Source organism: Prionailurus bengalensis, chromosome E3 (genome assembly GCF_016509475.1).
Source record: "Prionailurus bengalensis isolate Pbe53 chromosome E3, Fcat_Pben_1.1_paternal_pri, whole genome shotgun sequence".
Classification (NCBI taxonomy): domain Eukaryota; kingdom Metazoa; phylum Chordata; class Mammalia; order Carnivora; family Felidae; genus Prionailurus; species Prionailurus bengalensis.
The window spans coordinates 23,786,226-23,930,404 of NC_057357.1; the positions used below are offsets into that span (position 1 = coordinate 23,786,226).

Below are 144,179 nucleotides of genomic sequence, written 5' to 3' on the forward strand. Positions count from 1 at the left end.
TGGGACTCTAAGAGACAGTTTTTTCAAACAGTTGGAGTTTCACTGTAACAGAGACTGTTATTTGCCTCCCAGTACCCACTCTCCTTCTCCTTTAGCATCGAAATCCTGGGTTGTCCAGGAAGGTTGTCCAGGAGGCCACATTTTCAGGCTTCCCTTTCAGCTAGAGGTGATCAATGAGATATAAATTACTGGTAGGATTTCTGGGCAATCTCCTCAGAGTTGACTTGGTTAGGAGGAGTGTTTTCTTTTTCCTTTTAACTGGAACACAGATGCGGTAGCTGGTGCACCAGCATCCATATTGGGCCATGGAAGATAAAAACCATGGACTAAGGATGATGTGGCAGAGAGGAGGAGCCTAAGTCCTTGATAACAAAATGGAGCTGCTGTGCCTGCCTGTCCAGCTCCAGATTTCTTTCTTTTTTATTTTAATTTTTTTAAATGTTTATTTTTGAGACAGAGGGAGACAGAGCACAAGTGGGGGAGGGGCAGAGAGAGAGAGGGAGACACAGAATCTGAAACAGGCTCCGGGCTCTGAGCTGTCAGCACAGAGCCCAACACAGGGGTCGAACTCACAAACCGTGAGATCATGACCTGACCCGAAGTCAGGGGATTAACTGATTGAACCTCCCAGGCGCCCCAAGATTTCTTTCAATGACCTTTCTGAGAGAATAAATCCCTAATTTGTTGAAGCATCGGTTGTCAGTATAAGGAAGTCAGAAATAATTTGTAAATGATACATTGATATTTCCATTTCACATTAGGAAAAAGAAATAAAGTTCTAAGTTGTTTTGGCAGCTGAGGTACAAATGTTCCCTCCCTTCCTTCCTTCCTGATAAAAGCAACATGTCCTCCTTATTTATCAGAAAGCCAAGCGTATCAAGCAAGAGCCAAGTTCATTGTCAAGACGTGAGGAGCCCCACGGGGGCACCTATTTATCCATCTGGTTTGGTTCTTCAGATTTCCAGTGCTGGGCTCTGGGAGCTGACTGGTGGTTTCCCTTATCTGGGAAAGGCCTGGGTCTGCATTTCTGCCCTTAGTATCAAGCAGGCAGGTGTGAGATTCACTCTGAATTGGTGGAAAAACAGAGTAGCTTTGGAACCGGGGTGTGGTGGAGATGGGTCCAATCCAGTGACCAGAATTTAGCCCGGTGCTCTTATTCCTTGGCCCCACTTGTCCCCACCTAGAAAAACCATGCACTGGGGGCATTTCAGACTGGCCTAGAACACTCTTCTCCAAAAGACGAATTCTTCCTCACCCTTTAAGGCTTGGCTCCCTTGTCACTTCCCCTGGGAAAGTCCCTGCTCTTTCTCCCTCGTCATGCAGTGTCAGATTATTACCCTAGGTAGTGATTTTTTGCTTATGTGTCTTTCCGCCTCATGAGTCTGAGCACTCCAGGAGGGGGCAGATAGGAAGCCCAACACAACCGTGTATCTTCTGTGCCTGGCTGGTCCGCCTAGAGTGTTCAGGAAATTAGGTGGAGTGAACGAAATCCCACTGATGATTCACTTGTTTGTACTTCATCTAGTAGGTTCTTCACCCCAAATTTGAGGAATGGTCCACATTGTGCCATTCTTGTTCCTGGGGGACGTAACATGATCAGACCTGTGGTATCTAATGAGAAAGTTGAACTTTATCCAAGAGGCCATGAGATTTGCCATAAGCAGGAAGGAGCGGGAAGGAGCTCAAAGGAGCTCATGTCCTTTATGGAGTCTTCACTGATTCCATTCAGTTCCTGCACCGGCTTCAGTTACTGTATTTGCCTCGCTCTCTTGGGCCTCGCTCGTGCGATCTGCTCCAGGGCAGCTTCCGGATAGCAGCAATCAGCAATGTGGCACCCCCATTTTCTAGAGGGAGAAACAGAGCACAGGGAGCAGAAAATAGCTTGCGTGAGGTCCCAGAGTAAGAGAGCAGTGAGCTAGACCTAGAACTCAGGCTCAATCTCTCTCTCTCTTTTTTTTTTTTTTAAGTTTATTTATTTATTTAAGTAAGCTCAACACCCAAGATGGGGCTCGAACCCACGACCCCAAGATCAAGCGTCGCGCACTCTTCCCGAATGAGCCAGCCAGGTGCCCCAAGCAGCCCATGCTCTTAGCCACCGTGCTCAACATCCCGCATTCACTACACTTGGAAATAGTACTTGCTTCACAGAGTTGAAAAGATATGGCGGGCACAACAGCTGCCACACCAAAAGCATTCAGTCAGTGTTGGCTGTCCCTACTCCTTACTCTCCTTTGGCAAGCACTCAGTTGAATAGTTTTGAGTGTTAATAAGCGTGAACGAGGTTACTGGGAAAGAGACAGGCACACACGTGAGCATGCGTCCACAGAGACACGTGCATGCACATACCAGAGAGACCAAATGTGAAGTGTGGCCATCACAAAGCTCCAGGACACCAGGAGAGATCGGGCGGCACCTCAGAGACAGGGCAGGCAGCCAGCAGAATTGAAAGCGTCTTGAATGTCTCCGTGCTAATTCCAGGAGCATGCTCGGCCAGGGAATCCCGGTGAATGGGAGCAACGGTGGTCAGGGCCGCCTTGCATGATTGTGCCATCTGTGTCCTACACAAGGATATTAGGGGGTGGGGGAGAGTGGGGGCCGATATCCTGTCTGCGCTGCATTTGCTATACATACTGTGCACCTGAAAGGCTGCGTCCACCCCACCCTATTCTCATGTATCTGCCAAGGGGAGTAACTTTTCTAAAACCCACAGAGATGCCGTATGAGCTGGTAACGGCAGTAAGAGCCCAAGAGACCTAAGTGATCCCAGGCAGAAGACAGAGCCTTAGGGAGAGCATCCATACTTGGGGTTAAGCAGCAGTCAAAAAGGCTGGTGGTTAGGGGACAGAGCCCCAGGAGTCCATTTACTCAAATGACTGTTAAGTGCCTACTGTATGCTGGGCACCACGCTGAAGAAGGTGGACCTGGACCGCGCTTTCAGGGAGCTTACAGGTCCGTGGAGGAGTCAGACGTCAAACAAGGAAACTAATATATAATGTGAGATAGTGCTTCGTGTCCTAACGGAAGGCAGACAGAATGAGAGAGTGGCGGGGGAGAGGGAGGGTAATTCTACCCAGAACAGAGAAGGGGATGTTGGGAAGGAGCCCACGGCGATGTCTGGAAGATCAGCCCTTTAAGAGGAATAAGCTGGTGTTGGAGTTCAGGATAAGATCCAAGTAACAGATAGTAAATGGTCAGAACCAAAGAAAGGCAACCTAGGGAGGACTGAGTTCTACCCAAAGGGTTGTGAGAAAGTGGTACCGCGACCCTGGCACAACCCCAGGGGGCATCATTCATAATACGAGGAAGCTATGAGTAGGAAGGATGTTGCGACTCAAATGGAGGAGGCCTGTCCTGCCTGTGCCCTGCTCTCCTCCCAGGAGACTGAATGTTTGAGTAGACAAAAGCCAGGCTAAATAGGACAATGGAACTCTGAGCCGCCACTTCTGTAGCAAAACGATCAGGACTTGGTCCATGACGGCCTGCACTCCTACTTTTCTGTCTGGGCTTCCAACTCAGAACCAACCAGAAGAAAATCAAATATCTCTGCAAACCAATTACATCGGTTGCCCCACTTCTAGTTAGCTAGCCTGCCTTCAGCTTCCCCATGCTGACAGCCTCCAGTCGGGGCACACCCGGGGCCTTCCCAAAGCGGGACCCCTTGCCCTGCAAGCTCTGTGTCCGTAGGCTCTATTCTCTTTTGGGAGGGTCTTCTTGGATTGCAAGACTCCCTTAATGCTTGAGTGGGAGGCAGATACGGGGCAAATCAGGAGCACTCGCATGGAATGAGCCTGGTGTTCTAGAATTGCCACATACCCTGGACCGTTAGAAGCGCACACACACACACACACACACACACACACACACGCCCAGAGGCGGCTTTTTGGTCTTAGACTGAACAAACTTCATGTACTTAAACTACTAATTTGGAACTTGTGCAAGTCTGCCCTGGAGCACCCCGGGCAAAAGGGTACATTTGCACTGGATTAAAAATCAGAGTTTGCCGAGCAGATGCATGTACACCAGATTTCACTCATTTCAACTGGGATTTTTGAGGTACTTTAGCCTCCTTCATTTGCATACAATGATTGATATGCTAATTACAGTAGACTCTGACCTATTCATTAGTACTTAGAGCATACTTACTCCCAGCAGCCTGGGAATGCTTATGACGGAGAGGAATAAGGCTGCACTGGGGCCCACAGAATTCAGAATTTTTGTCCGCTTTGACCAGACTCCCACCCCCAATAGGGATAAAAAAGCGAGACTTACTCTTTCTTGGGTGTTTCCTTTGTGTCCCCAGTGTAAGTCTTTCCCTTTGGACACAGCTTTCGCCACCACGTGGTGCAGGATCAGGGGACACCAAACACTCGTGGATGGGGAAGGTATAAGGGCAGTTCATTAATGTCCACATACAGCCGATCCATCCTTCTGGTCACTGGAGGTTCAGGGCCCCAGCTTCTGGGTGGTGGCAGCTCTCAGGACTGGCTCCTTGGTACCACTCTCAATCATTTGATCTCCTTTAAGATGCTTGGGACAGGAAGATGGGCCAAGACTCAGAACTAAGGTCTTAGGCTTTGTGTCCTCCAGCCTTGTAAATCAGACTCTCATTTCCAGGAAACGTGCACCAGGCCTGACAGAACAAAGGCCAAGTGGCTTCTGGAGGTTCAGCGATCCTTCTCAGCTTACCTGTGAGTAACTCTGCGGCTATCTGGGAATCGTGTCCCAGAAGTATAGTTCTCTGGAGCATCCCTGCCCATGTCCCCAGGCCTCCAACATCCATCCACCCACTCACACTTTCATCCATCAAACATTTGCTGTGTGCTATATGTTGGCAAGATACAACCTTGACCCTGGAGAAGCCCTGGTGCACGGTGGGGCATTTCTACAAATAACACTAATCTAGTGTGATAAAAGCTGTAATTGAGACGTGTGCAAACTACCAAGTGAACACGGAAGAGTGAGCAGATAACTTGGTTGGGGAAGGCTTCACGGATATCAAGCAGGTGACACTTGAGTGAAGTCTTATGGAAGCTTCCATTAGCTGGAGACACGGGGTAGGGATAGAGGTTAGGGAGAGGAAGTATTCCAGGCAAAGGCTTAAGACAGTTAAGAAAGACTGAAGAGAGTTAAGAAAAGGCACGGAGTTCTGAGAGTTGGAACACAGCGAGAGGGTAGAGAAGGGGATGATGCAGAAACTATAGTTGGGGTTGTCTTGGGCCCCATGCTGGAGGATTTGAGCTTTATTCTGAGGTCCCAGTACACACCCAAGGCAGGGTTGGGAACTCACACGCCAACAGGGGCCAGGCAGAGCATGTCCATCAGTGAGGTGGGCCACGTGGGGATTGAAGCTTGGGGAGCACAGGCTTCATCCAAAGGCGGCAACCGACTGTTGCCAAGTTCCCGTTAAAAAATAAATGGAAATCCCTATTTTTATATGAACACTCCCAAGTTTCAAATGTTGGAGATTGTTCCAAAATATCGTGCTGGCCAAGTAAAAACATCTGACATCCCATCAGTCCCTGGGCTTCTAGTTTGGCACTTCAGATATAAAGCTTAAGCAGAGAGCTGACAGACTTCTGTTTCAGAAAGAGACTGTCTGCACAGGTCTCCACATGATGTTTCTGCAGCAGCCTCTGCCAGCAAGAACCTTCTCTCCCCATTCCCCATCTTTACGCCCTTGCTTCTTGTCCACGTGGTTTGTGCATCCCTCGCTGCCCTCCCGGAGCGTGCCCGCCCCCCGCCCCTCTCCGGGACCCTCCTCAGCACTGACCCCTTGTCTTACACAGGAGGAGCCGAATGAATGAGCTGTGCTCCAGGCCTGGCTTACAGAGAAGAGCCCAGCATTAAGGACACGAGAGAGCCATATTTATTTCACATGGACAAGCATGATTCCTTCGCATGCCGAACATGAAAGCTCGCGTGAGGCAAGTACCCGTAACAGCAGAATTAATGTGCTTTTGTCCATGGGGAGCAGGGTGGGTCACAAAGTGGTTTTTCAAAGACAGTTACCCTTCAAGCAGAGTGGAGACCACAGGCTTTGAAATCTCTGGTTTATTTCATCATCAGAGGGTCTGTCTCCTAGGAGTGGCCAGGGAGTGCTTCGGGCTCTACAATGTCTCGATGAGCGGCTAAGGTCAGGAGGAAGAGGATGGTCTCCTATCCCACCCCCCAGGGAGGCTAGGGAGAGTGAAGCTCAGAGGGGAGGTACATGCCACTCGGAATTAGCAAGCCCCCTCCGGGGTGGACAGTGACAGGGGCAGACTGCTGTGTCTGCAGCAACAGAACCATCACCACTTACAGGATCTATCATAATCAGAAGATCTGCTCTTAAAGCAGTTTCCCAAGGCCTCTCGTGGGCGGAAGGGAAATGATTCGGAATGGACTGGCCATGCCAGAAGCAGGTCAGCTTTGCCGAGACAGACTGGGGAGAGTTAGTGGCAGGGACCCCCCCGGTCTCGTGGCCTTAGCTGGGCTTCCCAGTTCCAGGATGATGGAACCCGAGCTGGGAGAGGGGGCTGGAGCGTGGGTCTGCCTGGGGCCGAGGCTCACAGGCTGGACGGGCAAACCCCACGGAGGAGACGAGGAGGAGCCCTTGCATGTCGGTGGCTCACTCCCACCTGAAGTCCTGTCCAACAGTTTCATAAAATTTAATATTATAAGGTCTATAAAATTCCCGCAGCTGGTCTATCACTTCAGGGTCGATCTGTACATGAGTTCTGCCTTTCGATTTGCCCAGGCACCGAGGCAGGAGGCTCGATTCTGTTTTTCTCAAGCAAGGGAAGCCTTTGGTCTTGTTGAAGTAGAAGTGCTTGTCCGTGATGAACCTCTTGATGCCCAGAAAGTCCTGGACCCGGCCCATCTCGCCGGCCGGGTCGGTGATGAGGCGCTCGCCGCTGACGAAGTGGATCTGAGCCAGGGGGAAGTAGCGCAGCCAGCTCTCCAGATGCAGCACATACATGCCAATGCGGATGGCGTTCCACGACACGTCCACCTGGCCCAGCGTGCGGTTGCGGAACGAGAGGCCCTCGAAGGTGGGGATGTCCGGCTTCTTGGAGAGCGTCTGCGTGTAATCCGAGATGGCGCGGGTCACCGGGTTCCGCACGACCACGATCAGCTTGGTGTCTCGGGACATGTTGAAGATGCGTCGGGGGGCCTCCTGGGTGACGAAGTAGCTGGGCGTCTTCTCCAGAGTGATCTGGCTCTCGAGGGTCCGGGGCATCAGGCTCCTGTGGGGCAGAAGCAGCGCAGGGTCAGATCATTTCCCTACACCCTGCTCCCTAGTGGAGCCCCCCCCCCCCACCCCCCGACCTCGGTGACATTGGAGGTCCGCCTGCATTCACCTGGTAAGGAACCCACTTTAAGAACTAGTCTTTCAGCAGGCTTGACGTTTACAATAGTACACCACGGCCTATAATCGCTACGCTGTATTAGATCTCCAGTGAGGGACCCACTTCAACTCATGCTGGTTGTTTAAACAATTCTTTAACAGGTTTGCTTTCAGAGAGGAAACAACCTAAATGTTCATCAGTATGGGTTAAATAAATGATAGAACAGCCAGTTAATAGAATCAGGTGGATCTGTGTGTACAAATAGGGAATGGGTTCCAAGGTACGGTGTTAAATAGGCAAGATATATATAGCACATTCACCTCAGGAAGGATACACAAGAAACAATAAAAACGTTTGTTTCTGGGGGGAGTCTTGAGGTGGGGGCAGAGTGAGAAGGTGAGGGATAAGTGTTTTTTTTTTTAAGTAGGCTTCACCCCAGTGGAAAGCCCTACAGTATAGGGCTTGAACTCATGACCCTGAGATCAAGATCTAACCTGAGATCAAGAGGTGGACACCTGACTGACTGAGTCCCCAGGTGCCCCAAGAATTACTTTTTGTCTAAAAAGCAATTTTTATTTTTTGTATTTGTATTTTATGCTACTTGAAAATTTTAATGTCGTTTATTACATATTCAAAAATATATTTAGTAGGAAGCTACTAAATATTATTCCGGTGAAAGATAGTTCTCCAAATATATTAAGAAAACCTTTTTGGGGCAAGTCTTGTATGAATAACAAGTGTTTTAGAAATGCCTTCTGATGTCTTTTTCTGCTGGAACACATCTGAAATACATCCTCGGCATAAGCCTGAAATAGCACGGAACTCCAGTCCTGTCGTGCCCTCAGCAGGAAGTCAGGTGATGCAACCTCTTGCTCCCTTACTTTTTAATTCCCTGGTTGTGCTTAAGACTTTAAGGGATGATGGTGGGAAGCTCTGAAGTCTCCTTCCCAGATGTGTCTCCTTCAAGCCTTGCTGGAGGGGAACACCCTTGGCTCCCAGTTTCTACCTCTTTCTGAAGGTCGTGTTTTGCACATTAGACCACCCAAAGAATTTTTTTTAAAAATGCAGATGTCTGGGACCCGTCTTAGATGAACTAATGAGAAATTTATGGGGTGGGTACTTTTCAGAAGCTCTTCAGATAGTTCCAGTGTGGAGGCAGAGTTGAGAACCACCACATCTTTTCCCCACCGTGACTCACCAACCCCCAAAGCATTCATCATCTTCACCTTCCTCTGGCTCACACATTCCTAGTTCCTGGTCTTCTTCCCAGGTCCCATCATCATCTCCATCCAATCACCCAGCTTCACAGTTCTTTAACCCAAGTCTCCATTTTTCTCCTTCCGTTTGGCAGCTCCTCCTCATGGCCATACCTTGGGTCTTGTCATTGGAATTGACCTAGTTCTGAAATGGTTCTCTCTGAAATTCCACTCTAGTACCATGGGATGGGCCAAACGGTGACCCTCTGAAAGACATGTCCACTCAGAACCTCCGAATGTGACCTTATTTTTGGAAAAAGAGTCCGCAGATAGAAGTTAGTTAAGGATCTCGAGATGAGGCCATCCTGAATCCGGTGGGCCCTAATCCAATGAGCAGTAAGTAGCCTTACAAGAGACAAGCAGGGGTGAAGAGAGAAGGTAATGTAAAGATGAAAGCAGAGTGCGGAGTGATATACGTACAAGCTGAGAAATGCCAAGGATTCTGGCAACCACCACAAGCTAGTCGTTTTAAACCACCCCGTCTGTGGTCATGTGTTATGGCAGCCACAGGAAACTAATACAGGCTATACCCTTATTTCTTCCTACCTTTATTTAACACAGTCTCAAACTCACTATACCTGATCTTGAAATTCATCTGACTCTCTCTGATTTCATGTTCCTCCATGCCTGCTCCGGACCCATGAATAACTTGCAATAGCGTCACGGTCATGAGCATCCTCCTCCTCGTCCACTTCCTTGTACTCTGTGTTCTCCCATCGCTAGCAATGTGTCCTTCCAACCTTTCATTCTCTCCCATTCTGTCCTGGGGATGACAAACAGCAGCAAAGGAAACCAGTGACCCTGACAGCTGGATCCTTGATATGCTTATGAATTCTAGCTTCAGTTGAACTCTCAAACACTGCTCATTTTTTATATATTTACCTCTCAAGTTCGTCAAAGTGCTCTACCTTCTCACCATGAGCTCCCAACTCGACCCCTGTTCCTCCGCATCAACACACAGCTAGTCTCCACCACTTACACATCAGCTCCTTCAACCTTCCTCTCGTCCACCTTCAGACTGTTACCTGCACCCATCCTGCACCCCTCCCGCTGGTCTTGGAGGACAAGGTGGCCTCCCCTGTCCACCTGTGCTCCTAGATCTTTGCCCCTGGTGCTTTCCCCGCAAACCTGCACATTACCCCCGGAACCTTCAAATTCACCGGGTACCTGACGGGCTGACACGACTGGTATCTCGTTTCCAGGCTCAAGGTCCATAACGGACCCTTGTGAGTTGGAAGTTTGAGATTTATCAACAGGGAGTAGGCCATTCGTTTTTAACAACAGGATAGCGTCATTAGCAAACAATCAGAAGTACACATGACTAGAATTCTTTGGCTGGATTTTCTTAGAAATGTGGCTGTATTATATTATGACCTGACCCACACTGTAAATAGGTGTTGGCCTTAAGGACAAAAGCAGATGACATTATATAGATGTGACTGCATTTATTTGTAAAACTTTTGAAAAATATTTATTTTTGAGAGAGAGAGAGAGAGCGCGTGAGGGGAAGAGGGCAGATAGGGAGACACAGAATCTGAAGCAGGCTCCAGACTCTGAGCTGACAGCACAGAGCCTGATTTGGGGCTTGAACTCACGAACCGTGAGATCATGACCTGAGCCAAAGTCGAACGCTTAACTGACTGAGCCACCCAGGTGCCCCGTGATGGTGCATTTAAAGTTAAGGACTTTCCAGGGGCACCTGGGTGGCTCAGTCAGTTAAATGTCTGACTTCGGGCTCACGGTTCGTGAGTTCAAGCCCCGCATCAGGCTCTGTGCTGTCAGCTCAGAGTCTGGAGCCTGCTTCAGATTCTGTGTCTCCCTCTCTCTCTGACCCTCCCCTGCTCTCACTCTCTCTCTCTCAAAAATAAGTATTAAGGACTTTCCAAACCCTATGGGGGTTATTGATATAAAGGTTTTCTGCAACACCAAAAAGTTGACCTGACAAGCTACTAAACAGATTTCTTTGCATTACCCTTTAAGACACTAAAGGATACCCGAGAGAGGAAGCGCAGGTACGGCGTTTCCCAAGCTTATCTAAGGATACTTTTGCCAGGAACACCAGCGAATGTCTCTCTCTGTTACCAGTTTGGGAAATTCTGCCCAATTCCAGTGATCTCCGGAGAACCACATCATTCCCCCAGCTGTCCCCCAAACAGAAGCTCCACCTTGCCAATTCCTCACTGGCATATCGGCTGCAAAACGGGATCGCGCAGCCCTGATCACACCACGAGTCGCACGGCTCCTGTGCACTGCCATTTTCTCCATCCCTTACCTGTTTCTCCTGGGGTCGCTAGCGTCGAGTGCGGGGGGCCTGTGCGAGCATAATGTGCAAGAGACTCCACATGCCTCATTGCTCTTTGCACAGGCAGGTGTTGGGGGCATCGGACTTTTCCTAGAGGCTCATTTTTCCTCCTCATGTCATTGTATAAATTCTGCTTACCTGTTTCCGGCCGCTAAAAACAGCTGAACTTTTCTCTCTCAGCTTCGGCCTCCTTTCTTTACACTGTGGCTCTGCAAAAGTGACTGGAAGAACTAACACTCCCAGTCTGGACTCACTCACCTCCCATCTGTTATTTTAACCTGCTCCGCGGCAATTTTCCTACATCTGGCAACAGCCCCCAGATTTCTCTTGGAGGAACTACCCCTCCTGCTTTGGATTAAAATCTTGGCAGGCCCGGGGGTGGGTGCGTGACTGGAGTTAAGACGATCAGTGCCAATTGTGTCATGAAGACTAAACACGTATCTTTCGGACTGGAAACCGTTGGGCTGAATCCTCCAACCAGGCACGGGAGCCTGGAAGCTACCTCACCGGCCTCTGCCTCCAAGTCCCTGTGGCCGTCTTCACGCTCACCCCGTCCGAGACCCGGTTCTTCCGCTTTCTTCCGGGCCCTGTGAGTCCCTACGTGTCCTTCCGATAAAGGATTACTAGTTGAAGTCAGTGAGAGTTGGTTTCTGGTGCTGGCGCCCTGAGAATGCAAATCTTATCTTTTACAACCCGGCTTCCTCTCTGTGGAGGCCACGCTCCCCTAAACTCCATGAGGGCAGGGAGCCATTCTGGATCTTCCCAAGGGTCTAACTCGCACTCCCCCGACTCCCCGCGATCTCCCAGGCCGACCTCACTCCTCCCCCGGCCTTTAACCGCCACTGAGGAGCTGCTGACTCACAGGTCTGTAACTGCCGATCCAACTCGCCCATACTCCAGACTGGGACGCCCAACCCACTGCAGACTGGACACCTCACCTCAACAACGGAACTCCCCATTTTCCTCCCCAAACTCACTTCTCTCTTTTGCCTGTCCTTGCAGATGATGTCACCGAGAACCCACTCACAAAGCAGAAAACGTTCACAGTCATTCTTGACTCCTTCTCGCATCTAATGTTCTTCGTTCCGGAAAGTTCTCAAGTAGGCCCTGCCTCTCCCAGCCCGCTCACACAGCCTCAGGCTCTTGTCATATATTTCTGCCTGACCTCCAGGCTTCCGCTCTCTCTTCCCTTTCAGTCTGTTCCGCATCTTATGTCCACCAGGGAAATCTCTCTAAAGCAAATCCAATCTTATCAGTGACCAACTCTTCTTTTGAATAAAGCTCGTATTCCTTGACTTGGTACTTAAGGCCACTGCCTTGACTTTCTAGAATTAATATCTTGCCACGTCCTGGCAACCCAATGCTCATGTCATGCTGAATACAAGATCCACTCCCCAGAGCATGCCATGTGCTTTTGCAACTTGCTGAGTTTTTTGTTTTTAAGACTCTGGATCGTCTTTCTTTGTCTCTCTCACTCTAGTGAACACTGACTCATCTCTCCAAGCCCGAACCAAAAGTCACACCCTCTGTGAACCCTTTCTTGTAATTTCATGACATTTGGTGCATCCAACTGCCAGCACCCTCATCCCATTGTGCAGAACTTAGCAGATATGCATTCACTTATATCACCACATTGTCAGCAACTTGGGCATGTTTCTCATTTGTTTTTGCCTTCCTAGCACAATACCCAGCAAACCACAGGTGCTCAGTAAATGGGTCAAAGATCCAGTGTCAAAGGCAAGTGCCTATTGAGAGGTCATCTTGAGTCCTCCCAAGTTACCAGTGTTAGTTCAGGAAGCACAGCCTTTTCTGGGCATTCTGGCCTTGGGCAGAGGACGGTTTCAGTAGACAGTCCTGGGGAGGGGGGATCACGGTGCCATTTTCAAGATTTTATCAAGGCCACAGGCACTCAGGCACAGAGACTGAGGGAGGTCCAGGCTCTGCTTCAACCTAACCTCCATATCTAAGAAGGTGAAATGACATGTAAGAAGGAACACATCTTGTGCCCTTTCTGGTTTGCTACCTACACCCTGTCCTTCGCCCCGGACTCCCACGGTGATGGGTGAGAACCCAGCTGTGGTCAGTCTGCAGTGAGGCTAGGGGCGTGGGGGGTAAAGTCATGCTGCCCACTGGGACCTCCTGCAGGGTTTTTGGAGATATTTAAATGGCCAGACCCCACACCAGACTATTTAAATCAGAAACTCTGGAAGTGGCCCTGGACTCCTGCAGTTTGAAAGCCCTTCAGATGATCCCAGTGGCTCACCAGGGCCAAGAACCACTGTTGCTTTAGCCACTTAGCCTTGAATACAGTTGTTCACGAGTATTAACTGGGGTGCACATTACAGAAAAAAAGTCCCAGGCCCCTCCCCTGTACATTCTGATTCAGTGGGTTCCCCATGATTCTTACCATCAGAAAAGTTTGGGAAGCGCAGCCTTATTAAAATGGGCTCTCACAAATAATGTGATTATGCTCATTACTCTCTAATATATGTTTACTTGTATGTTAGGCCTCTGCCCATCCCCGCCCCTAACCACTATTCTCTTGTAAGTTCTAAGAGAATCGGGTTGATGTCGGTCTTGTTCCCTACTCTCAGCACCAAGAAGACTGGCGGGTGGTAGGGGGTACAGAAAAACAGAAAGTTAGGGCTTTAATCCGGGAAGAGTGAGGAAGAAGCCATTTGTAAGTGCCACTGGAGACGTGGGCCTCTTCCCCATGCAGACAAAGTCTGTACTCTTACCTACTTCCTCAGGGAAAATCACAGACTTCCTGAGGACCCTACCAAAGAAAAAGAAAAAAACATCTAACTCTTTTGGCAGCTTGAGGCTGGAAAGGGTTTTTTTTTGTTTTGTTTTTGTTTTTTTTACACCTACCCCGTGGGGCAGAGACCACTCCCTGGGCCCCCACTGTCCACACAAGAGACATCCTATGCGTGTCCGCATACGGGAGCCTCAGCAGGGCCTCCCTGGGAACTTGGAGTACGAGCACACCTCTGATCATTACCGAGAGGATTCTCTGGAAGATTTCATTTTCTACTAAATCTGTGCACTCCATGTATGTGTTCTGGAAGCCTGGCTGCCTGGGGGACTTGGGTGATTTATTAGCTCCTAACTGGGCAACAGGCTCCTTGAAAATCATTGCAGTCTCCAGGGGGATAATTAAGAGTGGAAGAGGAGGAAAAAGGCTTTATTGCAGGAAACCGGTTCTTAAAACAAAACCTGCCAATCCCCCGTGTGCTGAGCCCAGCGCAGGCACAGCACCTGTGGCCGTTTCTCCTCATCTGGTTGAGAAGAGAAATGACCACTTCCTTCCAGGTCCATGGCCCGAATCCTCACACTTAGGTGACCCTGGAGCAAAACATGAAGTCCCAGCTTGAACTCCATCAACCATTCTTCACTGCTCACAGGATAAAGGCCTTGACAGGATTTCTGTGGCTCTTCTTAATCTGGCCCATGGCCACCTGGGCGGCCAGCGTGGTCTATTCAAGGCTCTCCCCACAAGACTCTATTTCGTGCTAAGGGACCGTTTACACATCGTATCCTTTGGGCAACGTCCCCTGCAGCCTGTTGGGCGAAACTTCAGCTCTCAACTCATCACCTCCACCAGGGAGCCTTCCAGGCCCCCCTTCTTTTCCCCTTCCTGGAAGACTTAGGCATTTGCTACACTTGCGATTTTGTGGTGTGTCTGCTACGGATACATGATCTGTGTCTATCAGAGCCCTAGAGTGTAAGGTCATGGAAGGCAGGCATCATGACTGTCACGTCTCTACATTGACAATGCTTATCCTACATCTGGTATGCACTCATGTATTCAAGCATTATTAGGCACCTACTGTATGCAAGAGATACAAAGATAAGCAAGCCTCTATCCTCCGGGAGTTAACACAGCCTTGTGGAAACAGGGGTGGGGGGAGGGTCCTCATTTCCCAGTGGGAGGGGCCCCTACCTGAACTTGGCTCCCTACGAGGGCTGTGGGGGAGGGGGCGCAGGGAGGAGGGTTTCTTTTCTCTGGCAAGAGGGCCTATGCCCGAACCCACTTTTTCCTACAGGCCATCAAGGTGCTGGGCAGTGGGCTTTCCCAGATAACTCCTGGGAGCAGCTGGCATCTCCTGTAAACAGCAGCCTGCCTGGTGTCCCAGTAGTGTGATTACCCCCCACCTGGCAGGGCTGTTCCCCCATAAGAAGAGAAGTTGATGGAGGTGTGGGGGCAGAGTCCCTTCCCTGGAGCATAAACCCAGTCTAGCCAGGCCCTGGCACATCTCTCAGTGTGACGGTCAGAAAACAGTAACCCCACACTTGCCTCTTCTATTGCGACCCTTGGTGTGCAAGTTTCCCCAGTAAAGACTATTCTTTCTTCCACTCCTCGTGCATTGGGGAATTTGTCCGGGGTCCTGCCATGTGACAGACCAGAAAAGGACCCTCCTTATGTGATACACAGAGATGTTCACGGGGCAGTGGGCTACTCTAGGGGCTGGTTGTGACTATGGGATTTGGAGTCAAAGAGCCCTGAGTTTGAGTCCTGTCCCTTGCTACCCACAGAAATGGGGTACAGCTTATTTCTCCGAGCATATAATGTGCTCCAGGCTCATCCACGCTGTGACAAGCGGCAGGGCTTCTTTCCTTTTATGTGGTTGAGGGGAATAAGTCTCACACGGAAAGACAAATACCGTATGATTCCCTATGTAGAACTTAGAGAACCAGAGAGTAGAACAGGGGATGCCAGGGGAGGAGGGAGGGTGCCAGGGGGAGACGTTAGTGAAAGGGTACCCACTTCCAGTTAGAAGATGAATTAAGTCCCGGGGATCTAATTACAGCATGGTGACTCCAGTTAACAATACTCTATTGTACACTTGAAATTTGCCAAGAGAGTAGATCTTAAGTCTCAGTGCACAGACACACACACGCGTGCACACGCTGGGCAACTACATGAGGTGATGGATATGTTAATTAACTTGATTGTGGTAATCATTTCACAACGTACACATGTATGAAATCCTCACATTCTGTATCTTTTTAAAAAAAATGAGGCAACAAGGGGCGCCTGGGTGGCTCAGTAAGTTAAGCCTCTGACTGGCTCAGGTCATGATCTCACAGTTCGTGAGTTCGAGACCCACAATGGGCTCTGTGCTGACAGCTCAGAGCTTGGAGTCTGCTTCAGATTCTGTGTCTCCCTCTCTCTCTGCCCCTTCCCCACTCACACTCCTTCTCTCAAAAATAAACATTAAAATACAAAAGAAGGCAACACACATTGGCTGTCCATACGGTCTGCTTATGACTTTTTCCTTCAGATTCACATGTTGAAGCCCTAACCCCAGCCCCCAATGTGATGGTCTCTGGAAGTGGGGCCTGTGGGAGGTAAGGAGGTCATGAGAGTGGAGTTCTCACAAATGGGCTTAGTGCTGTTATGAGGAGAGAAACAAGAAAGAGGATCTCTTCCCACTCCCATAATATGTAAGGATCCAGCAAGAAGGCGGCCGTCTGCAAACCAGAAAGAGAACTCTCACCAGGAAGCAAATTGGCCGGCATTCTGATCTTGGACTTGTAGCCTCCATAATGGAGAGAAGTAAACAAATGCCTGTTGCTGAAGCCCCCCTACCCCTCCACGGTAGTGTTGTCACAGCAGCCCAAGCTGACAGAGACGCGGTCACTGACTCCCTGGACATAAGCTAGCGCCTGCTGCACAGTGGCCGGGGGGCCCAAGCGGTTCTCGGCTCTACGGGAAAACTGCCTCCCTCCGTCTATACGTGAACTCCAAGAGGCCGCCACCCTCACTATTCCTGCTTGCGGGCAGAGGAAACTGGGGCACCGAGAACCAACGTCATCGCCAAAGCAACAGCAAGTTGCAGAATCTGGATTCAAGTGTGACTCTAACACTAGAAGAAAACGTGAGAACATAAAATTAATCTTGGCACAAGGACAGCCTTTCTAAGCATGAGACAAAAATCATGAAGCAAGAAGCTGAAAAGTTAGACCTCGTGAAAAATGCAAGTCTCCGGGATGGGGGGAAAAACCCACCACAAATAAAATAGAAGGAAAAGGACCCCCTGGAAAAATACTTGCAGCATGCAAGACAGGGAAACGATGGGATGACTTCATCTATATTGTTTCAAAGTTCTGGTAAATCAATCAGAAAAGGAGAACCAGCCGGTAGAAGAAAGGCCCACAGGTCACAAGAAGAGTTAATAATAAAAGAGCTCGAATTAAAATAAATACATGAAAAGATACTCTCCATCTCTCGCAATGTTAAATGCAAATTAAAACCATGATGAGGGGTACCTGGGTAGCTCAGTCGGTTGAGCCTCCGACTTTGGCTCAGGTCATGATCTCACGGCTGGTGGGTTCGAGCCCTGCATCGGGCTCTGTGCTGACAGCTCAGAGCCTGGGGCCTGCTTCTGATTCTGTGTCTCCCTCTCTCTCTGCCCCTCCCCCCCTCACGCTAGGTTTCTCTCTCTCTCTCAAAAATAAACATTAAAAATTTTTCAAAAAAAACATGATGAGATATTACTCACTTTTAACACTGGAAAAATATATTTTTAAAAATGATAACAGTTACTGCTGGCAACGTGTTGAACTAACAAGTACTCTCCAATATCCGTAGGAGTGTTGATGGGTGTGGTCTTCAGGAGGGCAAGTAGAGGTTGCCTTGCCAAATGCAAAACTCACCCTTTATTTTTTTAGGCTTATTTGAGAGAGTGAGCGCGCACGCACACGAGCAGGGTAGAGGGAGAGAGAATCCCAAGCAGGTTCCGAGCTGTCAACGCAGAGCCTGATGCAGCACTCGAACCCTGAGCCGAAATCAAGAGTCGGATGATTAACAGACTGAGCCACCCAGGTGCCCTAAAATGCACCCTCCAATCCAGCAATTCCACTTCTGGAAATTTTCTTTACAGGCGGGTGAAGGCCTGTGTGCATGGATGTTTGCTGCAGCATCTGGGACAGAGATGGGGAGACCTGACCAAAGACCCCTGCTCCTCCCCCCAGAGCAGAGCTGTTTCTAGAGGGCAGCTGCCCAGCCAAGGACCACATTTCCCAGCACCCAATGCATCTGTGAGGGGCGCTGCACCTGGTTCCTGCCGCGGACAGTGAGTAGAAACACAGTGTGCGACCTTTAGCCAGGCTCTGTGCTGTGCTCACAAGGTAGATGCATCCCTCTCACTGTCCCTTCTGTCCACTAGCTGAGTGCGGGGAACCCCTGAGGTCCCAGAAGAGGGATGGACTGTAGTGCAGAATGGGACCTTATTTCCACCTTTCCCTTTCTGCTGCTCAGTGGGTTTTTCTCTGCCATAACCATGTGTTCTTTGTAGTTAAAAAAAACCCCAAAAACAACTAGCTAATTAAAAATGACGTTAAAAAGTCTCCATTGATACCATTTAGGAAGAAGATGGCCTGGATGGTAGCGGTTTTGTGCGGCAGGCCGGGGGGGGGGTGGGGGGGAAGGAAGCGTGTTTGGAGGAGCCGAGGTGTGGGTGGGAAGCAAGGCTGTGGGAGGCCCAGAATGTTCAGCTCCGCTCTCAAGAGGGAGGAAGTGTGGCCTGGGTGTTGGATGAATGGTTTTTGCTGCTGCGTGTATAGCTCGGTAAGTTTCCAGGCAACTGGACCTCAATTTCTCAGGGACCATGTGTGGCCAGCCTGGCCTGACCGTGGGGACACTATCAGGGCGCCTTCTGGGGGTAACTCCAGATCCCCACCTTCTTTCTCAGTCTGGGCTTGGCTCCTTCCCTACACTTAAGCCCACCTTCCCTTCTCCTTGGGGGTGGGTCCCTTCAATCAGTGCTTTTCATACTTTGATGTGCATCCTCTGAGCCACCTGGGGGTCTTGCTGGAATGCACGTTCTGATCGGGGAAGGCTAGGGAGGGGGCCTGAGATTCTGCATTGCTGACCGGCTCTGCACTGAGGCTGACCTGCTGGTCCGTGGACCACAGTGTGGGTAGCAAGGTCTTACAGGAGTCGTGGTGACACTGGCATAGAGGGCATCTCAGTGAACCTGTAATCAGTGGAATCAGCTAATTCTTTTTCTATTGACTTAGTTCTTTAATTTAAAAGTTAAAAAAAATATTTAATTTTGAGAAACAGAGTGAGAGAGCAGTGAGGGGTGGAGAGATAGGGGGACAGAGGATCTGAAGCAGCTCCACAGGGACAGCACAGAGCCCGACGTGGGGCTCGAACTTACAAAACACAAGATCACCACCTGAGCTGAAGGCAGACGCTTAACCGACCGAGCCACCCAGGCGCCCCTATTTATTTAGTTTTTATTGAGATATAACCGGCATGTAACATTGTATCAGCTTCAAGGTGCAACGTGACTCGCCACAGGTATACGTTGCAAAACGATCGCCGCAATGAGTCCACTTAACATCCATCACTAACACGCTGACAAAAATTTTCCCCTGATGAGACCTTCTACGGTCTCATCTCTTAGCCAGCTCTCAGATGTACAGTATTAACTGCAGTCACGTGCTGTAGCGTCCCAGTCTTTTTGATTTTTGAAAAGCTAATCATCTATCCCTTCACCAACCCCACCGCCACAGTCCTACGTATCTCCTCCTCTCCCCAAAGTTCTTGAAATAAAGCTCCACTTCGTCTCCTCACACTCGCCCCCAACTTGTCCCATCTGCCACCCACCCTGTGACCCCATGAGGCGGTGCTGAGTCCACCCCCAAGAGGCAATCCCAATTTTGTCCCGGTCTCGTCACATTTCTCTGTGGCATCGGAGGCGCCCACTCCCTATTTCGTGAGAAACATGGTTTTTTTCTTGGCTTCAGGAACACTCTTTTGGTCTCCTCCATACGTATTTCAGTTCTTTTCCCTCGGCTTACCATTTGCCTCCTCGTGTCTCAGTCGATGACTCCACGGACCACCAGGCGCCCAGGCCACCCCCACATCTGATCCAGTCTCCTCTGACACCGGCCCCAGGCGGCTCAGGACCACACAGCTTGCTCATCCAAGCTCACAGCTGCAGGGAGCAGATCCGCCCTTCTCTCGAGTGAGGCGCTAGCTTCCAGTACCCCTTCTGAGCCAGCTCGCTCTCCTGTGACCCCGGCATCCAGGAAGCGGGACAGTACCTGGGGGCTACGCCAAGCGGTGCCAAGGCTACCGGTGATGGTACCGAGTGGTGGCTTAGGGGATCCTCACTCCCCTCGGTCTCTCAAAGACAATCTAGGTGAAAAGACACGGGGAGGGGAGCACCGCCCGAGGGCGTCTGAAACCTGCACGGCAACTCCGCTAAGAGTGCGCCCGACCGGGGCCTCGGCACAGCCGGCCGTTCCGCCCCGCTCCTCTGGCCCGGCCACTCGCCCGCTCTGCACAGCGGCTGCTCCTGACCTTTCTCACTCCGTGCCAACCACCAAAGCCTGCCCTTTCCTGCCCCTCTCTGCAGATGAGCTTGCACATGGCTTTGCTCTCCTGCTGCCAAACGCATGAGGTTTTCCACAGTGACCAGCCCCAGGTTGAGGCTGGAGGTGGTCTGCCCAGGGGCTTTCTGCTGCCCCTGTCCCCACCTCCACCTCCCAGTGTTCCCTGCCTGCGGTGTCCATGGAGCCTCCACCCTGCTCCACCTGGGCCCGGATCCATTTTAAGGACCTTTCAGCCCCTACCAGCTCTGAATGCTTCCCAGGCATCTGCAAACTCCCAACCAATGACTGGATGAGTCAGTGAGGTTTGTTTGTTTTTGTTTTTGTTTTTTTAACACCACGCTTTATAATCTACCACTCCAGCGTCCCGGGGCTCCTAAGTTTGGCAGGGAGAGTTGCCAGCCTGCCCCACTTCCTGCGGCGTAACATTGCCCCCTCGTGGGAGGTGAGCCAACGGCAGCTGTTGGAGTGAACCCCCTGCTGCCTCTCGGCAAGTCCCTGTTGCTCCCCTGGGAGGAATCAGCCCCGACAGGAGTCCTTTCCATTTTGTCTCCCACACGTGCAAGTGTCTCAGAATACATTAAGCTCCATGGCTGCAGAGGGTGAGCTGGGGCCGGCTTTCTGATCATGCGGGGGGCAAGGAAAGAAAGCAGTGGGCAGAGCGGCTGGCAATCAGCTGCTCAAATATCATCCAGACCCCTGATGTGCCCAACGCCTCATGTATGATTACTGAGTCACCAGTACTTCTGCAGGGTTCAAGGCCTGCCCAAACCGCACCAACCCGGATTCTTGTCCAGGCTGTGGTGCTCAACGGTTCAGCCCTGCTTTTCAGATCTGGAAAGCACTCAGGATGCCCCACACGAGGCGCGGGCAGGCACTCCTAAAGCCCCAATCCTACCTCTTCCTCCCCTCAGCATCCGCCCGGGACACTTTCCCCTGGTCTTCCCATGGCTCAGTCCTTTTCATTCTCCCGTCTCTGTTCAAATGTCTCCACTCCCTAAACCCCATGGTTTCTTTCCCGCAGAGTCCTAAGCAGAATCTGTAATCATCTTGCTTATCTGTTTGTATATCTAATGCCTTTTTCCCCAGCTGGCCTGCAAACCCCATTGGTAAAGGGTGGTGTCGTCCTTGGTGACTGTGGTATCTTTGGTCCTTGTCACCGTGCCATCCCATCACAGGCAGCCAGAAGAGAAGGACTCATGCTGATCGAATGGAGCACATGGGTAGGAATCAAAGCCCAAATCAAGAAGACCTAAACTCCTTAAGGAAATCTCAAGGATTTCTGTTCTAAAGAGCAGCTGGAGGTCTTGGGAAAAGGTTTCCCAAAGTGTAGTCACTTCTCACCTGTGGTGTGCAAGGGATTCGTGGGCGGAGCTTACATTTTTTTACAGGTACGTGTTTAATGTATGTTAGAAAACTGGAGGTAAGACATCACCTTTATTTCGCAGATGTCACTGCTGAGGATGAGGCTTAAATATGAGCCTTATATGAGGATGAGGCGGAAAATGTGAACTGATCTAAAGACGAATGTTAAGTAAGTGACAGTACAGATGGCACATGAACATGAAAAAAAAGCTCATCTTTCAATGACTAGAGTTTGGGAACCTCTGGCTCAATGCAATGTTGGCAGGGCCAAAGGGAATCCAAGCCAGGGTAATGTGGAGATATACTCAGTCGACAAATAATTATGGAGCACCTACTGTTTGCTAGCCACGTGCCATTGTGCTGAGGCATGGCTCTAAGTAAAACAGGTGAAGCGTGAAGCCTCTGGTCTGGTGGAAGAGATATGGACAAATAAATACAGAATTACTACACGGGGTGAAGGGAAAGGAATTGAGTGGCTAGACATCTGAGCAGAAGGTCAAGAGGTGAGCATAGGCTTGGATGAAAAGACACAGGATGGGAGGGAAAGACAACAGGTTAAGAAAAACTGGGTATGGGTGAGGTAAGATTGTCCTGCAGAGAAGCTAAAAATGCTTTAGTAAATGACACTTGGTAGCAGTCAAGAGCAGACCTAATGGGGGCGCCTGGGTGGCTCAGTTGGTTAAGTGTCTGACCACAGATTTCGACTCAGGTCACGATCCAACAGGTTCGTGAGTTCCAGCCCCGCCATCGGGTTCCTCGTGCTGACAGTGTGGAGCCTGCTTAGGATTCTCTCTCTCTGCCCCTCCTGTGCACACACTCTATCTTTTTCTCTCTCTCAAGATAAATAAATAAACTAAAAAAAGAGGCTGGGGGGAGCAGACCTAGTGACACAGAAAATAAAAATCAGAGCACACTTGAGCTTGATCTTGAGCTTCTCAAGGAAGGGTCCACAGGATTGAACTGATGCGGGAGAAGGCAACATGGAAGGCAGAGTTGTCATAAGCGACACCCAGTCTGTGATGTTGCTGAAGAGGAAACCTGAAACAAACTGGACAGAGCAACAGGCTGAGACTTCATTAAAGAGACGTTTCTGGAGATAAAAGATGGCTATCCGGGCAGATCAAAAGCCCAGTTTAGTCTTAACGAGATAAAACCCACATCTAGGAAAGCACCCATCCACCCATCATCTATCTGTACAAACACACATCAGGCTAAACATTTTAAGTTACACAAAATTGCAAAAGTTCTTGAAGTATTATAGGTACCCAAAATGGATAAAGCAAACAAAATGGGTTTTTTACAAATTCAAGCCAGACGAGGACCTTGCAGCAGCACTAAGTGCTAGCAAAACACAGATTATCATCCAGAGAGTTTTTCAGGGGGAAGAAAAATTGTGACTCTCAGTACTTGGCCAATTTGCTTGTGAAGGCAAAAGCAAAGCATTACAAGATGTGCAACAGCTTGAAAAGCATTCCACCTTGCTCTCCAGAAAGTTCCTTGAAATGAAAGCAATGACCTAAGTCGTGGTGAGAAAGCATTTGAGACTCGGGAGGTAGGGCATAAAAGGGCAACCATTGGGAGCAAACAAGTGCGAATCCCAGATAACCAATAAATTTAGCTCCTGTTATCGTGGTTTTTCTTTAAAAAATATAAACAATAATTTATACCTCCATAAAGTTAAAAATCAGTAGTCTGACAAATCAAATCTAATATCCCAGATTAAATTAACCAAGAAGTTGGTGACAGAGGAAGGAGTGGGGGGAGCAGAATGGAAGGATATGAGGCTTTTTCCCAAAGGGCACTGCCTACTCACGTGCCGTATGAGAGCAGAGTAAAACGAACAAGTAAAAACAGGACATGGGCCTTCCAAAACATCAGAAAATAAGAAAGCAAAGCAAATGCAGCTCATATAACAAAAGAGGTGGGAAAGGAAAGCCAGGGGGAAAAAAAAACCAGCCAAAACTGTAGAGCCAGATGACAGAAGTGTTCAAGTAGGAACACTTGCGTTACTATTAAAAATTACTGAAAATAGGCTAAACACCACAATTTTTTGAAATGACAATAATGAAGATTTCTCATTCTAAAATAAAACCTAGTCATATTCGTGTTTCAAGACCACCCCAGGACACAAGGACAGAAACGTTTTCTATGAAAATGGGAGAGGTTCAGATACATCAGGGAAATGCCAGTCTAAAGAGAGCCAGAGTCATGAAATTAGTACCAGGAAAAGCAGACTCCAAGCCAAAGACGTTAAATGAGACAAAGGGTGTCATTTAATGTCAATAATGGGCTCAAGTCCTAGTAGGACTGCTGCAGAACACGGTGAAGCAAGCACAGTGTTCATCTCCACTCCCTCTCGGGTCACCACTAAATTGATAACGAATGGATAAAAAATATAAAGTCCACATATTAAGGGAAGGGTGAGGACTTGGTGGCAGACAATAGACATATTTTTGAAAAAAAAATTTCTTAACATTCATTCATTTTTTTTTTTTTTTAGAGAGGTGGGGGGGTGGTGTGCAGAGAGAGAGGGAGACACAGGATCTGAAGCAGGCTCCAGGCTCTGAGCTGTCAGCACAGAGCCGGGTGTGGGGCTCGAACTCACGAACCGTGAGATCATGACCTGAGCCGAACAAAGTCAGACACTTAACTGACTGAGGCACCCAGGCCCCGAGACATATTTTTGGAAGAAGGGAGGCTGAGCGTGAGGGGTATTGGAAGAGACAGCCAAAATGTAAGGCTGTGAGGTGGGGAGGGTATCACTAATGAGAAGAAAGTGGATTCTTGCCACAGAATTTTCTGGATTTGGAGGCACCAAGAGCCTAGTGGGGCGAGAGGCACAGGCAAACATACAGTCGGTGTTAGAGGCGGTGTTAGAAGCAGCAGCCACATTGCAGACCTCTTCCCCAGCCCTACAGCCAGGCCACTGCCCTGCTCCTGGAGGGGGCAAGATTATGCTTGGGAACCAGGAGCCAGCAGCCCCAGACGCTGGCACGGTGGAAGGGGGCAGGACGCTGGCCAGAACGTGGGCAGGCAGGCCCATCTACCCCAGGCTGACAAGCGGAAGCTCCCTGACCAGTAGAGATTTCGAGTAGTATCTACCAAAGCATAATTTATTAAAAGAAAAGCTGTCACGTCCCATTGAGATCCATTATCATTACATTTAATACAAAATCATAATTCAGCGCAGAAATAGGTCAGAAGAAAAAATGATCATCTCAACAGATTCCAGAAAGGCGCTTAGTAAATTCAACATCCATTGCTAATCAAGAAAAAGATAATCTTCAGAAACCAGGAAGGCTGCTTCTTTAACATGAAAAAAGGACATCCACTAGCATATTGAAGGATGAAATCATACCAACATTGAGAGCCATGGGGCAGGTATGGCTCTAAGTACCTTCACATGTATTATCTCATTTAAACCTCACCACAGTATCACCAGGTAGGTATTTGTATTAATCTTATTATTCATGTAAAGAAATTTGGCACAGAGAAGTAACCTGCCCAAAGACCCAAGGCACTGACTGGTGAAGCCAGGATATAAACCCAGGCATTTGAATCTAGTGACTCTGTGCTGGTGACCCACAGACTGTGAGTCTCATTAAAGTTAGGCAAGAGAAAGATGCCTGCTAACACGATTAATATTTAATATTGTTCTATAATTTATAGACAGTTCAATTAAAACGTTAATAAATGGAGAGATGGGAAGTCATAACGTTAGAAAGACATCCATTCTTCTCAAATTAATCTATAAATCAAATGTAATAGCAATCTAAATCCCAAGGGGATTTAAAAAATTGAATTTGACATTACAATTACCAAGTTTCTTTTGGATGAATAAATTAAAGATAAGAGCTAATGCATTGTGCTGGAAGGAAAAATCATGGGCAGGAAACTCAATGCCATACAGTACACATTATGAAGCTGTACTAATTAAAACAGTGTGGTTCTGGCTTGTGAATAGGCAAATGGATGAACAGAATCTGAAATCAGAAATAAGCAACGCAGTAAAGGTGGCATTTCAAGTCAGCTGGGAAATTATGGTTCATGGGAACACTGTGGGGGCAATCAGCGAATCGTCTGGGAAAAAATGGAATCAGGTTTCTTCATTTACACCTACACCAGGGTGAATTCAGGATCAATGAAGTAATTCAAAGGGAAAAAGAAAACAACGCTGTCAGGGATGAAAATATCAGTAATATGTAGGGGCGCCTGGGTGGCTGAGTCGATTAAGTGTCCGACTCCTGGTTTTGGCTCAGGTCGTGATCTCATGGTTCACAAGATCAAGCCCTGCCATCAGGCTCTATGCTGGCAGCACAGAGCCTGCTTGGGATTCTTTCTCTCCCTCTCTCTCTCTCTGCCCCTCCTCTGCTCATCCTCTCTGTCAAAATAAATAAATAAACATTAAAAAAATCAGTAAATATGTGTATATTGAGAACTGGGAAGGCTTTATACCCATAATACCAAAGGAAGAAAGCAAAGAAAAAGACTTTAATATGACCACATAAAAATTTTAAAGTTTTGGGAGACAAAAAAAAGTCACCATAAGGGGAAATAAAATGCAAAGGAATAAATGTGTTCTGTATATAACAGATAAATATTTAATACCTTTAATAGAGTTTTATAAATCAGTAAGGAAAACACCCTACTAGAAAACAGAGCAAAAGGTACAATTCCTGAAAGAAGACATAAAATTGGAGAAATATTAAAATTCATCAGGTATCAAAGAAATCCAAATTCAATCCAAAGAAGATAGCATTTTGACCTATCACAAAATTAAGAATTATTTAGTGTTAGCCACAGTGAGCAGAAATATGCATCTCGTACAATGCTAGGATTGCAAATAAGTTTAAATTTTATGGAAGGCACTCTTTAGAATTTATCTGATCAAAATGTTAAGATATTTACAGGCAGATATGTATTTTAAGGATGTGCAACATGGTATCTGTTTACAGATGTAAAACTGGAAACACCCTAAATGTTATGCAATATTAGGCTGGTTTAAATGATGGTATACGCGTTTAATGAAATGCTACGCTGTGATTATATATAATGTTTCAGAAAATAAGACATGGGGAAAAGACATGGAGCTGGTTTTAAAGTGGTAGGTAAGACAAAGAAGTTAGAAAATACTACATACACATGATAGCTGTCTCCCCGTGCGTGTGCACGCGTGCATACTGGGATATTAAAAGGAAGGGCACGGTTATTACCCCATGATATTCTGGTATTCTCTACTCCCAACTAAATGTAAAAATACATAACCTGCCGTTTGGGATGACTTTTCCTGAAAGATGTGCAGAACAAGCCTGTTCTTTGATATTCATAGAAAACCCATCCCCACTTGGCTCCCAAAGCATTTACGAAATTTAAATAAGAAAATGCAGTATAGAGCAAGAGTCCAATTCAGCCAAATAACTTATAACAGTAACTTCAAAATGAAAATAAGGAGTAGAGGCATGGACTATACTGGATGACACAGAAGAATATCAGGGTGAGCCTCCAGGAAGGGAAACTGAAGGGCTAAGGGCTGGGAGGTAACTCATTTTCCATTACATATCTTTTTTGTATCCTTTGACTTTTTTTTTAATTTAATTTTTTTTTTTTTTGGCGGGGTGGGGGTGGGGGTAGAGAGAGAGAGGGAGACATAGAATCCGAAGCAGGCTCCAGGCTCTGAGCTGTCAGCACAGAGCTCGATGTGGGGCTCGAACTCACGAACCATGAGATCATGACCTGAGCTGAAGTCGGACGCTTAGCTGACTGAGCCACCCAGGCGCCCCTGATGTTTTTTTGTCAAATGCATTTTTTTTCCCAATGAAGAGTGCAGAAGAGGAAAAATACAGGCTTTGGAGCCAGGCATGTCTAAGTTTGAATCTCCGTTTTGCCACTCACTCGTGTACAGCTCTGGGAAAGTCACTAACCTCTCTCTGAGCCTCAGCTTTCCCATTAAAGGGGGAGAAAATAAAACTTGGTCGCAGGATTGTGCAAAGGATTGGAGATGATGCATGGCAATGTGCCAGTGTGTTGGCCTGGTGCATAGTAGGTGCTTGCTAGTTGTTATTAAGGTGAATCTCGTACCTGCCTGAGACTGTAGGGAGAGCCAGAGAAGAATCTAATTATCCATGCTGGAACAAAGCCAGGATACCTGAGTCTTGCAAAACATGCTGTTGAATGTTCAATCAAGATATATAAGTACACACAGCCGCGGAACATACCCAGTGCCTTCCCCCAGGATTTGGGAAGTAAAATGCATTTTACCATGGTACATCTGCTCGTTTTTTAAAATTCCACAACTAATTAACCAGAATCCTCATCAGCAATCTCCTTGTGGATTAACGAAACATGTCAGCAAACCCTGGCCCTTTTCTGTTAAACACAGGCGATTTCTTCTACCCACTAGTGCCGCCAGCAAGATGCAGAATGCCTGGGGATTTGAACAGAAAACAAAATCCAACTTTTACTAAACTCACTGGAAGACATGTCTCGTGCCATAGGTCATTGTGATAGCTCCTTAAAATTAGGAAGGCACAATAACTTAGCAATTAAATCCCCAGACTCTGGAGTCTGATTGAGATGACTTCTAATTGATCACCTCTTAACTGAGAAGTCACTGACACTGAAGTTACTTGACGCTCTGTAAGCCTCAGTTTTCTCGTCTGTGAAATGGGGCCAATTATGGGACTTCCCTCATAAGATTATTCTAATAATTAAAGGTAAAGATGGCTAGGAATTAAATGTATACCATTAATTAAATCAATGGTGCTGGGCAAGGCTTCAAAAACATGTTAACAAAACAGAAATATGTACTTTTGCATTAGAAGATCCAGGGCAGGGTAGTGTCCTCACGAATGCAATGGAGAGAAAGATGTATGACGTGTCTACAAAAAGATGTACGTAGCTTTTCGACACAAGATGTATGTAGCTGTGCTCTCTTTAAGGAACTCTGTAAATAAATATCTCCAAGACAAAAAGGAAAGAAAACTGTTTAAAGGTATGATTCCACTATAAGAAAGCCATTTCCTGAAACTAATGTAATACTGTGTGTCACTATACTTCAATAAAAAAACAAAAACACAAACATTTCAATGGTTTCAAGGGGGAAAAATAAGGCTATGCTCCTTTAAGAATAAAACCCCTTTAGAAAACCCCAAAGTCTGGCTATTATTGTGATTATCTAATGGGATCGCTCATATATCAACATTTTCAAGGGATGGGATGTCATATAGATGTGATTGTTATTTAACTCTACACACTTATTAGAAAAGTAATTTACTGATTAGTCAGGAGGTCAAAGGAGAGATGTCAGAAGCTTTTTTTTCCCTTTCTGATTATATAAGACTGTCTTCAGGGAGACATAGGTTTTTCCTTATAATACTAAGAATCTTGAAATGGAAGAAGGTAGGCACTATTTAACTGTTATATCTTCAAACCAAACCTAAAAATAGTCATTGCTCCAAAGGCAGCTCTTTAGTCTGATTTATTTTTACTTACTTTTATTTTATTGTTTATTTATTTTTGAGAGAGACATAGAATATGACGAGGGGAGGGTCAGAGAGTGAGGGAGACACAGATTCCGAAGCAGGCTCCAGGCTCCGAGCTGTCAGCACAGAGCCTGATGCAGGGCTCGAACTCACGGACTGTGAGATCATGACCTGAGCTGAAGTCCGACGCTTAACTGACTGAGCCACCCAGGAGCTCCATGTTTTATTTTTATTTTTAAAGAAATATATTTGTCAAAAGTCCATCATTACCCAACTGGGAGCCTTTCCCGTACAGTCAGGAATGAGACAAGGATGTCCACTCTCACCAATTCATTTCAACATAGTACTGAAGTCCTAGCCACAGAAATAAGGCAACAAAAAGAAATAAAAGGTATCCAAATTGGTAAGAAAAAATAAAATTTTTACTATTTGCAGATGACATGAAACTATACAGAGAAAACCCGAAGGACTCCACCAAAAAACTGCTAGAACTGATAAAGGAATTGAGTGAAGTCACAGGATACAAAATCTGTCTACAGAAATCTGTTGCATTTCTACACACCAATAATGAAGCAGCAGAAAGAGAAATTCACAATCCCATTTACAACTGCACCAAAAATAATAAGCTACCTAGGGATAAACCTAACCAAAGAGATGAAGACCTGTACTCTGAGACACTCCATGCTCATGAATTAGAAGAACAAATACTGTTAAAATGTCTATAGTACTCAAAGCAATCTACATATTTAACACAGTCCCTATCAAAATACCAACGGCATTTTTCACATAACGAGAACAAACAATCCTAAAATTTGTATGGAACCACCAAAGACCCTGAATAGCCAAAGCAATCTTGAAAAAGAAAAGCAGAGTTGGAGGCATCACAATTTCACACTTGAAGGAACACCACAGAATTGTAGTAATCGGAGGTGTATGGGTGGCTCAGTTGAGCGTATGACTCTTGATTTGGGCTCAGGTCATGGTGCCAGGGTCATGGGATTTGAGCCCTGTGTTGGGCTCCACGCTGAGCATGGAGCCTGTTGGGATTCTCTCTCTCTCCCTCCCCACCCCCCTCACTTGTACTCTCTCTCTCTCAAAACCAAAATTTTAATTTAAGAAAACCTGTAGTAATTAAAACAGTATGGTGCTGGCACAAAAATAGACACATAGATCAACTAGAAAAGCCAGAAATTAACCCACATTTATATGGTCAATTAATCTTTGACAAAGCAGGAAAGACTAATGGAAAAAGACAGTCTCTTCAACAAATGAAGTTGGGAAAACTGGATAACTATATGTGAAAACATGAAACTGGACCACTTTCTGACACCATACACAAAAACAAATTCAAAATGGATGAAAGACCTAAATGTGAGACCTGAAACCCATAAAAACCCTAGAAAAGAGCATAGGCAGTAATTTCTCTGATATTGGCCATCACAAAATTTTTCTACCTTTGCCTCCTGAGGCAAGGGATTAATAAAAGCAAAAATAAGCTATTGGGACTACATCAAAATAAAATCTGCACAGCAAAGCAAACAATCAACAAAACTGAAAGGCAACCTACAGAATGGGAGAAGATACTTGCAAATGACATATCTGACAAAGGGTTAGTATCCAAAAAATATAAAGAACTGATGCAACACCCAAAAGATGATCCACTTAAAAATGGGCACAAGATATGAACAGACATTTCTGCAAAGAAGATGAACAAATGGCCAACAGGCACATGAAAAGATGCTCACCATCACTCATCAGCAGGGAAATGTAAATCAAACCACACTGAGATATCACCTCACACCTGTCAGAATGGCTAAAACCAAAAACACAAGAAACAACAAGTGCTGGTGAGTATATGGAGAAAGAGGTACTCTCATGCCCTGATGGTGGGAATGCAAACTGGTGCAGCCACTCTGAAAAACAGTACAGAGGTTTCTCAAAAAGTTAAAAATAGAACTACCCTATGATCCAGCAATCGCACTACTGGGTTATCTACCCCCAAAATACAAAACCACCAGTTCAAAGGGATATATGGATCCCTATGTTTATAGCAGCATTATTTACAATAACCATTTAATGGAAGCAGCCCAAGTGTCCATCAATAGATGAACAGATAAAGAAGATGTGATGTGTGTATATGTACAATATATATAACATATAATATATAATAATATTAATATATGTATTACATGGAATATTGACCAAAAAGGAATAAAATCTTGCCATCTGCAGCAACACGGTTGGAGCTGGAATATAATGCTATGAGAAATAAGAGAAATACCATATGATTTAATTCATATGTGGAATTTAAGAAACAAAAGAAATGAGGCAAGGAAAAAAGAGAAAGACAAATCAAGAAACAGACTCTTAACTATAGAGAACAAAGTGACGGTTATCAGAGGGGGAGGTGGGTGGGCAATGGGTGAAACAGGTGATGTGGATTAAAGAGTGCACCTTTCATGATGAGCACCGGGTGATGTATGAGGTATTAAATCAGTATGTTATACACTTGAAACTAACACTGTATGTTAACCACACTGGAATTAAAATAACTTAATTTTTAAAAAGTCCACTATTTCCCAGGAAAGGATTATAGGCAATTCCCCAAATCCCAGGTCTTATCCCACCTCCTAGTTATGGCAAAAATAAAAACAAAAACCTGTCCAATGTGTAAAGCAAGACCCCAAGGAAAATGTTTCAGTGTAATAAACACTCAGGCCTGAGTGGCGGTCCAGTGTCCCCCACTTAGAAGTGAAGGCACACGGAGCAAGTCGGGATGGCTGACTCAGTCTCCACACATATGAAATGGAGAAAGTAATGTATTTCTGAGATGGACAGATAATTTTATGTGTCAGTTTGACTGGGGTATGGGAGGCTCAGCTAGCTGGTTAAACATTATTTCTGGAGGTGTCTGTGAGGGTGCTTCTGGAAGAGATTAGCATTTGAATGCAGAGGAAATTCTGAGTAGAGATCCACCCTCACCGACGTGGGCAGGCATCATCCTATCTGGAATAAAAAGGCAAAGGAAGGGTCAGTTGGCTCTCTGTTCACGAGCTGGGATGTCCAGCTTCTCTTGCCTTCGGACACTGGGGCCCCTGATTCTCAGGCCTTCAGACTCAGACCGAATTTACCACCTGCTTCCCCGGTTCTCCAGTTTGCAGGCAGCAGATTGTGGGACTTCTCAGCCTCCATAACCGTGTGAGCCAATTCCCATAATAAATCTCCTCTTATATATAATCTATATATATCCTATTGGTTGTTTCTCTGGAGAACCCTGACAAATACAATTTCTTACAGGGCTTCTGTGAGGATTAAATAAAATGTATATAAAATGTTGGCGCAGTGCCCTGCATCTGAACAATGCAATAATGCTCCGCTCAGCCTCCCTTTCTACTTGTTATCATTGCCACTATGTTTGATTTTGGTTGTAAATTTATCCAAATTTTTAAGTCAGAAGTTTTCATTGTTCTCTGTGCTTCCTTCTTTGGTTTATTTTCAGAAATGTGTGTGTATGTGTGTGTGTGTCTCCAGGTTATTTTGTATTTGTGTTTTTGTTAGTCTTATTTGTATTTTGCGGTTGGTTTCATCTTTGCATATTGTTTTTGTATGGTATTTAAGGTTGGCACATCTATGTGTGCCTAGGGCATAAAGGAAGATGGGTTGATCTTGATTTTCATGATGCAATGGTTATAATTTCATCAATTTCTTCCTTCAGTAGTCATTGAGAAGTTAACTTGTTGGTGCTGTGCGCTGTCCTTGGTGCTGAGAGCAAAATTTTTGCCTTAATTACAGGGCTCATATTCTAGCTAAAGAACAATGAGAAATGCCGAAGTTCGAACATACACTGAACGTGTGATGAGGGCAAGTGAGGAGGCGACGTGTGACTCTACTCCAGGGAGTGCAAGGGTGAGAAGACTTCTCATAGAGAAAATGTTGAACTTGAAAAGTTAAGAATTTGCCCAATGGGCAAGGGAAGGGAAAGCATTAGGTGCAAGCATGGGATGTGAGTAAGCATGTGACTTTCTAGGGAAACAGAGCCCAGGGTGGCAAGCATGAAAGGTGAGTATGATCCAGTGGGGTGGAAAATTCAGGTAGGGGCCAAACAGAGGGGTGCTTTTCATGGCATCCTTTAGAGTCTGACCTTATGTGGTAGTTGATGGGTAGCAATTTTCAGAGCGACGGCATGACTTTACCATAATCAGATCCATACTTGAGAATGGAGCCCCTAAAGTGCCTACGGGGGCCAGACGAGAGGACATATATAAGAAGCCCACTGAGTTGGTTCTTGGTGAACTGGGGAGCCTATGTCCTACCTTAATAAGGCAGCGACTTCTGAGCTCTGGGAATTGCTGCTATGCAGGCCTGAATATGGAAATGTGAGTTTTCACGTGAATATCTCAATATTTAAATGCTGACATCAAATGACCACCATGTAGACCAAGAAATTCATGCGTCTAGTGTGATTACAGCTCAAGACCTCCAAAGTGCAACCGTTGATGGCAATGTAGAAGGGGCAGATGTTGGAGGGAAGGAGACAGGTTTGCAAACTTTTTTAATACAGTAGGAATGACTATGGTTTTAAGTTACCATGTGGTCAGAGAGGGAGCATTAGCACTAGTCTTTGGTGACTCTCCGGCTTCTGACTCAAATGGCTAAGGGAGGGAAGTGGTACTCACCAAGTTAGGGAATATGAGAAGATGAGGAGCAAGAGGAGGAGGTCATCAGTTCTGGTTTTGATGACCCAGTTTGGGACACTGAGGAGATAATTTACAGTAGGTGCTGGGAAGTCCAAGCCAAGATGGCAGGAGAGACCTGGAAGGCTGGATCTAGGGGGTGCAGCCTGGAGGAGGGGTCCGAGGTGGTGGGTATGGAGGCATTCCTCTGGTAACAGACTATGAGTGGTAAGAGAAGGCTGGTGAACACAAAAGCTTAATTGGCTGGCAAAGGAAGGAGATCCAGGCAGAAGACTTTGAAGAGCAGGTTGAGAAAAGGTGAGAATTAGAAACGTGTGATTACTGGTTGCCCCCTAAAACCTATTACCCCCCTTTCCCACAGTACTAAAGCCTTGACTTTCAGCTGGGCATATGCGCAGCAAGGGAGAGACTACATTTCACAGCCTCCCTCGTACCTGAGTGTGGCCAATGTGTTTAAATCAATCAGATGTGAGCAGATGTGATGTGTGCAACATCCACATGTGCCCACACCCCATCCCTAGGTCCACGCCTCCACCCTGCTTCCTAGTGAGCCACCCTGGACTGTGGAGGTAAGAACAACACTCCAGGGATAGCAGAGCAACAAGATAGAAGAGGTGTGGGCCCCTGGTTGATGTGGAACAGATTCTCATCAAGCTGGCCCTGGACTGTTCCCCACATTGTTAAGTAACAGATACATAAACTTCTGTCTTCATCAAGCCAGTATTAATTTGGCAAGGTCTATATCTTAACCAACTCTCTGGTGAAATGAAAGCCAAGGGATAATATAGTTTCCAGAAGGAGCAAATAATCAGTGGTGTTTAATGCTGTAAATAAGCCAAAGAATTTCTTGAAAAGTAGCCCCTGGTGTTTATGAGATCATGAGATCCTGGGTGGTCTTAGCAAGAAATGAGTTTAAGGGCATTGGTTAGCTGGCCAGCTCTGAATAAGAAAGAAGACCGGGGGTGCCTGGGTGGCTCAGTCAGTTGAGCTTTGGCTCAGGTCATGATCTCGTGGTCTGTGAGTTCCAGCCCCGTGTCGGGCTCTGTGCTGACAGCTCGGAGCCTGGAGCCTGCTTGGGATTCTATGTCTCCCTCTCTCTGCCCCTCCCCTACCTGCACTCTGTCTCCCTCTCAAAAATAAATAAACATTTAAAAAAATAAAAGAAAAAAGACAGGTGCACCTGGGTGGCTCAGTTGGTTGAGCGTCCGACTTTGGATCAGGTAATGATCTCACAGTTAGTGGGTTTGAGCCCTGCACCGGGTTCACAGCTGTCAGCATGAAGCCAGCTTTGAATCCTCTGTCCTCCTCTCTCTCTGCTCCTCCCCCACTCATATTTTCTCTCTCTCTCTCTCTCTCTCTGTCTCTGTCTCTCTCTCAAAAATAAACATTTTTTTAAAAAGAAAGAAGACCAGTGATGGGTTTAGGCATTATCTAGGTTCAATTTCCCCCAGAAACCACCACTGAGACAAAGATTTGAATGCAGGAAGGGCAATACTGAATGCAAGGGAAGGTGATATTGGGAGATACCAGAGAACAGGAAAAGGAGGTAAACACCGAAAAGACAACGAAAGACATATTATCAAGTCAGTTGCCACCGTGGGCAACTGGAGTGTGATCCTGCTGGGAAGTCTGAGAGACCGTGTGGAATATACCCCAGAGTTGTCCCGACGGAATAACAAGAAAGCTGGAGTATATATCCACCGAGTCTCTACTGAGTGCTGTCTCCAGGGGCTGAGGACTCACCAGCATTCTGACTGCCCTTCCCAGGCCAAATCACTGACTGTGTCTGCTCTAGGTGCGTGCAAACGGGTGAATGGGTAGGTGGGAGATGGGAGTATTCGAGGGAGCACTTGTGCTGAAGGATATGGCGCAAGTCTTAAAGCAAAAGGAAAGTTCTGAAATGACCGCTGGGGGGTGGGTGTGGGAGGCCACAAGGCGTGCGCCAAACAACGCTCAGAAATGCCAGGGGCTCTGATGAACTCTGACTCAGAATGCAAAAGTGGAATCAATTATCACAGTAGCAGCTTTTGAAAGGTTACGAACCAGCAAAGAAGACTGGGACAAATGTCTCCTTGAGTTCTTGAGTTTGTTTTTAAAAAATCTACGAAGACAGAAGCCTCTTTCTGGATGGTGTGAATGTACCTGCATCAGGCCCAAGGGTGCCCAGCATGGGAAGGAGTGGGGGGGGGGGGGGAATCCAGGCTCCATCTGGTTCCTCATGCTCTCTCTTGTGCAGCTGGGCTCACCAGGAGGGGTGCCTCCAGCCATTTCGCAGGAGGCTGGTAGTAGCCTTGGGCTAAATACAAAGGATCCCATCCACCAAGGTCTGGGCCAAATGTGGACCTCCAAAGTGGGTCATCTAGGGCCCATGTCCAATGGAGTGATGCGAGCACCCCCTCCCCCGACAGCACCCCTCCCCAAGTCGTACTTCCCAAGAAAGGCTTTCTGCCTATTAGTATCAGAGAGAGAAACGAAAAGCTATATTTCAGTTTGTTTATTGCTCTAAAGCATCTGTTACTTTGCTATGTTTTGCAGGGAAACTTGGCATCTCATATTCATAAACAGGCTGCTTTGGGTTTAATTGTGCAGCTAACTTGGGCCATAAAGCGGGATCTGTGGTGGCCTGGAAAGGTTTCTGAGGGAGCAGCAAATGAGCCTCCCAGGCTACCTTGCCTAGAAGATAATCTACGCATTAACAGCACCCTTGAAAAAGATGCACATTCAGCTCTCAGTCTTGGGGTGCAAGGGAGCCTGAGCCCGACATGAACCATGAGAAAGGCCAATTTCTCATGACCTGACCCTTGCAGAGAGCTCAGCTGGGTCATGGAGAGTCTGCAGATATCTCTGACCTCAGCCTTGTGGCACCTGAGTGACCGGTGTCTGTGTGCCAGACCCTCGTGTTGTACCCAAGACCTCACTTGTTCCTGACAACCATGGTAAGGGAGCTGATGCTTCTCCAGGGAAAGGTCCCTACTTTATCCCCAGCAGAGGAGCACCTCTGGTAAAAATCCAGGACAAAGTGGAATCCACAGGGACAGTGAGATCACACCAGCAGGAAGTGAGATGTGAGGGCAAGAGCCCCAAGTTCAAATGCTCTGTTCTTCCTGGGGTTTTCTTGGCTTCTGTCAATTCCCTCTCTGGGGCCTGTGGGTTAGTTGGCCTTTGGGGGATTCCCCTGCATTGGAGGCTTCAGGGAATGAGGTGAGAAGACTTTCCTCTTCCAAGCCACCTCCCGCAAAAGGTTAAGTGACGGGGGCAGGAATGGGGTCGGGTGGTGGTGGTATGTTGTGTGAGAGCGAGAAGCAAGGTGGTTCAGATCTGAAGATGTACCTGGAAACAAGGAATGACGGTCAAGGTAGATGTCTAGGTGGGACTGGGGACGCTGCCTAACTTACACGGGGGAGAAAGCTGACAGCAGATACATCTTCTCCGTTTTACAGACGGAAGAACAGAGAACCAAGGTCATCCAGCCTGGAAGTGGCAGAGGTTTGAACCGTCTCTATCAGACCCAGAGCCTGCCCTGGAGGGTGATACTGCAGGGCCTGTCCCTGGGGTCTAGGGAGAAGACCCTGGATATGGATCTCCCTCCGTTATGGAGCCTGTGCCCAGGGTTAGAGATTCCGGCCAAAACTTGCATCCTCTTGAATGAAGCTTCTGCTTTTCCTTCAATGTTGGCAGGAGCCCCAATTTGGAGTCAAATGGATCTGGGTGAAGCTTATGGATCTGAAGCTCAGCTTAACTACTTACTAGTGTGGTCTTAGGCACATGACTTAACTTCTCTGTTCCTCGGGTTTCTAATCTCTAAAACAGAGCTAAGAATAGTAATACTCCATAGGGTTGTTGCAAGGATTAGATGAGATAATACAGCAAGATAAATCAGATCACGTGAAGTCCCTAGAATGGTCCTTGACACAGAATAAGCACTTTGTGTTAGATGTCAGAAGTAATATTTATATAGTGACATTTGGGTCAAGTATGGCTCAGCTTTTCTTTTTCTTTCTTTCTTTTTTATATAATTTATTGTCAAGTTAGCTAACATACAGTATACAGTGTGCTCTTGGTTTCAGGAGTAGATTCCCATGATTCACCACTTCCCTACAATACCCAGTGCTCATCCCAACAAGTCCCCTCCTCATTGCCCATCACCCACTTTCCCCTCCCCCCCACCCCCCCATCAACCCTCAGTTTGTTCTCTGTATTTAAGAATCTCTTATGGTTTGCCTCCCTCTCTGGTTATAACTATTTTTTCCCTTTCCTTCCCCATGGTCTTCTGTTAAGTTCCTCAAATTCCACATAGGAGTGAAAACATATGGTATCTTTCTCTGACTGACTTATTCCACTTAGCATAATGCCCTCCAGTTCCATCCACATTGTTGCAAATGGCAAGATTTCATTCTTTTTCATTGCCAAGTAGCATTTCATTGTATTTCTTGACCCTGTATTTCTCCTTCTTCCTCGGTTTTCTGTGACTTGCCTAGAAATGGAGCCCTTACCCCACCTGGGGCAGGACCCACCTATTCTGGTTTTTAGGTGCCAGTCTGGAACCCTCTGGCTTTTCTCTACTGGACCTAGAAAAGTGTGAGGCTGGTCTAGGCCCTCTTGGTGGCTGGCTAGGTGGGTGCCCCAACTTCTCCCATAGGCTGGCCCCAAAGTCCGGATTAAGGGTGATGATGGGTAGTTGTAGAATGCCTAATTTTGGTCTTGGGTTCAAGATGCATTCTTCAGTCTAGCTTAACCAGAACACAAATAAAAATTACATTTTCATTTCTACCTGACTCTATTTTTTTTTTAATTTAGTTTCGAACCAGGAAGTGAGGAGGGGCGTGATTAATCACTAACCTCAAATCTCAACAGAAGGGAAGTACAACTATCACCCATTATTTCATCCTCAGCCAAAAACAACAACAAAAACCTGGTGAGCTAGTTATTCCAGCCTCTGCAGTGACTTTCTAAGACAGCTCACTTCCTTTTTTTATTGATAGTGGTCATTCCTTGAACTTCCCACCCACATTGCCCGGCATGGTGGGCCTTCATGTAACAAACTTCTATCAAAGAACTCTTGTTCGAGCAAAACTCCTATTCCTTCAACTCTTGCCCATTGGACCAGTTGTTTTGGGGTGTGTGTGTGTGTGTGTGTGTGTGTGTGTGTATGTGTGTGTGTGTGTCCTCTGGCCTCTCCCAGTTTACCTGGCTCACCCTTAAGGGTGTGAAACCCTGTGAGCTGCTAGGCTGGTGCTCAGGACAACACTTTCCTGACACAATGAGGCTGAGAAATGTTCGCTGACCTTCTTTACTGTCATTTCTTTTCATCACAAATGGTCACTGTGTCCGGGAGCTGGCATCTGTTTGCAGTTTACGGTATCCTGCGAGCACTACACGGCGATCCAAATTGGCCCCGAATGCGGCATATGGTTAGCAGGGATGTTGCTATGGTCTGGGAATCTGAACGCAGCTCAGTTCACCTGCCTCGCTGATCCCCGAGACTCTTCTGGAAATCCCACATATGCTGGTTTTTTTGAAAGTGAAGTCAGAAATAAAGATGTTCACATGGAATTTCTCAATTATAAAATTTTGGCCAGTGTTCTTAAGCAACCTCAACAGCCACAGAAAAATACAATACGGACCGAGTCAGACGTGTCCCCTACCTAATGCTGCAGCCTCCTGCCTTCCAGCTTGCAACCTGTGTGCCTGGGCCGCTGGCATTTTCTTCCTGTCTTTTACCAGATGTCTGTTAAGGACCAGTGAAATGCCAATAACTGGAGAAGACGTGGGAAGCAGAGAAGCTAGCAAAGGACCCCACAGTTCTCGCCATTGCAGATCTTGCAAAGAACCGGATTAAGCGAAGAACCCAGGGCGTAAGTCTCTGAGAGGCTATGAAGTGTCTTCTCCAGCTTCCCAAGGTCACTGGAAACCCCCCTGTCCTCATTTTGGTGAGAAGTTAGGATTTTGCCATAGAAGTCACCTACCCTCATGTAAACCTTTGTTCCTACTCCAGTCAAAAATAGCTCTACTTCCGGGGCGCCTGGGTGGCTCAGTCGGTTAAGCGTCCGACTTCGGCTCAGGTCATGATCTCGTGGTCTGTGGGTTCGAGCCCCGCGTCGGGCTCTGTGCTGACAGCTCAGAGCCTGGAGCCTGCTTCCGATTCTGTGTCTCCCTCTCTCTCTGACCCTCCCCCATTCATGCTCTGTCTCTCTCTGTCTCAAAAATAAATAAACATTAAAAAAAATTTTTTTCAATAGCTCTACTTTCTCTCAAGTCATTACCTTTGCTTCTTGCCACTCTCATACGGCTGGACATGCATTCTGGTACATTCTTTAGCACATGGAGGGGGCTGGTGACCGAGGGGAGATGGGGAAACAGGAAGGGAGTAGAGATAGTGCAAGAGGCAGGACCCAAGATCAGCCCTCCAAACTTGCAGTGTTCACATGGGTTCCAACGTGCGTCATCCTGACAGCACGGACGTCCGCACTTCCTGCTGAGAGGCAGAGTGACCTCCCAGGTCTCCCTGTTCATCAGTCAGGGACGGAAGGGAACCAGCACTGCGCCAAGCCCCTGTTAATGTCACAGAATGGTCGGGGGCATTCACACTGACCCTCCAACAGTCCCACAAGGTACATGCTATTAATATTGCTATTCTGCAGATCAGCAAAGCGAGTGGAGATGAGGTGAGTTCACTCCCAAGACCACAGAATTCACAGATGGCAGAGCTGGGATTTGAACTGAGGTCCGTCCCTTGGCTGCAAGGGACAGAGAAGCCACTCACACTAGCGCAAACAGCAACGGAATGTATTGCCACCGTACTCTGATGGCCAGTGATTCATCCAGTCTCAGATCCATCTCATCCAGGGGCCCAAGTACGTCATCAAGGGTGTCTCCGTCATCGGCTTTGCCATCCCTGGTGTTCCGGCTTCACGTGACAAACCACGTCCCAGTGCAACTGGCCAAGATGTGCGCTGGCACACACAGCTTGAGATCCCAGAGGGAAAGGGACTTATTTCTATCAGAATCCACTCTCTTAGGGAAGTTTTGACTGGCCCGGGGTGAATCACATGCCATCCCCTGAACAAATTTCAGTGGCCAAGGAATAAGGTTCCCTGACTGGCCGGCCTGGGTCACGTGCCCACCTCAGCAGCTGGGGGGCAGCCTTATATGCTCATCGGCCAGGACCGCACAGCACAATGCAGGTTCCCAAAGGAACGTCCAAGTCTGGTATCAGCCAGAGAAGGAAACGGATGCTGAGCAGGCAAAACCAATGAATCTTGTCTACACTTCCTGTGTCAAAGCTTTCCCCACATCTTTATTAGGAAGAAAACAAATCAGGGTAAGAGACTTAGCAGATCTGAGCCTTCCCTCATTTGCCTGCTTACTCTCTAGTATGTAGGTTGGGAGAAGGTCCTGAACTTGTCCCACGGGCTGGGCTCTATGCTGTCCAGAGCTCTGTGGGGCTGCGGGGGTTCCCTGTTCTCTCTCGCCCTGGCTCACCCCGTCCACTGCTGCCAGTCACGGGCTCCCTCCTGGGCCAGCGGCCCTGAGCCCAGTCCATGGTGCTTGGCCGCGGAAAATCCTCACGCTCTGGTGGCAGAAGGGGAGAGTGGCTGCCTCACCCACTTGGGGAGCCCAGGAAAGATTTCAGACTCAAACACGTTTGCAGGGAGAATACAGCAGCCGAGCTGGTACCTCCAGATTAATTTACACTCCAGCGGCCCCCAGAGACGCTGACAGACTGATGGATGGTAATGCCTGCTGGGTGTGCAGCCGCATTAATGTCGCCACAGACTCAGCTCATTACCCCCGGGTTCCGCCCCTTCCTCCGCACACCTCGGACACGGTTACTCTCTCGTAAAATGGGACTGGCTCGCTAGGGCCATGTGCATTCAGTGGCAGACCCCTGGGGTGGGTACCCACTGGCCTACCAACACGGCAGAGGGTGCTTACCCCCGGCGCCTCCGTCCACCATCCATCCCTCCAAGGGCCTGGCGCAGACATGCAGGGTGCCTGGCAAGAACATATTCCACAAGCGGAGCTCCATTACCTTTCACCCCGGGGAGCTAAGGGCTGAGAAGACAGCAACGCTCCTGACATCACGGTCCCGGCCTATAGGGCGCTGGGCCTTGAAGGCTCCCAAGGTGGTCTACAAGACGCCGAGACTCGGCAGAATATGCCTGAATCCTGAGAGATCATCCGAGTGGTATGCACTCGGAAAGCAGAGACTGAGTCTGGGGCTGTCTGGACACAGACGCTGGGTTGGTAATGACATAGTACCAAGGTTGCATGTGTAGCCAGAGCCCAGACGATCTGCGCAGATGGTCTTGACACTGGCTAGTGAAGGCAGGTGCTCAGCTTGCGGAGACGGAGTACAAAATGGTTGATTTAATTTCTCACTTGCCCCCACCCCCCAGGTTGTTGTAGGGATATACAGATAGGGCTTTGCGCAAATGTCAGGAGACCATCTGCACCCTTCCCCTTCTGTGAATTCATCTCCAAACACTTGCCCTCTCCCTCCCTCTTCATTCCAGCCTCGCAGGTTCTTCCGCAATTGAACACCAGGCACACTCCTACCCCAGGGCCTTTGCATGTGATGTTCTCTGTACATGGGAAGCTCTCCCGTCAGAGCTCCACGCCTCCCCTTCTTCATGTCTGTACTCAAATACGCCTTCTTGGGGAAGGCACCCCAGACCACTCTATTTAGAAGTGCAGCCCCCTCCCCCTGCACTCCTTATCGTCATTTCTTGTTTTGTTTTTCTCTGTATCACTTAACACCTTCTAACTACTCTGTAATTGACTTGTTTCTGGTATTTGAGTCCTGTTATGCCACCGCTTAATATCCTTCATCGGTTCCCACAACTCATGGGTCTCCCACAGGGTGGGGTGATCCGGGTGGTCCCGCGCTCAGCATCAATTCACACTGAGTCACAGACCAAAAGGCTATTTATTCCCTTTCCAACCTCTGCTGCTTAGTCAGGGATAAAGTCTCAGTTTGGTGTCAGCGTCTCTGACACCTGTTCTCCTGCACTTTTAGCAAAGGGAGAGCACGTCTCAGGCTCCAAGCCTGCAGCAGGCAACACTGTCCATCAGAATTCAATAATATTTTGTTTTTGTTATATCGACTTTTTTGACAAAAGCTACTAGTTTTCCACTCACCACAGCAATAAAGAGTTTACTACTTGCTGAATAATTCACATACAAAACCCAAATGCCTGACACACACAGAAAGATCAACAAGGGATGAGGCACCTGGGTGGCTCAGTCGGCTAAGCCTCTGACTCTTGATTTCGGCTCAGGTCATGAGCTCACAGATTGTGGGACTGAGCCCCATATTGGGTTCAGCACTGAGTGTGGAGCTTGCTTGGGATTCTCTCTCTGCCTCTCTCTCCACCGCTCCCCCACTTATGCTCGCTCACACACTCTCTCAAAAATAAAGAAGCATTAAAAAAAAAAGAAGAGGGGCGCCTGGGTGGCGCAGTCGGTTAAGCGTCCGACTTCAGCCAGGTCACGATCTCGCGGTCCGTGAGTTCGAACCCCGCGTCGGGCTCTGGGCTGATGGCTCAGAGCCTGGAGCCTGTTTCCGATTCTGTGTCTCCCTCTCTCTCTGCCCCTCCCCCGTTCATGCTCTGTCTCTCTCTGTCCCAAAAATAAATAAACGTTGAAAAAAAAAAAAAAAATTTAAAAAAAAAAAAAAAAAAAAAAAAAAAAGAGTCAACAAGGGGTTCCACAAATGACAGAAGTTTAAGACAGCGTCACGTATACAACCAATTCTAAATACTCTGTCACAGGTACTTGCTTTGATCCCTCAGATGCTCCCCTTCGCAGACCCTTGACCCTGGAAATGCAAGGGTATTTAAGGTTCCCCTGGACTCTGCGGTTTCACACCCCCCCGCCCAGAAGGGGCGTCCCACCACTGTCCTCCAAGTGAACTCCTGCTCCTGCTTCGGAGCTCAGCGTCAGCCACACCTCCTCCGAGAAGCCGCCCGCTATCCCTCTGTGCACGACAGGGGCTGTCCTTCCCCTCACTCCGCCGCCTGTGCACCCTGTTCACACCTGCAGGGCTGCACTGATCAGACGCTCGGCTGTGTAAGCACTTCCCTGAGGGCAGAGGCGTCCCGTTCCTCTTCCTGCCTGCCACGCCCAGCACAGTGCCTGGAACACACCAGGCGCTAAATAAACACCATCTCACAGACACTTAGTCGGGCAAGCTGACTGCCTGGCACTTTGGGGTTGCAGACAGACGTGGGGTGCAATCCATCCAAGCTGATACTGGCTTGCACCATCCTCCGGGTAAGTCGTGACCATGGGACACCCTCAGATCTTCAGATCCTCTCCCCCATGCAAGTGAGAATCTCTCCTGCTGGCACAAAGGGACAGGCGTCCCCTCTACGCTGTCACCTGGCCAACCACGAGTGTCAGAGGGGACCTCCATCTCCCTGCCCACTTCTAGCCATGGGGAAAGGCTTTAGCTCGACCCACTCCTGGTCCCTCCCACCCTCCTATCACTCCTCATATTGATTTAACTAGCTGGCAAGTTCGAGAGAAGCAGCCAAGTACACGGTGGTCAGCAACCATCCCTGAGCCCTGCTAGAACCAGCTGCCCCCCAACAAGGGCATCGTCCACCCTTCTAGGCCATCAGTGCCCAAGACGACCAGGTGGATGGGTCTAACTCAGCAGGATGATTAGCAGGCTGTCCTGACCATGTTCTCCAGCCCCCTTCATCAATAACAGGGCCGACATCTTGATCACCTGCTTTCTGACCCTTGACTCCACTGGTTTTGAACTTGGGAAGGGAGGAGAGGAACCCAGTTTATGTACTGCCCTCCTCCCCGCCCCAACCTTCAACAGGTGTGAAGTCTCGGAAGTGTACGGAGGCCAGAGGTCACAAGTGCAGGCAGAGGACCTGGGCCTGAGTTTCCCCCAGGGGAATCGGCAGTCAGCACCAACTGGGGGTGCTGCTGGAAAACGAAGTGCCCCAGCCAAAGCTCCAGAGTCCTGGCCCTTTTCAAGGCAGATGAGCTGTGTGAGAACCGCACCATGGCAAGTGTCCACCCTTTCTGGGCTCACTCACCCCCACTTCTGGCTTTCGTCTTTCCTAGCTGCCCCGCCAACCTCTCATGGCAACCTCAATCGCCCAACCTTGGCGTCCTGGTGTAGGGATCAAGGGCACCCGAGAGAGAGAGACAGGCTACGGCTTCATCATCCTCTCTGCTTACTGCTGGCTGAGCCAACACAAGTGACTCCGTCTCCCCCTGTCTCAGTTCAGCTTTCTTTTCTTTCTTTTCTTTTCTTTTCTTTTCTTTCTTTCTTTCTTTCTTTCTTTCTTTCTTTCTTTCTTTCTTTCTTTCTTTCTTTTTCTTCCTTCCTTCCTTCCTTCCTTCCTTCCTTTCTCTCGCTCTCTCTTTTTAATGTTTATTTATTTGAGGGTGGAAGAGAGAGAGAGAGGGAGAGAAAATCCCAAGCAGGCTCCACGCTGACAGCACAGAGCCCAACACGGGGCTCGATCCCACAAACAATGAGATCATGATCTGAGCTGAAATCAAGAGTCAGACACTCAACTGACTGAGCCACCCAGGTGCCCCTCAGTTTCCCTTTCTTTAAAATCTCACCACCAATAACATGAACCCCACAGGGGACGTGCTCAGCACAGTGCCTGGCACACTGCAAACACCATCCATGTCGGCTACTGTTGTGACTGTCCCAATAGGGCACGTTTCTGCAGCCCTGGCCTCCCAACACCCCATGTTGTGATTTGGTATTGATATCCACACTCCGGGCTGCAGTCCCGCATTGCCTCACCCCACCCTAGGGGAGTCACACAGAGGGAAACAGCCAGGTTGCCTCCCCATAGGGTAAAAGGATAGGCAAGTCCCAGACCGTCCAGATACCTACAAAGTGCGTGGGGCGTAAACCCTGGAGAGTCTCTTCTGAGGACCCCCTTTGGTGCCTGGTTTAGGGGTATACAGAATGCAAAGATCCAAGGAGAACCCGGAGATCTGTTGCTGGTCAGGCTGGTTCAGCCTCCTGGGCCTGCAGGTACAATGGGTCCCAATGTTTGTCCTGATTGTCACAGACTCTGGCCCCGACAGCTGCCTGTGCCAGCTCTCAGCAATGACGTTCACAGTAAATAATGCCTTTTCCCAGACAGCATATGGCCTTGGCAGAGTTTGGCATTCAAGAGGCACAGACTCCTGGCCGGACAGGCTCACCACCTGAGCCATTCTGGCAAAGTCAGGCCACGCCGGGACGCATGGGCTGGGGGGCTTGAACAGGGATCTCTGGGAACTAGGCTTGCGCAGAGGACAGCCTGGTACAGCTGCCCAGAACCTGGAGACGGGGTGCCGGGGAAGAATACTCACCTTCGGGGTTTTCTACCGAATGGAAATGGAGGGAAGAGTTTTCCAGCTTGGCTTACAGTTGAAGTGGGGTCAACTGTTTGCACAACTGACTACAGTTACTCCTCTTCCTGTAGTGACCTCCTTCGGGAGAACCTTCTCACGGTGCCCCCAAAAGTCGGCCACATTGACTTCCTCCAGCCAACAGGTCGGTAGCAAGTGTGACACATGCTACCGTCACGTCAAAAGCGCCCGTGCACCGGGGCTCCCGGAACCCCACGGCCACCGCGGGGCAGGCCCAGGCTAACCTGCTGGAGGATGGCAGGCCGTCTGGGGACGGGGCCCCCGCCGTCTCAGGTGTTCTGGGCCAAGCCCCACACACTAGCCAGCCCCGGTCAGCCGAGTGATTGGCCACAGCTGCTGAGCCTGGCCTAGACCAGAAGAACCGCCCAGGGGAGCTCAGGCCAAAGCGCCAACCTGCCTAGTTGCCAAGCTCCATCAACAGCCGTTTCTTTAAGTTTTGAAGTGGCACAACGAAAGCACACGGGTTTTATGTGGTCAGAGACTGCCAGAGGGGAGCCAGACTCAGACCTGTATCTGTTCAGAACATCCCCGATTAGTTCTGTATAAAGTCTGGGACAAAGGGAGCGTTCGGGTATTCAAAACTACCTGCACCAGAAACAAAAAGCCATGTCGTACTGTTTCCTCGCTTCCAGTCTAAGGTATCTATCTGTTCCCCCAGAAGTTTTAGTTGGCGGTAAGTAGAAGTCAAGGGAAAATGGTCCAAGGAGGTTGTCATTAAAACAAAGTAAGACTTAATGGACATTTAAGTGTCTACTATGTGCCAGGCTCTGAACTTGGGGTTTTAAACACCCCATTCTCCATGTCATTCGCATCTACCACCCCATTTGATAACCCACGGCATGGAGGCTTCCACAGGTTCGAAAGCCCAGGCCCGCCTGGGGATGTGGCATTGTTTTCCCTCAGGATGGAGGAGCCAGGGTGTGAAATCTCCGCTAACTCACAGTTCTGCACTTTTTCTTTTTTTTTTTTTTTAGATGTTTTATTTATTTATTTATTTTTTTAAATTTTTTTTTTCAACATTTATTTATTTTTGGAACAGAGAGAGACAGAGCATGAACGGGGGAGGGGCAGAGAGAGAGGGAGACACAGAATCGGAAACAGGCTCCAGGCTCTGAGCCATCAGCCCAGAGCCGGACGCGGGGCTCGAACTCACGGACCGCGAGATCGTGACCTAGCTGAAGTCGGGCGCTTAGCCGACAGCGCCACCCAGGCGCCCCGATGTTTTATTTATTTTTGAGAGACAGAGCACGAGTAGGGGAGGGGCAGAAAGAGAGAGGGAGACACAGAATCAGAAGCAGGCTCCAGGCTCCAAGTTATCAGCACAGAGCCCAAAGCGGGGCTCGAACTCATGAACAAGATCATGACCTGAGCTGAAGTCAGACGCTTAACTGACAGAGCCACCCAGGTGCCCCTCTTTTTTTTTTTTTTTAATATTTATTTATTTTGCGAGAGAGAAAGAGTGTGAGTGCGTGCAGGGGAGGGGCAGAAAGGGAAAGGGAGAGAGAGTCCCAAGCAGTTTCCATGATGTCATCAGAGAGCCTGATGCAGGGCTCAAACCCAGGACCATGAGATCACGAGCTCATACGAAATCAAGAGTCAGATGCTTAGCCGAATGAACCACCCAGTGCCCCACAGTTCAGCATTTTCATGACAGCACAGGATTCCCGTTCTGGTGGACACCGATTCCCCACTACTCACGTACCATGTCCTTTTCTGAGCACTTTCCATGAATAATAAACATAACCCTTAACTCTAACCCAACAGTGTGGGAACTACTGTGGTCATCACTTTACACGTGAAGAAACTGAGGTGCGGAGGGGTTAAGAAATTTGTGTGTGGTCACAAATGATGATGAGCGATCAAGCCAGGATTTGACATGGGACCGTCTACCTTGAGAGCCCAGTTTAACTGGATTGTTCAACAGTAGTGACTCGAAGTCTAGAAGTCATTACATGAATAGCTCCTTCTCATCTGCCTCTTAGAAACCAACACTAGGGTAATCCCTATCACAATAACACCAGCATTCTTCACAGAGCTAGAACAAACAATCCTCAAATTTGTATGGAACCAGAAAAGACTCCGAATAGCCAAAGCAATCTTGAAAAAGAAAACCAAAGCAGGAGGCATCACAATCCCGGACTTCAAGCTGTACTACAAAGCTGTGATCATCAAGACAGTATGGTACTGGCACAAAAACAGACACATCGATCAATGGAACAGAATAGAGAACCCAGAAATGGACCCACAAACAGATGGCCAACTAATCTTTGACAAAGCAGGAAAGAATATCCAATGGAAGAAAGTCTCTTCAGCAAATGGTGCTGGGGAAACTGGACAGCGACATGCAGAAGAATGAACCTGGACCACTTTCTTACACCAGACACAAAAATAAACTCAAAATGGATGAAAGACCTAAATGCAAGACAGGAAGCCATCAATATCCTAGAGGAGAAAGCAGGCAAAAACCTCTTTGACCTCAGATGCAGCAACTTCTTACTCAACATGTCTCTGGAGGCACGGGAAACAAAAGCAAAAATGAACTATTGGGACCTCATCAAAATAAAAAGCTTCTGCACAGTGAAGGGAACAATCAGCAAAACCAAAAGGCAACCAGGGGAATGGAGAAGATATTTGCAAACGACATAGCAGATGAAGGGTTAGTATCCAAAATCTATAGAGAACTTATCAAACTCAACACCCAAAAAACAAATAATCCAGTGAAGAAATGGGCAAAAGACACGAATAGACACTTCTCCAAAGAAGACATCCAAATGGCTAACAGACACATGAAAAAATGCTCAATATCGCTCATCATCAGGCAAATTACAAATCAAAACCACAATGAGATACCACCTCACACCAGTCAGAATGGCTCACATTAAGAACTCAGGCAACAACGGATGTTGGTGAGGATGCGGACAAAGAGGATCCCTTTTGCATTGTTGGTGGGAATGCAAACTGGTGCAGCCACTCTGGAAAACAGTATGGAGGTGCCTCAAAAATTTAAAAATAGAACCACCCTACCACCCAGCAATGGCACTACTAGGTATTTATCCAAGGGATACAGGTGTGCTGTTTTGAAGGGGCACGTGCACCCCCATGTTTATAACAGCATATCAACAACAGCCAAAGTATGGAAAGAGCCCAAATGTCCATCGATGGATGAATGGATCAAGAAGATGTGGTATATATATACAATGGAGAATCACTCGGCAATCAAAAAGAATGAAATCTTGCCATTTGGAACTATGTGAATGGAACTAGAGGGCATGATGCTAAGCGAAATTAGAGAAAGACAAATATCATAGGACTTCACTCCTATGAGGAACTTAAGATACAAAACAGATGAACACAAGGGCGGGGAAGCAAAAAGAATACAAAAACAGGGAGGGGGACAAAACATAAGAGACTCTTAAATACAGAGAACAAACTGAGGGTTGCTGGAAGGACTGTGGGTGGGGGGCTGGGCTAAATGGGTAAGGGGCATTAAGGAATCTACTCCTGAAATCATTGTTGCACTAGATGCTAACTAACTTGGATGTAAATTTAAAAAAAAAAAGAAAAAAAAGAAACCAACACTAGGGCCCCAGGTAGAGAAGTGGAATGCCTAAAAAGTCCGTGTTTGGGATTCTGTGAGATGAGATGCAGGAGAATCTTGTGTCTGGGGTCCAGAGGTGCCCCCTCTTCCACTCTCAGTGGAGCAGCCCACCATCCGGTGGTGGTGCCGGAACGGCAAGGAAAGACACCCGCCAGGTCAGACACCAGCAAGGGTCAGTGGGACGGGCTGGCTGGCCTGCTGGCTGCACACCTCACCTAAAGACAAAAGCATTTCTCTCTACCTGCTTGTTAGAAAGCAAAGATGTGGGTCCACCATTGCCCAATTTTCCCATTTTTCAAGACCGGCCAGAAATTTACTGATACCATGTGCTATTTTTAAGTCAGCACCCAGCGGGAAAAATTTTTTTTCCCTCAAAATACCATGTGAGCCAAACAAAACTTGTCTGGGCCAAATATTGCCCAAGAGCAGCATTTGCTACATTTGGTATAGAAGATAAAACTCAGGGTAAATGACAATAAAAATCAGAATGAGTTTAAGGGGGAACCTATCTCCTGGAAAATAAGTCTGGAATAATCATCTTTAGGGTCGATATGAGAAGTGAAGGGTGGATTATTAAATAGTCTCTCACTTGGGTTTATCTCCAGGGCTGCCATTTGACATCCTAATACTCAGTTGACAAATCGCAAAGCTGTCCCACTTCTGTGTAGAGAGCAGATTTACAAGCCAAGTTCTGAAATTTTCGTCTCGGAGCGTCTGCTGTGTCGCTGGTTCTTTGGGTACCTACGGTATACAGATCTCATTCCCATCAACAACAAACAGACTGTCTGGGGAAGCACAAGGCACCATCTGTAACCGTTCCACTGGCACCCAGTGAAATGTCTGCGTGCCCGGTCAGTTCCCCACAGGGCTCTTCCAGGCCTGTGTGCACCTCCCAGGCGAGGCTCCCCTGGCCCTGGAAATGAATTCTGGTCCCCGCAAAACATCACAGTCGGGAGCCACACAGGTTTCTAGCCAGTGAAGTGTTTCCAACAGCGGCTGCTCTCAGTGTAGGAGCCTCACGAGCTTTCCCGGAACTCGGCTTCCAAATTCCAGGCCCCTGAGGTGGGTTGGGGGTGGGGAAGGAAAATGGACCAGGTTCCTTCATTCATCAAATATTTACTGAGCATCTACATATGCCAGGCCCATGTTCCAGAGACCAGAAGGAGACTGAAAAGAAGAGATGAAAATCCCTGCCTTCGTGGGGATTGTGTTGTTTTGGGGAGCTGGACAATAAACAAGTGAATAAAAACCAAATGTACATCATTTAGAGGATTCCAAATGCTAAGGAGAATAAATAAAGCGGGAACAGGAAGGTTCAAGTTTACAAAGGCCATTCAAGGAAGGCTTTGCTCAGAAGGGGTGTTTGAGCAGAGACTCGAAGGGAGGGAGGGAGCGGGGCATGAGGCTCTCCGAGGAGCGGTCAGTGCAGGCGGAGGTGCAAACACAGGTGCCCGGTCCCCAGTCCCCGAGGTGGAGGTGGGTCGTGCTCAGAGTGGAAAGGAAGCCAGTGTTCCCGGCACAGAAGGGGCAAGGCAGAGAGTGCCGGGAGAGCAGATCAGAGACAAAGTGGAAGAAGCGGGGGTGCAGGACCTTGGAGGTCATCGAAGGACTTGGATGTTTACTCTGAAGGAAATGAGCAGCAGAGGAGTGACCTGATGTGACTTACGTCTTAGCAGCTCCCACAGGCTGCAGTGCAGGGGGTGGATGGGCTAGAAAGGGGCAGCAGCAAGAATCAGGAGGCTGTTCAGCGTCCTTCACAAAAGAGATGATGGTGGTGTGTCTGAGAAGCAGTCAGATTGTGGGGACATCCTAGTCCCCAAAGCCTCAGTTACTCCACCCACCACAGCCTATCGGGCATTCCTGGTGGGATTCGGGGGGGGGGGGGGGGGGCGGGGCATGGATTCCCTGAAATTGTCAGCAACATGTTGTTTGTGTCTGGTACGCATCTGGGAGGGTCAGCATAGGCAGTGCATCCCAGGGACTGTAAACTGTGCTCTACAGTCAAGTGGCCTGAGTCCAGATCATCCTCTATAACCCTAGGCAAGCTTTGAAACCTCTAAGCCTGAGGATCCTCACCTGTAAACACAAGGATATGAATAACTGTACCCACCTTGTGAGTTTAACGTGAGAATTTAAGCCTATGTTTGTAAAACACTTCATAGTAAGTGCTCAATATACATCAGCTATTTTTTTAATCCAATTTTCTGAAGGCATTGGTGACCCAAATAAGGCTGAGATGCCAAGACCTTAGACCTCAGCTGGACCACAGGTGATGTAAAAGGGTTCCTTCTGCTCCCCCGGCTCAAATTAAAAGCAGGCTGAAGATCTGGGGGGTATGGTCCAGGCCTGCTCTATAATCTTAAACCAGGAAACTGAGTCTTGGGTGGGTTTAAGTAGTTTGTAAAAACCTACCCAAGATCACAGAGCTTTTAGAAACTGGCAGAGCTGGCTTCGAACCCACAGCTGTCGAATGCTAAAGCCCCATCGTTAACAAGGCCACACCGCCTCCCGAATGTGGTAGAGGACTTCTCAAAGGTTTGTCCAGCAGGGCTGGCGAGGCGGCCCCTAACAGGCAGTAAAGGCAGCACCAGCCCTGCCTTGGAGGGCTAGTTTTCCAGAGACCCCTTCTCTGGCTTCACTGGGCCTCCTTCTGTTCTTCGAACAACATAAATCCCAGCTGCAGCTCTCACTGTGTAATACCTGTCAGGAAAATGCTAATTTCATTGCAGGTCCCACTGCTGCTCAGATGATCACAAACAGGTCCATCAAAAATCCTCAAGGGACAGCATTTCCAAGTGATTCCCCCTGTAGACTCTACCGGTGGAGCCTCTTAAAACTGCTGCTTCATTAATGGGCCATCTTCATACTTGTTAATGTCTAATTACTGACACTAATGGGCCCATGTATTTTAAAAATGAAATTATGGGTTTTATTCAATTAGGAATTGCTGAATAAATCTGGCAGGGGACACAAAGGACTGGTAGTTAAAGAGACACCCCCAGCTCGGGAGACCCCAGGATGCTGTGGCAGCACAATTAACTCCCAAAAGAAACAAACCAATGCCCAGAATTGTAAGATGGGGCACGGCTGTGGACGAATTCATCTTTAGATGAACAGCAGTCCTGGGGAGGGCCCAGGCTCAGAAATGGCTCTGAAACTTAACTGCTGCTGACTTTAAAATATTTCCTGACTTTGCATTCTCTGGCTGATTTACATGGAAATAACATACCGGCTAAGTAAAAAGGGAAAAAAGGGAAGATCCTGCTAAACCCACCAAGCAGAGATAAACACTATTAACAGTGTGGTGTATATTCCTCCAGACTTTTTATGTTTCTATTTGAGTGATTCTGCACATATCGAGAATTTCCGGAGAGTAAAGAGAATCGCACTCAATGAATGCGGTGTTCCAAAACTTTTTACAACTTGTTAATACACACTGGATGATATTCCGTATTAACAGTTTGCATTCATGTATGTACCTCATTTATGTCAACAGTTGCACCATATTCTGTAACAATCTCCTACGTTAGATATTTGGCTGTTTGCACTTATTTTTTAACAATTATTTTTGAGAGAGCGAGAGAGAGCGAGAGAGAGCAAGAGAGAGTGAGCGAACAAAGTGGGGGAGGGGCAGAGAGAGAGAAGGAGACACAGAATCCAAAGCAGGCTCCAGCCTCCGAGCTGCCAGCACAGTGCCCGATGCGGGGCTCGAACCCACGAACCACGAGATCATGACCTGGGCCGAAGTCAGATGCTTAACTGACTGAGCCACCCAGGCATCCCTGCATTTTTAAATATTCAAACAAAACTAAAACATGTTCGAGGTGAAAATCTATTCTTCCTTTCCTTGAAACGGTTTTTCTAAAAAGCAGAATTTCTGGGTGTGACTAAGTCTAATCAGGCTTCTCAACAAACCACCACCTTCCCTTCTAGAATAGTCACACCAATTGGTATCCAAAATAGCACTAGAAGAGGATAGTTTTCACATTTCCCAACTTTACAGGTCAAAGAATGCTACCAAAATTTGACTTTTTTCTCAGGACTACTGAATGGGGCATTTTTCCTTCCTTTGTAAATTGCCCGTTTGTATTTCTGCCTTTGCACACTCTGTGCTCTGTCCTCTATTACTCGGGCTGCCTTCTGCTCTACCTTTGTGAATTTTTCTTAGCGTAAAAATGTCTTTACACTTTCATGTAGTCCAATTTCTTAGCTGTCTCCTTTATGTTTTCTGTCTTGGGTGTCGTGTTTTGAAATTTTTTACCATTCGGTGACTATAAAGTGGTTTTATCTTTAAAATCTAAATCTGTGATGACGATTAGGCGTGCTGATACACGTGAAGGAAGATTTCTTTTCCGAATGGCCAGCCAGTTGTCCCAGCACCGTCTGTTGGATAAATCTTCTCCATTGATCTAAATGTCACCTTATCATATATTAAATTCAAATTTTTATGGATTTTGTCTATTCCACTGATCTTCCATAGCCATACTACTCTTTTAATTATTACAAATGTAGACTTTAATATAACAATCTTACTCCCCGTGTTTACCATCTTCTCCAGTGCTCACGCGGATCTCCAGATGAACCTTCAAAGTCAAGGTTTTTCAAAAAACAGAAAAAAGAAGTCAAGGTTTTTTCTTTTCATGGAGTTTCCATTTCACTGAATAAAAGGAACTGCAGAAGAATTGACATCCAGGTATGTGCCAGACTACTCACTTACTCAGACCTTCTGTTTACAGTATCTAGTAAAGTTCTATGGTTTCCTTCATACAGATTCATTGTGTGTATTTATTTAAGTGTTTAATGTTTTTGTTTCTGTTATAAACCACCTTCCCACAACATACACACACCGTATTATTGAACTGGCTACTGCGTACGTGCGTGTGTGTTTCCCCATTTGCCAAACTTTGCTAAGCTCTCTTATTCCTTCTAACAGACTGCCAGTTCTGTTTGGCTTTGTGCACACACAATACCATCATCTGCTATTTCTTGGAAAAAAAAAAAATGACTCCTTTTCAGGATTTGTGTCTATTTTCTCTTTTTTCTTTTCTTATTGCATTGGTGATACCTTCTACAACGATAGTAGGTAAATACACTTATTCTAGTGCTGATCTGGGCTTTCAACGTGACGCAGGGAGTCAACCAGATAAATAAAAAAGAGCATTCTCCAGTCCTAATTCAGTATTTTGTGACCACTGACTTCCAGCGATGCCTAACTTAAAAGCCATCCAAATTCAGCTTTTTTCTTTCTTTTCACCTGCTGTAGTGCCTTGATGGCGTTGGCAGGCATCCTGACGACAAGCTAGTCTTAGTGCTCTTGGAAGAAATACTACGTGGCTATGCCATGGTCCCCTTTTATTCTCTAGATACGTATTTCTTTTTGCTAATTTAGCCGAATAGTATTTGCTCCTGCATCAGTCAGGTTTCCTGCGTCTGTATTCAGCATCTGGTATCAGGGCAATCTGGCTACTTGCTAGTAAAATAAACAGGGAAATATGTTTTTCATACATATGTCTGGAACAGCATAAAGAATCCAGTTCCCTGAGGATCTGACTGAACTCATACATCAAATATTTTTGGTCTAGCAGCTTTGGGGAGCCATTATTTGCAAATATGTACACATCAGTACATTTTCAGTTTTTCTATATCTTTTTGAGTCAGTTTTTTCCCCAGAGGACCATCTGCTTAAATGAGGTTTTCCCTAATAAGTGCCATAAGTATTTTTTAAATGTTTTGCCTTTCTAACATTGTGCACGTGAGGGTTTTTTCTCCCTTGATTTACCTATCCAGAGACCTATTCTGCCTTTTAAAAAAAGCAGTACTTGGGGATATTAGCCATAGGGTCTTGAGGGCCATGCTCCTGGAAGAAGTAGTGAGTGGGTGATTTGTACGCCCGCAGTCACTACGAAAGGTATATTCCGGGCTGACACCTCCCTCTCGGTGAGCAGCCCCTCACCCACAGGACTGCCCCCCTGTGGCCACGTTTGGACTGCAGAGCCTTCCCCTCACTGATCTGGGCTGGACCAGGGGCAGACACGTGGTTCAGGCTACAGCAGCCAAACAGACAATCTCTCCTGGGAACGTGGAACTGAGCATCAGAGATGCCAGCGCATGTCTGTCATTTGCTCAAACAGGTAACTACTGCCTTGGTCCCTGGCTGCAGTGCTTTGTGAGGTGCCGCCATATTTCCTATACTTAGTTCCATGAAATATCCCTGTAATTCTCTAATAAATCCCATTTTCTGCTTTACCTTGAATAAGGGCCTTCCCCTTGTGCACTCCTTAGATAAGACCCTCATAGAGCTTAGCAAAGCCTTGCTCTTTTAGGTTTTCTGGCCTTAGCCCAGAAGCCCAAAGCCCTCCACATATGGACCCCCCAATAATGGCACGTGCCCCGGGTTCTGCCTCTCTGCCTGTGCCCTGCCTTGATCTCCCCATGTGACCCCTCATGATGTGCCGTGTACTTCCTCCACGACCCGTGCGTCATTAATGTCTCTATTCCAATTTCTCTTGTGGTCTCTTGTTGAACCTCCTCACCATCTGGCGCCCTGTGCTCCACTTGACAAACGTTAATTTCGCAAAGTCCTAACATGTGGTCACAAGAGCTCCATGATTAGGGGCTTTCAGATGAAGCGAGGAACCTGCCAGACTCAACACAGGAAGGAACGCTGGAGCCTGGTCACGGGTGCCAGGAGTTATGAGGAGTCAAGAGGGTGGTGGCCATTTGCCACTGAACTTCTTGCATGGCCTGGAAAACTATGGGTCGTGCTAAAAAACTAACCACAACCTGAAACAAAAAGGGGAGAGAATTTTCGCCACAAAATGGGAAGATGCAGACCCAGTGGGACCCAGGGGTTCAGATGATGCCCTCGGAGCTTGGGCTCTCTCTGCTCTTCTCAGATCTGACTCCCTCCTTGTTTTACCCACGTGGCAGGACCAGACATCCTACTGGCCCAACAACCCCAGCGAAGAATGTGGGCATCCTGATGACTCTGTCAGGACTGTCCTGAGGCAGACGCTACTGTTGGCTTGTGCCGAGAACCAATCGCCACTCCCGGGGCGGGGAATGGACGTTCTCAGATGTGTGAGACCTGGAGGTGGGTGTGAGGGCAGAGGTGCAAAAAGCTGGGCGGTGGTGCACAGACTGAGATTTCAGTTGGAGGGGTAGGTGGTGGAAATAATCATAGAAGTCTCAACCACATGCCTTCATCTCGAGGGTCACAAGGTTGCTTTTTATTTTGTTTTATCCCAGGTGGAGTTGTTTCCTGTCAAGTTCAAGTTCACAGGACGAGGCAGACTGGGCCCAGGAATTCTTAGGACACACTGGCACTGGCAGGTATTGATTGTCACTTTTGCCCCATTGCATCTTAAAGGCAGCACGGGACAGCAAAATCGTTATCTGCTTTCTCTGCTTTTAGCAGGTTCATGGGGAAAGTAATAAAGTCTAACTAAATAGGGATACCATAAATTCAAAAGCAAACACTGTCATTTTAGCCACAGCCATTTAAGAAGTGTAACTCAAGTTTCCCTTGGCATCTACTATCTTCCCAGCTGTCCTAGGTACCAGAGACACCTGCCGTGAATGGAGCAGTCCTGGGTCCCGCTCTCACAGGCTGCCTTCCGCGTTCCCATAGGACACGTTCCAAAGCTTTCTCTCCAGCCCATCCTCCTTTTCTCTTGGCTGTCAGCCCTGCTCAACTTCTCTGGAAAAGTGAGAGCCACCAACCACGCCTTGCTACCCCCTGAGCCTGGGAACGTCACAGACGTGGAGAAAGCTGGTTCTCCGGCCGGCCTCCTGCGAACAGGCTCTGATCCACAAGGACAGCAGCGGGGGCCGCAGAAGGTGTCTGAGTGTTCCAAGTCTAAATGATCCAGCAGCCCGGGGTGGGTAAGCTCAAGCACTACAGGAACCAGGCAGGTAATGGAAACGGAGAAGATGGGAAAAGTTGAAGACAATCGATGCCAAGGGCCGGGATTGCAGGAGTAACAGGTGGCTGGTTAGTTTGCCTTTAAAACACCGTGGGAGGCCAATCAAACCACTTCAACAGATCCACAGGCTCCAGCCAGCGCCATGGTCTGCCAGCTTGCAACCTGTACGGCTGCTTCTCTTCAAAGAAATGGAGGAGAAGCCTGCCTTGCGAATGAGACACCCACACCAGCTGCCTTTAGATCCTGAAACAAGAATGCCTAATTGGCCCGTGAGTCCATTCATTCATGCATTTATTCTACAAATGCTTACTGAGCACCTAGGGAGCGCAGGGTGCTGTGCTAGGCATGAAAAATGGTGGTAAAGGAAACCCCGCTGTCACAACGCTCCTGTGGCTGAGGTGGGGGTGGACGAGGAGTGAAAATCTAACAGGTAAGTGAAACGTGTTAAAAAGAAAATAAACAGCACAGGAGAGGCTACTCTGGACAGAAAAGGTCTCTCTGATGGGATATACTGGGCTCGGCTGTGAAGACGACCGGGAAGCAGGGCACTCCAGGGAACAAGGGTGACTGAGGCGGGGAAGCAGTTCAGCGGGTTCAGGAAACACAGGAGGCCAGCAGCGAGAGCGCAGTGGGCAAGTGGGCACAGGAGGTGAGGCTCAGAGGCTCGCGGTGGCCAAGGTCTGAGAGGCCGAGGTAAGAGGTTTGTATCTCATTACTTGGAAGCTCCACTGACTCGAGAAGGAGGCTCCCTCCCCACCTCTAGATTAAAATTTGATTAGCAGTCAGAGGCCTGCTGAGAGTGGCCGCCTCTGAGAGACGACTAAGGCTGGTCCTGGGACTGTGGTTCCTCTGACACCCAGTCACCTCACACCACCCCCCCAGACACTTGGGGCACAGCCCGGCCCAACGGGTGTCTCTGAAACAAGAACCACCTGCCCAGCAGGTACAGATGTCCACGCAGTTTGCACCATCAGTGGACTGGGCTCGGCTCTGTCCAGCCGCTGCAGGATACAAGCAGAGACACGGTGGAGACTGCTGCCCACGGGCCTGGAGCCCCTGGTGGACCCCCAGAGTGGGCTGGGGCCCTGGAGGCCAAAACAGTAGCTTCCACATCCAAAGCCCGGGACGAGACTGGCTGTCTCAGCCATTCCCTCCACAAAGATTCACTGAGAAGCCACGATGTGCCAAAGGTGGGTCCACGCCGTAGGGACGGCCCCAGCGAGCAAACAAGTCAATTCCTACCAAGAGGGGGAGAGACGCCCTTCCCCCAAAGCAAATCATATCTCACAAAGCGGTCACTGCTCTGAAGGAAAGCAAAGCACAAGTGGGATGGGGAATTCCGACGCGTACGGAAGGGTGGTCGCAACTTCAAATAGAGCGGTCAGGGAGAGTCGCACACTGAAGCAGATTCGAGTGAAACAGGGGAGCAAGGCCCGTGGCTATCCTGGGGGAGAGGAGTCCGGCGAAGGGCGATTGTGAGGCTGGGTGTGCCTGACACGCTTGGGGAGGAGCGACGTGCTGGACATCGGCGGTGGGGTGGGGGGTCCGGCAGACCTGGGGCTGCGCATCATCAGAACTCTGGCTCTGCAGCCCCCTTGTCCCACTCACTACCTGTCAGGCCCAGGTACTGCTGGAGATTAAGATTTCAGGTTTACTTCAGCTACAAAGCCGCAGGTTATAGATTGCTGGAACCTTCCGTCAAGACGGGCAGTGGGAATTCTGAAGGCAGACGTGGACCCTTCGTCTAAGAGGCCTGCTCTGGCTCGAGACTAAGACAGGAGGGTGAGCATGGTGGAGTCTTGATGTAAAAGCCCAGAAAGGAGATCAGCAAAGTCTGGCAGCTGCTACACCAAAAATGAGAATGAGTGGTAAAGTTTTCATTCAATTACATTCACAACAAATAATTACAGGGCTGGTACTAAATTCAGTCGCCTAGCCCTCTGCAAGTGTGTGTCTCCAGTATCTCTTCCAAAATGATGAGAGGTGGTTTGCTTTGTTTGCAGACAGGAACAAGACCCGTGAGTGGTGCCAAACACCTCATACCTGTCTCTGTTGTGAGGGCCCGGCTCTTTCCAGAGCATGGTGCCGGGAACATCTGATGGGGAAAATTGGGAGAGGAGACAGGATCCGAAAACAAGAACAGAGTGGTTTCATCCTACTCCCAACCGGCAAGACTTTGGGCTTTCTGTATTATACTGATGTAGCACTCTGCAATCCATGTGGTGAATTCATGATCATCGTCCCACAGAAGGCCAGCGAAGAGAGCCACTTCCCTCCTTTTACAACACAGGAACGGGCTCAGAGGGGTAAAGGGACCTGTCTGAGATCACACAGTACAAAGCAGGGACTTGAACCCAGGCTGACGGGACGTTTCATGCTCTTTCTCGTCGGGTTTCCTTGCTAAACTGACTACCTCCCCAGAATAGCTCGCTCCTCAAATAGAAAAAACCGGTTCTAAAATGGGTCTTCCTAGAATTATATTCATAGTAATACAGTAATCTAATTATCCCGTACTTCATGATTGGAGAATGTAAAACACCTTGGTCGTTTCAGCAGCTGAATTTTCTGGTTCAAAGACAAGGGCCGTCCACACCGCAAATGTGTTTATGCAGATCTGCCTCCACAGTCCCTGAGCCGCTCAAGGGGGCCAAGCTGGGTGTGGTCCTCTCACCCCTGGTGTCTCGCGCCCGCCCGGCGCCTTGGAGACGTCAGGGAAGGTCTGCAAAACGAATGAATGAGCAGCAACACAAAAGCCATCCTACTTGATGGTCCCTTACAGCTCTCCTTCAGCTCCCCTCCGATGCACCGAGTGGCTTATTAATTATGGATGGAAACGGAGGCTCTGAAACAGGAGCTGATGTGGGTATAATCACACCCTGTGTTTGCATGATCATAAGTAGATTATTAAAAATGGATAAGGCAGCCATAATTGGGCTCCAGCCTACCAGAAATCTTAGAGGAAGCAGACGGAGCATTTGGGCATTTTCTGTGCTTTAATCTAAACCAGCAGAAAAAAACAAATTGATTGGAAGATTGTCTTTCACGTTCCATTACTGATGTGCGGGCTATCATTAGCAAAGGGATCACTGCAAAAGCTTTCCCCAGCATGGAATCAGAGATGGGGGGATTTTATTTAGAGAGAGTCAAACTTTGTTCTGTTTGTCAGGCTCTTCTGAGAGTTTGGGCATTTGGCCAAAGTTGTAAGTGAATTTTTCCCCAAACACATTTCCCTTTCATTTTGAAATGGGCCCGGAAAGGAAATGATATTAACGCGTTTTCCACTGTTTATGCTTTAAAATCATCTCGAATACTCATCAAGAGGCTTTGCTGGGAATAAGAAGGGGGTGCTTTCTTAAAGAGAAATCATCCAGCATAACGTACGTGCAGAAAGATGCAGGCTATTTTCTCATATAAAAATTATGACCGTGGAAACCCATGGTTAACAAGTAAATACATGTAAATAACCAAGGAAGACCATTTAAGTTTATTTACTTACTTTTGAGAGAGAGAGAGAGAGAGAGAGCGAGAGAGAGAGAGAGAGAGAGAGAGAGCGCGAGCACACACCCAGGGGAGGGGCAGAAAGAGAGGGAGAGACAGAATCCCAAGCAGGCTCCACGCCCGATGCGGGCCTCGAACTCATGAACCATGAGATCATGACCTGAGCCGAAACCAAGATTCTGATGCTCAACTGACTGAGCCACCCAGGAGCCCCAAGGAAGGCCATTTACTGAGTGCTTATACCATATTATGAGGCATGTATTACCATCTCCACTTTACAGAAGAGAAAACAAAGGTTTGAGGTCAAGTGACAAAACCAAAACCGAACCCAGCCCTGTCTGAATCCACATTGCACGGCCATCCACACTTGTTGTACAAATGGGAGTCATTAAAATTAATACTATTTTGTCACTGTACTTAGCATTAGGAAATACCACATAAAGTCATGGGTGTGAGACCAAACAGTCTTTTTTTTAAAACACACAGGTGTTATTTAGCCTCTCTGAACCTTACGTTCCTCACTTATAAAATGGGGGTGATAGTAACATACATCTGGGGGGGTTGTTGTAAGGATTAAATGACATAGCATATATAAAACACCCAGGGAAGCACCTCATATATTATGTTATATATTAGTATTGAATAAAAGGTTATTGAAATTACGTCGCAACTGTTGAAATGTTTTTATTCTTACAATTGAATGATACCCTCAGGCATCCGATCTAAGAGGTGGAAAAGCCTACAGAAATTACTCAGCCCTTCTCCTCCTATGAAGGCCCAGAGGAGAGACATGGCATGCCCAAGGCAGAGAAAAATCCAGATTGCTGCTTCCTGGGGTCCTCTGAAGTTACTACCAGCCTGATGATCTATCGGCTACCACACGGAAGCAGACATGAGCCCCTCCTGCTCTTCCAGGGCCTAACCCACTGGTCCCAGAATGGACTTACCCCCATTCTCTACCACCAGAAATGCTAAGAGGTAAGGGATGGGGAAAGCATGGTTTCTTAGTGAGGGTGTATGTTTGGGGGCTAAGCACAGGGGCAGGGGAGAAGAATCATCCTATGTTAGCAATAAGGTTTCTACTTCTGAGAAATGACACGAGGACTTACATATTTAAACATGCAAAAGCAAGTTAAAGAAACCACATCAGGCCTGGTAGCTCAGGAAAAGGAACTGCAGCTTGCCAAAAGAACCACTGAGTAACAAGACCGTAAGAGGCCTGCTGTTTGATACTAGCCTCTAAGGCGCCTTTATGCAGTTAGCAAAAGATGCCCCATCTGATACTTCCATCTGTCAGAAAACTAAAAGTTATACAAATCTATACGATCTATGATATGACTTGGGCTCCAGGGGATGTGGCATGGTTGTATTGTGCACAACATGCCCAACCATACAGAGCAGCCCTGTTGGGTAAGTTCACAGCTTGCTACTCTGTGGAAACAGAAGTTTTACAGAATTAAGTAGAGAAGTCTTCTGTAATGGACATCTACTGTCCATGCCACTACCATTCATTCATCCATCTTACAGTAACAGTACCCAAACATTTCTTTTCAGGATTTGGATGTGGCAGATTTCAGTCCCTGCTTGAGAAGTGGGCATATAACCCATGCCTAAACTGGGCAGGAAATCCCACCCACTATGTGATGAGAGTGGTTCGAAGAGGAGCACGTGACCTAATCAGAGTCAATGAGTCTACAAGCAGATTCTTCCTGAAAATGCTGGGAGAACAGAGAATGTTCCTTCCGTTTTTGGAACCGTAAAGATATGAAGGCTGAAGCTATAGTGGGCATCTTGCCATCATAGAAAGCCTGAGAATCCTGAGAATAGAGGGGAAGGAAGGAGAGACAGACAGACAGACACTTGATGCACTGCTTCGAATACCCCTGAACCCAGCCATCCCTGAAGCCACTATAACTCTCAAACACTTCAGTTACATGAGACAATAAATTCTCTTTTGCTTAAGCCAGTTTGGGTTTGTTTTTATGTCACTCCCACACAAGAGTCCCAAGCTTTGCAAAAACCCTCACCGTGAGGGCTCTGGACACCTGGGGTGTTGGAACCATGCCATGGTGCCCTTGTCAAATGTGGAGAAGTCCCAATCCAGTGCTGGGACTGTCTGTGGCCTTCTCTTCCTTCTCTGTTCCCCCAGGATGCTCAATCCCTGAACTTGCAAAATCTTCCAGCTCAGGATCCAGGGTGGGGGTGTGGTTACTAGAAGAGTCCACTCACCTCCACGTGAGAGGAAATGCCAGACCTGGATAGAAGTCTCATCAACTAAAAATACTGAAAAAACATGAAGCCTATGAGAAGTGAGTCATAAAATGGGCAGGAAAAACATGCTTTTGAAAATGATTTTCTGCAGGAAACAGAAGCAAATTCCAATAGCATTTACTTCATACTTGTCATAAAATTAAAGAAAATGCAAACATTGTGAATCAAAAACATAGATGAGATTTAAAAAGAGATGAAAATCATTATGGTTTTGAGGCACAAAGAAATTAAACTATTTAACAATGCATTTGGTCCAGTAATAGCTAAATTAGCAATGCAGAAAAGCAATTCGCTGGTAAAAAGGCCAAGCTTGAGAAAGTGAACTAGGATTCAGAAGCGAAAATGGTGAGGGACGGGAGATACCTAAAGACAAGCCATGTGACATCACACACGCAAAATGTGCATCGATGAACAAAATACCAAAACAAATGTAGCAGGAGCAATGTTTGATACAAGGAAAAAGTTTCCTGAAATAAAGATAAACCAAATCTGTGCTTCAAAACGAATGCAAATCCTATCAGGAAAAAAAAAATTCATTAAGAGACACTAAAACCTAGACGCATATCCTGGTTAAAGTTCTAACTTCGAGGAAAAGAACTCAACAGATTCTCAGGACAAGAGCCTACCTACAGAGGAAAAAAGTCAGATGTCACCTCTGTGGCATCAGACAGAAGGCAATGTCTAGTTTTGAGGGTCCTGGAAGCCGCTGGCAAGCCCAGCACTCTCCACACACAGCCAGGCTGCCGTCCCCATGTGCAGTAACAGGACAGTTTCAGCTACAGAAGGCTCAGAACGCTCAATACTTAACATTCTATACCATTGAACTAATCCTCCAGCCAATCATCAACTGACTCAAAATACAATGCTGAGACCACGTGTGTCTGTGCTTATAAACGAAAAGCTGGATGAAATGGATGTTTTTCTAGGAAAAGGTAAATCACCAAAATCATCTCCAGAAGAGTCACCCTGCTTAGACCAATAAGCCTGCCAGGCTTCTTACTCCACAGACAGCCGGCCCCAGCGGATGCCCAGTCTCCATGGATTTTATCTGCTTTGTCTGCCAGTGCTGGGGACATGCCTTCCATGGAGCTTTTCTGTGCATGGCAGCCTTCCAGGCTTGGAGGAAGCCCAACCACCATGCCCGCTTCTGCATTACAAATCTCGGCCTGCCCGTGGCCCCGTCCCCTCCTCTCAGGATGGGGAGAGTGACGCTGCCTGCATGCACCTTCACACCAACCTCAGGGCCACCAGTCCAGCAGGGATTCCTTACAGTTTCTACCAAACAGGTGACGCTACTCACAGAACAGGATCCAAAACCAATGCAAGACTTTCCTCCTGTTGTGTTGACTATTCTCATGGGAATGTGTGTGTGTGTATGTCTGTGGGCTGGGGAGGGGAGGAGGCGGAAACTGGGGGAGGGGGAAAACATCAGTGCCTGTTTTCTCCAACAGTCCAGGATTCTCTTTGACCCATTCACGGCCTCCTGAAATAGCAGCAGTAGAAATTTTTTTCCAAATCCCTTCTCTTCTCTATGGAAGAATTTATTGAGAGTCCAAACCACATGGACATAAAGAAGCTAGACAGAAATGAGTAAATGCTATACAAGACATTGGATGATTCAGGCTATGTGAAGTCTGGGAACAGGCAAAATTAACCTTAGGTAACAGAAAACAGAATAGTGATTACCTCTGAGGGGGTAGTGATTACCTGGAGAGGGGCACAAAGGGACTTTCTGAGCTGATGGAATGTTCTAGATCTTGATGTGAGTCGTGGTTACACTGGTGCATACAGATGTAAAAACTGATCAAGCCATACCCTTGGGTTTGGTGCGGTTTACTATATGCAAATTATACCTCAATTTGAAAAAAACATCCTTCCAAGTGGGTGGAAAAGGTAAGCTAATATAAAATGCAATTGCTTGTTCGGTAGGTAAAGAAAAAAAAAAGCTTCTATAATTTCTTTTGTGCAGATTAGTCAGAACCTGATCCTTTTCTCAGTTTGGGAACCAAACTACATAAAAAGATCCTAGGGGATGTGAGGATTTTATAAAGGACCAAAAGGAACCAATTTTCATCTTTGCTGAGAAAGTACAGAATGAATTAGACTCCTCAGAGACAACAGTCACCGTTGAATGGACGGAGTCGTCTGGGATGGAGGGGCCAGCCTGAAATGATGGGAGAAAAAACAAGCAGTAACAACCAGCTGGAGAAAAGTCTTCAGACAAACTGAACGTGACAGAGAAGGGAAGGGGCAGGTCTCGCGAGGCAGAGAGTTATTAAGGGCTTTGGGAGGCAAGGAAGACGTGCAGCTTGAGGGATGAATCTTTGGGGCCCAAGGTGGTACCTTCCTTCCCCCGGGGTATCTGGGGACTAGTAAGAATCTAAGCTGCTGTGCTTGGCCACCCTTTGCTGAAGGAAATGACCGGGGACCAGTGCCAGCAAGGAGATTATGAAGTTCAGCTAAGGGGAACCATTTACGAGCTTGCATCCTAAAACGCGGTGCCCTTATTTGCCATCCTATCTGCCACTTATTACCAACAATGCTGCATTAAAAACCTCCGCCCAAACTCAGGTTTCAAAGGCTGGTCACTTATTTTTGCTCAGCTATCTATAGATAGGCGGGAAGTTTGGTGATCTAGCCCTGGGCTTCTCAACCTCAGCACTGCTGATGTTTGGGGCCAGGGAATTCTTTGGCAGGGGCGGGGGCGGGGAGGGGGGGACTGTCCTGCGCATGGTAGCAGTCTAGCAGTATCCCTGACCACAGAGGCCCACTAGATGCCCACAGAGCACCCTCCTCCTAGTCTCCGGACACTGTCAAATATCCCCCCATGAGCTACCATCACCTTCAGGTGAGAACCGCTGCTCCAGGCTGAGCTTGCGCTGGGCTCACCTGTGCTTGGGTCTAAGCTTCCAGTCGGGGCCAGGCCTGCGCCACATGTCTCCCATCCTTCTAGGACCTGTTGGCTACCTGGGGCATGTTCTTGCAATGAGTGCAGAAGCACAAGGGAGCAAGCCCCGTGACCCAAGCACATTTCAAGTCTTTGTTCACGTGACATCAACACTAACATCCCTTTGGGCAAAGTGTGTCACATGACCAAGGCCAACCCTGCTGGAGTAAGGAAGCATACTATGCCATGATGGAGGGAAGAGGCGTGTGAATATTTACAGAACGGCAATCCAAACGATCCCAGCCATCAACACCATCGCTGGCGTAAAATTCTATCAGTCTAGGAAGTTCTTTATGTTTTATCTTAACGTTACCCTAGAGGACACAGCGGGGATGTGATACAACCGGCAGGGGGTGGAGGCCTCCCATGGGTCAGGAGAATATGTATTATATCTGAGAGCTTCCTCCTTTAAGAGGATGAATTTTTATCATTATTCCTTTTTCTTTTTTAGGGAAAGAGAGAGTGTGAGTGGGGGTAAGGGGCAGAGAGAGAGAGAGGGAGAGACAATCTTAAGCAGACTCCATGTTCAGTGCAGAGCCGGATGTGGGGTTTGAACCCACAACCCTGGGATCATGACCTGAGCCCAAATCCACAGTCAGATGCATCTGACGGAGCCACACAGGTGCCCCTCATCCTTATTCCTAAATCCACATACAACAGCTGTGCCACTCCAAAGAGGGGACGCGGGCTACCACAGAGAACAAAACGACTGACTTGGAACCTGAAGACTTGAGTTCTAGTCCTTGCTTTGCTCTTTACTACCTGTTTGACCTTGGGCCTGTCCCTTGACTTCACTACAACTTTGGTTTCCTCATCTACACAATGGGGCTATGTTCGTTTCTACCCAATAGTTAATGTAAGGGTTAAGTGACGTAACGCATATAAAATGCACATGGCTGACGGTTTGCAAGATGACCCCATCAATTCCTTGCCTCCCTGCACATACATGTCACTTCCCCCAGAAGAGACAGGCTCTGATTCCCCTGCCCTTGTATCTAGACTGCCCTCAGTGACTGGCTTGCTTAAGACACAGCAAAAGTGATGTTCTGGGACTTCTGAGGCTTGGTCATAAGAAGTCTTATAACTTCTGCATGGACTTTTTGCAATGCTTGCTCTTGAGATGCTTCTTCTCAGATCCCAGGTGCCATGCTGCCAGGAGTCCAAGCCACGTGGAGAGGCCACAGGCCATCACTCTGGTTGACAGTTCCAGCTGACTGCTGGGCACCAACTGCCAGCCGTGTGAGAGGGCCACCTTGGATGTTCCTCCCTGCAGGACCTTCAGATGATTGTGGCACCAGCTGACACATGACTGCAACTGCATGCGAGATGCTGGGCCCTGCCTGCCCCATAGAACAAGGAGCCGTGATAATAAGCTGCTGATTTAAGCGACTGGGGGGAGGGGGAGTGGGCGGGGTTGTTTGTTACACAGTACAGACAGCCGCAACAGTGTCATGCAGTAGTAAGGTATTATAGGGTTATAGCACCATATGCAGCTAGGGGGAGCATCGCACCCATTCAACCCTACCACAGTTATCACACTGAACAACTGTGCTTTATGCCACTCAGTAGACACGGTCTCTTTTTCTGATAATACAGCATCCCTGTTCTGCTTTGGAGGAACCACCCCTATCCCTGCATGTGGTTTGGGAAGGGGTTCCCATATAGAGTTGCCGGTTTTAGTAAATTAAAATACAGGATATCCAGTCAAGCTTGAACTTCTGATAAAGAATAAATAATTATTTAGTGTAAGTACATCCCTTGTGATATTTGGGACTTTCTTATGCTAAAGATATTTTTTATCTGAAATTCAGATTTAACTGGGGATCCTGAATTTTATTTTATGGGGGCAACCCTACTCCTGTATGCAGCCCCAGAAGTGGAAATGACCCACACTAAGATGATAGTGCACTGCAATGTCATAGCATGGTTATCATGTCAGTATGGCTATATTACTTAATCTGGGGCAATGAGAGAGGGACTCCCAGGATTCGTGTGAGAGTTATTTGAAGGGACCCTGTCCCTCTTGTTGAACTGAGTGCTGTGATGATGTGAAGCTTAGAACCTGAGGATGGAGATAACCCAGAGGGAGCAGATCCGAAAGAAGGCCCTGGACCAAGCCTTTCCTGAAGCTGCTCCCAGGCAGAAACATTAAGAGCCAGTGCACACCATTTAGCACATTCCCTTTCCACTTCTGTGGTGACCTAGGGAGCACATATCCAGAAGAGGCCTTCACGAGCTGGGTCCCTGCGTGACCATGAGATGCAGACATCCCCTGCTCATACTGAACGACAATAGCATGAGTAAGAAACCAGCCTTTGCCGTGCTAAGCCACTGACACACTGGGGCTGTGTGTTACCTACAGCATAGTCTTGCCTGCTCAGTGCGTGTACGTGGAGTTAGCACGAGAACTTGACAACAAAACGGGTGCCTTCCCACAGACAGAAGATGGGCCACAGCACGTCCATGCGGCAACATCTTAGTAAAAGGCTTTTTCCTCCTTCTTTTACACCATTGGTCTCTGGGTGAGCTGGCTGATCTTAAAGACATGGAGGAGGACTGAACTATTTTATTATTTTTTAAAAAATTGTTTTAATGTTTATCTGAGAGAGAGAAAGAGAGAGAGAGAGAGAGAGAGAACGAGGGGAGAGGGGTGGAAGAGGGAGACACAGAATCGGAAGCAGGCTCCAGGCTCCAAGCTGTCAGCACAGAGCCTGATGCAGTGCTCTAACTCAACGACCCACAAGATCATGACCTGAGCCGAAGTCATGCTCAACCGACTGAGCCACCCAGGTGCCCCAGGACTGGACTGTTTTAAAGAGGTAAGTGTAGGTCTTCGATGAATGAGAACCAGGGAGAGAAACTCTCCACTAAATTCACTATTTCAGGCACACAGCACACTTCACAGCCCTTGGGGCGTTTAAGCACACCATGCTGAAGTTCACTCCCATTTCCTAGGTGAGAAAAACAAGGCACAGAGAGACAAAAACACCTGCCTGAATCACATGGTTTCATTGTCCAAATCTGCTGGATTTAAAATGTTTCAACATGTGAAAGCTTTTACAGATTCTCAGGGTGAATGCAAGATTTGAGAAAGCAGCTGGATAATTTTATAGCGCGTACAACCTGCTGCTAGGATGAATGCAATCAATCTAAAGGCCTCAGAAAATCACCGCCGTCCACGGGAGAGTGTCAGGGTTTCTTCACTCTGCGGTAGGCGTGGGGATAATCACCCAGCCCCGCGTCAAGTTCTGGTCTCGCTAACAGACAGCGGAGAACAAAAGGGAGGTAGAAATCTACCTGAATACACAGAGCACTTCTCTCCCAGACCAGCAGGGAGGAAGGTGAGTGAGAAGTGACAGAGTCCCCAGGACTGAATGCAGGGACACAGGGCTGGGGAGTGAGGTGATGAAGGCGTGTGGAGGCATGCGGACTCCCCAACCGCTCAGAAGCAATCCTGAGACAATCAATCAATCAATCAATCAATCACCAAAACAACCTGCCGTGTAGAAGTTCTGTTTCAGCTGGCACCTAAAGCCACCATCTTTTGCTCCAATCTACGGTGAACATCAGGGTTCGTTTCTGCTCACAGATTCTTTATTTTAGAAAGAGAGAGAGAGGGAGGGAGCATGCGTGAGTAGGAGACAGGGGCAGAGGGAGAGCAAGAATCTTAAGCAGGCTCCACGTTCAGCTGAGACCTTGACACGGGGCTTGATCTCACGATCCTGGGATCATGACCAGAGTCGAAATCAAGAGTCAGATTCTCAACCGACTGAGCCACCCAGGCACCCCAACAAATTCTTGATGGGACACCTATAATGTGCTGAGGCCCGCAGAAAACATAATCAACGAGAGGATGCTTTAATTATTTACTGAGTATCCAGCACAGGCTCTGTACTGGGAAAAACATTTCATACTTCCTCACTTGAGTCCCTGTAACAACACTCAGAGGTCTTTTCATTCTTGTTTTCCAAATGGGGAAACTGAGTATTATTTAATTATTTACTGAGTATCCAGCACAGGCTCTGTACTGGGAAAAACATTTCATACTTCCTCACTTGAGTCCCTGTAACAACACTCAGAGGTCTTTTCATTCTTGTTTTCCAAATGGGGAAACTGAGGCTCAGACAGAGGATGTGACCTTGCCCAAGGTCACATGGTCCATGGAAGAGGCCCACCTGGCCCCCAGATCCATCGTCTTTCAACTCCATCTTGCTGCCGCCGTGTAACAAAGAATAATCGACAAATGCTGCATTTAAAGGGCTTATCAAGAGAGTGGAGGGGAAGACGCATATTCAAATAAGAATTACAGGATTCCAGAAAACACACGAGGCCGGCCTGATCAGGCAAGAATTCAAGGAGAAAATGAGACTCCCAACTGAACAAATGTTCATTTCTTCCTTCTTTTTTTTAAAACACTGTGTGTTGAGAGTTAATCACAGTCCTTGCTCTTTGGCTTTCTAATCACTGCTGGTCTGTGAGTGTCCCCTTTCTTACCTATTTATTAATAATGTATTCACCTCCATTCTCCTTCTCCTCTGCCATGGGCAATCCATCCTCATAGATTTAATGTGTATCTTTTTGCTTGAGTATGTTCTTGCAAAATGTATATTGTTTTGCATGTGGGTCTTTAAAAATTTACATAAGCAGTATTGTGCTGGAAATCTTGTTCCTTCTCCTGCATTTGTCAACTTGGCACTATGCTCTGCAGGTCCGTGTTGCTTTGTGTCCATCTAATCCGCTGAGTCTGCGTGTGGCATAGGACTCCTCCACGCTGTGTGCCCCCACCGGTGCCCACCCACTTTCCCAGGCCAGACACTGAGGTGGTGGCCGCCTCCCCACCACCATGACCACACCGCAGTGTCTTTGTGTCTTTTGCGGAGTTCTCTGAGAGTGTCTTTAGGCCGTCTGCCCAGGAATGGAACTCTGGAATTTGACAGGTTTTACGTGGCAGTAAGGTCAGACCGCTCCTCAGAGCCACACCTGTCTGCCTTCCTATCAGCAGGGTGGAGAGTCCTCATATCCCCATGTCCACATCAACATGTGGTGGTATTTTAATTTTTGCTAGTCTAACAGGTGTGAAATGATACCTCAAATTGTTTTAATTTTCATATCTCCAATTATAAATGAGTTCAAATCATGCATGCAGATTTTTTTTTAACAACCTACTATGTTCTTGGTACTGTGGGTGACACTAAACACATATGTGACACTGTCCCAGGTCTTGCTAAGCTTACATGAGGATACAGAGTAAGGCCAAGCATATAACAAGGGAGGTAGTAAAGGGGGTAGGATGGGGTGCCTGGGTGGCTCAGTTGGTTAAGTGTCCAACTCTTGGTTTTGGCTCAGGTCATAATCTCATGGTTCATGGATTCCCTCCTCTCTCTCTCTCTCTCTCTCTCTCTCTCTCTCTCAATAAATAAATAAATAAATAAATAAATAAATAAACTTTAAAAAAAAAGGGGGGTGGACAGAAAGGGTTTAAAGTGAGATGCACTGAGGACACCACTGTCCAAAGCCAAAAATAACATATTAGCAGGTGTTGGCCAGTCCTCTTGGCCCAATGCAGCAACCACTAAAGGGTCCACATATCTGTTCATCTTCAAGTGGCGTCAGACCAGAAGGATCTTTTCTTAATGAAAAGGAAACTCCATTTCAAAAGACTGGGACTTTACCAAAAGTTGAATTTGCTTTAACACAAAAGCCTTCTCTTCATGGTCCTGCTATGCTGCTTATTGAAAGCAAATGTAACCATGATTAAAGAGGCATCATGAGGCCCCAAAAGCAAAGTAACCGGAGTTGATGTGAACTTCCCTATTAACAGAAGTGCTAGATAAAATATTACAATAGCAAGTGCATAGAGGAGTTTACAGAAAAGGGAAATCCCTGAATGCCAAAACTGAAGATAACGTGGATGGTGAGAGTGTGCCACAGTGGCCCAGAGACATAACAGACCACAGACAGGCTTTAGATGAGGAGCTGTTATGTCCAAAGGAGGCCCTGCATATGTGACCCTAAGCTCATGTGAGACTGTTACCTAGAACTGACATCACTGCACGGAGCCGGGAAGCTACTAAGGGCTGCCATCATCGTGATAGAAGACTAGAGAAGTCTTCTCGCTGGTCCATGAGAACCACCTGGGACTTTGCCTTTACTCAGGGCCCTGGGGAGAAAACCCAAGTCTCAAGAAACTGAAACCCTGAACTTGTGTGTAGGACATGAGTCCCAAAGCAAGAAATTGGCACAAGAGTCTGTCCTGGTGCCGAAGCAGCAGATGCGAAGTCACTCAGTAGAAACATTTCCACACCCAGGACACATGGTACTCACGGGGCAAAAACAACCCAGCTACGAATGAGCTCGCAATTTACAAATAACAAAACACGTCAGGAAATGATCCTTCATATTGGAAAGTAAGAAATATGACAAAAGGGAATGTATCTTCCCAAGAGCTGAAGATAATAAAACAATTTAAAAGCAACTATAAAATAGATATTTTTTTAAGTTTATTTATTTGGAGAAAGAGAGAGAGAGAGTACGCACACGTGAGTAGATAAGAGAGGAAGAGAGACAGAATCCGAAGCAGGTGCAGAGCCCCACTCCAGGCTTAAACTCACGAACTGCAAGATCACGTCCTAAGCTGAAACCAAGAGTCAGACACTTAACCAACCGAGCCACCCATGTGCCACATAAAATAAATATATTTTCTTAATTGAGGTGATAACTCAATTAAAAGCAAATAGGAAGCTTTTGAAAAGTGCAAAACAGGACAAAAAATAAATCTTTAACATAGTTGAAGAGATTAAAAGGAAAAAAAAGAACACAAATGAAAAAATAGGGGGGAAAAACCCAGGCAAATCTAAGTTTTGGCAAAAGCTCTGGCCTTCCCATGTTGAATCCCTTTCTGGTTAAAAACAGATACTCTCAAACAAATGAAAACTACAAGGGAAATTGTCTATAGTTCAACACTGATGCTTTAAAAAATAATTGCTGTGCAGGAGGTCTGTCTTAGCTGGACCTAAAGTCACCATCTTTTGCTCCAATCTACAGTGAATATATGAGTTCATTTCTGTTCACAAATTGTTGTTGTTGTTTTTGATTTTAGAGAGAGAGGGAGGGGGCAGAGGGAGAATAGAGAAAGACAAGCTTAAGCAGGCTCCACGCTCAGTGCAGAGCCTGACACGGGGCTCTATCCCATGACCCTGGGATCATGCCTAAAGGAGGAAAGACTAAAGGAAGGAAAACAGAAGACTGTGAAATGTTAGGAAAATTTCATTAGAGGTGCAACATGTGTCTAACAGGAGGCCCTCCAAGGAGAGAGGAGAGAATGTGGAAGCAAAACTACTCCTAGAGAGATGATGGCTGAGAATTTCCCAGAACTGACAAACAGACATTAGCCCTCAGATTCAGGAAGCAAAATGTGTTTTGATCAAAATCAAGTAAAACATAATCCATACTAAGATACACTGTAGGGAAACTACAGACCATCAACGAAATAGCAAAAAGCAACCAGAGATAATAGACATGTTGCCTACAAAAGAATGATGAGGTTCACAGCAAATTTCGCAATGATAGTTAGAAATTTCAGAAGATGCTAGAATTATACCTTCCAGGATTGGAGGCAGAATAACCATCGACCTAGAATTCTGTACTGCTAACAATTCATCAAGGGTGAAGGCAAAATAAAGACATTTTCAGAGGGAAAAAAAAGATATTGACAGAGATTTTACCAATGACAAGATGACTACAGGGCATACTTCAGTAGAAAGCAATTCAACTCAGAAGGAGGAAGTGGAGAAAGAAGTGATCTGAGCAAAGTAATTAGGAGAGCCTGGATAAATCTACAGAGAGATTTACTGTCTTTTAAAAAGAAAGTAATGGGGCACCTGGGTGGCTCAGTCAGTTGGGTGACTGACTCTTGATTTCGGCTCAGGTCATGGTCTCCTGGTTCATGGGATCGAGCCCCTCGTCAGGCTCCACTCTGCCTGAGTGGAGCCTGCTTTGGATTCTGTCTCTCTCCCTCCCTCTCTCTCTCTGCTCCTCCCCAACTTGCATGGGTGTGCACACTCTCTTTCAAGGTAAACAAATAACCTTTAAAAAAGTATTTATTTATTTATTTTTAGTGTTTATTTGTTTCTGAGAGAGAGCGTGAGCAAGGGAGGGGCAGAGAGAGAGGGAGACAGAGAATCTGAAGCAGGCTCCAGGCTCTGGGCTGTCAGCACAGAGCCCGACGCAGGGCTTGAACCCATGAGCCGTGAGATCATGACCTGAGCTAAAGTCAGATGACTGAGCCACCCAGGTTGCCCCTAAAAAAAGATTTTAAAAAGGCAGTAATGGGGGCGCCTGGGTGGCGCAGTCGGTTAAGCGTCCGACTTCAGCCAGGTCACGATCTCGCGGTCCGTGAGTTCGAGCCCCGCGTCGGGCTCTGGGCTGATGGCTCAGAGCCTGGAGCCTGTTTCCAATTCTGTGTCTCCCTCTCTCTCTGCCCCTCCCCCGTTCATGCTCTGTCTCTCTCTGTCCCAAAAATAAATAAAACGTTGAAAAAAAAAATTAAAAAAAAAAATAAAATAAAAAGGCAGTAATGATAACAGGATCTGGGCTGTAGGTGAAGTCCTACACAGTACCTGGGGGCAAGAGCAGTTAGTATGCCTCGTTTCCTGTATTATTCGGGAAGAAGGTACAATCCTGAGACAGTCTGGATGGTTCTAGTAAAACATTAGGATGATCCCTAGAAGAACATGGGTAGAAGAAAGAACTTCCAGAGTCAATGAAGAGGATGCATCAGGGAGGCTTTGAGCCGCCTCACGGCTTGGAGCAGAAGCCTCTGGAGAATTCGGTCATCTGCCGTGGAACCACTGACCTGTCCCCATAGCGTGAGGCAGGTCATGGAGGAACCGCTCACTACGTCAGTCAGTGTCCCTCGCACGCAGCTGGCTGGCAGTGCGGCTGTCCCCCCACCCCCCACCGCCCCAGTGCAGCAGGCTGCTCGCTTTCACCTCCTGTATGCACCCTGACACCATCAAAGAATCTCTATTCTATGAGCTTCTTTGCGTAACTGCAAAAGTAGGCAGCATCTCCAAAATAATGAAGTTTCTCTGCCAAGCAAAGACTAACGCAGACGGGGCTGGAGGTGACCTCCCTGACACACGTACAAAGGAAATGACGTGGCATGAATGCCACTTAAGGAGTCTTGGGGAAATCTCGTGCTCTTTGACACAAGGCCACTCACTCTCCTTGGGCAAAGCTACCCGTGGAATCTCTGATTCCATCTGCTTTTGCTTACCTTTCTCAGTCAGGCGCCCATCGCCATCAAGACCAAAAGTCAGAATCGATTCAATGTCAAAGACGACACGTGCACTGCACAATTTCAGGTCTGTGCAAGCCAAAAACACGGGAGGCACCGGCAACGGGGCTTCCTTTGGAGTAAACTTGAAGGCTACTCTTTGTCTTATCTTGTACAACTCTGGGGCTTCCCGCCCAACCCGAAAATGACCATTTACATAAAAAGCTGCAGTAAAAAGATCTCTTTGCAAAGATCACACTCCTATTGCGTGCATTTGAAGGCAATCAATTTCCATTACAAGAAGATGAATCCACTGCAAAATATTGCGTGTACATATTTATAAATTTGAGGGGGATGGGAATATAGCTTTCAGCACATTGTCAGAGAAATTTATGAGCAAAATGGGGCTAGAAGCATCAAAGGCATGGATTCTAACTAGCAGGAGGGCCAGGTGGGGGGCATATCAGACCTTTGGGTAAAAGGGGGCAAAACTGTACCATCTAGAAGAAAAGAGCATTTAATACACGGCCACCATGGAAAGAAAATTCCACACAACTCGCAGAAGTTACCTGTACAGCAGCTTTCGTGCCAAAAAGAAAACGTGAGAAGTGCAGCTCTAAGGTACAATTTCATGTATCAAATGTGATTGACGGACCATTCAAAATCACCACTGTTCTAAAGCCACAGGTAGAAGGGAACACTGTTGTGCTCCTCCTTCACAACCTACACTTTTGTTCTTTTCAAGAGCTCCTTCCAGACTTCCTGAGAAGCTTTACACTCCTTCGTGCATTTGCAGCCGTGAGTCAAACGGGCGGGCGCCGTGTGCTTTCTGTGGGTGCCCGTGAGCCGTGCTCAGCCCCGCCTGGCCCGGCAGGTACAAACGCTTATTCATTCATTCATTCATTCATTCATTCATTCATTCATTCATTCGACAAACAGTCATTGAGGTTATTAGGTGCCGGGCACTTTGCTAAGTACAGAGGAGAGCCAGGGACACGGCCGTGCCTTGTTTTCACAGCAGCGAATAGGTGTGTGAGAACATCTCATGTAGGGAGGGAGGGCGTTCTACAAGGGCGCTGTGGGGAGGTACCATGCTCGTCAGTTTGGGGCGCAGACAGGGCAACAGCGTCAGAAGTGAGGCGTTGGGGGGCTCGCAGTTGGCAGCGAAGGGGAGCACAGGGATGGACTGGGCAGTCCCGGGATGGTGCCGTGAAACCAGAAGTTCAGCATCGCCATACCCGTAGAGGCCCACAGTAATGACACCAAGGCAGGATTTCCTAGGAACAAACAGCACCCCAGTCTCCTCCCCCGGCCGCAAATGGCACCAGGGCATGCTTCAGCCCACAGTGAACCGCCCACCCTACCACCTGCAGCGAGGAAGAAGGGACTTTTTGGGGGCTGCCCGCCTCCACACACCCTTGCCCTCTGAACAAATTGCCTCCTCTCTCAATCACATTCTCGCCCTTGTTTATGACCCCTGCCCTTTCATAAATGCAGCTCCAGGAGCTTCCGCGGCTGGATTTCAGCAGCTGTGGACACCTAATCGATAGCTTTTCATAACGATTTTCTCCCCAGCGAGGACTCTGGCCCAGACGACTCAGCTACAACACACCTGGATTGCACCACACAGGGATGTCAAAGCAGCCAAAGAGGCAATTTACCGGTTATGACTTTTAAGGGCTCATTCTGGGGCTGCTGTCGGAGAGAGAGGCCTCCACCAACTGTCAAAAATGCCTCTAGAATCCAATGTTGGGGATGTCGCGTCTGAAGGGTGGTGCCTGGTAGGTTTGCTGGGGACACATTCCAAGGGAATCAGAAACAGATCATTCAAAATCCCGGGCCGGGGACACTGCATTCCAGAGTCCCAACCGTGTGATGAATTTATGCTGGAAAAGCTCCTAGAACTGGAAGGGGCTTTCAGTTCATCTGCCCCAAACTGAGTCATTCACATATGACCTCTACTATTCTGGCCATATTCTTGCTCTAATGTTCACTTTTATTTCTCTTTAAAATCCACTCACCTTTTTTTTTTTTTTTAACTTACATAAATCTATGGCTTTAGTTTTTTTCTAAAACTTTGCTAGAACCGTAAATGGAAAAACAGTATCTCTTGCCACCAACAGGAGGTGACAGTAAAACCAGACACAGAGGGAGAAAAGATTTAGTTCTACCTAGGTGGTGTTTCACCGTTGGAGAGGTGTTACAGGCCCATGAACGTGAACCCAAGATCTCCTCTCTGATATAATCAGAGGAAGGAATGAAAATTGAAAAGAAAAATCACGATAGCACTATGTTTTGGTGTCTGTAACGTGAGTGTGTGTCACCCCAAGTCACTTCGAGTATCACCCCAGACCACCTGGTTTAGGGACACGTTTACCTCTCAGGAAACACGAGCCTGTCAAACTCTGTAATTCTATGAAAGACGACACAGACACTAAGAACACTCAAGTCATTGACCCGAGGTCAAAGGCAAGTCCATGAACTCACTGAACCTAGAACGTGGGTTTCTTATTCTTTGGATGACACTGTTGAACTGATTCCCTTCCCTCATGGTGCAGGACCCCTGAACACGACTTAGAAGTTCTCAGGTTCCGGGGCACCTGGGTGGCGCAGTCGGTTAAGCGTCCGACTTCAGCCAGGTCACGATCTCACGGTCCGTGAGTTCGAGCCCCACGTCAGGCTCTGTGCTGACCACTCAGAGCCTGGAGCCTGTTTCCGATTCTGTGTCTCCCTCTCTCTCTGCCCCGTTCATGCTCTGTCTCTCTCTGTCCCCCCCAAAATAAATAAACGTTGAAAAAAAAATTAAAAAAAAAAAAAAGAAGTTCTCAGGTTCCCCAGCAGGGCTGGGCTCCGATCACCATACTGCCGACCAGCTATGCATAATCAGCCTCTCCTCCTTCCCTGCAAGCCCTGCCTCTCCATCCGTCCTGCTTTCAGGAACTACTACCTACATAAACTCCCTGCTGGTCCAAACTCAGACACATGGGAAGGTCAAGAGTGCCAATGCCTCATGCACTCCAGATAAGGTGCCAGTGTGTGTTGTGCTGGATAGAAACACTGGATAGAAGAGGACAACTCCAGGGGCACCCGGGTAGCTCAGTCGGTTGAGCATCTGACTTCAGCTCAGGTCATGATCTCACGGTGCATAGGTTCAAGCCCTGCATCAGGCTCTGCGCTGACAGCTCAGAGCCCGGTGCCTGCTTCAGATTCTGTGTCTCCCTCTTACCGCCCTTTCCCTGCTCATGCTCTGTCTCTCAAAAAATAAAAGAAAACGTTTTAAAAAAAAATGTATTAGAGGGCAACTCCTATCCCACTCAGCGAGGGCATTCTTTCCTGGAGAGAGAGAGAGAGAGAGTACGCACTGAAAGCCCAGGGACACGACAGAAGGAACAAGAAGAAAGAGGCAAGACATAAGCAAGACAGCTAGATTGAAAATTTGTACCCCAGTGAGAAACACCGCAAAGAAATCCAGTAGTTCTAGGGGGTAAAAGACGATTTTTTTTACGTTTAATTAATTTATTTTGAGGGACAGAGGCAGCACAAGTGGGCGAGGGGCAGAGAGAGAGAGACAATCCTAAGCTAAGCAGGCTCCATGCTGCCAGCACAGAGCCTGACATGGGACTCAAACTCACAAAACTGCGAGATCAGGACTTGAGCTGAAACCGAGAGTTTTGCTTAACTGACAGCTGCCCAGGCGCCTCGTAAAAGACAATTAAAATGCTAGTTTCAGGTGAAAAGGACTTCTTGCACCTTCAGCTTCCCCACCCCACCTTCCTGGTCCTTTTTGTTAATGACAGAGGAGATATCTTTGTTGGCACTGGGACCTGGGGACACGGTTAACTCACGTGCCAGGAGTTCCAAGGATTTTGTTTTGTTTTTTACACAAGAGGTATCTAAGATGAGACCACGATAGCCAAGGCAAGGAGACAACCTAAGTGTCCATCGACAGGTGAATGGACAAGGAAGATGTGGTATGTATACCCAGAGGAATATTATTCGGCCACATAAAGGAGGGAAGTGGGTCACCTGTCTACCGCCACAAAGAGAAAGATCCCCAGATATACGGATGGATAAGGCAGTTCAAGAATTCAGTATGAGGAAGAAGAGTACATGTTATCAAAGCAGTAGAGCTGCTGTAAGAAGAAAAGTAATGTTAGAAAATTGCCAGCTGCATTCTAAACGGGACTCAAGGAAACATTACATCCCTGCGACTGTGGGGAGGGAATAATCTAGAGTCAAGAACGTCTGCAAACAATAAGCAATAATGATGGGAAACTGGAGCTGGAAGCCCAGGTTCCACATTTCAAGCTACATTATCAGCGAATAGGACAACTCAGGAGAAATGGTAGTTCAGAGGCAAAGGAAAAATGGGATAGAAGAGGTAAGACCCAAAGGGAACAAATCTGTAAAAGTGAGTAAGAATTTAACAGGGAATCCCGATGAATAGATAAGAGGGATGCTATTGATCAGAAGTGCTAGTAAGTGCTGAGGCAAAGTCAGGAACCACACTCGAACACATCCAGATTCAACGTTTTAATTTAAACAACAGAGGGGCGCCTGGGTGGCTCAGTCGGTTAGGTGTCCGATTTTGGCTCAGGTCATGATCTCTCATGGTCCATGGGTTTGAGCCCCGCGTCAGGCTCTGTGCTGACAGCTCGGAGCCTGGAGCCTGCTTTGGATTCTGTGTCTCCTTCTCTCTCTCTCTGCCCCTCCCCCACTCACAGTCTCTTGGTCTCTCAAAAATGAATAAATGTTAAAAATTTTTAAAAATAATTAAAAATTTTTAAAAGAATAAAAAAAATAGGGGCGCCTGGGTGGCTCAGTCGGTTAAGCAGCCGACTTCGGCTCAGGTCATGATCTCGCGGTCCGTGAGTTCCAGCCCCGCGTCGGGCTCTGTGCTGACAGCTCAGAGCCTGGAGCCTGTTTCAGATTCTGTGTCTCCCTCTCTCTAACCTTCCCCTGTTCATGCTCTGTCTCTCTCTGTCTCAAAAATAAATAAACATTAAAAAAAATTTTTTTAAAATAAACAATAGAAAATTATAGGGGCGCCTGGGTAGCTCAGTCAGTTAAGTGTCCAACTTCAGCTCAGGTCATGATCTCATGGCTCATGAGTTTGAGCCCTGTGTTGGGCTCTGCACTGACAGTGTGGAACCTGTTTTAGATCTTCTGTCTCCCTCTCTCTCTGCCCCTCCCCTCCTCGCTCCCTCGCTCTCTCTCAAAAATAAATAAGTAAACATTCAAAAAATAAATAAACAATAGGGAAAATTGTATAAGCATCCAGGCAGGGGGGAAATGAAATAGTGTGTCTGCAAAGGGAAAAAAGCAAATCCAGCTGACATAAAACTTCTCTGCCACACACACAGACATGTACACACCCTAAGACAACAGGACCGTGTCTTCAGAGCTGTTTTTGAAAAGATTTTGTCCTAAAAATTTTAATTCAGCCAAACTATTGCTCGTGCATGAGAAAGGCAGGAAGATAGTCTCTAAATCTGCAAAGGGCTCAAATTAAAACACGTACCAAAAAAAGATTTTTTTTTTTTTTACAAGAGTTTGTCATCTGGTTGAGAGAGAAATAAAAATGAACAACTAAAGAAAGGTATTAATTACAGAGAAAGGAAGCGGAAGCTCAGAACCAGTAAACGCAGACTTCTGCTATTACTATGGTTTAGAAGCTGAAATACGACATCAAATGTAGTATTTGAAACACATGTTACAGGAGACAATTCAATAACAATTACTTAGCAGCAAAGTCAGCAACAGCAGCTACCACTGTCCAACCTCTGTGGCCCCCGGGGATGACCTTTCTTTAGCTCTCGTCTGAGACTGTTGCCTTTAGCTGTCACGCCTTATCTAACTCTGCTGGGACCTACGCTTTCTCGAGCATGTCCCCGACTTACCAGCAGATAGAGTTTGGGGACAAAGTTACTGCCATCCGCCCAGGACACCATGCTGAAAATTAGCTTGAGAATGGTTTTCAAGATCATGTTATGAAAATGTCTTTTAGATACACTGAGTGCCTTATGAGGACTAAATATTCAATTTTATCTACTTCTTTCACAACATCATAAAGATGCTTAAGCCCTTTGGGGATTTTTGAAAATCCTGTGGTTACATGCTCTTTCTTATTCCTGATTATGCCTATTTGTGTTTTCTTTGTCTATTTTATCAATCTTTCAAAGAATCAGTCCTTGGGTTTATTATTTTTTCTTTTTAAATCTACGTTACTGTTTTCCTAGATTCATTTTCTGTTTTTATCTTTCCGAATCATTCCTTCCTTGTCTCCTTGTTTGATTTATCATTCGGCTAACTTTTGGGGTGGAATCTTTAGTTCATCTTCTCCATTTCATACAGAAGCGAGGCAACTGCAGCACCCAACTTTGGGTACACCTGACTGGTTTCAACGAATATTATTACACGCGTTATCATTACTTTCCACATACTGTACACCCGCAGTTTTGAAAGTCTTCATTTCCCTGAGCAATTGAGAGGTGTGATTTTAACTCCCAAGGTTAGGCTATTTGTGATTTTGTAAGACATGGCAATACAAACATATTATTCAGTAATATGGAGGAACACAGAAGTCTCAGAGTCAGAGGAATCAAAATCAGGTGCCTCCACTGCACAGGAATCAGAACGTCGGGGGTCAGGCAGTGGGCTGCGGTTTTTGTGAGAAGCCTTATGATATTATTTAACTGTTCAGACGATGTAGACATTATTTTGACAAATATAAAAATCACAAAAGCAAGTGGAGTAAAATACTGGGCAACCATAACTGTGGACCATGTTGGCAAGGGGAGGTTGGGAGTCAAGACCCCCTTTATTACTCTCTACTGAGGCTTTGGTCACATATAAGGGCAACTATTAAGAGCACATAGATAGCTTGTATAACTTCCACCTCAGCAGAAGGAAAAAAAGGGGAATAAAGAAAGCTCCATGGGACGCCTGGGGGGGCTCAGTCGGTTAAGCATCCGACTCTCGGTTTCAGCTCAGGTCATGATCTCACGGTTTAGGAGATCAAGCCCCACATTGGGCTCTGAGCTGACAGTGCGGAGCCTGCTTGGGATTCTCTTTCTCTCCCTCTCTCTCTGCTCCTCCTCCACTTGTGCTCATGCTCTCTCTCTCTCAAAATAAATAAAGATTAAAAAAATAAAGAGAAGAAAGAAAACTTCACTGATCCAATACCAGAATTGGGAAAGAAGGAGAAAGGGAAATAAGGAAATAAAATGAACAAAATAAATGACAGAAAAAGTCCAAGTACATTGATAATCAGAACACACATAAACATGTAAATCCTCTTACTGAAAGATGATTATCAGACTACAGACAAATACAAAAGCCAGCCAAGTTCTATTCACCCAGAAACACATCTGAAGTAAGATGGCACTAAAAGTATGAAGGGAACCCAGAATAAGCATCCTGAATCCCTAACCATCTCTTTTAAAAAGAAAAAGAAAGGGGCGCCTGGGTGGCGCAGTCGGTTAGGCGTCCGACTTCAGCCAGGTCACGATCTCGCGGTCCGGGAGTTCGAGCCCCGCATCAGGCTCTGGGCTGATGGCTCGGAGCCTGGAGCCTGTTTCCGATTCTGTGTCTCCCTCTCTCTCTGCCCCTCCCCCGTTCATGCTCTGTCTCTCTCTGTCCCAAAAATAAATAAAAACGTTGAAAAAAAAAATTTTTTTTTTTTAAAAATAAAAGAAAAAGAAAAATCTCCAAAAGTAGAAACAGTCAGCCAAAATTTTCAGAAATATGTTTTCCACCTTGCTCCTTTTTGTACTTGAACAGCACATCTTGACAACTTCCCGTACGGGCATGTATTTTTCTTTATCTGCTATGTTGAATTCCACCATGTGGCTGTATCTTTATTTGCGTGTTTTCTTACTTCCTTACTTTATAGATGGCTTATCATCAGAAAAGTGCAAGGATTTGTATGCTGGGGACATTGATGACTGTAACAGAGGTCAGACATCTTCATATGCACTATCATCATCATTTTTTAAATAGGCTAATAGGATTTACCAAAGCTGAGTGTGGAAGAGCCCAAATAGACCGGTAGCCATGGGAAAATGGTAAAGTCAAGAAATGTAAAGCTACGTTTCCCTCAGGGGCTGGCACCGAGTGAGGGATGCTGGAGGGGTGGGTACCTCGAACGTGCCGTGCGCATGCCCTGTGCTCCACTGTGGTTTATGCACAATCCCTCCCCACTCCGCCCTCCCCAACACTGTGTTCATTTACTTCCTGGTCACGCCCCACCTGTGACCTCCTTCTCTAGCTATTCCGGCTCCTGAGTTATTGCAGCCACTTCCATGAATTCAATTACCACCCACAGGCTGGCAATGCTCACACTTTTTTGCTCCAGCCCAGGTAGCTTCACTATAGCCACCCAAGTAGTGTCTTAGTCACTTAAGGAAAAGAAACCCATTCAAACCAAGCCCAGCAGAAAGTGGGGTTTGGGGAAGGATGGGGGGAGCCTTGTGGCTTTCATGGCTGCTCCCTGTTGTATGCACAGTCTGTGTCCAATTTCAGACGCCATGGGAAAAGAAAACACGACCGGGTGACCACCTTTAGCAGTGTGGGGCTCTGGGAAGCATGGGTTCTTTATCAACTACCAGGAAGAGAGAAATGTGGGCACATCCAGTCCAGGGTGCTCTTTCCCAGCCAGATCCAGAGACGCTCTGGCTCGAGAGGGTGCATTTGAGAGCTTTTTGTCCCTGCTGGCTTGGCTGGGGTGGAGGGTAGGGTGAGCAAGGGGAAGCTTCTAGCTCAGTCCTTGGGCTGTCTGGTAGTCAGGAGGTCAGACATGCTGTCAGTACCTTGTAAATTGTTTTGTTTGAGGGGGAATCCTCGGATTCTTCTTCCAATTGGGGTTTGTGACCCATTTTTCCCCGTGCTGCATCCCCCCCCCAACTGTCCCTGGGACCCCAGCCAGGTCTGCTATCCACCAGCAGGCACTCAGATTATGAGACGCACTTCCCACTGCCGCTTGCCACAGTCCTGACCTCAGACCCTCAGGGCAAAGTCTGGCTGGACGTCTGTGTTGGCCACGGCGGCCCCAGACCTCAACGGATGCTTCCCAACCTTGGCTTCAGATCCTAGCATCGTTTGGGGATGGTGGGCGTGGGGGGATGGTGCTGGGATGGGTAGGACTTGAAAGGCCACCCACATCCCTTCCGTCATAGTCAGGATGGAAGTGAAGGAGGCCGGTGAACTCCAAACCCGTGGGAACAGGATTGCTTTCTGGTAACCGGGATTCGGCGTACAGGATGCCCATCAGCGGTGGAGCTCTACAATCCCGGGTGTTTTTTTTTTTAAATAAAGTTTTGCTTTATCTTTGAAAAGTATTACACAGTTAAACAGACTTTTTACTGGTGTTCGGCTCTATGAATTTTAACACATGTATAGATTCACGTGACTACCGCCACAATCAGGATACAGAACAGTCCCATCACACACCTCCACCCCCCCAAAAAAAATCCCCTTATCTGCTTCTTTATAATCAAACCCTCCCCCTGCCCTAAACCCTGGCAACTACTGATTTGTTCTCTATCACTGCAGTTTCGTCTGTTTGAGAGTGTCATATAAATGGAATCATACAGTACCTAACCTTTCTTTCACTGGGCATAATGCCTTTGACATTCATCCAAATCACAGTTTTTTAAAGGAACCACAGATAAAGGTTTTACATAGGTCGTTTCAACTGGAATTGTAAGGAAAGTTTGGGTTAGCCCTCGGGTAATGCAGTAGGAAGAAGGTATTGGAACTTACCAAACCTAGAGTCCAGATAAAATTATACAAAACCCATCCGGGGAGGTGGGGAGGGGGGGACAAAAAAATCTAAAAATACTGCAGAGCTGAATCTTTTCCTCCAGTTCTTCACGTCTCCATTCGCTTTTCCCATGATGCCCCACCAATTTGCAATTAAAATTGGAATCACAGCTTTTTAAACCACCCAGACTTCGTAATGTCAGCCAGTCCCTCCCAAGCTGTTGATGGACCATGACAAGCAAGTATGATAAAATAATACAGCGCCATCAAAGCAAGAGGGATCTAAGTGGGTCGGCCAGCATGTCCCAATGTGTGCAATATGTACCACCAGCTGAAAGAGAAAGATGTAGGCGGCCCACGGACACGACTTGAAATGCCACCTAATCACATCATTAGAAAATAATGATCTTTCCTTTTCCTTTCTATTCAAATCTTCTGATTACACCAGGGAGAGAGTCTTAGTTAGGTGCTAAAATGTTGTTAACACCTCTCTAAGGGGCTTCTTCCTCTCTCTCATCCTCAGAAAGCGGGAGGCTGCCTGATGCCGTGTGCCTAAGGCCGTTGGTGGCACAGGCAACCGTCTGGGCTGGAACTGAATTGTGTTGTTTGGTTTTTACCACATTTGTGTTTATGACAATTTTCTGTGCCAGGCAAGTAGGGATTCTCGTGTCGGATGGTGATAGGAAGTTTCACGTTTCAGTAAATATGTTAAAGCACAAGTTATGAGTGGACTTTAAGGTCATGTGAAGTAAATTAAAATATCTGTAGACACATCCAAAAATAAACCATGAAGATGGTACCCAAATGCCTGAAGGTTGGGAGGAGATGTGTGGTCAGATTTCAGATAGAGTTCTGAGGACCTGATGGCTGAGGAGACTCGTGGACAGGACTGCCCCACGGGCATGACAAAGACCGCTCTCCCACCTCCAGCTCATGCCTCCGGGCTCTCAGTACTGACCGTACACCCATCCCAATGGATGTCCCTTCTCATCAAGGCTTTGCTTGGCTTTAAAGGGAGTCGTGCCCGGTTCTGACACACCTGGTTCTCCTGAGGGGTGGATGCCTTCTGGGCTCCATCATGATCTCTGGCCCCAGGCTCCTCTGCACCCCCATCCCTGTGTTTGTCTGTTGTTCTGAAGGTGCCAACTACTGATCAAGGCTGAACAAAAATTCTTCATGTCCACCCCTGGCCATCCCTTAGCCTCTCCCTATTAGCAAGATTCACTCTCCCGGTTGGACTTCTGTCTACACCAAACCACCGAATCAGAGAGGCAGTCACCTTCTGTGCAAGCAAGGTCATCTCTAGAGCACGGACCTCTGAGCTTCCCTACCCCATCCAGTCACGAAAGCCAGAAGAAGCGCGCAGAAGGATGGAGAGCCCCAAGCTGTTGTAAATGGCACTGTGCGCTGGGGGGCAGTGACCCAGCTGCACAGAGTGGTCTGGGACAGGGATGGTGTCACAAACTCAACATCCTCCAGGGACTCGGATGACAACGAGTGTTGGGGATTGCGGGCTCCCTCCCTGGGGGCCAGTTCTAGAAGCACATGGGTTTCTCCAACCATGGGTCATCCTGGTTCTAGATTCTTCTCCTCCCTCTTGGTCCAACTGATAAGACCCCAGCTTTCCTCACCTTGACAAAGGTCCATGTTAGGCCTCTTGTCTTCCAGTCATGCCCATCAGCTTACCTCCTCCAGGCAGAATCCAGGAAGGGGGATCACAAGACTAATAAAATCTAATGCGTACTTACAACATGGAATCACTACAACAATCTGGGAAGGACGAACACACACAACAGCCACATCTTGCATAGGAGGAAGCAAAGCTTAGGAAGGCGGCAACTTACCCCTCAGCTAATATGTGCCAGAGGCAAGACTGGAAAAGCAGTAGTGCCTGTTTCCACGACCCAGCCCATCAAAGTCAAGATAGGACAGTTACAGGTAACATCCAGCCCACAGACATGTTCAGTTTGGTCCACAGCTGTTCTATAGAAGTTGTGAATCAGTAAGTCACAATTATAAATTGAGATTCGCTTTTTTTTAAAAGTGCCATATTTCAAGCTTTGTTCTAAAAAAGGGAAAACCTAGAAGATCTGGCAATACGGAGATGGCAAAAAAAAAAAAAAAATCTGTTGGGATTAACTAGTGGCTGTCCCCTCCAAATGGGACAAGCGCCCTCTCTAACTGGGACTTGCCCTTATTGCCCCTTCTCTTTCTTTACTGCCCCACAGCCAACTTCATTCACTCACGTGTGTGCCTACAGCGTCCCTGGAGGATGCTGAGTTTGGGACGCCACCCCTATCCCAACCAGCTCCTCCGCAAGATACAAGGTCTGGGCAGCTCGGTCACTGTTCCTGTTCATAGGGCCATATTCAGACCAGCTCTGAGCTCACCATGCTTTCACACACTTCCCGGCCATCAGCCACCCGGATCGGGTAGAGGTGCTCAAGGGTTCATGTCTGGGAGACGACCTTGCTGGCACACTCGTCATTTGAACAATGTCCAAATTCGAGTGCCTGTGAAAATGGCCTTGACTTAAGTACCTCCTAGAGCCATTTGTGCCCATCCCCTCTTCTTCATCCTCGGCAGGAAAGAACAACGGAATTCAGTCAAGCCCTTCCCCTCCCAGAGAAATGACAGACAGACAGCGATGTGGACAAGTTGCCCAAGGATTTCTGGTTAATGGAGAGGTCTGTGCTAGAGAAAATACCAGAACAGGGGCCTACAGTAGGGATTTTGCCACCACAGAGCTTTGCAGTGACTTAACTCATTTTTCACGGAATTAATAATTCAGATCCCCCACTGCTTCAGCCAGAAGTGGCCATAAACTGCAGAGAGTTTAACCAACCACTTCTGAAAATGGGGATTGATCCTGGGAAATGCTGGCTCCGCTTTAAGCCATCTCGCTTGAGCAAAATGAAAGCCGTTAGGTGATTTCATATCTTCATTAAAACCATCAAAGCAGAAACACTTGCAAAGAGGTTGCCAGTGCAGAGCACGTCTCCCCACGCTCCGGCAGCTTTGGGGAAGTCGGAGAGATTCAGATCCCGATTACCCTGCAGGCAGGTGTTACGGTGTTCGGTTCGATGTGAAGGGCCCCACACACGTAAGTCCCCTAGATCTAGCAATGCCATCGAGGCAGCTGCCTTGCCGTGCACATTGATGAGGCTGGAATGAGAGTGACAAACTGGGCGACACGCATACCTTTTCTGGGTTGGAGCAAAGCTAATTCAACCTTCAAAGGATCTCAAGCGGTTACTTAAGAACGCTGCAGGTGTCAAAAGGGCCTCAAGGACCCGCAGAGAGAGGGAGAAGGACTGTGCCATCCCCCACCTCACTACAGCAGAACACGACTTTCCGGTCTTTGGACAGTTCAAGGACACCTGCAGGTAGACATGTGGTTAGTCAAGCCAGGGGCTGTACTAGGAAGCATGTTAGGGTCCCACCCCAGCATGTCACTTGTCAGGGCCTGAAAGAGAGCAAGCCCTTAGTGGGTGTCATCAATAGGAGCAGCAGCACCACCCTGTTGACTTCCCACCCTCACACCTTGCCACTGCGAAATCCCTCAGCAAATTCTGCAAATGTACCTCCAGGATGTAGCCAGCGTCTGAAACAGATGTCTTTGAGTAGGTGACATTTGAGCTGGAACCTGCATGACGAGAAGCAGCCAGATCTAGGATACAGCAAATGCCAACACCCTACAGCTTAGGCATCAGCTCCCCCAAATGTCTCTCTAACCCACGCTGCGTGAGGCCCCCCTCCTCCGTGATCCCACAGTGCTGGGAGCACCCTCTCTCTCTGTGTCTGCAAGTCTTGCTACTGGACGTGTGTGCCCTTCAGCTCTTTAAAGGGGATCCTACTTCTCGTCTGCACTTTTCCAGGGCTCGGCAGAGCAGCTGGCATATAGTAGATGGCCAATAAAGGTGTGTGGGACTGAGATCAGAAGAGCAGTCGTGGAATGAATGGATTCAGAAACAACATTCCTTCGGCCGCTCCCTTTGAAAATCCTCTCTGCCCACGGAGACCCAAATAACATATTGCCTCCTCCAGGAAGCCTTCCAAAATTCTCCCAAGTGGATCTCATTTCCTTTCTGTACCGCTAGAGCTCTGCCTGGATGTCTATTATGGTATCTCTCAGCATCTGATTTTCCATGAGCATCTCAAAATCGGATCACACTGTGAACAGCCCCGTGACAAGACCTGTGTCCTATTTACCTCTAGGCCCTCAGCACCTGGTTCCATACAGATATGATGAAAAAGAATTAATAACTAATAATGACAGGTAACACTTGTTGGACACGTTCCACATGCCAGAAGTCTGAGTACTTGTGCATGTTATCACTCATTCGATCCTCAAGGCAAGCTTGTGGGGTTAAGGCACAGGGCTCGTCCCAGTGTGCCAATGGAACTGAGACACAGAGAAGCCGCTGGCTGCTGGACACAAACCTGGCAGGTGGTGCAAGTGAGGAGATTCCAACCCATTCATTCTGATTCCAGAGCCAAGCTATTTTCCTTTTTTTTTTTTTAAATGTTTATTTAATTTTGAGAGAGCCAGTGGGGAGGGGCAGAGAGAGGGAGACACAGAATCTGAAGCGGGCTCCAGGCTCTGAGCTGTCAGCACAAGGCCCGATGCAGGGCTAGAACTCATGGACCGCAAGACCATGACCTGAGCCGAAGATGCTTAACCCACTGAGCCCCCTGGGCGCCTCCCAGAGCCAAGCTTTTAATCACTGCGCTGAAGCTGCCTGCCCTGGTGCTTTCTGCCTCCTTACCCCCATTTTGAGGTCATCTCGCCCATGCCTTTTGAATCTGGGCTGTCCTCCTCCTTCCAATAAGATGCGTCTGTCCATCCCTCCCCCTCACCCCACAAGGAGCCCCACTCTCCCAAGAGCCATCGCGGCAATGCCCTGCTCACCTCTCCCCAGCCTCAGGGTGGGTGCGGGTCTCCTTCTCCCAGCCATGAGCGCCGAGACCAGGGGGTGCCCTGAGTTTGCAGGAAGGTGCCTCTTCATCAGCACTGATGGCTATCTACCCAACTGAAGGCAAGCTCAGGGTGTCCCGCTGTCACAGACACCCTCTAAACGGCTGCTGCTGGGTATTGTTACATCCAGGGACAATAAGTCCCAGGGACAATTTTCCCCTGTGGAGCTCCCTCTACGGAGCTGAGAAAGCAAAAGTGACACCTTGCCCTAGGTTGAAGCCTCACGTCATGCATCACAGAGTAGAAGAAAAGGGACTTTGCATCTTGAAATTTTAAAAAGATACCCTGTCTTGCATGAGCATCAAAATTAAAAAAAAAAAAAAAAAGAGGCTTGAGACCCATTCCCATAAACTGCCAGAGATTGCTGAGTCTCTAGTGGAAACAACTTGACATCTGATTTTTGCAACACTGACGCCTGCAGATATGGATGCAATGACCTATGTAGATCTGATCATTTTTCCACCCATGGGAATAATGAAGAAACCAATGGCAACTTTGGGGGGGGGGGTCCTTTAAATACCTGCTACACCTTTTATTCTGGGAACGCTGTTCTCCTGAAGTCTAGACTCCCTTGTAAATATTGCTTGTTGAAATAGTTCTCTGAAGCCTCTTGTTTGTCCTGAGTCTTCCATTGGCTTGTCTCTTCCAATCATTAACACATCAAAGCAATCTGAAAGCTAGAAACCTCTCAGGATTTACTTAAGGTGGATTTTCTGCAAATTCTAGCAGGGTTTCCCCAGATGTCGGATATGTGGCCCATCTCCATAATCTGGGGGTACTCCACCAACCTACCCAAGACCACTGGGTAGTTATTATTTATTAAATATTTATTAAATATCACTGAATATTTCTCACAGTGAGAAAATCTGTATCTTTTCCATTTCATTTCCATTTCTCCTCTCTCCTACATCGAGGAGAAAGAAAAGTCTCATGCTGCAATTAATATTTCTCTAGCTGTTCTTAGTGGTATCTCCAGTACTCTATTTCAAACTTAATTTTTTTTAATGTCTTATTTATTCTTAAGAGAGAGAGAGAGAGACAGAGCAGCAGCAGGTGAGCGGCAGAGCGAGAGAGGGACACAGAATCTGAAGCAGGCTCCAGGCTCTGAGCTGTCAGCACAGAGCCCCATGCGGGGCTTGAACTCATAGACTGCGAGATCATGACCTGAGCCGAAGTCAGACACTTAACCCACTGAGCCACCCAGGCGCCCCTCCAGTACCCACTTTTAAACAAAGACTGATTAGGCTGCAGGATTGGAACGGTCCAGCCACCTTAGGAAGCAAAACTTCAATTGCACTCTTTTGTTTGCAGTCTATGTATTTTTACGATTCCTTTCTAATGATGGCAAAGTGGGGCTGGTTTTCCACATAGGGCGGTTTTCAAATGAAGTCGTTTTAAGAAAATATGTGTGTTCCCACTCTATTTGCATATTGTGCGTTAGGCGGACAAATGAGCAGCACACATCTAGGACACACAACAGTGGATGCCTGTGGTAACCCTGGGAAGGGGAACCACGTGGCACACAAACAGGGGTGAGAAGGAGGGGAATACTTCTCATGGGACAGCCTTGATTACTTTTCAAGTTTGCATTATGTGAACATATTCTCTATTCCAAAATATATGCACTGGAGAAAAAAAAATAAGCCCAGCTCTTTATGAAAAAATTCTAATCTTTTAAGTGTGGAAACTTAAACAAAATATTAAGAAAATAAGAGCAGAGGCCGTGCCAGAATTTGGCAAATGTTATGAAGGGGGTTCGAGAATGCCTGGAGCCTGGAAATCGCCACCCTCAGAGAATGAGGGAGCGATGCTACCCCTCAGAAGTGGCAAGGAGGGGTCCCTGGCCTCCACCCCGAGCGGACACTCATGGGAGCTGGTGGCCATGGGCGCGGAGCCTCTGATTCCAAAGCTCGGGAGGACACTCCCCCAGTGGACTTGCACCCAGGAGACCACGTGATGCTCAAGCCCCAGATAACCCAACCAGTACCATTGGCCCACGCGCCTTGAAGAACCTGCTCGGTAATGACCCCTCACCCCTCTCCCTCTGCTGTTATCCTGCTGAGAAAGCCCCCCCATGAATGCAGGACTGAGCCAACAGGCCAGCTGCGTAGCCTGACAGGCAGCAATTACCTCTGAAATGCTAAGTTATTTCCACTCACTGGTGGCTTTTACCCACCTCGTCAAGCTGCCCATGGACTACAAAGCGCTGCAGCCCATTAGGAGAACAAAGTGGCAGCGAGAGCTGGCCTACAGCAGCCTGGCACTGAGCCTGGCAAATGGTAGGCGTTTGACAAATAAATGGATTAACCCGCCCGGGGTTAGCTCTGGAGGAGACGTTGAGTCCCATAGGCTTAGACCAGCTGTGACCTTTCAGCCCCTCTGGCCTGACTCACAGGCTGTGGGCTTGTCTACCCGCTCCCCCTGCTGCCAAGCCCTCTGCACATAGACGGCCTCCCCTCCGAGTCCTCCTCCGGGGGACCCCGATCAATGGGGAGCTGTGTGCTTCCACCCCCGCCCCGCCCCCTCCGTCACTCAGTCATTCAGGGCTGATTCATGGAGGTCTGACCAAAGGGAAAGAAGTTGTCCTATAACCCTGCACGCCAGATGCACGGAACATTAGCAGGCATGCAGGTAATTGCACCTGTGGGATACTGCCCTTGCCCTGAGCCTGTTAGGGACTCTCAGGACGTGCCTCCAAATATCTGGGTGGTCCAGCAGCCCACCAAGAACGTGCCCACCACATCATCTTGTTAACTCCCTGTGGGAATCAGTCCGCACTTTCTCTCATTTTGGGATGGGTGCTTTCAGGGAGATGGCATGGGTAACATAGATCCAAGATGGGTGCGGCTCCTTGGCCAATCAGAAGAGGCCCCTGACGGCTGCAGAAACAGCAATCTGGGGCTCCCTCCAGGACCCGGGATTTGCCACCTAGTCTCAGGCTCTTCAGAAGGTCTAGTGGGTCCCCACGGCAGAAGGCACCTCTGGGGGAAAGAGTTTCCATCGAACATGGAAACATGATACCTCATTGAATCTAAGACCCCATCAATCATCAAATACCCTCATTCAGAGATGTTAAAATGTGGGGGGAAAGTGTGCTCTTACAACCTTTGATAAATGGTATTTTCGCATTTTTACATCCCAAACAGCCTTAACAGGGGCACCTGAGTGGCTCAGTCAGGCCATCCAACAGGGGCTCAGTCAGCCTTAACAGGGGCACCTGAGTCAGTGCTCAGTCAGTTGAGCATCCAGTTCTTGATTTTGGCTCAGGTCATGATCTCACATCGTGGGATCGAGCCCTGCATCGGGCTCTGTGCAGACACTGCGGGGCCTACTTGGGATCCTCTCTCTCTACCCCTTCCCCACTTGTGCTCTATCTCTCGCTCTCTCAAAATAAATAAATAAAAACTAAACAAAACCCCAAAGCAGGCTTAACAATGTGTGACAGCTGGAAAGCACCAGGGCTGTTAGAGTCTTTTCCCCCCTAAAGAGCCACATACCAGAGACCGTGGGGACAGCCCGCTCCAGGGCGAGCTCTCCCACCGTCCCTGTAAGCTCTAGGGGCAAGCGAAGCCAGCTCTTCAAAACCTGTCTTTGAGCAATGACAGTTCTGCCTGCCCATCCCGAATGTTTCTTGGTGCCTGACAACTGTAGGCGCGCTAGAACTAACTATTACATCTCCAGTGTGCTGCAAGGCTGACAGCCAGCACACCATGGATGCTGGATTTATGGACTCAAGGGTTTCATTTAACCAGCGCATATGACATCCTCCTGGACCGAGGCAGGAAAACTCCTTTGAAGACATGTGTCTGCACAGACACTGCAATTGTGCGTGCAAGGGCACGTCTGGAGTGTACAAGGGCATACATCTGCGCACACCTGACAAGTGTGGAACGGTCCGTGTCAGGTATTGCTTAGGGTTTTTTTTAATATGTTTATTTATTGATTTTGACAGAGACAGCACTAGCTGGGGAGGGACAGAGAGAGAAGGAGAGAGAGAGAATCCCAAGCAGTCTGCATGCCTGCCAGCGCACAGCCCGATGCGGGACTCGAACTCACAAAGCCGTGAGACCATGACCTGAAGGTGCTGCTCAGTTTGTTGCAGACAGCAGAGTCTTCTGCACTAACCGCTCCCCTCGCCTTCTGTTTGTTCTGCTGTTAGAATTTGATTTCTTGATTGAAATGACCTGGAACCAGCGACAGACCTTATTCTCTGCTTTTGATTCTCTTTCTTCCCTGGACCGTCGCCTCTGGGACGTCTACTCTGACTTACACCATCCCAACAACACCATGGACGCTGAACAAATAACCCGAGTTGTGAAGTCTAAAGTTTACCCAACAGGCTTATCTATCATAATGTTGTCACCTGAGCACAGAGTCAATTATCATGTGTTAACCTGCTCTTGTTGGCATTTCAGTGCATTTAGAGAAGATCCGCTGCCTCCTCACCCCCCACCCTCAGCCCCCTGCCGTCCCTGAAAACTAGCAAAATCAAGAACACTTAGGACAAAACTCAGCTTCCTCTAAGACCCTAAAAACTACCAGACAACGCACAGTTTTTATCGCTTGATGAAAGATGAACACCTGGACTGTTCTGCCTTACACCCGACCCTTGCTAAATCATAGCACCCCAAATACAATCTTCGATTTTCACATGGTCCGTCTTGAGTTTCACAAGACTGGAAAGCAGGTCAGACATCAGTCCCATTTTAAAGGTGAGCAAACGGACACCCAGACGTGTGAAGTGACTTTTTACCAATGCGGAAGGAAGGAAGGAAGGAAGGAAGGAAGGAAGGAAGGAAGGAAGGAAGGAAGGAAGGAAGGAAAGGAGAGAGAGAAGGAAGACTGTAAAATAAGAAAGCAAACTGAAGCAGAGCTGACACTAGAATTAAGAGCGGGACCCTACCTAGTCTATCCTGGGACTGCTTTTCCAGCAACTAATTAACTCCTCAGCCCAATCTGGTAATAGCAGCAGGGGCAGAAACCAAGTTTTCACACTAGTGTGACGGTGATCCCAGAAGCACTGGTAGTGAGGAGCTGCAGCCACCGCAGCAACAGCAGAAACATGGCTGCCATACCTTTATGTGCCATAGACTCTTCCGGGACACCTTCCCACACAACAGCCTTCTGTGACGACTGCTACGGGCCCCATCCCATGAGGAAGGCGAGACACAGGATGATCACGGTCTTTCAACCAACCGCACAGCATCTGGAGACCATCTTTGGTTCCCTCATCAGCCTGCTGTCATTTCTGCCTACCTGTCCCCTGTCCAAGCATGCAGCCGGCCTCGCCCCATAGACCCAGCTGTCACCTCGGGGAGGAAATTGGGAGAGGGGAGCCAGGCCAGACATGCAGGTGATGGAACTCAGAAACCTCTAAGGGGAGGGATCCCACCGCAGAGGGCTGGGCTCTCCCGGGCTGGTTCCCAAGAGGGGCTCAGGCTGGAGGCAAGGAGGACACAGACTCTGCCTCCTGGTCTCCCTGGCTGTATCACTCCGCCTTCAGGCACTGTTTGACCCCTCCTGGCTTATCTCCACAGAAAGAAGGCTCTCTCCTTTGCATTGAGAGTGAAGTTGGATTTTTCCTGTCTCTCTATATGGAGGCCTCGGGACCCAGGAAGTTGTCCCGAGGAGCTTAACTGTGGGCAGATTATAATGTGATCCATGGCCTGTAACTCTGCCACTCTGAACTCCGCCTTTGGAAAACATGGTCCGCCACTCTGGGTGCAAGGGCTCTTTGGCCATGTCTACCCAGGGGTCACCGGCTCCATAGTGGCAAGCTATGCAGAGCAGTGGTGAAAGCACTTAGCTGGCAATGCACAGGCACACACACAGCCACACACACACGAGCATGTGTGTCTCCATGGGCTACTACATGCCGGTGACTTCTGGCTCATCAGCCTGCTTTGTGACCCCATTTCAGACTTTTGGGGGGCTGCAGTTTTCACATGTGTGAAATGACAAGGGCAACAGGCAGAAAGAGGAGCATCTTAATCACCTGCTGTCCTAACTCCCAGAATGCAGGAATAAAGTGAGAACGTGGATTTTAAAAGGGATCCCAGGAATCCTGGACATTTCTGCAATTGATGCATAACTCTTGAGCGATGATAAAGGATAAAGCACTTTCAGAGAAACGTTCTGGAAAGTATGCAAACAGCATCCAAATGGGACGGCATCACCTTACGTAGAAATGGCAATCCACAACCAAACCCTGGACTCCCAGGGTGTGGGTCTGCAAAGGACAGATGCACAAACCACATAGCCCTTTCCTGAGCTGTAGGCTCCCAGCCCTCCCCTGGGGGTGTAGTGGGAATAGGGCAGACCTTCAGGCTAACCTTTCCCAGAAATACAAAGGGTGAAAGGGAGGGTAACTCAGACCCTGGGAAGCTGGGTGGAGGAGAGAGAGAAGTAGAGCTGTCAGTGTGCTTGATGTTAAATAAAACCTACCGAGGCTCAGTTGAGAATTTTAGCAGAATCCAAATGTGCTATAAAAAAAAAAAAAAAAAAAAAAAAAAAAGGCACGGCTCCCATCTCTAAGGTTCACAGCTAAGCTGGCTTAGAATCACACATGCCAAGGTTAAAAATAAAAGGCAGCCATCCCTGAATGACACGGGCTCTGGGAAGGAAGCCGAAGGTAAGTTGCTTGCCCATGGGCCAGGGAGAGGGGAGTGTAAACATTGGGTGCAGGGTTATCATTGTTTACTGGAGAACACAATATCTAAAAGCCAGATGCTCAGAATTTTGCTATTTTGCACTTAAAAGGCACTTCGTACTGACCAAGGGTTTCGTAATGATCTTCAGATTTTCCATCGAGGAAACCCTGCTGGGCATGAGTGTGTGGCCATGGCTGACCCACACAGGGCTCTGCTGCTCCATGAATTTGCCTCCCTCGCCCCGAGGTCTGGCTCTGACGCTGTTCTTGTACACCTCAAACACCCAAATGGGATGCCTGTGGGTCACAGTTTGGAAAGCACCAGACCTCCCATACTGTGTTGCCCTATTCCATTAAGCCAACATAATGGTGCCAGGGGTCACCAACAGGCCAGGTATCCCCTGCTGGGCTCCACTGGAGTCACAGTGTGTGTCTGCCTCCTAAGGGGGGGGTGTGTGTCCCATCCCCTGCCCCCACAACCACAACCAGTGCAGGCCAGGGCTATCGGCCCTGTTGCCCCCTTGCAAATCCAGAGCCCCTCAGTATGAGCCTAGTTGGCTCCCCTAACAAAGTTTTCATCTGTCCAGGATGCTTATGGCTGCTACTTCCTAAAGGGTTTACTTTTAGAAACATCTGCTAAAAATTAGCTCTAGTTCCTGTAACAGCTACCATGTTATTCCTCCCCAATTCCAATACTATGCAGACATTTCTAGAAGGTCTTCAAGGGTCAGATGAATGATGGGAATTCTGTGATCCATGTGTTGCGGGGAACCCATACCTGACACCACTCCCATGGATGCCCTGACTCGGCCCACGTTTGGGCCAGTCCTACACCTCAGCACCATTCAGGGATTGGGAGGCAGACGGGCACTGAACAGTAGAGGCTGTCACCTTCCAGAAGCTTCAGGCTATCCCCAGACATCACCAACCTAGATGACTCTCAGCCCTGCCAGTGTACTGGAGCAGACAGTCTATGACTGGCTGTCCCTAGGACCCTGCCCAGCCCTTATCTGAGGTGCCCACCAGTATCCCAAATTCCACATCCTGGCTGTGGGTTTAGAAGCACCACCCAGCACAGGTGTCTTTTTTACACTTTGAAGGTACTTTAGAAAGGCCTTAGGAGGCACACCAGGACGAGGCTGTTTTCCTGACCACTGGGATGGATGAAAAAATCGAGGCTCAAAGCATTTCAGGAATTTGCTCAAGCTAAGTGACAGCATGACTCAAATCCAGAGTTCCTTTCCACTACCCTAAGGCCACTCATTCAGAGTCAGAGCGACCGGGGTGTGGTGGGCGCAGGGTGGGGGGTCTCAGTCCGGGTAAAAAATGACCCTCCAGAAGGGACCCCCCCCCACCTCATCCCCACTCATCAGGGGATGCCCTCTCCGTGTGCCTGAACTACCGGGGACCTCATCCAAGCGCAGAGCCCTGCCGCAAGGGGGCCCTATTCTGACTTTCCCTTCTCAGGGTCCTTCAGACGCCGGGGAAGATGAACGAAGGTCAGGAGAGGGCCTTGTTCTGAAGCGGCACGTGTCCCGGCCCGCCCCTTCCCCGGGCATCCCGCTCCACCCCAAAGGCTGGACACGGAGCTAGCTCACCAGCTCGCCCTGAGGTTTGGCTAGACATCCCGCTTCCCTTCCGGCGACTCCAGAAACAACCACCCTTTGCAGTTCGACAAAGCGCGTGCCCGTCTACACCATCCCCGGGAAGTTCTTGGTGAATCCTGCTAGAGTCCCCCCACGTGTCAGCTTGAACCACACAACGAGCCGGATTAGAGGGAGAGGAGACGCCGGAGATGGCCCTAAGGATGGACCCGACTGGGGCCCCGGCGCGCAGAGCGGGGCGCCCCCTCCTTACCTGTACCAGTCCAGCCCGCGGCCGTAGTTCCTGTCGAAGAAGTGGGGCTCGGTGCCCAAGGCCCGCACGTCCGGGTGCACGCGGATGAACTCCAGCACGGCCCGCGTGCCCCCCTTCTTCACGCCCACGATGAGGGCTTGGGGCAGCCGCTTGGTGCCTAGCCTGGCGGAGCCCGAGTGGTTGGCAGCCGGGAGGCGAGGGGCGGGAGCGGCAGCGGCAGCGGCGGGCGAGCTGGGAGCGCCGGGCGCGCTGGGCGTGGGCCCCGGGGGATCGCAGGGGCGGGACTTCGGGAGAAGTTTCTGGCCGCCCGCGCCGGGGCCACGCAGGCAGCGAGGCGCGCCAAGGAGGCGGCTCTGGCCCAGGTCGTCGCAGCAGCACAGGAGACTGTAGCACAGGTAAGTGCAGGAGAGCGAAAGCGTGAAGGCGAAGAGCAGCCTGCGCGCCCTCCGCGGCTGAGCTGGCCCCGCGCGGCCCAGGACCCTATAGGCCATGGCTCCATGGGCCCGCGCCGGGGGTCATGGTTTCCGGGGGGCGCCGGCGGCGGAGCTGTCGTGGCCCTGCGGCCGCCTAGAGGGCTGGCGCCGCGCTGCCCGGGCCCCGCGGGTCGGGCGTGGGGGGCGCCGTCTTCTCCGGGCACTGCCGGCCGGGGCGCGCACCATGCCCGGGGATCCCGGGGACGGCGGCTCCTCGGGGGACAGGCGGCCGTGCGTCCCACATCTCCCCGTCCCGGACCACGGGGCTCCGGGCGGCGCTCCTCGGCTCTCACGTGCGCCGGCTTCGGAGCGCGCTCAGTGCCCGAAGCCCCATTCCTGGTCCCCCGAGCGCGGCGCCCCACGCTCGGCGGCGGCGCGGCCGCGCGGGCTGGCGGGCGGACCGGACGGTGGCGCTGGCGCGGGCCCCGCTCCGGCTCCTCGAGAAATGCCGAGCCGCGCGCGCTGCCGGCTCTATTTAAGGAGTCGCCTGACGTCAGCCGCGCGGGTCCCCCGAGCTCGCGCCCCGCCCTGGGACCTGGCCCGCCCCCTGCGCCCCACTCTCCTGCCCCTCCCAGGTACGCGCCACCCGGGCCCTCCCGGTTCAGGCCGCTCCCTGTGCAGCCCTGGCCGGCTTGGGGTGGCGAGGCATTTACTCCTCCAGGAGGCCGGACGCCCCCAGCACCCCCAGGGGTGGGAACCCCGGCCCAGGTTGCGCCAACATCCAGCCTCAGACCCCGGCGCAGACGCAAGCACTCTACACGGATGCACGGTCCCACCACACTGACACACACACGCACGCGCGCACATACACAGGTACACACGTACCCTGACCAGGACACACCCCCTCACCCCACAAGGGCGTGGAAACACCAACACGGACCCTCCCCTGTCCCCCTCACCCCCGTCTCACCAGACACACACAGCCCGGAATCAGACATCGTGCCGTGTGCGCACACACGCGCGGGACTGGGACACACGCTCTAGACGGGGATGGGTGGAGAAGCAGGGCGTGAGTGAGATTCCGTGACTATTCGCGGAGCTCCTTGGCCCCCCGCGCGCTGACTCATATCCAGGCGGCTCGCTCTGTCTCACACCCATGAAGCATGCGCCCCCACCCCACTGTCACTCCACAGCTCCCGGGACGCGGCAGGCGAGGGAACCCCAAAGGAGCGGACTCCGCGCGGGGCCGGTTCCTCTCTTAGCGGCCGCCCCCTAGCGGCGAACTGCTCCCCGGGGAGCTGTTGGGGGTCCCACAGCGTCCCTGAGGTCCAGGATGCGGTGGACTTCATGCCGTGGCATGAGGAGGAAACGCAAGGGAGGACTTTTCCAGGAGCATTTCCTCTTCGAATGATTTCCTGGCAATTGCCCGCAGGACAGTTTTCAGCGACCATGCGCAGAACAGGCATGGGTGACCAACCCTAGTGCTGCCCTGAGTGACCACACTAGTGGATCAGAACCGTACATCAGAACAGACCTAAATCACCGTGGCCAAGAACGCTAAGTTGTCACCCCACAGGAATGCCAAATCACTGTGCCCAGGTGTTCACCAAGTGCTACCCACACACCATTCACTGAGCGACCACCATCGCCTCCACTGCCTGCCCCCCACAAACTAAACATCCTTCTTCAGAGAATAATCTAATCAGGTTCTGTGGACTTTAGCCCTAGCCAGGGAATATTTTGTCCCCAAACGGGCCTATCCCTAGAAACCTTAGGCCAGTCCCTCTACTACAGACCATAACTACCAACTTTGTTTCGAGCCCTCCCAGGGTTAACTCCTTTAATATGGACCACAACCCGATGAGTTTGTTACCATTATCCCCACATCACCTCACTTCCTTAATTCTAATAGTAGCTAACATTTACTGAGTGCTTGTTTGGTGCCAGTAATGTGCATATCAGTTGACATGCACTACCTCCCTTGTCTTTGGAGATAGATACTATTATAATTCCTAATTTACAGACTGAGAGTAAGGTTTAAGGAACACACAATCAGTAATCAACAGGCCCGGGGGGGTTGGGGGGGGGCGGTAAACTGACTCAGGATTTGGGCTCTTAATGACAGTGCTTTGCAATTCCCTATCTTCCTTTGATCATTCCTCCCAGAATTCCATCCCAGGCTCCTCTCCCAGCTGTGAACTAACATGTCTATATTACTTCTAAAGCCTGACACCTGGGACCAAATGAGGACTTCCAGCTGTAGGTTGAAAAGTTCACCGAGATGCTCACCTCCCTTCTGTAAACTGTCTCTAGTAATGCCACCTGTGACTCCATTATCTTTTTCTTGTAGCTCTATCACACTGCTGACATCTCAAGCTCGCAGCTGAGTAACATCTCTAAGTGTTTCTTACAAGCGCTGCTGATTAAGGCATATCTACCCCATACTGTGCTTGTACAGTGGGCTTTTTTGGACCCAACATGTTAGGTCCTTACACATCTGACCTGATTAAATTTTATCTTGTCTCATCAGCTCACTGCTCTAGTTTTTAACAAATGTCTAGTTGAATCTTGAATCACAATGCAGCTTTCATTTATTCAAAAAGAACGCGTAGAAAAGTTGAATTCTGGCAGCCTTACTCTTCGGCAAATGGGTTGATCTTTCTGAGCCTCAGTTTTCTCAGCTGTAAAATGGGGAGGCAGGATTAACTATGAAAACCTTGGTTTTCTGATGTTGTGTAGTTCTTTGGCTCCCTTATTCAAGGTATGAACCACTCTGTTGACATTATGTCATCTCCGTGTTTGATTGCAATTTAATTAATTCTTCACTCAGGTCTTTAATAATAATATCAAAACAAATATGCTGGAAGTAGCTCTAATATAGACCTTCAAAAGTTTTTCACATTGTGAACCTGTTATTTATTTCTTGCACCTTATTGTTAAAATCACAAAGTTAAACGTGGATTAATCCACTCTGACAAGAACTTTTTCTTAGGAAAAAAAATGAATGTAGTTACTTCTCATAATTCTCTACTTGGCTCAATTTAAAAATTATTTTTATCTTTGAATTCATAAGCTGTGAAATGCCTGGGTATTCCAACCCATCAGAGCCAGGCAAATTTGCCTCTTCAAATTTCCAACCACAGTAGTGACCGTGATTTGCATAGAATTTTTCAGGAGTGAGACAGCAGATGTGCCTGCTCATCACCCCCCACCCCTATCTTTTTTCCAGAAGTACTGTGATTCTCTTTTAAGGGCATGGCGGCAGTGGGGGGGGAGGGCAGGTACGCACAGACTAGGACTGGAATCCTTCAAAATCTGACACACTCCTAAGATCCAGCTACTTTTCCCCATCTTGTCTGTTCCTCTTTGGACCTTGTTTATTTTCTTCACTTTTAACTGCCTTTTTACTCCCTTTTATTTATAAACCAGGAAGGGCTACTGAGTCGCAAGCAACAGAAGCTGACTGTGGCTAATATAAGCAAGAAGAGGGATTTGGAACGGCAGTGGTGGGGGGGGGGTGGACTGGGTGCATAAACAGAATAGCAACAGAATGAACCTCAGGACGGACATCCTTCTCTTCCCGTCCTGAGTCTTCGTTTGCTCTTTTGCATCTGAATTCTCTTGAATCTTCCTTCCCACCCTTACACCCTACATTTAAGACCTTGAATTGGAAATTAACAAAACAAGGAAATTTTCTTTCCCTTAAGTCTTTGGACCCAATCAAGCCTTATTATTCAGTTTTATTTCAGTGTAAGTTTCCTTCCCCCCTCCCCCCCAGGGCTGAGTTTTGTGAAATGTGAGAAAATGTTCCAAAGAGGGTGGTTCCTAAGAGGGAGAGGACTGTGAAATGGACTCACGAGGTCTGCAGGCTGTGTGAGGGGCAGAGTTCACATCTGAGCAGGAGGGTGTGCCTGAACGCTCTCCATTTAGGAATGGATTGAAAGTGAGGATAAAGAGAAGGTTTTCTACGTGCCCCATCCTCTAGCTAAAGTCAGAGGGCGGAAGTTCAAGGGGCCAGATGCTGCCTATAGAAGGGAACCAATCTGGAAGGCCAGAAGTCGCGGTTGATTGCAAGTACTGCTTTGTAAGATTCCAAATCTTTTGTCATCTCCATGTTGGTTTACTTCTGCTGTTGGCAATAATAATCATCGTAATAATGTGCACCACGTATTGAGCGTTTATTCAGCACCAGGCACTGGGCTAAGCATTTGGATACAGTACCTAATTTAACCCTTGCAATAACCTGGTAAGATAGGGATTACTACTGTCCCTACAGAAACCATCTCAAGGAGGTTTTCCGTGTTCTCCCAGATGATACAGGCTGGAGAAGGAGGAAACCAGTGCAAAACACGATGGGCTGGCTAATGATCAGCTTCAGCCACAACCCTCCCTTGGGTCAGAACTGTTACCTGCCCCCACCTCCCATCCTGCCTTATGTAACCCACACAATCTGCCTTACGTAACCCACACAATCTTCCGCTCACCTTATCTTACCATTTTGCCTTCCTAATGCAACTGTCCCTTGGGGCAGGGACTCAACAGCTGGTTACAAATCAGCATGGTACTGAGAATCTGGCCTGCATATTCATGTTGGGACCCCCTTGGATTCTTGATCTCCTTTCTCCTCCTTGATGGGCCACGGACCAATACATATTACCCTGTTAGGGCTTCCAAGAAAGAAACTTATATTTCACTTCAAAATTTATCCACAGTGGGTTGTATGGACTATTGGGGGAGATACTAACCTGTTCACTTATGCAGTAATGGGGTACGGCTGACCTGGAATACCCGGGTTATACTCCCTCTCATCTCCTTGTCTTTAACCAAATGGAAGCAGATGAGAATGTCACCATTGTGTCCCCCAATGTACCCATTTTTTAAAAATGTTTATTTACTTTTGAGAGAGAGAGAGACAGAGGCACAAGCGGGGAAGGGGCCGAGAGAGGAGACACAGAATCTGAAGGAGGCTCTGAGCTGTCAGCACAGAGCCTGACGCAGGGCTTGAACTCATGGACCATGAGATCATGGCCCCTAAGCTGAAGTCAGACACTCAACCGACTGAGCCACCCAGGTGTCCCCCAATGTATCTATTTCTGAAATATAGATCTTAGTGGTATAGGAAGAGTACCTAGCTACAGAGAACAACTTAGGGAGATACAATTGTTGGCTTGTATTGAGTTTTGTGTTTCCTTTCAACATTATTATTATAGATTATATTATCCTGGATGTAGAAACAAATGAAAATACTGAGAAGCAAAAAAAAAAAAAAAAAAAGTCCCCCAAATCATGATACTTAGAAGTAACTATCAAATGCTTTTTTACATCCTTCCTATTAAAAATGTATCTGTTTGTTTATGGGTCAGCCCATATCTACTGTTTTATAAAATGCTTTTTTACTTGACAATATTATGAATCTATTTAAAAAAATTTTTTTAAGGTTTATTTTTGAGAGAGGGAGAGACAGAGTGAAAGCTGGGGAGAGGCAGAGAGAGAGGGGGACACAGAATCTGAAGCAGGCTCCAGGCTCCGAGCTGTCAGTGCAGAGCCCAACACGGGGCTCAAACTCACGAACCGTGAGATCATGACATGAGCTGAAGCTGGACGCTCAACTGAATGAGCCACCCAGGCGTCCCTTGTGAATCTGTTTTATATCATTAAATACAGACCTATGAAGGTCTAGTACTTTCAGAAAGAGAAAATAGTAGGGCACCTGGGTGGCTCAGTCAGTTAAGCATTTGACTCTTGTTTTCGGCTCAGGTCATGGTCTCAGTGTTCATGGGTTCGAGCCCCACATCAGGCTGTATGCTGCTGGTGTGGAGCCTGCTTGGGATTCTCTCTCTTTCCCTCTCTGTCTGCATCTCCCCTGCTCACACTTATTCTCTCTCTCTTTCTCCCTTTCTCAAAATAATAAACTTAAAAAAGAGAAAATAGCTTTCTCTCTTTCTAAGAATGGTGTAAATCTGCAGCTACTATGAATGGAGAGAACCTAACACACATGTGAACTAGTTCAGCATGTAAGTAAGCAGAGTGAAAGGGAAAGACTGAGTCCCGGTAATAGTGCTTGACTCCCTAGATCCAGCTTTGCCTGAAGCTGTCTCTTCAAGAGATAGTAAAGCATAGTGGTTAGGAGTTCAGTGACTGGAAGCAGGCTGCCTGAGTTCAAATTCTGGCTCTGCTAGTATGACTAAAAAAAGATTATAGATGTAATGCACTTAGAATAGAACCTGGCTAATAGCCTTCAATAAACATCAGCCATTATTATACTGCAAACTTTTCAATTACATGCATCCATAAATTCTTTTTTGCTTACTTATTTTGATTGATAGGAGTATGTACTTTTCAACTAGATCTGCATCTTTCAACCTACTTGAAAATTTTATTGACAGTACAATAAAGTCAACCTCTGTTCTCAGCAATCCCCTAACACTCCTCTTGCTTTGGATCCTGAGCTTATCTACCTGATACTTTAGATGCTTCCAGGAAAGTAACCACCTATCCACCCTGGATCTAGTTCATGGCAAGTGTTCAGTAAATGAATATTAAATAAATAGGTAACCACCCCCGAAGACCCCTCTGCCTGGAGGACAACAATCTTAGCATGAAGATAGAGCATAACTTACCTTAAAAGACTGAATTTTCTGTTCATTGATCACCCCCTTCATGCCCTCTCTGCACAGATAAACATGATACGTAGTCACTTTGCACTTACACTGTCAACTCCCTTGACCTTCTCTCACTGCTGTATTTTCTGGTTAAAGTCAACTTTCTTCCCACTCAGTGCCCGGTGCCTGCACCCACACAGCTGAGCACAGCAAACGCACAAGCATGGTGACTAATCTCACTTAGAATTCATCATTCCGGATCTCAAGTGGACCCTTCACATTTCCTGGCAATCATGCTCCATTTCCCGCGTCCATTCATTCTTCACTCTCCTATGTAACAATCTGGTTCCTTCTCTCCTCTTCTTGAACCTCAGACATCTCCTCCCCATCCTGATCAATCTGATAGCCTCGCTTCCTCTGTACTTCACGGGTAAATAGAAGCAACTGGAAGAGAACTCTTACCATCACCTCTACCTACCTGCCTGTAGCTATGTTCACATGCTTTATTTTCTCTCTTGTTAATGTTCATGGTCTATGTTTTTCTTGATAAGGCCAGCCCCTCCATTTGTGTACTATATCTCGCCCACTCAAGGACATGGCCCCAGCAAGCCTTCCTTTTTTCTCCCCCATGATCAGTGTCCCCTCCTCTCCACTGGGTCCTTCTCATCATCATATCAATGAATTGATATCTCTTCCATCTTAGAAAAGAGAAAAACAATACTGTCTTGACCTCACTTCTCAGCCCGACTGGCACACCATCCCTGTCGATAGCTCAGCTCCTCAAGAGTGCTCTACTCCCTGGTTCCCAAATCTTTCCACCCACTCACCATTGAGCCCATCCCAGTCAGGCTTATGCTTCCTCCTCTCCTCTGAAACAGTTATTCTTGAGGTCACTAGTGACATCCATAGTGCGAAACTCAAGCCACCTCTTCATCTTAGTGGGACCTGGCCCATGCACAGCATGTGACACAGTGGATGCCCTTTGCTTCCTGAAACTTTGTTCACCAGGATTTGAAAGTGTTGCATTTTTCTGGTGTTTTTCTCACTTTTCTGCTTCCCTTAAGCTTCCTTTGATGACTTCTTTTTACCTCCAGGACCGCTCACTTGGGACTATCCCAGAGATTGGTCCTTGAACATCATCTGTTTCCTGTGAACACTCCCTCCCTTAGCGACACCTTGGGTCTCCTGGTGTCTACACCCCTTGTATAGGGGTGTAGCAAACGCATTTTGCTGCATCTCAAATTCATAGCTCCTTCCCCCAGAGTGTCTGTTGATGGGTCTCCAACCAAACGTGTCCCAAACTGAACTCTTCCTAGTTCCCTAAAACCTGCTTTCACCATAATTTTGGTCATCCAAGTAAATGGCAATTCTCCTGTTCCATTTGCTCAAGCCAAGAATAACCCAGAGTTAGCCTTGACCTCTCTTTCTTGCATCCCCCGCATCTGATCTGTGAGCAAATCCTTGTTGTTTCCCTGCTCAAAATGCATACTGAACTTGACTGCCTCTCACCACCTCCACAGCTGTCATCCTAGCTGGCTTCTAACCTGTTCGTGAAGCGTGGAGGTTGAAGTGGGCACCCCTGTGGCCTCAGCAGCACAGATCTCCTGGGTGTAGCAGGCCCTCCACCTCATGGACACCTTTGGGGCCTGGAAGATCCTGCAGTATTAGTGGGAGTGTGACCTCCTGGCTTGTTGCCAGGTGGGTGTGGCTGTGGTCCCTGGGGCAGCAGTGACAGTCACAGGTCCTCCAGAACCCACAGTGATGGAGCAGTCACGGGCTCTGCTAACATTTTCCCCTTTGCTCCCACAGCCTGGGGCTGGCTCCTGCAGTTACTAATTTCTGAGTAACCCCACCCTCCCCTTCTTGCTCCATCCACCCTTCTGTCACTTTTAGAACCAATCTCCCATGTTGAATAATTTCTGTCTGAAATGCCTAGGATGTTTCTGTTTTCCCGATGAGACACTGATCAATATAGTCTCCACCTGGCCTTCCTAAAACATTCTCAACAGTGAGGGTCACCCTTCTGTTTAAAGCTGTCTGTGGCTTCTCAGCTCATTCAGACGGTGGACCCACCCCAGGGGCTAAAGAATTGTCAAGATGGTAAGAATTGTTTGGAGACAATAAGCCTGAAAGAAAACTGCCAACTACCCAGATCATTCCCCTCCCTCCTGCCCCCCTCGCCCCACTATTCTCCAGCAACAAGGAATCTCATTTTGGCCTCATTCCAAAATGAGAACTAATCGGAGGACTCTGGCAGGGGACCCAGGAATAAAACCCCATAAGTGGGTGGTTTTAACTTCTCCCCTTGGTTCATACCAGCACACCTCTCTTCTCTACTCCATTTGAGATCTCCCTGCCTGGAGCTCATCTTAGTCAAGCTTTCTATAAAACAAGTGACTGCAGGGTGGACAGTACGGGTTCACAGTGGTATGCCTGGCAAGTGGTACCCAGGGGCCGGCTGCTCAGCCCCTGCACCTGTCCCCTGCCCTCTGAGGCCCCGGATGCCTCCAAGTACTGAGCTTTTGACAATTCCCTCTGGCAGTTGTTCCTCTCTTCAGTTCAACTTTCTCAGCTCTGCTGTGTCAAGCAGTGCTTCTGGTTTTTTCTTGTCATTTCTCATTAGCTGTTGTGTCCTCTTACTCTCTTTGTCCTTGAGGATTAACACCTGTATTTCATTCCCTCAGATGCCATGGTATACAATCTGTGTGACGGGGTGTTCTGAAAGAACCTTGAACTTCTCCAACACAAAGCACTCAGGTGGTGGCTCTCAAGCTAATCTCTATGTGCCAACGAGTCTGCTCTTCCAGGTCTGAGCCCTCAGCTCTGACAGCTCTCAAATATGGACACTGCAGGCAGCAAGCAGCAGGCAAGTAAACAGTTGGAGAAGGTCAGCTGGTGGGTAGGTGGAAAACCTAATTAATTTGTACCATTCAAGTAGTACAGGAATCACCCCTTTTGTAGGAACGTACAAGGGTGCGGCCAAAGATAAGAGGCCCTTTGGCCACCCCCCAGCAATTTTTCTCCTCTCCCCCAAAGTTCCTAATGTTAGCATAGTTTGTGAGGTACACTTTCGGTCTTTCTTCTGTGCTTTCATGAAAACTAGGAAAACCCAGCAGAGTTTAATAGGGGTTTGGAGTGGAGAGGGCATGTACGATGAAGACATTCTGCACCTTGCTTTTTTTTTTTTTTCCCTCCACTCAACATGGAAATGCCTGTAGATTTAACTCGGTCCCTGCCAAGTATTTCATCAAATACGTGATGTCTCAGCTTATTTACGATTTATATTGTTTATATATCATGGTTGATTTAGCCATTTCCCTGTTAATAGGAGTTTAGGTTTGTATCCATTGTGATTAAACTTGGCTGCCTAAAACCAAGAAACCCAAAGTAGCAGCAGTTTGAATAGGATATTAATTTGTCTCATTTAAAGGAAGTCCAGAAGGAGGCGGTCTGAATCATCAGCATGGGGGTTCCATGAAGTTAACAGCCACCTGGGCTCTTGGTAACCTTGGGTGTGTCCCACCTTCCTGTGGTTGAAGTTGGGTGCTGCGGTCCCCATAATCATCACATCTCCATCCCAGCAACTGCATGGAAGAAGGAGAAGAGATTTCCGAGAAATCCCACATGAATGTTGCGCACCTTTCGTTGGCTGGAATTCAATCACACGGCTACCTCTGGCAGCAAGGGGTAGCCGTGGATGGATGGAAATGTTACTAGGTTCTGTTGGTTTGAGAGAGAAGGTGGATATTTGGCAGGCAGTCAGCAGTGTCTGCTTCAAGTCGTTTCCAGTCTGTTCGTACAACGATGCTTCAACGAACATCTTTGAACACGGGGATCACAGTCAAATATCCCCAACCAACTAGAATAGCTTCCAGAGCTGCAAGGGGATCTGGGAGCTAACCTCTGTCTGGAATTAACCCATTAACTCTTGATCACAGAACAGTATGGGGCAGAGGGGAGGAGGTTAAAGTGGCCTGGGCAGTGGGAGTCAAGGGCGCTTGCAGGACTTGAGGTAGGGGCTGTCTCCCAACCAAAAGAGAAGTATTTCCGTATCTTAGCAACTGGTAGAGTCCTGGCTACACTTGCCCTTAGTATGTGTACGTGCTGGTGTTTCTCTGAGTAGATACACTAGGTCGTAGGGTGTGTGTGTGTTTTACATTTTAATAGATGCTCCCAAATTGTTTATGCTAATCCATACCCTCCCAGCAATTCCCCTCAACCTCATCACCTCTACATATTAAGATATTATATTTTAAAAATAATTTTGCCAGTTCGTATGGAAGAAAAATGATATCTAGTTATTGTTTTTATATGCGTTCCCCTGATTCTTTTTTGTTTCTTGGCCATTTCAATTCCTTGTCTATAAACTGACTATTCACAGAGCTTGCCAATTTTGCTGGAATTTATTTTTGTATGTAATCTGACGTAGCGCTCTAATATTTTCAATTAGATAAGCAAATGTCTGAAATCAATTACTAAATAGTCCCCTCTTCTCTTGCAGGTATAAAATACTATATTTCCCATCTGTGGATTCTCTCTTTGGTTCCATCGATCTATTTGTCAATATTTGCAAACAATATTGTCTTAATATGCATTAATTTTGTAATAATTTTAAGGCTTTTCCAAAATAATATTCAAGCAAGAATCAAAGAATAGGCAGAATGCTTTTGGAAAATAAAAATAAGAATGATACACATTTGACCCTTGAACAATATGGGGTTGGGGGTGCCAATCCCCCATGCAGTCGAAAATGCACGTATAACTTTTGACTCCCCAAAAGCTTAACAACTAATAGCCTAGTGATGACTAGAATCCTTATTGATAACATAGTTAATACATATTTGGTACATTATATGTGTTCTGTACTGTATTCTTAAAGTAAGCTAGAGAAAAGAAAATACCATTAGGAAAATCATAAGGAAGAGAAAATATGTTCACAGTACTGGACTGTATTCATCAGGAAAAAAATCCAACTGTCAGTGGACGTGCATCGTTCAAAGCTGTGTTATTTTAAGGGTCAACTGTACTTTTTGCAAGATCTTAAAGTAAATGATAAAGTTACAGTATTAAAACAGTGTGGTGTTAGCTCAAGACAGAACAGACAGAATGATCAGTGGGGTGAAAGAGAAAGCTCACACCCGGGCCCTCGTGTTTGGTATGCCATCTGGCTGTTGAAATTAAGGCAGTTTCTTTGCCGAAAGAAATTCCAGATGGAGTAAAGTATTTAATGTTGGAAATTAGGCCATAAAATAATTACAAGAACAATTTGCAATAAAAAACTTAATAAACCTAAAAGTAGTGGAAGAGATCATGGAGGGTAAGACTGGTAAATTTGGCTGCATGGCTACATACATAATTTACACTTGTATACCTAAAAGTCTCAAATAAAATTAAAAACAAAGAAAAATATTGTATCAAGAAAAGTATTGGCAATGTATGTGACATACAAGTTTAATACACTCCTATATAAAGAGTCTTAAAAAATGGGGCGCCTGGGTGGCGCAGTCGGTTAAGCGTCCGACTTCAGCCAGGTCACGATCTCGCGGTCCGTGAGTTCGAGCCCCACGTCGGGCTCTGGGCTGATGGCTCAGAGCCTGGAGCCTGTTTCCGATTCTGTGTCTCCCTCTCTCTCTGCCCCTCCCCTGTTCATGCTCTGTCTCTCTCTGTCCCAAAAATAAATAAACGTTAAAAAAAAAAAATTTAAAAAAAAATCAATAAGAGGGGCGCCTGGGTGGCGCAGTCGGTTAAGCGTCCGACTTCAGCCAGGTCACGATCTCGCGGTCCGTGAGTTCCAGCCCCGCGTCAGGCTCTGGGCTGATGGCTCGGAGCCTGGAGCCTGTTTCCGATTCTGTGTCTCCCTCTCTCTCTGCCCCTCCCCCGTTCATGCTCTGTCTCTCTCTGTCCCAAAAATAAATAAACGTTGAAAAAAAAAAATCAATAAGAAAAAAATGACCACCGCAATGGAAAAGTGGTCAAAGCACATGAATAGCCACTTCAGAAAAGAAGAAATACAAATGACTAATATACAAAAGGAATTAATGAACATTAAAGAAGTGAAAAATAACAAATGATAAAATGATATTAACTAGAACTTATTACCAACCAAGATGGCCAATACTTTTTTGAATTATTAAATTTTTGAATTATTGAAACTTTAGAAAGTGTTCATACCTTTTAACTCAGAGTAGGAATTTATCCCAAGAAAACACATTATGGATACTTACAAAGGTTTGCGTGTAAGGTGATTAGTTCATCAGAGCATTTTTTTTGTAAGAAATTAGAAGCTCTCTTAAAACTGCATCCCATTGGTTTTCGCTTACATAAATTATAGTCCCTTCTCTCTCAATGCCAATCCCATATCTCCACCCCAATTCAAAGTATACTAGGAAGAGGTAGGAGGTCATAGAATAGAGAAGGAACAAGGTTGGCATCTCCCATGTGTCTGAACTTGGCCCCTTAATGATCTAGCCTCTTGGCTCTTAGCCTGGCTACACATGAGAATCACCTTGCTTATTATATTCAGCCCCACCGGTTGGTTCTGGGTGAGGTCTAGGCCTAGTATTATTTTTAAAGCTCCCTAGGTGATTCTAGTGTGCAGCCAGGGTCAAGAACCATTGCTAACCAGCACTCCCTTTAAGTTGATTAATTACATAGGCTATTGACCAAAGCTGGAACTAACAGCCTCCAGAAGCCCCAGGGAAGCCAAACCATTGCTTGAGCCCGGCCGATCGCGAGTGGGCAGCGGCCAACCTCATGCCCCAAGAGACGGGCCTCCTTGGCCTTGCTACAGCCCGGCCAGCCAAGTGTCGGTTAGATTTAATACCAAAGAGGTCACGGGTGACCTTGACAAACACACTTACCGGCGCGGGATTCTTGACTGTTCTGTGACAAACTGCCATAACAAAGCTACACACCAGTTCGTGTTTCCATTTTTAGCCTCTTTATTACCTCCATCTGTTGGTGGAGACGCGGCGGCAAACACACGGAGTGTGAGCTGCAGTGTTATCTGGTATCATATAAATAAGGACCGCCAGACTCCTACGGTCTCCCACTTAGGGTGGGGGCTAATGCTTCCTCTGTGGGTGACTCCTTCTGTCCTTTCCCCTCCACCTCTATGACATGTTTGCAGTTTACACTCCATTTCACACAAACAACTTCCTAACACTTCCTTGCTTATACAGTGATGGCTTGAGGCTTAGCTACAGACCTTGAAAATGCTTATTTTCATCAGTGACTGCCTCTTCCCTCACCCCTCCCCCAGCCTCCCACCCTAACCCCTGTCTAATGATATTGGGAGCTCTAAGGACCATCACTCATTTCAGATCATTTATTAACATATAAAGGAGGTGATGCATTAATGTCTAGAATCCGCCCCCCCCCCCCACTTCTAAGTATGAGTCAATAAAAGGGAAGGGGGAAAGATGTGGATTGCATTTACTGGGGTTCTCTAATTTTCTGTGCCCTTTCCACTGTGCTTGGGTTCCTTAGAGAGCGAGAGAGAGAGAGAGAGAGAGAGAGATAGCAGGGAATTGGGCACATTCCAGGACAGGGTGTTTTGACTTTCAGTCATTTACATGGCATCTTCATAATTTCTGCCCTACCCGTCCGTGCACCAATAGGATTACTTCTATAAAATTTCTTTATGTCACCCCTCCTTTATTCTTAGATATTTTTTAAGTGAGCCTGACTAGTGTTTCCTAGTATGGATGTATCCGTTTCTTTAGTCATTCACCCGCTGAAGGACATTTGGGTTGTTTTCCAATTTTGCCCATTACAAACAGAGCTGCTGGGAACATGCATGTAATGGATTTTTATGTGGACATACCTTTTCATTTCTCTGGGATAAGTAAATGCCCAAGAGCTGAACTGTTGGATCAAATGGTGATTGCCTGTTTACTTTCTAAGAAACTGCCAAATTGTTTTCCAGACTAGCCATACTGTCTTATGCTATGTGAGCCGTCCAGTTTCTCTGCATCCTCACCAGCATCGGGTGTTGTTGCTGTTTTTTATTTTAGCCATTCTGATAAGTGCCTAGTGATCCCTTATTGTGGTTTTAACTACGTCTCCCTGATACTTAATCATGTTGAACATCTTTCCATGGGCTCACTTTGCATCTTTATATCCTAATGAGGGAAAGGCTTTTCATGTCTTGCGCCCACTTTCTGATTTTTTTTTTGTCTGTTTTTTTACTACTGACTCTTGAGAGTTCCTTATATAGTCTAAATACTAGTCTTTTGCTGGATATGTGGTTTGCACATCTTTTCTCCCACTCTGCAGCTTTTCTTTCCATTTTTTTCTCACAGTTTCTTTGCGGCACAGGAGTTTTTAATTCAATGACGTCAAAATTATCAATCTTTCCTTTTACAGAGTTGGCTTTGGTGTCATGTCTAAGAACCCTGTGGCCCTAGATCCAGAATGTTTTCTCTTGGGTTTTTTTTTCCTACAAGTTTTGTAGGTTTACATTTTATATTTATTTGGATGATCCATTTTTAGTAAGTTCTTCTATAAAATATAAGATTTAGGCCAGGGTTCAGATGTTCCCCAGATTTTGTATGTAAATACTAATATAAACATGTTATTATTAAAATGAGTTACATCCTATCTTACATCCTGTTCTGTAGCCTAATTTTCTCACAGAGGCCTATACTGTGGACATCTTCACACACCCACTAAATGTATCCATTTTAATCTGTGTGATAGTTTCTAAAGGCCGTATAATAAGTCATTGCGCTGATGTATCATGCTTTATTAAGGCAGGCATATTTTAAAACCTTCTTACACTGTTCTAATACCCATTTAATGGAATTCTTTCTAGCTTAAAGCAGGCAGCATCAGTATCTGTTGCTTGAAGCTAAAAACTCACACAAGCATATAAGCGGCTTTCCAAGAGGTTATTTAAGCAAACGTCACGTGTCAAATATGTCAGGGAACGTGCTACAGCCTCGAAAAGAGTTCTTTCCTTGAATCCTTTGGGCCTCAGTGTTTGAGTGAAACAGAGAATCTTGAGCTTCAGGCTTACCCTCATCTTTGTGTGTGTTAAAATACTCCCCAACCCATGGTGGTCATGCCCTTTATGTTTCTATTTCAGTGTGTATTTGAAGATTTATGAAGATTTTTTTTTTAAAGGACCTGAGTCACTGCCAATGTTGAGGTTGGGGCTTTAGAGGTCATCCATCTAGCTCAGTGGTTCTTCCCTGGGAGCGCTTACCAGCATCATCAGGGGGGCCTTTTCAATTTGTACCTGTTCAGCCCTTGCCTGACCTTTCTAGATTATACTCTTCTGGGATGGCACTTGGACCTGTGTGCTTGGGGAAGCCTCTCAGGTGATTGTCTCCCACACTTGGACTGCAGCACCCCTGCTGTGATCCAGTCTCACTCCCTTTCAAGTATTCCAAAGTAGGGATTTCTTCTTAAAAATTCTCTTGGGGCACATGCATGGCTCAGTCAGTTGAGCAACTCAGGTGATGATCTCACGGTTCATGGGTTCAAGACCCACGTCAGGCTCTGTGCTGACAGCTCAGAGCCTGGAGCCTGCTTCAGATTCTGTGTCTCCCTCTCTCTCGCCCCTGCCCCGCTCACACTTTGTCTCTCAAAAAATGAGTAAACCATGGGGCGCCTGGGTGGCGCAGTCGGTTAAGCGTCCGACTTCAGCCAGGTCACGATCTCACGGTCCGTGAGTTCGAGCCCCGCGTCGGGCTCTGGGCTGATGGCTCGGAGCCTGGAGCCTGTTTCCGATTCTGTGTCTCCCTCTCTCTCTGCCCCTCCCCCGTTCATGCTCTGTCTCTCTCTGTCCCAAAAATAAATAAACGTTGAAAAAAAAAATGAGTAAACCTTAAAAAAATTTTTTTTAATAAAAATTCTCTTGATTACCACCAGAGCTCATGTAGAGCTCAGTCCTGAAGCAGCCCATTCAGCCATTCAAATTCTTTGACCACAGAAAGTTTTCTCTACTGAGTATGAGTTTATTTGCCTTAGAACTGTCCACAGGTTATTGTTTCATGATAAAGCCATGGTGCTTGCCCTTAACTACCCCTTTAACCCATTTTGGGGAGATGTAAGAAAATGTGCTTCCCCGGGTCCCACCCCCAGAGAGTCTGCTATACTGGTGTGGGGTGCGGCTGTGTTAGTACCCGTAAAGCTCCCCAGGCGATTTGAATGCAAAGGCAAAGTTGAGCACCAGTGGATGGAAGGGACGAGGGGGTCACAAATGGAAATGCCTACAGTGGTCAGGCAGGCAATGAAGTGGGACTGTGGTGAGCTAGAGAGCTCTAGATTCATCCAGAAGGGACCTCAGCTACTCAGCTCCAGGCAACTGTTGCTGTGCAGGAAGGTGGGCCCAGTGTTGTAAAATGTAGGAATTTTTTTTTTTTTTTTTTTTTTAAAGAAAGGCTGGGATTCCAAATCTTTGTGTGAAATCCTAGGATTCTTAAACATGAGCAAGTGATATGAAAAGAAAAGCACTGGGAGGCCAGATCCAGCCAGTGGGCTTGGGCCTCTGCTCTGAAACATTCCAGCACAGGAATTCCTTCTGAGGTTTCTCAAGCTTGGCACAATCAACATTTGGGGCTGGATAATTCTTTGTTCTCAGGGCTGGCTGGCACACTGGTAGGATATTTACAAACACCCCCGGCCTCTACCTACTAAATGACAGTAGCAACCCCGCCTCCTCCCATTGGTGACACCCAACATCTCTCTCTCCTGGGCAGCAAAATTGCCCCTGAGAACCACTCTTCTGAACCGATGCTGGGTGATTGCTTCCCGTGATGAGGAACTCACTCCGGAAGCCACCCATCTATTGTTTGACAGGTCTAAGATAAGGAAGTTGTTTATTTTTCTCAGTGGAACTTACCCTCGCCATAAGTTCCATCCATGGGTTATAGATAGTTCCATTTTCCGATGCCACCCAGAAGCAGGCCTTCCAAATTTTCAAGTTGCCTCCTGTGTTCCCCTGCCGAGTCTTCTGTCCTTCCTGCTAAGTTCCTGGATTTGTTTCGCAAGGCACATTTTCCAGACACTTTGCCCTCTGCCAAATGCCCTCCAGGTTTTTGATATCCCTTGTAAAGTGCGGTGCCCAGCCAAACACAACATTCCAGGTGCAGGCTAACCAGCAAGGCCAGCATAGGAGCTATTTCCTGCCTTGCTCCGAACACTGTGCTTCTATTAATGCATCTTGGGATCACATTAGTTGTTTTTTTGGCAACCACATCCCACTGTTGACTCAGGCTGAGCTTGTGGTCAATTAAAACCCACAACTCTTGGTCATGCTGCTCTTAGGCCAGTTTTACTCCATCCTGTGCTACTGCATTTGTGTGTGTGTGTGTGTGTGTGTGTGTGTGCATGCACACACACACACACACACACACACACACATGCGTGCATGTACGCTTGCAAGATGCACTTTAACCTAGTTTTACTATATTGCATTTACTGTTGTTAAATTTCACCTCCTTGGTTTCAGTGTATCATTCTAGTATACTAAATATTTTGAATCCATATTCATCATTCCACAAAAGAGCTGTTATGCCCCATTTTCTGTCATTCACAAGTTATTAAGCTTGTCCAGGGCAGTCTGGGCAAGAATATTGTGGAAACTCCTGAGACAGCTTTCCTCCCAGATGACATGGGCTCAGTAAGATTTCAGTATCCCATCCCTCAGTTGCACATTCCTGCCATTTAGCCACAGGATACCAGGTGAAAACTTAACCCGTTAAAATTGAGATATGATATTATTCAGCCTTTAAAAGAAAAGCGATTCTGACACATGCAGCAACACGGACGAGCCTGGAAGACATTATGCTAGGTGAAAGAAGCCGGTCACAAACAGACCAATATTATGGGATTCCTCTTACAATCAGAGAGCAGTCAAAGTCACAGAGACGGAAAGTAGAACAGTGATTGCCAGGGACGGGGACAAGAGGGGACCCTCGAGTTAGTGTTTCATGGGTATGGTTTCAGTTCGGGAAGATGAAAAAGTCCTGGACGTGGAGAGTGAATGTACTTAGTGCCACTGAAATATACACCAAAATGATTAAAGTTGTAAATTTTATGTTCTATATATTTCACCCCAATACAAAAATAACAAGATACGTTATATAGTAGGGGCACCTGGGTGGCTCAGTTGGTTGAACGTCCGACTTTGGCTCAGGTCATAATCTCACGGTTGGTGAGTTTGAACCCTGCGTCAGGCTCTGTGCTGGCAGCTCAGAGCCTGGAGCCTGCTTTGGATTCTGTGTGTCCCTCTCTCTCTGTGCCTCCCCTGCTCATGTTCTCTCTCTCTCTCCAAAATAAATAAACATTAAAAAAATATTTTTAAAAAATGAGGTATGCAACCTGCCCAGAGTTTCCTGCACCTGAGGAACACTTCATGGGCTTCCAGAAGACAAGGTAAGTAAGGTCTTACAAGCTGTTTGGAGTATTTAATAGGAAGCATGAAAATCCAAAGTATGACACATGTTGTACTTGTTGGCAGCAGGGGAGCAATGGCCCTTATGTTCCCCAAACTGTCCCACCTCTGGTGGAGGAGATCCTTGGAGACAATAAACCATTAGTTCATGGTCATCGGGAGACATGCCCCCCGACCCCGACCTCCCTGGTGAAGGAACTCACTTGTACACATACACACACACAACACACACAACTAAGCACCTGGGTGTTCACCTGCTCATGGCCCTTCCAGTGAGGTCATGGATGAGAAGAAACTCTTCCACCCACCTGACAGGGCTCCCTTCATCAGACGGCACTGGGAACCGGGGGGTTGGGGGGGATGTGCCTAAAGCTTGGATGCATAACCTGGTTGCCAAGGCTGGTGCGGTACAAAAAGACCCATGAAAGGAAGCGAGGGGCTGGCGTTGACAATTACATCGGGTCTGAGGACCCAACATCATTTAATAACGCAAGGTTCTCTTTGCATACGTCTGTTGCTCTTTAAATTTCATTTTTAACGATTCCTTATTTTAAACCTGAAGACAATTTTCTTTGTTGGAAACAAAGTAAGACCTGAGTTCTACCTCTAATCTGTCATCTGTTGGCACGATCCCGTCATTTATCTCCTTGCTTCAGAAGTGCCCCCAAATCAATTTTTCTCATCCTTAACATTTTTGCAAACCTTAGCTCTTTTTCCCCACCAGCCTCCCTGAAACCGTTCTTATCCATGCTTAACAACTTTTGTATTCATCTTTGGTTTTGTGCCTGTCTTTCCATTTTTATGAACTGATCTTAAAATGATCAGGACTTGCCAGCGAATTCCCTGGGAGAATACACTAGTTTCTTTAGGGCCTATCTCTTCCCACCTTCCCCCCCCCCCCCCCAGGAATTATATAGAAAATTATTAAATATTCTTTTATATGAATTACACATACTCTGGTTTGCATTTTTGGCCATGGGACTCTGGCCTATGAAACTGTCTAGATCGAACAGATAAGCCATAGGGTACAGTAACATATTTGGGCTTCATGGCAGCCCTATGTGCTAGGCAGGCCAGATATTAATATCCTCACCTCCCAGCTAGGAAAGGTGAATCTCGGGGAGGTCACCTCAGGTTACACATGCAAAACCACACAACAACAGTATTGATGGGGCACCTACCATGGACTGGGCACTGTTCTAGACTGTGGGGATCCAGAGGCAAACAAAACAATGGTCTCATGGAACTTGCATTATAGTGGAGAAGAACAAACAGTAAACAAGTAAATATAGAGAGTATGCCAGGTGTGATCAGAAGAGAAAGGATGTTGATTTATATCAGATCAAGGCAGTGCTCGCTTTGGCAGCACATATACTATATCAGATCAAGGCATATATTTGAAGGATGTGAAGGAAATGAGGAAGCCATGTGGATAAGTGGGGAGAGACAGTTTCAGACAGTAGAAGAGCCAGTGCAAAGGCCCTGAGGTGGGAATGTGTTTGGAGTCTTGGGCAATAGCAAGGAGGCTAATGTGTTTGGAACAAAGTAAGTGAGAGAGAGCGTGGCAAGATATAACATCAGAGGGTTCTAAGTCATGTAGGATTATATGGGTTATTGTAAGATCTTTGGTTTTTATTCCGAGGCATACGGAAAGCCACTGGACTTCCTAGAGAGTTGATGTGGGGTGTTAGCAAAAAAGAGGAGTCAGTGATAATTCAACAATTGAAAGTTTGGAGGTGCCATTAATTGGAATGGGAAGGATTGTGGAGGAAAGAAGTGGGCATGGGGAGCAAGAGCCAGTGTGGACGTATCAGGTATTGGGATAAGGAAAATAAAGGAGGAGCAAGTAGGGTTGGGGGCAGAGGAGGCTGAGGATATAGAGGCATCTATTGATCACAGGATAGGGGTTCCAGAAGGTCCATGGAAAGGTTTGAGAGAATGCTGTAGGAGGCGTGGAGAAGTATGGGGCTGAGAACATGACTTCAGACTCGCGTACTGATCAGACTTGCTTCCTTGGCCATAGCATTTAGAGGTCTGAGTCTCTCACACTGAACAGGCTCAACACCAGTCCACTGATCTTCAGCCTCAAATGTGTGCCCTTGCCATTGTTTCTCACTTCAGTAAGTGGCAACCATCTTGCCAGTATTCACACCTGAAACCTGGAACCTTCTTCCGTCCTCCCTTTCTCCACCCCTTCCCCAGTGCAATCTGTCGGGAAGCCCTCTTCTGTCATCCTCCTGTAAGAGATCCTAAATCCAACTACTTCTCTTCCCCACTGTCATGTGCCAGTCCAGGACTTCATCATTTCTTGCCCAGGTTATGCAAAACTCTCCTCATTCATGTCTCCTCCCCACCTTGGCCTGCTAATCTGTTCTTCACACAGCAGGCTAGAGATTGATCTTTTTTAAAAAACATCCATCAAGTCACACCACTTCTTTGCTTAAAACTCTTAGGGGAAAAAAAAGTTCAGCTCCTCCTGCAAGTTCCAAAGTTCTGCATCTTTTCATTTGGAGATCTTTGCAATACTGTTCCCTCTGCCGGGATCTCTGACATGCTTAACTGTTGTCTTCATACCTGAACACCAACTTGGATGCACAGTGACTTAGTCTTCTTTCCTCCAAGTTATATAGGCACCATTGGGTCTATCATGGCATTTATTGCTGAAGCAGAAAGGTCTGAGCCACCCACATCCTTTTTAAAAAAATATTTTGTGGGGCACCTGGGTGGCTCAGTTGGTTAAGTGTCTGATTTTGGCTCAGGTACTGATCTCACAGTTTGTGAGTCTGAGTCCCACATCAGGCTCTGTGCTGACAGCTCAGAGCCTGGAGCCTACTTCAGATTATGTGTCTCCCTCTCTCTCTGCCCAACCCCCTCGTGCTCTGCCTCTCCATCTCTCTCTCTCGAAAGTAAATAAACATATAAAAAAAATTAAAATAGGGTGGAACACCATGGAGACCCTGAGCTTGTCTCATCCTTGAAACACAGCTAGATCAGCACCAGACCATTTTGAACATTCTAGAAAGTTGATCTGAGATTTAACACAACATCTGCATAACTTGAGCCATAGAACTCAGCAGGAAGGCAGTGCAGAGAGATGAGCTGGGGAATAGAAAAGCTGCAGCAGGTAGGGAGCTCTTTTTGCAAAGAGAGGACAGAGAGAAAGAAGGAATGTGTGGCATATCGGGAGCGCAAGAAAAGCACTCCTGTTAAAGTAGCTAGAGAGAGAGAAAAAAAAAGAGTGAAAACAGGGGAACTGAACAAGAAATCAGTTTCCCAAAACCATTGACAGGAAGAAAGGAGAGAGTTTCAATACCACCAAGATTCTATAAACAGTGGAGTGCAGAGTGAAATTTCAGAGCTCAATGCCTGATGGTTCTCTGGTGAGGAAGCAGGCCAACTCCCCAGGAGCAGGCAGTGGGGTATGAGGGGTCTGTGTGCCACATGGGGAGAAGTAGTTCCCCTGCTTGAAGTGCATTTGGTAGAGGCCATATGGCCCCCCCACAGGCAAAGGTCCCAGGGGACCCTGGAGAACAGCCATGTTTGCGGGTATTGGGACAGTGACACCAGAGTGCAGCGAAACCTGACGTTGGCTGTGTGTTGGGATTTGCCACAATCTCTGAACCTCTGCTGCTGCACGATCACATGAAAGTTTTCTGGGGCAAGCCAGCACCCAGCCATTCTCAGCGAGACCGTCCTCCAGAAAGTTGGCCCAGGTCCAACCCACTGGGGTCTCTGGTATGGGGTTTTGAAACACAATCCCATCTGAGATGAAACTCTAGAGGCAGGTGCAGCCTGGCAGGTGGACAGCTTGGACACAAGGTAGAGGCAGGGAGTGGACAGAGGCCTGAGACAAAGGAAGGGTGCTTGATTGTGGGTCGGTTAGTGCACGAAGTTCCTGCGTCAGAGACTAGGGAGCTGGATAAAACCATTTCCACCTAGCTAAGAAACGCCACATAGTGGAGAACAAAGCCTTACACCAAGCCCCACCCAACTGCCCCTCCAAGAACATCCCCTAGAAGACCAGCACAAGTCACTCCACCCACTTAGTGTAAGGACTATAGAGGGTGCTTCATAGTTTCAGTTCTAGGGGAAACTGGATATAGCTTCATTAGGGTTTCATTCTGTTTGCTGGTTCACTTATTTATGTTCTTTGCTTCTGTTTTTGCTTAAATTGTTTTCTTTTTCTTTTTTTCCCTTTCTTTTCTTCCTCATTCTTGGGTACAGAAGGAGGAAAACTTATTTTTGTTTTTATATATTTTTTACTTTATTTTGTATCTTAAAAGTTTTTTATTCTATTTCATTTTATTTCATTTTATTCTATCTTATATTTTTTTTAATTTTTAAATTTTTTTCTTACTTTTTTTCCCCTTCTCTTTCCATTTTTTCTCTATTCTACCAAGATTCCTTCAACAAGCAGACCAAAATACACCTAGGACATAGCTTCCTTTACTTGATTTTTTTGTTTTGTTTTTAACTTTTTAATATTAATTTTTTATTTTATTAATTTTTTCTTCCTCCAAAATGACAAAATGAAGGAATTAACCCCTAAAGAAAGAACAGGAAGAAATGACAGCCAGGGGCTTAATCAACACAGTATAAGCAAGATATCTGAAATAGAATATAGAACCATGATAATAAGAATACTAGCTGGGGTTAAAAAAAGAATAGAATCCCTTTCTGTGCAGATAAGAGAGGTAAAATCTAGTCAGGACGAAATTAAAAATGCTAAAACCGAGATGCAATCTCAGGAATGCCACACAGCAAGGATGGATGAAGCAGAGTAGTGAATCAGCGATTTAGAAGATAAAATATGGAGACTAATGAAGCAGAAAAAAAGGACACAAAGGCAAAGATCACAATACAAGACTTAGAGAACTCAGTGACTTATTAAAAAGGAATAATATTCAAGTCATAGGATTCCCAGAAGATGGAGAGAAAATAGGGGCAGAAGGTTTATGTGAGAAAATTATAGCAGAAAACTTTCCTCATCTGGGGAAGGACACAGACATGAAAATCCAAGAAACACAGAGAACACCCATTAGACTCAACAAAAAATGACCGACCATCACCAAGGCATATTACAGTCAAATTCACAAAATACACAGACAAGGAAAGAATTATGAAAGCAGCAAGGGAAAAAGTCCTTTAAATTTTTTTTAACATTTATTTTTAATTTATTTTTGAGACAGGGAGAGACAGAGCATGAATAGGGGAGGGTCAGAGAGAGGGAGACACAGAATCTGAAACAGGCTCCAGGCTCCGAGCTGTCAGCACAGAGCCCGATGCGGGGCTTGAACTCACGGACTACGAGATCATGACCTGAGCCGAAGTCGGCCGCTCAACCGACTGAGCCACCCAGGCGCCCCAAGTCCTTTAGCTATAAGGGAAGACAGACCAGGTTCACAGCAGACCTATCCACAGAAACTTGGCATGTTAGAAAGGAGTGGCAGGATATATTCAACATGCTGAATCAGAAAAACATGCAGCCGTAATTCTTTATCCAGCAAGACTGTCACTCAAAATAGAAGGAGAGATAAAAAGTGTCCCAGACAAACAAAAACTAAAGGAGTTCATGACCACTAAACCAGCCCTGCAAGAAACTTTAAGGGGGACTCTTTGAGTGGAGAAAAGACAAAACCAAATAAACAAGACCAAAAGCAACAAAGACTAAAAAGGACCACAGAACATCACCAGACACATCAACTCAAAAGGCAACATAATGGCGTCAAATTCATGTCTTTCAGTACTCACTCTAAATGTCAATGGACTAAACGCTCCAATCAAAAGACACAGGGTATCAGAATGGATAAGAAAACAAGACCCATCTATATGCTGCTCACAAGAGACTCATTTTAGACCTAAAGACACCTGCAGATTGAAAGTAAGGGGATGGAGAACCATCTATCATGCTAATGGTCGTCAAAAGAAAGCTGGAGTAGCCCTACTTGTATCAAACAAACCAGATTTTAAAATAAAGACTGTAACAAGAGATTAAGAAAGGTATTATATTGTAATTAAAGGGGCTATCCACCAAGAAGATCTAACAATTGTAAACATTTATGCTCCCAACATGAGATACCCAAATATATAAATCAATTAATCACAAACATAAAGAAACTCATTGACAATAATACCGTAAGAGTAGGGGACCTCAACACCCCACTTCAAACAATGGAAAGATTATCTAAGCAGAAAATCAACAAGGAAACAATGGTTTTGAATGACACACTGAACCAGATGGACTTAACAGATCTGTTCAGAACATTTCATCCTAAAGCAGCAGAATACACATTCTTCTCGAGTGCACATGGAACATTCTCCAGAATAGATCACATACTGGGTCACAAATCAGCCCTCAACAAGTACAAAAAGATTGAGATCATACCTTGCATATTTTCAGACTACAATGCTATGAACTCGAAACCAACCAGAAGAAAAAAATCGGAAAGATCATGAATACTTGGAGATTAAAGAACATCCTACTAAAGAATGAATGGGTTAACCAAGAAATTAAGAGGAAATTAAAAAGTACATGGAAGCCAATGAAGATGAAAACACGACAGCCCAAAACCTCTGGGATGCAGCAAAGGCGGTCACAAGAGGGAACTATATAGCAATCCAGGCCTTCCTAAAGAGAGAATAAAGGTCTCAAATACACAACATAACCTTATACCTAAAAGAGCTGCAAAAAGAACAGCAAATAAAGCCCCAAAACAGCAGAAGGAAAATAGTAAACATTAGAGCAGAAATCAATGACGATGAAATAAAAAAAAAAACAAAAAAACAGTAGAACCGATCAATGAAACCAGGAGCTGTTTCTTTCAATAAATTAACAAAATTGATAAACTCCTTTCCAGATTAATCAAAAAGAAAAGGTAAAGAACCCAAATAAATAAAATCACAAATTAAAGAGGAGAGATCACAACCAACATTGCAGAAATACAAACAATAAGAGAATATTATGAGCAATTATATGCCAACAAACTGGGCAGTCTGGAAGAAATGGGCAAATTCCTAGAAACATATAAAGTACCAAAACTGAAACAGGAAGAAATAGAAAATTTGAACAGACCCATAACCAGTAAAGAAATTGAATCAGTAATCAAAAATCTCCCAACAAACAAGAATCCAGGGCTGATGGCTTTCCAGGGGAATTCTACCAAACATTTAAAGAAGAGTTAACACCTATTCTTTTGAAACTGTTCCAAAAAAATACAAATGGAAGGAAAACTTCCAAACTCAGGCTATGAGGCCTGCATTACCTTGATTCCAAAACCAGACAAAGACCCCACTAAAAAGGATAACTACAGACCAATTTCCCTGATGAACACGGATGCAAAAATTCCCCATAAGATACTAGCAAACCAGATCTAACATTAGATTAAAAGAATTATTCCCGGGGTGCCTGGGTGGCTCAGTCGGTTAAGCGTCCGACTTTGACTCAGGTCATGATCTCATGGTTTGTGAGTTCGAGCCCCACGTCGGGCTCTGTGCTGACAGCTCGGAGCCTAGAGCCTGCTTCGGATTCTGTGTCTCCCTCTCTCTCTGCCCCTCCCCTGCTCATGCTCTGTCTCTCTCTGTCTCAAAAATAAATAAAACATTTAAAAAAATTTAAAAGAATTATTCCCCATGATCAACTGGGATTTATTTCTGGGATGCAGGACTGGTTTAACATCTGCAAATCAATCAGTGTGATACATCACATTAATAAAAGAAAGGATAAGAACCACATGATCCACTCAATAGATGCTGAAAAAGCATTTGACAAAATACAGCACCCTTTCTTGATAAAAACCCTCAAGAAACGAGGAGTAGAAGGATCATACCTCAAGATCATAAAAGCCATATATGAAAGACCCACTGCTAATATCATCTTCAATGGGGAAAAAGTGAAAGCTTTCCCCCTAAGGTCAGGAACATGACAAGGATGTTCATTCTCATCACTGTTATTCAACATAGTGTTGGAAGTCCTAGCCTCAGCGATCAGACAACACAAAGAAATAAAAGGCATCCAAAGTGGCAAGGGGAAAGACAAACTTTCACTCTTCACAGACAACATGATACTCTATGTGGAAAACCCAAGAGACTCAAAAAAACAAAAAACCAGAAACCAAAACGACAACAACAACAACAAAAAACCCTGCTAGAACTGATACACGAATTCAGCAAAGTTGCAGGATATAAAATCAATGTACAGAAATTGGTTGCATTTCTAACACCAATAATGAAGCAGCAGAAAGAGAAATCAAGGAATTGATCCCATTTACAATTGCATCAAAACCCGTAAAATACCTGGGAATAAACCTAACCAAAAAGGTGAAAATTCCATACACTGAAAACTATAGAAAGCCTATAAAAGAAACCGCAGGCAAAAAAATGGAAAAATATTCCATGCTCATGGATTGGAAGAACAAATATTGTTAAAATGTCTATACTACCCAAAGCAATCTACATATTCAATGCAATCCCTATCAAAATAACAACAGCATTCTTCACAGAGCTAGAAGAAACAATTCTAAAATTTGTATGGTACCAGAAGAGACCCCAAACAGCCAAAGCAATGATGAAAAAGAAAACCAAAGCTGGAGGCATCACAATTCTGGACTTCAAATTATCTTACAAAGCTGTAATCATCAAGATAGTATGGTTCTGGCACAAAAACAGACACATCGATCAATGGAACAGAATAGAGAACCCAGAAATGGACCCACAAACATATGGCCAACTAATCTTTGACAAAGTAGGAGACAACATCCAATGGAAAAAAGACAGGCACTTCAGCAAATGGTGCTGGGAAAACTGGACAGCAACATGCAGAAGAATGAACCTGGACCACTTTCTTACACCACACACAAAAATAAACTCACAATGGATGAAAGACCTAAACATAAGATAGGAAGCCATCAAAATCCTGGAGGAGAAAACAGGCAACAACCTCTTTGACCTCGGCTGCAGCAACTTTTTACTCAACACGTCTCTGGAGGCAAGGGAAACCAAAGCAGAAATGAACTACTGAGACTTCATCAAGATAAAAAGCTTCTGCACAGCGAGGGAAACAATCAGCAAAACTAAAAGGCAGCCGACAGAATGGGAGAGGATATTTACAAATGACATATCAGATAAAGGGTTAGTATCCAAAATCTATAAAGAACTTATCAAACTCAACAACCCCCAACAAACAAATAATCCATTGAGGAAAAGGGCAAAAGACATGAAGAGACACTTTTCTAAATAAAACATCCAGATGGCTAACAGACATGTGAAAAAAATGCTGAACATCACCCATCATCAGGAAATACAAATCAAAATCACAATAAGATACCACCTCACACCTGTCAGAATGGTTAAAATTAACAATTCAGGCAACAACAGATGTTGGCGAGGATGCAAGAAAGGGGAACCCTTTTGCACTGTTGGTGGGAATGCAGCCACTCTGGAAAACAGTATGGATGTTCCTCAAAAAAATAAAAAATAGAACTACCCTACGACCCAGCAATTGCACTACTAGGTATTTATCCAAAGGATACAGGAATGGTGTTTCGAAGGGGCACATGCAGCCCAATATTTATAGCAGCACTATCAACAATAACCAAAGAATGGAAAGAGCCCAAATATCCATCAATGGATGAATGGATAAAGAAGATGTGGTATATATATACAATGGAATACTACTCGGTGATGAAAAAGAATGAAATCTTGCCATTTGCAACAACATGGATGGGACTAGGGTATATTATGCTAAGCAAAATAAGTCAGTTAGAGATAGAAAAATATCATATGATTTCACTCATATGTGGAATTTAAGATACAACACAGATGAACATAAGGAAGGGAAGCAAAAATACTCTGAAAACAGGGGCGCCTGGGTGGCTCAGTCGGTTAAGTGTTCGACTTCAGCTCAGGTTATGATCTCACGCTCCATGAGTTTGAGCCCCTCATCGGGCTCTGTGCTGACATCTCAGAGCCTGGACCCTGCTTCAGATTCTGTGTCTCCCTCTCTCTCTGCCCCTTTCCTGCTTGCACTCTGTCTCTCTCTCTCTCAAAAATAAATAAACATTAAAAAAAAATTTTTTAATAATAATATAAAAACAGAGAGGGAGACAAACCATTAGAGACTCTTAAATACAGAGAACAAACTGAGGGTTGCTGGTGGGGTGTTGGCTGATGGGATGGGCTAAATGGGGGATGGGCATTAAGGAAGACACTTGTTGGGATGAGGCCTGGGTCTTATATGTAAGTGATGAACCACTAAATTCTATTCCTGAAACTGTGATTACACTACATGTTAACCAACTTGGATTTAAATTCTAAAATTTAAAATATATTTTTTTTTCCTTTTGTGTTTGTGTTTGTTTTTGAAGATAATTATTTTCCTGGTTGGATGCTTGCAGCCTAATTTCTTTACCTTCAAAACATAAGAGACATTTTTAGATTGTCTCTAGTGGCATGTCTTCTTCCATTAATGTTATTTTTTTTCCTGAAAAACTAATGAATTTTTTCACTTAAGAACAGGAAGTTTTTGCTTATTATGTCTTTCATAATTCTAAACCTGCTGCACAGCTGTTTCCCTGCCCTCTTTTATATTTTACTTCTGCTAGCTATGCTTTTTCCAATGCTGAAGAAGAACACATAAATCTCATGAATGAAGATCCTTGGCCAGACCAATGGTTGCCCCCAACAATCACGGGACACCTTTTAAGTATCTGGCTCAACTTCCCTTATAGGGTTGTTGTGACCGAAACATGAAAATGTCCAATTGTGGGGCACCTGTCTGGCTCAGTGGGAAGAGCATGTGACTCTTGATCTCACGGTCATGGGTTTGAGACCCACTTTGGGTGTAAAGATTACTAAAAATAAATAAACTTTCAAAAAAAGTCCATTCGGAGATACACACAGCCCCATCCTCAAGGAGCAGAGGAGCCAAAGGGATATAGTCTGGAAACAGCAAATAAGATTAGAGGTAATATTCTGGCCTTGATGTCTTTGTCAGGTTCTAAGCAGAATAGATCAAAGTTTGTCTTTATTTCCACAGCCAAAAAAAAAAAGAGGCCTCAGGCCAAAAAATGTCACTGCTAATTCAATTTTCTTTTTCTAATGTGTATGTCACTCAGCACCTTTTGATTTTGTGGCCATCCGCCTGCTGCCGTATTTTCTAATCCTGTTAGAACTGAACTTCATGGCCAGTTGCTTTGGTCTCCTAGAGGCACACGTGAGACCCTATGGATTGCCTCACCACCCAGCAGGGATTTCAGTTATGAAGTTTTGGATTACAGGTGTCCTATAAGCTTAGCAGGGAAAAACAGCCATTCATTAAAGCCTCTTCCAAAGGTTTTACCTGCTTTTTCCCTTTCCCGCCTTTTTTTTTTTTTCTGAATAAAACAAGGAACTTGGGGGTGGGAGAAGTGATCTGTCAAGTGTTTCTTAATTGCAAAAGTTAATTCCACAGGGCGAAATCAGGGTTCATTCTACAATGCCCAAAATTCAGGCAGAGTCATGGTTGAAATAGTACAGAGCCTTTTAAGGTTGGTAAAAAATCATTAAACATATAAAGCTTCCAGAATCTGTAATCCAAGTCTATAAACAGATTTCCATACACTGATGTGGAGAAAATACAATTATCATTCATCACGGGTCTGTTATTGTCAGAGGATCTGAGCTGAGGCCAGGCTGGCAGCTGAACTCGTGCGTTTTCCACCACACCCCAAATGAAGCCCAAACTGACAGGGACATGGACAGACCCTGAATAATTCAGGTCTCCAATCACCCCCTGAGCTCCCTCTCTGTGCGTATCATTCTCCATAGATCTGGGTGGTTTTGTGCACATCTACGGGTTTGGATCAGGAAATTACCTCTATTGATTTTGTCGGAGTGTGTGATACAAATTTACACTCTGTCTCCCTGCCCCCAAGCTAAATGCCAGCAAGAGTCCCCTTCCAACAGCCAAGAACACTGGCCATTCAGCTGGCCCTGTGGTTTGAGAGCTCGTGCGAGATAAGCCATGCTCTGAAGATATTTTTAGTGTGGTCATTTCAATTTTTAGATTTTTACTCGTGGATTGTTTCAAACATACAGTATTAAAAAAAAACAACAACAACAGACATCTATGTACCCAGAGCCCAAACTGTACAGTTTGTTCACATTTTCCCAGATTTGCCCCCAAATATGTATGCATTATTTGCACACAGAACATCACAGGTAAAACAAAAGACATCCCCCTTCCCAAAGGTACATGCTCCACCCAGCTCTCCCAGCCTCTTTCCTCAGATGGAAACAAATCTTGAAGCTCCTGTGTATCCTTCCCATGAATGTTTCAGTGCTTCCACTGCATATAGATGTATCTTTAAATTTATATCAGAGAGGGGCGCCTGGGTAGCTCAAGTCAGTTGAGCATATGACTTGGTTCAGGTCATGACCACATGGTTCACGAGTTCAAGCCCCGCGTTGGGATCTGTGCTGACAGCTCAGAGCCTGGAGCCTGCTTCGGATTCTGTGTCTCCCTCTCTCTCTGCCCCTCCCCTGCTCACTTGTCTTTCTCTCTCTCTCAAATATAAATAAAAACATTTTTAAAAAATTATACCAGAGAAATTAACACTGTGCTCTCCTTATCTTCAACCTTAGGATTTTGAGATTTCTCAGCATTGAAAAATATAGATTTAAGTTAGTTTAATTGCAAGATAGGATTCCACTAAGTAGATAAATACAACTTTTTCTTTTTTTTCACTATACTTTAGGCTATTTTCCATTATCACTATTGCCAACAACTCTACAATGAATGCTCATCTCGACCTCCTTGTGGACAAATGGGTTTCTTTATGGCAGAGTCTGTTCAATTCTTCTTCTTCTTTTTTTTTTTTTAACCATGACCTCCAGAAAGCATACACTGACATAGCCACCAACACAGACACAGCTTTTACAAAACCAATACCTCATCTTACTATGGGTAACACACTTAGATATTTTGTTTCTTTTGCATTTGCTTTGAAGCTGTTAGAAACCCTTTGATGCCATGACCCCCTAATGGGTGGCAGCCAGGCCAGGGCATGTGCCCAGAGACATCTGAGTCTGGGGGCTACAGGTACTAATTTGTCTAGCTGCTGACAAGTTTCCCCAGACCTGCCAGAAGCCATGCTGGAGGTTCCCGCCACCTCGTACCCACGCAGATGCTGGTCCTTGTCGGACTTTTCCAAAAATTTTTGCCATACTGATAGGTGTACCAGAATCTCATTTTGCTTCAAATTGCATTTCCCCCATTTCCACTGAACTGGACACTTTGCTCTTCTGTATGATTTTTAGAATCAGCATCCACATGTTTTAATAGGAAGTGTTTCTCATTATTGCTTATGCTTAAAATTCTTCTAATTTCCATCAGATTTCTCCTTTGACATGTGAATTGCTTAGGAGTGTAAGCACTTCCCAAAGGAGGGGTGCCTGGCTGGCTCAGTCAGTAGAGCATGTGGCTCTTAACCTCAGGGTCGTAGGTTCGAGCCCCACATTGGGTGTAGAGGTTACTTAAGATCTTTTAAAAATAAAAATTAAATAGAGACACCTGGGTGGCTCAGTGGGTTAAGCAGCTGACTTCAGCTCAAGTCGTGATCTCGTGGCATGTGGGTTTGAGCCCCGCATGAGGCTCTGTGCTGGCAGTTCAGAGCCTGGAGCCTGCTTCTGGTTCTGTGTTCCCTCTCTCTCTCCCCCTCCCCTGCTTGCTCTCTCTCTCTGTCTCTCTCTCTCTCAAATAATAAACATTAAAAAAATTTTTTTTTAATAAATAAAAATTAAATAAAAATAAGTGTAATCATTTCCCAAAGGAGTGAGAAGCTTTGACTGCTTTTCTGCCCTTCTGTTTCTTTTGTTTTAATAAAAAAAATTTTTATAACATTTATTTTTGAGAGACAGAGACAGAGACAGAGTGTGGGCAGGGGAGAGGGCAAAGAGAGAGGGAGACACAGAATCCAAAGCAGACTCTAGGCTCTGAGCTATCAGCACAGAGCCCGATGCAGGGCTCAAACTTGAGAACTGTGAGATCATGACCTGAGCCAAAGTCCAATACTTAACTTTTACTGAGCCACCTAGGCGCCCCTGCCCTTCTGTTGCAATTTTCTGGCACCAGCAAGGAAGTGGTCTGCAGGAATTGAATCTTTGGCATTTACTTGGAGATTTTTAATAAATATTCTAAAAGTGCTTAACAAGAATATATTTTAATTTTGAGGTTCTATATCCTAAACACGTTTGTGAGACCAAGTTTATTAATTGTGATGTTCAAAACTTCAATATCCTTATTTTTCATTTCCTTTGCACATCAGTGTCTACAAAATGTTGATTAAAATCCCCTTCCATGACTGTAGATTTATCAAATTCTTCTTGTCATTCTGTCATACTTGCTTTATTTTGAAGCTGTGTTGTTAGCTGAACATAGCTTCCAGTGTTTGTATTTTACTGGTGAGTTTTCCCTTTAATAATTACATAGTGGTTATTTTTATCCCTAATTATGCTTTGTTATCTTTAATAATGTTTTATCTGATGCTACTAATTGATACACCAGCCTTCTTTTGGTCCCCTTTCACCTAGGATTATCTTTTTCAATCCCATTACCTACAAAATTACTTTTTGTACTTAAAATTATTTTTAAGGCGTCTCTAATAAATAGCATATAGATACTTTTTTGTCCGGTGCAAGAATCCCCATGTGTTACCCGATGACAACTGTCCACCTACATCTATTGTGATTGCACATGTGGATTTACTTGGCCCATTTTATTTTGTGAATTTGTTTGGTATTATATAGTACATATTTCCTAGTTTTGTGTTGAAGGGGTTAGGTATTCTTTCCTCTCTACTGTTTTGGAAGTTATGTGTTCTATTTCTATTCTTCTAGTAGTTTCCCTTAAGTTTTAAATCTGCATACTTTCACCCCTGTAGGTGACTGCTATTTCTGCTCTGCTCCAGAACACATGCAGACCTTGGGAGAATTAGCTCTCATTGCTTTCTTTCATTGCATTCATCTTTGTTAACTGGTCATTTTGTTTCCACCTCCCCCAATATTAGTTACTATTTTTTAAGAGAAATGCTTGCTTAATTAGGGGTAGATGGAGGCAGTGCTGTTTGCTAAACAATGCCTCTGGCTGCCTACCCCTTCATTCTGTGGTCAAATATCCTCTTACCAGAATACATCCCTGGAGCATTAACCTCCCTCCACCTTTCCTGCCTAGAGATGGCTTTTTATGACCTTCAAGGCCAATGTTTAAACTAAGTATAGAATTCTAGATTGATAGTTTTATTTTGCAGGAGTTTGAAGGGACTCTTCCATTGTTCTGGGCTTCTCTTGTGGCCATTGGTCTGTGTTTCCTTTGCAGATAATTTCAATGCCCTTAATATTCTGTCTTTGTTACTCTTCAGTTTCAACTTCATGGATCCCTATGTGTCCATACCCTGTGCAGAACTCAGTGTGCATTCTGAAAATTGTTATTGAATATTGCCTAGTTCCCATTCCCTGTATTCTTTGCTACCAGAACTCTGCTCACATCTATTCTCCTTGTCTTTTATCCTTCTTGTCCATCTCTTCTTCTGTGGGCTTTATTCTGGATGATGTCCTCAGCTCTTTTACTTCAGTATTCTCTTTTCCAGCAGTTTAATCTGCTAACACATTTATTGAGGTTTTATTTTCTGTGCCCACATTTTTAATTGACATTCTATTTGCTTCTCTTTTCAAAGCTGCTGGTTATCATTTTCGTGTTATTTTGTGCTGTTGGGATGATTTCTATTTTTTATCTCTTTAAAAGTCTTAAACAGACCCACAGTGTCTTTCAGATTGCTGTTCTGTTGTCTAAAGTTCCTGAGGTCACTAATTTTACTGCTTGTGGTGGCTGCTGACTCTTCCTCATGGTTGACCATTTCTTCCTGTGGCTTGTAGTTTTTGTTTTTGTTTTTGTTTTTAATGATAGCTAAATCCCATGGGGATTGTTTATACAATGGGAGTCCTATGGAACCTAGGGTTATGGTAATAGTACACAGAGTACTTTTGTTTTTGTGTATGCAGGGAACCCTGGGGGTTTCACTAGTCTAGAACAAATTTTGAATGTGAACTCATAACTTTAGAAATCTGATACTTACTAGTAGTGTAAACTTGATTTTCAACATCACCATGAAGTACAGACTTAGCATCTTAGTTTCTCATGAGCAAGTTGGTTTTGTTACCAACCCAGAGCCCAAGTTGCTTCCCTGGGTTGATGGGCACAGTTTTTCTAAATCCCTTTCACTAAAGCTATAACCCTACCAGGGCTCCAGCTTTAGTTTACTTAGACCTCAATTCTCAATACCTCCCACCCTCCTGGTAGGGATAGTGGATAGAGCAGCCCAAATTGATAGGTAAGGGTTTAGCTTTCAGTGATCAGTGATGCTGACTCACCATAGCACAGGTCACTGTCTTCACAATCCCCAAGCCAATTCTCTCTCTGCTGGTCACAGGTATACATTTCAAACTTCAAATTCAGATATGCAATAAATACGCCCTTTTCTTCCAGCTCAACTTGATTATCCCACTGTCTGCTGTCTATCCTTCTGATCTGTGGATAAGATCAACTTTGGTCCTTCCTTGGGTCACTCACATCCATGTGTTTTGCACCCAAAGACTGGCTGTGTTTGGTCCTCAGTCATCTGTCTACACAGGTTGCCAATGATGCATCCATTGTCCCTTTCTGCGTGGCTTCTTTTCATCCAGTCCCTTTCTTTGTAATGCTAGCAAAGAGTCTTCTGTGAGGCTTCCTGTGGTCCCACCTACCTGGAAGCGTCACAAAGCTCTTCTTCTCCGAGGTTTGTGATCTGTCCCCGCGGTGCTGCTGGAGGGTGAGGCTCATTCTCTCCTGCCCAGGGACTCAAAGCGTGCGGTCCCGTTCTCTTTCCTTCCCTCCATCTCTCTCCCCTTCTCTGCCCTCATCCCACTCTGCTCATTCTCTCCCTCCTCCTCCAGTCTAGCAGATCCTAATTCTAGTAGAATAAATCTTGCCATTTCTTCAAGCCAGCACACTCTGTCAGTGTTTTGGATCCTTTTTCCCTGAAGCCGTAAGCTTTAGGAGGAAAAGGCCAAAAGGAAACCTTCTTTTCTGATTTCCACTCCACTAGAGATGCCCCATGAGGAAAGGGTCTCAGAGGCTGCCTCCTCCTTCAATACAGGGAAGGAAATAGGAATATAGAGAAGAAGGGAAATGTGTGGGAAGAGAAAAAAAATTAATACTTCTAAATATTCCCCTAGGGTTGTAGTTACAATTTTTTTGGTTGGGGAGTCTGACATACCTGATTTCAAATTCTGGTCACACCACTGCTAGTCATGTGATTTGGGGCTAGTTTCCTAACACCTTCTGACATGTACTTCCTCATTTTCACTGGGGGATAGTAAGATTACTTACCCCGTAGATTCGTTGTGAGCAATAAATGAGATAGTGGATGTAAAGCATTTATTTCACTACCTGCACATGGCAATTTAATTAATAACTGGCAGTTATTCTTACGAACACACAGTCGTCGTTAGGATTCACTTTCTGCTTAGAGCTAGGTCATCTGGGATGAGTTACTGAAGCTCAGTTCCCTCGTGTGCTGTGAGTTTCAAGGGCACCATTTTGAAGGAGAGTGAGAGTCCTCACGAGCCCAGAGCCACCAGGTCCCCTCTAGGTACCCAGCTCCTGGTGGTGACTGCTGAAGCCTCATACTTGCATTTTTCTGAGGTCAGCTGGAGCCCCCCTGCCTGGAGATGCTTCCAAGATGACAGTGCTCCTCTCCAGGGGCCACTTGCAGCCAACAGCTGACTGACGTGGGTGGGGGGGACAAAAGCCAGCCCTTTGCTACAAGACAGTACTGACTCTGTGGAGAACTCACTCTCCAGAGCTCTTTCCAGGCCTGAAGGGAGGCACCAAAATCCACCATATCGTTGTCTAGCTTCTGATCCTGCTTCATCCTGCCTCTGTTGCTTTTTTTTTTTTAACAAGTTTTTTCCTGAGAAGAGTCTCACCATTTGCCAAAGAAGGTCCTTCTCAGCTTCTGCCTCTAGGGACCCCACCTGAGACACAGTCCAAATTCACAGTAAGGCTGAGAGCACAGATATTTCTAACACCAAGGATGAAAGTTTTCTCCATTGTACTCCCTTTCTTTAAATTAAAAGTTATTTTACAGATACATACACGAATGCCTGATATGACCCCAGAAATTATTCAAAAAGCATAAAATAATTTTAAAAAAAAACAAAAAAAAAACCCTGGGTTTTGTAATGATATCAATAGTTACTATTTATTGGCAATCTATCATATACTAAGAAACTTTATATATTATATCTAATATATAAATTAGATACTGTACTAATCAGAACAATAGTACCAACTTTTGTCATAAGGCAACTAAGATCCAGAAAGGTAAAATGACTTGTCCAAGGTCATGCAACTAAGAAGTGGTGAAGCAGAGTTCACACAGAGGCCCCTCCACAATGCACACTCTTGACTGCGTGTTTTATTGCCCAGAATTTCAGCTGTCTGTTTAGACGGCTGCATCCTCCCCCAAAACATACACTAGACGTGAGTTAATGGCAAGACAAGGTTTTTTCATTTTAATATCCCAGACCTAGAGAAATGTTTGACATCATAGGCACCCAGAGGTGCTTGTGGAATGATTAAATGGGAATGGATGGGCAGGACTTGAGGGTGATCTGTTTCCAGAATTGATGCCATACCCCCTCTTACCTGCAGGGCTCCAGTTCACTTCTGGTAAGAGACCCAATCTAGCTTTTAGTGATCTGTTTTCATTTAATTCCACACTTGCTATGGGCCTGTTTCTGGGGACCGTTGTCCATTCTCAGCCAAGAGTCAAGCTTGGCTGAGGCCGATACAGTACGTGAGTGGAGCCTGGTGTCCTGGATGCTGAGAACCATTAAGGACAAAAGCAACTGGGGGCGACACAGCAGCCAGCTAAAGGCAGATAAGATCACTCAGACTTCCGGGCACACCCGGTATCTAGATGGAGATTGCATGCCCAGGTACGGGAATTTATCAGGAAGTGTCAAGAGAGGTCTGTGAGGCAAGCAGATGGCTTTCCGGAAGGTTAGAAAAGATAGCATCTGACACGAGCTCCTGTTAGATGATTTGCCAGCCCTTTATTGCTGAGAACCACCCATATGGATTGCTCAAAGCCACAGCTCTGTGTCTGTCCTGCATGACATTTTTCCTGGCCATTGGCAATTGGGCCGAGGGCAGACACTTAACCCAAGTTGGGCCAATCAGATTCTGTCCCCTAAAACATTTAACTGAGGGACCCAGAATTCAGGAGCTGGAAATTGTGTCGGGCCATGGCAGAGGTATAGAGGAATGGCTGATAAACTCCTGTCACCGGCTTTATCATCCTGGGGCCATCCTGGTGCCCACAGTTCTTGAGTTTCTGGTGCATTTTCTCCTTGGATTCTGAGAACCCTCTATATCCTTCCAACAAATTTCTCCTTTCACTTAAACTAGCAAGATTAGGTTTCTGTTACTTGCACTGAAAAGAGCCTTAACTAAAACACTGCCAGATAAAGGTGGAGGAGAGACTCAGTGTAGCTGCCTTTTATCTGTATTTACCATTTCTTTGGTGTATTTCCCCTCGATTCTTGAGAAGGAAATAGAGGAGGCTTCTGACACTTACAGTCTAGAGGGAGAGGCAGACATACACAAATCGTTTCAACACGATGTGGTAAGTGCTCTAATAGGTATGATAAGAGAGTGTCGTGGGAGCAGGAAGGAGGAACCGTCTAACTCCGCTTGGGGCTGGGGGTGGGAAGGCTTCGTGCAGAGCAGAGTCTCTAAGGATGAGTGGGAGTTCTGATATACTGATATATTTTCAGGAGCGTCGGAAGAGTGTTAACAGCTTTTATATTTCTTAAAAGGATAAGAGATGAAAGAGGAAATGGAGTAAGGTGTAATTTGCTTCTGTCTTTAAGAGGTGTTTTAGTCGAGATAGTCTAGGTTTTGCGGGGGTAACATTAACTCTGGAGTCGCAGTGGCTTTAATGCGGTGAGTTCTGTTTCCTTCTCAGGGTGCATGTGCAGCAAGGTCACTGGGGGCCTGCTCTCTGCGGAGTCAGTGAGGGTCTCAGGATGGTGGAGGCTCTGACATCTTTTTGCTGCACCATCTGGAACTGAGGCCTCATTGGTCACCACAACAGAATCATCATAACAGATGCTTTGGCCCAGAAGTGACACAGGCCACTTCCACTTTGGCCCAGTGTCACGGGGGTGGGTGTGCATCATCGTCCAGTGTGCCCCGGAGAACGAGTCAGTACTCGAAGTCTCCCCCCACAGCACAAGACCACCTTCTCACCCCTGGATCTCAGTCCTGGTCCTGCCCTTCTCACCCCTGGATCCGAGTCCTGGTCCCGCCCTTCTCACCCCTGGATCCGAGTTCTGGTCCCGCCCTTCTCACCCCTGGACCTGAGTCTTGGTCCCGCCCTTCCCATCCCTGGATCCGAGTTCTGGTCCCACCCTTCTCAGCCCTGGATCCGAGTCCTGGTCCCGCCCTTCTCAGCCCTGGATCCGAGTCCTGGTCCCGCCCTTCTCACCCCTGGATCCGAGTCCTGGTCCCGCCCTTCTCACCCCTGGACCTGAGTCTTGGTCCCGCCCTTCCCATCCCTGGATCCGAGTCCTGGTACCGCCCTTCTCACCCCTGGATCTCAGTCTGGGTCCCAGTGCCCGAGCCTCCATCTTAATCATTTGCCCCAAATCACACTTGGTCCTCTCTTGCTCCCTGACACCCCTGCCACATGCTAGGAACCGCACAGATTTCTTGCTAGTAAGTAGCAAGGACAGAGGTCAGTGTGGCTTTAAGACTCTCAGGAAACCCTATTGCCTTTGAAGCCCACCGGCATTATGAAGCAGTGCTGTGGGCTTCCTCACAATTTATTTGTGCCGCACCTTCAGGGAACGGTTAGATGGGCAGCCCCCCTCTCTCCTTTGCACGTTTCCCCACCTCCCTCTTGGGTTCTCTCAGCTCCCACCTCCTCAAGCCACATTCCATGACGACTCCAAGGATGTTATGAGAAGCATAAGAAATAAACCTTCCAATGTCGGAAACCAAGTCCCTCATCTTCCTTCTCAAAACCTGCCCACAGCCCTCCTCACCTAAGTTAAAGGCAACTCCACCCTGTGACTCGTTCACAGCAACCTCGACTGTTCTCCTCCTGCATCTCACAGCCAGTTCGTCACAGAACCCACTGGCGCTACCTCCAGGAAACACCCCGAAGCCAACTATGCACCACTTTTATTCCTACCGCCCTGCTCGCGTGGAGCCACTGTCCCCTTAGGGTTTTTCCACTAGATTCTTCACTGACCTCACTGCCTCTGTTCTTGCTTAACTACAGTCTGCTCTCAACACAGCAGCCATCAGACCCTAATAAAAGCCACGTCAGCCCACGTCATGGACTTCCATGTCCTTCAGAGGAAGAGCCAAAGTACTTCCAATGGCCTACAAGGTCCTGCCTGCTCTTCCCACGCCGTTCCCTCTCTGACCCCATCTCCTCCGTACTGTTTTCTCTCTGTTCTGCTAGAATGTGAGCTCCTTGTGGACAGGTTCCTTCTCAGTTTGGTTCACTTGATATCCTATAAGCGTGTGTTCACTTGATGCTTTTCTTGGCACATAATAAGTGCTCAATAAGTACTGGTGGAATACATTAATGAAATGTGGTTTCAGAGGCATTTACTCTCCGTAATTCCACGTATGAACTTTTCTTATCCCTCTACAATCTTGGGGTGTGAAATCCTTGCTTATAAGCACCAGAAAAGTGGCAGATACGCCACAGCACTTCTAATGCTCAACACTAAGGGTACATTTCTAGGTCATCCCCAAGGGATGAGACAAATTACATAAAATCCTACAGACATAAGAGGGGGAAGGTGAAAGGAAGCTTGCCTCAAAGAATGCAGGTCAACACAGGCTGATCCTATACCTGGGTAAGAAAATGCCAAGTGTTAGAAAGTTCTGGCAAGAACCTCAGTGGGCCAGAGCAGCGGAAGGTATACCTCTGCCATGGGCTGAGTTCATAAGGCTCACACAAATTCCTCCTTTTTCTGTGTCCACCTTTATAGCCAGTCCCACTGGAAACCGAGTCCCGCAGCTTAGCCATTTTGCTCCAGATGCTGCCACCAGCCTGCATCCTTGAATATTACTAGGTTCTTGTGGAGAAACGCAATGTGGCAGTCTCGGGTGGTGCAAGGAGCTTCAGGTCAGACAAACCTGACTCGAGATCCTGAATCTCAGTCCCTTCATCTTCCGAATGTGGGCGATGATATCCACCCATCTACTGTGGAGTTATTAAGAGGATTGAAGGACAATGATGGTTAAGACTCTGCCTCAGTACTCATGGCATGGAGTCAGTACTCAATCAGTGCCTGATACCATTTTATGTTCTGATCACTGATAAGGACACTCCCATGTCCTATAGGCCCCTCAACATTGATTGTCCAGTCTATCACCTATTGTCCAATGACGCCACTGATCCCGTTCTGTCCCCTAATAGTCATGGCTGCATCTGTCTACCAAGGAATCTGTGTACTCCCAGGGCTTAGCTCAAAGTAAAAAGTGGCTTCCACCACTGGAAGAGGAAGATCGCCTCAGGAGTCTTGGGTAGAGAAATTGGTTTTAGTTAAAAATCCTATTAGTGTGAACTAGGAATTTATCCAAAGGATACAAAAATGCTGATTCCAAGGGGCACATGCACCCCAATGTTTATAACAGCACTATCAACTATAGCCAAAGTATGGAAAGAACCCAAATGTCCATCAACTGATGAATGCATTAAGGAGAAGTGGTGTGTATATATATAAATATATAAATAAATATAAATATAAATATAAATATAAATATAAATATATATATATATATATATATATATATATATGTAATGGAATACTACTCAGGGATGAAAAAGAATGAAATCTTGCCATTTTCAACAAGATAGATGGAACTGGAGGGCATTATGCTAAGAGAAATAAGTCAGAGAAAGACAGATATCATATGATTTCACTCATATATGGAATTTGAGAAACTCAACAGATGAACATAGGGGAAGGAAAGAAAAAATAAGATAAAAACAGAGAGGGTGACAAACCATAAGAGACTCTTAAATAAAAAGAACAAACTGAGGGTTTCTGGAGGAGGTAGTGCGGGGTGGGGTGGGGGAGATGGGTTAAATGGGTGACGGATATTAAGGAGGGCACTTTTCTGGAAGAGCACTGGGTGTCATATGTAAAAGACGAACCACTGGGTTCTACTCCTGAAGCCAAGATTACGCTGCATGTTAACTAACTTGAAAATTAAAAAAAAAAAAAATCTATTAGTATGAATCTGCTGGGGGCCCAAATCTTATCCTACATGACTAGAATTCAATTATGCTTGACCAAAATATCATGAATGTAGAGAAAGCCCATGGATCAGCTGCCAAACTTAACAAGTAAGTCCTCTGAAGATCAACTACTTTGCTAGAAAAGAGGTTGGAGAATGAATATGTAATGTTGAAGGTGGAAAAGGACTTTCTAAGTGTGGTAACAAAGACAGAAACTATAAAATAAAGGACTGATAAATTTCACCAAAGAAAAACTTCTTAATGTGTTCCAAAACATATTTTTAAAAAGACAAAATTTTCAAAACTAGTGTGAATCATTTACACAGAGCTCTGACAAAAGATAAAAGATCAACTGTTCCATTAGAAAAATGGTTAATGTACATGAAATATAAATTTACAAATACATAGAAATAGCTAATTAAAAATTCTACATCATTCATAAGCAAATAGATGCAAACAAAAACAATAAGATATTATTCCCAGCTATTGAACTGGCAAAAGTTACTCAGAAAAATACTATTTAGTATTGGCAAGTGTGCAGGAAAAGTTAGCATTCCCATATACTACATTTTTAGGAGTGTAAATACTTTTCCAGTAAATATTAAAAACTGTAATTGTGCGTATGCTTTAACCCATCAATAATCACAAATGGGCACAAACATTTGGCTATTAGAATGCTTACTCAAAGCATTGATTGTATTAACAAAAAAAAAATCTGGAAACAAGATTATGCCAAAAAGAAGTTAATTCTCTAAACTACAGTACCTTCAAATGACAGAAGATGATCTAGTCATTTAAAATTGAAATGGGAGAGGGGCACCTAGGTGGTTCAGCGGGTTAGGCGACTGGCTCTTGGTTTGGGCTCATGTCATGATCTCATGGTTCATGAGTTCAAGCCCCACATCGGACTCTGTGCTGACAGTGTGGACCTTGCTTGGGATTCTCTCCCTCCCTCTCTCTCTCTCTCTCTTTGCTCTCCCCCCGCCCACACTCATGCACTCTCTTTTCTCTCCCTCCCTCTCTCTCTCTCAAATAAAGAAACTTTAACAAGTTGAAATGGGAGGGAGAAAGTACCTGCAATGGATAATCCAGCCATTCAGCTATGTTCATTCATCAAACAACTATCTCCTGACCACATACTCCTTATAGTTAGTACCACTGATGTCAAGATGAATAAAACAGAGTCCCTCCCATCAAGGGACACACATTTTACTATGGAATACATTTAGTGAATGACACAAAAGAGCTGTGAACTGAGTGTGGCTATATTCTACTCCTCCCCCACCCCTCAAAAAAATTTCTGTTCTGGCAAGCGGCCCAGATTTGGGAGAATCAGTAGCAGCCTTTAGCAACGGCACCACGAGGAAAAAGACAAGAGGCAGAGGTAGGATCCAACTGAGAAGAAATGTTGCAGTTGAAACTCCAAATCCAGAGGGGGTGCGTATTAGTTCTCTATCGATACCTAACAAACGACACCACCACACACTTAGCAGCTTAAAACTCACATGTGTTACCTCGCAGGTTTTCCGTGGCCCAGGGGCGTAGGCACAGCCTAGCTGGGTCTTCCGCTTCAGGGTCTCACGAGGCTGCAATCAGCCCTGTCGGCCGGGTCTGATTTTACCAGAAGGCTCATCTGGGGCAGAGTCAGCTTCTAAAAAGCGCGTGTGACTGTTGGCAGGCTGCAGGCCCTTAGGGGCTGTCAGACTGAGGGCCTCAGTTTCTTCCTGGCTGCTGGCCAACAGTTGCTCTCGGGTCCCAGTGTGGCCACTCGCTTCACCCAAGCCAGGAAGGGAAGACGAGTCTGCTGGCAAGACAGACTCGATAGTCTCACGTAGTGTGATCGTGGGAGCGGCATCCTGATGCCTCTGCTGAGATATTAAGTTGCGGGTCCTGCCCACACTCAAGGGGAGACTGCGCAGTGACATGAGTCCCGGGCGGCAGGGAGAAGCTGGGACCATCTTAGTGTCTTCCACCACGGGGTACAAAAGAGAAACATTAGGCCACTGAAGTCGAGCCACAAGGGCAGCTAAATCGGCACGAGCAATGTGGGTCACAGTGAAGGAATCCCCCCAGCTGAGCCCGGTGGAGTGGTCTTGGCCTCACTTGTCTATCCAGTGATCCCCAAATTCGTAAAATGGTCCATTCCGTGGGTCTTTCTAAGGATGAGTGTGGTTTGTCTGAGGCAGGAAACTCTAACTCAAATACCCACAAAGGCCAGGCAGATAACATAATACATATGGCTAAAAGGGTCACGGGGAAAGGTGGGGACTGCGGCCAACGAGCCCTCATGGCCCTTTGCTAAGGGGCCGGCGCCATGCAGCTGAAGGAGATCCCTCGCCTGCTGCCAGAGTTTGCTGTTTTACAAAGGAGCCCCCGACCACATCTGTACAGGAAATTTCCCCCAATTTAAAATCAGTTGTGGACTAAACAAAACACATCTGCAAGTCAGGGCCAGCCCTAAGACACCAATTCCAGACG

General features: G+C 46.7%; 1 protein-coding gene across 1 annotated transcript; it reads right to left on the minus strand.

Moving 5' to 3' along the window:
- Nucleotides 1-5,843: 5,843 nt before the first annotated feature.
- On the minus strand, nt 5,844-99,891 carry HS3ST2 (heparan sulfate-glucosamine 3-sulfotransferase 2). Its single transcript, XM_043560300.1, has 2 exons — nt 98,942-99,891; nt 5,844-7,226 (listed from the first exon to the last, which is right to left on the minus strand). Exons 1-2 carry the CDS (start codon nt 99,430-99,432, stop codon nt 6,608-6,610), a joined length of 1,110 nt encoding a protein of 369 aa, XP_043416235.1. The 5' UTR covers nt 99,433-99,891; the 3' UTR covers nt 5,844-6,607.
- Between the last annotated feature and the right edge of the window lie 44,288 nt (nt 99,892-144,179).

Excerpts from the sequence above, each read along its gene's own strand:
- HS3ST2 (XM_043560300.1), bottom strand. The coding sequence starts at position 99,432 with ATGGCCTATAGGGTCCTGGGCCGCGCGGGGCCAGCTCAGCCGCGGAGG. Across the intron at positions 7,227-98,941 it reads CGCGGGCTGGACTGGTACAG|GAGCCTGATGCCCCGGACCC; the intron begins GTAAGGAGGGGG and ends TCTGCCCCACAG.